At 42.3% G+C, this 137,927-nt stretch overlaps 6 protein-coding genes across 10 annotated transcripts; 1 reads left to right on the top strand and 5 right to left on the bottom strand.

Annotated features, from left to right (window-relative positions):
• Positions 1 to 17,804: 17,804 nt before the first annotated feature.
• On the bottom strand, positions 17,805 to 19,723 carry LOC310996060 (protein jagunal homolog 1-B). 2 transcript variants are annotated; one of them, XM_083985337.1, is made up of 4 exons: positions 19,617 to 19,723; positions 19,206 to 19,309; positions 18,712 to 18,784; positions 17,805 to 18,610 (listed from the first exon to the last, which is right to left on the bottom strand). In XM_083985337.1, exons 2-4 carry the CDS (start codon positions 19,292 to 19,294, stop codon positions 18,221 to 18,223), a joined length of 552 nt encoding a protein of 183 aa, XP_083841463.1. In that variant the 5' UTR covers positions 19,295 to 19,309; positions 19,617 to 19,723; the 3' UTR covers positions 17,805 to 18,220. The 2 variants fall into 2 exon arrangements, with proteins under 2 accessions (XP_083841463.1, XP_083841464.1); XM_083985338.1 differs by having other exon boundaries at positions 19,206 to 19,303; positions 19,617 to 19,720.
• Positions 19,724 to 20,814: 1,091 nt separating this feature from the next.
• On the bottom strand, positions 20,815 to 36,383 carry LOC310999620 (uncharacterized protein). Its single transcript, XM_083990126.1, has 4 exons — positions 36,299 to 36,383; positions 25,451 to 25,647; positions 24,076 to 24,347; positions 20,815 to 23,871 (listed from the first exon to the last, which is right to left on the bottom strand). Exons 2-4 carry the CDS (start codon positions 25,456 to 25,458, stop codon positions 21,920 to 21,922), a joined length of 2,232 nt encoding a protein of 743 aa, XP_083846252.1. The 5' UTR covers positions 25,459 to 25,647; positions 36,299 to 36,383; the 3' UTR covers positions 20,815 to 21,919.
• Positions 36,384 to 52,409: 16,026 nt separating this feature from the next.
• Positions 52,410 to 54,643, bottom strand: LOC310998126 (uncharacterized protein; the record flags this gene model as incomplete). The annotated part of the gene is made up of 8 exons (XM_083988050.1): positions 54,357 to 54,643; positions 54,202 to 54,268; positions 53,931 to 54,058; positions 53,732 to 53,830; positions 53,006 to 53,181; positions 52,852 to 52,909; positions 52,717 to 52,779; positions 52,410 to 52,598 (listed from the first exon to the last, which is right to left on the bottom strand). Exons 1-8 carry the CDS (start codon positions 54,522 to 54,524, stop codon positions 52,410 to 52,412), a joined length of 948 nt encoding a protein of 315 aa, XP_083844176.1. The 5' UTR covers positions 54,525 to 54,643.
• Positions 54,644 to 59,559: 4,916 nt separating this feature from the next.
• On the top strand, positions 59,560 to 117,630 carry filip1l (filamin A interacting protein 1-like). 4 transcript variants are annotated; one of them, XM_083990086.1, is made up of 6 exons: positions 59,560 to 59,923; positions 79,632 to 79,974; positions 80,767 to 80,940; positions 81,044 to 81,222; positions 108,736 to 111,571; positions 117,138 to 117,630. In XM_083990086.1, the coding sequence occupies exons 2-6, from the start codon at positions 79,639 to 79,641 to the stop codon at positions 117,342 to 117,344; spliced, it is 3,732 nt and encodes a 1,243-aa protein (XP_083846212.1). In that variant the 5' UTR covers positions 59,560 to 59,923; positions 79,632 to 79,638; the 3' UTR covers positions 117,345 to 117,630. The 4 variants fall into 4 exon arrangements, with proteins under 4 accessions (XP_083846212.1, XP_083846214.1, XP_083846213.1 ...); XM_083990088.1 differs by lacking the exon at positions 59,560 to 59,923 and adding an exon at positions 63,580 to 63,846; XM_083990087.1 differs by lacking the exon at positions 59,560 to 59,923 and adding an exon at positions 70,575 to 70,670.
• A 1,339-nt stretch (positions 117,631 to 118,969) lies between these two features.
• On the bottom strand, positions 118,970 to 126,260 carry ect2l (epithelial cell transforming 2 like; the record flags this gene model as incomplete). The annotated part of the gene is made up of 21 exons (XM_083988038.1): positions 118,970 to 119,103; positions 119,199 to 119,371; positions 119,462 to 119,550; positions 119,633 to 119,698; positions 119,774 to 119,930; positions 120,011 to 120,084; positions 120,192 to 120,339; positions 120,428 to 120,537; positions 121,297 to 121,389; positions 121,473 to 121,631; positions 121,728 to 121,831; positions 121,950 to 122,147; positions 122,482 to 122,574; positions 122,660 to 122,788; positions 123,429 to 123,594; positions 123,767 to 123,917; positions 124,149 to 124,335; positions 124,455 to 124,710; positions 124,796 to 124,958; positions 125,057 to 125,169; positions 126,090 to 126,260. 21 exons carry the CDS (start codon positions 126,258 to 126,260, stop codon positions 118,970 to 118,972), a joined length of 2,934 nt encoding a protein of 977 aa, XP_083844164.1.
• A 580-nt stretch (positions 126,261 to 126,840) lies between these two features.
• Positions 126,841 to 129,866, bottom strand: ccdc28a (coiled-coil domain containing 28A). The gene is made up of 6 exons (XM_083986625.1): positions 129,734 to 129,866; positions 129,321 to 129,502; positions 129,034 to 129,215; positions 128,643 to 128,797; positions 128,277 to 128,299; positions 126,841 to 128,133 (listed from the first exon to the last, which is right to left on the bottom strand). Exons 2-6 carry the CDS (start codon positions 129,479 to 129,481, stop codon positions 128,079 to 128,081), a joined length of 576 nt encoding a protein of 191 aa, XP_083842751.1. The 5' UTR covers positions 129,482 to 129,502; positions 129,734 to 129,866; the 3' UTR covers positions 126,841 to 128,078.
• Between the last annotated feature and the right edge of the window lie 8,061 nt (positions 129,867 to 137,927).

Below are 137,927 nucleotides of genomic sequence, written 5' to 3'. Positions count from 1 at the left end.
ACCATAGAAGAACTTGGTACAAAGACACTGATGCAATGTTTTATTGTGTGGGAATGTTTCTTTAGCCTTGATCCCAGCTAAGTGGCTAGTGCCAGCATGTCATGTGCTTCTCTTCAGTCATCTTGTAAATTAATGCAGCTTCTAAACTACAAATACAAGTGTCTACAAACTGCAAGCTGCATTAGTCTCCAAGTTGGCTGAAGAGAAGCACATTACATGTTAGCAATAGCTACTTGGCATAAACAAGAATGGATCAAGGATAAAACAAAGTTGTTCAAAAGTACAAAATAAAGTAAACCTGAAGTGAAAAACATCAAATCTGTGGCTCATGTGTTTCACTCTAATCTGTGTCTTTCCAAACATACAACTTCATTCACAAAACATAACGGTTGCCTCCATTTTCTCAGTCTGAAAGTTAAAGAACAAGTGTCCATAATTGGTTGCATATCTAAACACTTCAACTTTCCATGTTCTTCTGGGCTCAATGGTGGATGACAGCTTCTAGAAGGAAGAACTTCACTGTGTTCAAAGACAAACTTGTGTGGAAATGTTTCTTTAGCCTTGATGAGACTCTGCAGTTTTAGACCACACGTGTCTTACGCACATGAACCATTGGGCTTCATCAATTCAATGAGCTACAAATACGTTTGGCAAAATAAAGGCTTACTATAAGGAAAAGCAAGTCAGTTAATTTTTAGGTGTTAATTCATCAGACCAGTAGCATGTATAATCACCCTGATGTGCATATATTTTAATGTTATAACAGTTGAGCATCACCACATGAGCTCCTCTGTGACCAAATTAACTCCCACTTCCTATTTAGACAGCTGAGGTCTCTGGTGATGAGGGAGGGAGGGAGGAGGCATCTTCTACAGGACCCAGAGTTTTCTTTTCCCTATTGCACAGTTAATTTGTCAGTTTGTCCTCATACTCGGTATTACCACAAACATAAACCATCTGTCCTCAGGCTCTGGGCGGTGTCCCCGTCCTCCTGTACATCCTGGTCCTGAAGATGCTGCTGCTGTGTTTGGGGTTCGCCGCCGGGTGAAGATCTACCAAGGCCAGAAGCAGAGGCCCAGAGGAGGAGGTCGGCCCAAGAGACGATGGAGCAGAGGACAGAAGCTGCTGCTGCACCGGGGCTTTATAAGACCTAAGACTTAACAGGTCAGCCATTGATATGTGGCAACATTCAATAATTACCCTAGATTGAAAAAGGTTAAAGACCCCCTGGAGAGTGTGGAAGTTATAGGCCAACTGATAAAAAATCTTTGCAGTCAGAATAAATAATGTCATAACTTCCATCATTCATCCAGATCCATCCAGTTTGTGAAAGGCAGGGCATCCTCAGATAGTCTCACACTGACCACATTTAATCTGGAAAGTCAAGGACATAGATACTCCAACAGCTGCTTTGTCAAAGCATTTGATGGTGTCGGCTGGAGCTACCTCATTCTTGCTTTACAAGAATCTGCTTTGGTTTGGGACTTGAGGACATTATTTAGCTCATCTATAGCCATGGTAACACCTAAAGGTCAGAGGCTCATTCTCATCCATATCACGATCAATTGGAATAAGTCAGTAGTTTCCTAAACTGGAAATTTAAGTGGGAAGCTAAAAATGTAAAATACCTGGAGATACTTTTGAGTCCAGGACTAGAGAATTTGATGTTGGATAACTTCAATCCAGTATTGGCTAAAATAGGTTAGAACTTTTGCTCAAGGGATTGGATACTTATAAATATCAATATGGGGGAGAATACAAGCTATAAAAATGGTCGTAGCCCCAAAGTTGAACTATCTTTTAAGCACGATAGCGTTGAATATCCCAGTGACCGTTTTCAAAGCCATAGATAAAATGTTAAGTTCATCGGTGCTGGGGAAAGGGCGAGGGTGAAAATAACAAGACTACAAGCTAAAGTACAAGGACAGACTCCTATAATAATTGTTCTTTTAGTGGCACCATTATATACATTCAAATGAAATGTACATCAGCTGTATAATGACTGTATAGGTGGAGTCAGTGGTGTCGTCTGTGTGATACTCAGGTATACTCAAATGCATTAATATTTTAAAACTGGTCTACCAGCAGAACTAAAATCAGACCCAACTCTAAGCATTTTTAAATCCAGGTTGAAAACATTTCTGATGTCATGTGCTTCTGGCTGAGCTCTTTTAAAGAACTTTAAATCTGAATCTTGGATCAAGCACCATACCATGCATGAAATACAAATCAATATTTCATGCTCATTAAAGGAGTATTATCGCAAATCCAAATCCTTAATTCGGCCACTAGATGGAGCCAGGCGGAGCTTATCAGATATAAACAAGTGGCCAGCTGTCAGAGAGAGAGAGCAGCCTCGTTTAGTCCCCCCCCTCCTCCCTCCTCCCCCCTCCTCCTCCCTCACCAGGCCGAATGAACGTGCAATCGTGGGAAAAAGAAAACTCGCTAGTGGAAGCGGCAGCTCTACGTCGCGCACAACCACAACAACGGCTACAAAAGCAACTGCAACTTCCTCCTCCTTAATAACGCTGAGAGGACAGCTGAAGAAAGACACAGGGACGTGGAGACAAAGTGTTCTACCAGTGATTCAGTGACTGTAAGCAGCCTAACACTGCTACATTACTTACTGTTGCATATTTGTCCGGTTCGGGGGTTGGATTTGCGAGTTCCGAGTGCATTTTAACGCAGCAAGCGCCGGGCCGGCTTGGATCATAACAAAGACAAATTCTGCATTTGCCCCACGGACACTATACTGTTGGCGATTTTTTTTGTAAATTTAGTTATGGCTCCCCCCGACCCATCTTTTGCATATTTCAGCTTATTTTATGCTATTACTGCTGTATTTGCGATAATGCTCCTTTAAACTCTGACATAAATCTATGTTCAATGTTTCTAAATTTTACTATTTGGGGTTTTATTTTAAGTTTCAAAAACTGTATGTTTTTATGTTTCCTGTATCCAGTTCTTACTGTTAAATGTTTTTTGAATTGAAAACATGTATTGTCATTTGCAAACCCCACATGGTAGTTAAAAGAGACAGTCAATAAAAACACAAGCAAACAATAATTGGTTTGATGTAAAGTACATTGAGCCTTGGTATGAAATGTGCTTTATACACACAACTATCTAACTATAGTGTATGTGATATACAGGTATGAACAGTGAACCCTCCTAAAAGTAGTATACCCACTGAACAAACAAGATGACACCACTGGGTGGAGCTCACATTGTCACAGGTCATTTTATTGTTGATAGCCTATAATTCATTGATGTGTAGAGAACCCTCTCATGTAAAGGTGTGTTGGTTTTAGTTATTTTGTGTATGAATGTGTGATGTGTATTTGTTCACACAAACACTAATAAAAAGTAAAATAAGAAAGAAGAACATATAAGTCCAATGACTTATAAGTTCTTTTTTCTTTTTTCTCGTCATGTTCATTATGTTTTATCAAGGTGAAACACGACACTGAGTCTCTTGGAAATGCATTCGTTGGCCAATGACCTGACTTTAAATCCTGATGTTCTGGGTTCGAGCCCCAAGAATAAAAGTCATTTCTTTAATTTTTCCAAGTTTGACACCAAACATAGACTGATACTACCAAATCCTGCTAGTTCTCTTTTTGTATGAATGTGTATTCGTTCACACAAAAACTAATCAAAGTAAAATAAGAAAAAAGAACATATACTGTAGATGTCAATGACTTTCTTTTTTCTCATCATGTTCATTATGTTTTATCAAGATTAAACACTACATTTGCCTACAAATGCATTTCCAGGGAGTCACTGACCTGACTATAAATTCAGATGTTCTGGGTTTGATCCCTAAGAATAAAACTAATTTCTTTGTTTTCCAAGTTTGACACCAACACATAGACTGACACTACCAAATCCTGCAAGTTCTCAGGATATATGGATCAGTTTATACTGAATGGATATACGTATGTACTATAATAGTAAATGTATATGCAGCTGTCCTCCTGACATCCAGTCTCAGGAGCATCGACAGGACATACGGGAAATCTTTCCTGCCACAAGTCAGCACACTGTATAATAACAGCTAAAAAACTCTGGTCATAACCTACAGTCACCACACATTTTATTTTCTACACACAGTTACACACATCACACCTTTTTTTTTTTTTTTACTTTGCACTAAATTTTTTTTTTTGCTATTTTGTTATGTATAGTTTGTTCTTTATATTCTTATTCTATATGTATGTATATATTATGTATATATAATGTATCTATCATGTATGTATATGTATCATCTATTATCTATCATGTATGTATGCAATATCTATCTCATGTATGTATATACGTATGTATGTATCATCTATCATGTATGTATCTATTATCTATAATGTATGTATGCAATATCTATCTATCCACCTATGTATCTATCATGTATGTATGTATCGTTATCTATCTATCATGTATGTATGCATCTATCTATCCATCTATCTATCTTGTATGTATGTATGTATGTATGTATGTATCATCTATCATGTATGTATGTATGTATCATTTATTATCTATCATGTATGCATCTATCTATCTTGTTTGTATGTATGTATCATCTATTATCTATCATGTATGTATGCAATATCTATCTATCCATCTATCTATCTTATATGTATGTATCATCTATCATGTATGTATGTATGTATGTATGTATGTATCATTTATTATCTATCTATCTATCTATCATGTATGCATCTATCTATCTTGTTTGTATGTATGTATCATCTATTATCTATCACGTATGTATGCAATATCTATCTATCCATCTATCTATCATGTATGTATGTATATACATACATACATACATCTATCTATCTTGTATGTATGTATCATTTATCTATCATGTATGCATCTATCTATCTATCTATCTATCTATCTATCTATCTATCTATCTATCTATCTATCTATCTATCTATCTATCTATCTATCTATCTATCTATCTATCTATCTATCTATCTATCTATCATCAGCCACTTTCTCCACCTCACTTCTCTCACACTTTCCTTTCTTCCTTTCCAGTCTGTTGTAACAGTTTGTAAATAAATGAGGCCATGCCTGCTGCGCTGTCTGAGTTGAGTTTTATCCACTTGGAACTGTGTAGAAGATCATCATCATCATATTTCCATTTTTAAATGATGTATGAACTGTTTGGGTATCACTTCATCTGTAATTCTCTGTTTGTCCAGCTGATGTCGTCATTGTTACCTTCATCATTGTCATTTTGCTCAAAAACAACATTATCAACAAAGACAAACATGTTGATGAAGAAGACTTTGACTCATGAGATGAATAAGTGACCACTTATGACAATCACACTGCAGTAGGATTTGGTTGGTTGGTTGGTTGGAGTTGGATTTGAACCTCCGATCTCTGAGTCCTCAGCCAGGAGCATTTTCCACTAGACTACCACTCAACCTGGGAGTAACACTTGGAAATTTCTACTGCTTGTCACTGTTGGTGTGTTTGGTTTCTGCTGCTGTGCTGAGCGCCACACGAGTCAGTACAAGTCCCACGTCTTCAACTCCCAGAGCCCACGGTGGCCTAGAAGGTAAGGCACCTGACTCTGAAGGCAGAGATTGTTGGTTCAAGACCCGGGGTTGCCTCTTTGCTTTCTCTCTAGTGGGTTCGCCTTGAAAGTGGAGCTCAAATACACCAGGAGCAAGAGGAGCTGACAGCTAGGGTAGCAGAGTGGAGAGAGCTACTGGGTATCAGAGCAGGAGGTGGTGGGTTCAAGACCAGGGATAGGCAAGATGTATGGGATAGGGGTAGATAGGGGGGAGGAGAGATAGGTGAGGGGGAGGAGTGATAGGAGGAGCTAGGGTAGGGGGAGGAGATAGGTCAGGTAGAGGTAGGAGGACATAGGTGAGGGGGAGGAGAGATAGGAGGAGTTAGGGTAGGGGGAGAGGTAGAAGGAGATGGGGAGGAGCTAGATGAGGGGGAGGAGTGATAGGAGGAAATAGAAGAGGGGGAGGAGCTAGGGGAGGAGAGATAGGAGGAAATAAGTGAGGAGAGATAGGTGAGGGGGAGGAGTTAGGGTAGGGGGAGGAGATAGGTGAGGGAGAGGTAGTAGGAGATAGATGTAGGGGAGGAGAGATAGGAGGAGTTAGGGTAGGGGGAGAGGTAGAAGGAGATGGGGAGGAGCTAGATGAGGGGGAGGAGTGATAGGAGGAAATAGAAGAGGGGGAGGAGCTAGGGGAGGAGAGATAGGAGGAAATAGGTGAGGGGGAGGAGTTAGGGTAGGGGGAGGAGATAGGAGAGGTAGTAGGAGATAGATGTAGGGGAGGAGAGATAGGAGGAGTTAGGGTAGGGGGAGAGGTAGAAGGAGATGGGGAGGAGCTAGATGAGGGGGAGGAGTGATAGGAGGAAATAGGTGAGAGGGAGGAGCTAGGGGAGGAGACATAGGAGGAGAGATAGGAGGAGGTAGGGGGAGGAGACAGGAAAGGTAGAAGGAGATTAGGAGGAGATAGATGAGGGGGAGGACTGATAGGAGGAGCTAGGTGAGGGAGAGGTTGAAGGAGATAGGGGAGAAGTGATAGGAGGAGCTAGGGTAGGGGGAGGAGAGATAGGAGGAGATAGATGAGGAGGAGGTAGGGGAGGAGTGATAGGAGGAGCTAGGTGAGGGAGAGGTTGAAGGAGATAGGAGTCAGGGGAGGAGAGGATAGGAGGAGCCAGGGGAGGAGAGATAGGAGGAAATAGGTGAGAGGGAGGAGCTAGGGGAGGAGACATAGGAGGAGAGATAGGAGGAGGTAGGGGGAGGAGACAGGAAAGGTAGAAGGAGATTAGGAGGAGATAGATGAGGGGGAGGACTGATAGGAGGAGCTAGGTGAGGGAGAGGTTGAAGGAGATAGGGGAGAAGTGATAGGAGGAGCTAGGGTAGGGGGAGGAGAGATAGGAGGAGATAGATGAGGGAGAGGTTGAAGGAGATAGGAGTCAGGGGAGGAGAGGATAGGAGGAGCCAGGGGAGGAGAGATAGGAGGAAATAGGTGAGAGGGAGGAGAAAGGTGAGGGGGAGGAGAGATAGAAGGAGATAGGTGAGGGGGAGGTTGAAGGAGATAGGAGAGGGAGATGGGGAGGAGAGATAGGAGGAGCTAGGGTAGGGGGAGGAGATAGGTGAGATAGGAGGAGTTAGTGGAGGGGGAGGTAGAGTAGGGGGGGGGTTAGTGGAGGGGGAGGTAGAGTAGGGGGGGGGAGGTGGAGGGGGAGGTAGAGTAGGGGGGGGGTTAGTGGAGGGGGAGGTAGAGTAGGGGGAGGGTTAGTGGAGGGGGAGGTAGAGTAGGGGGGGGGTTAGTGGAGGGGGAGGTAGAGTAGGGGGAGGGTTAGTGGAGGGGGAGGTAGAGTAGGGGGAGGGTTAGTGGAGGGGGAGGTAGAGTAGGGGGAGGGTTAGTGGAGGGGGAGGTAGAGTAGGGGGAGGGTTAGTGGAGGGCGAGGTAGATATGGGGGGGGGTTATGAAGCCGGAGGGTATAATATTTTAGTGCAACATTACTAGAGTTTAGTTATTTTTCTCGCTTGGGGACGAAACACAGACTTTTGGGGAAGAAACACAGACTTTACACACTAAACATTACATCAGAAAAAACACTACTGATGTTTTACTGATGTAATGCTAGTGTTTTTTCTTTACTAGAACTAAACTCTAGTAATGTTGCACTAAATTATTATACCCTCCGGCTTCATAACCCCCCGCATATCTACCCCCCGCTCCACTAACCCCCCCTACTCTACCTCCCCCTCCACTAACCCCCCCCTACTCTACCTCCCCCTCCACTAACCCCCCCCACTCTACCTCCCCCTCCACTAACCCCCCCCTACTCTACCTCCCCCTCCACTAACCCCCCCTACTCTACCTCCCCCTCCACTCTAACCCCCTCCACTAACCCACCCCTACTCTACCTCCCCCTCCACTAACCCACCCCTACTCTACCTCCCCCTCCACTAACCCCCCTATCTCCTCCTCCCCTACCTCTCCTCCCCCTACCCTAGCTCCTCCTATCACTCCTCCCCTACCTCTCCTCCCCCTACCCTAGCTCCTCCTATCACTCCTCCCCTACCTCCTCCCCCTCATCTATCTCCTATCTCTCCTCCCCATTTCCTTCTACCTCTCCTAACTACTCCTATCTCTCCTTCCCCTCACCTATCTCCTCCCCCTACCACTTCTCCCCTATCTCCTTCAACCTCTCCCTCATCTATCTCCTCCTATCTCTCCTCCCCATCTCCTTCTACCTCTCCTATCTTCTCCGCCTACCCTAACTCCTCCTATGTCTCCTCCCCCTCACCTATCTCTCCTCACCTATTTCCTCCTATCTCTCCTCCCCCTCACCTATCTCTCCTCCCCTAGCTCCTCCCTCTCACCTCCTATCTCTCTTCCCCTGACTCCTATCTCTCCTCCCCCTCACCTATCTCTCCTCACCTATTTCCTCCTATCTCTCCTCCCCCTCACCTATCTCTCCTCCCCTAGCTCCTCCCTCTCACCTATTTCCTCCTATCTCTCTTCCCCTGACTCCTCCTATCTCTCCTCCCCCTCACCTATCTCCTCCCCTACCCTAGCTCCTCCTATCACTTCTCCCCTATCTCCTTCAACCTCTCCCAGCTACTCCTCATCTATCCCCTCCTATCTCTCCTCCCCATCTCCTAACTCCTCCTATCTCTCCTCTTATCTCCTCCCCCTACCCTAGCTCCTCCTATCACTCCTCCCCTACATCTATCTCCTCCTATCTCTCCTTCTACCTCTCCTATCTCCTCCCCCTACCCTAACTCCTCCTATCTCTCCTCCCCTAGCCCCTCACCTCCCCTACATCTATCTCCTCCTACCTCTGCTCACCTATCTACTCCCCCTACACTAACTCCTCCTATCACTCCTCCCCCTCACCTATCTCTCCTCACCTATTTCCTCCTATCTCTCCTCCCCTAGCTCTTCCCCCTCATCTATCTCCTCCTATCTCTCCTCCCCATCTCCTATCTCCTCCCCCTACCCTAACTCCTCCTATCTCTCCTCCCCCTAACCCATCTCTCCTCACCTATTTCCTCCTACCTCTCCCTCACCTATCTCCTCCCCCTACCCTAGCTCCTCCTATCACTCCTCCCCTACCTCCTCCTCCTATCTCTCCTATCTCCTCCCCCTACCCTAACTCCTCCTATCTCTATCTACCCCTATCCCATACACCTTGCCTATCCCTGGTCTTGAACCCACCACCTCCTGCTACCTCTTCCTGACCTATCTCCTCCCCCTAACCTAGCTCCTCCTATCACTCCTCCCCCTCACCTATCTCTCCTCCCCCCTATCTACCCCTATCCCATACATCTTGCCTATCCCTGGTCTTGAACCCACCACCTCCTGCTCTGATACCCAGTAGCTCTCTCCACTCTGCTACCCTAGCTGTCAGCTCCTCTTGCTCCTGGTGTATTTGAGCTCCACTTTCAAGGCGAACCCACTAGAGAGAAAGCAAAGAGGCAACCCCGGGTCTTGAACCAACAATCTCTGCCTTCAGAGTCAGGTGCCTTACCTTCTAGGCCACCGTGGGCTCTGGGAGTTGAAGATGTGGGACTTGTACTGACTCGTGTGGCGCTCAGCACAGCAGCAGAAACCAAACACACCAACAGTGACAAGCAGTAGAAATTTCCAAGTGTTACTCCCAGGTTGAGTGGTAGTCTAGTGGAAAATGCTCCTGGCTGAGGACTCAGAGATCGGAGGTTCAAATCCAACTCCAACCAACCAACCAACCAACCAAATCCTACTGCAGTGTGATTGTCATAAGTGGTCACTTATTCATCTCATGAGTCAAAGTCTTCTTCATCAACATGTTTGTCTTTGTCCAGCTGCTGTCGTCATTGTTACCTTCATCATTGTCATTTTGCTCAAAAACAACATTATCAACAGAGAATTACAGATGAATGCATAACAGATGAAGTGATACCCAAACAGTTCATACATCATTTAAAAATGGAAATATGATGATGATGATGATCTTCTACACAGTTCCAAGTGGATAAAACTCAACTCAGACAGCGCAGCAGGCATGGCCTCATTTATTTACAAACTGTTACAACAGACTGGAAAGGAAGAAAGGAAAGTGTGAGAGAAGTGAGGTGGAGAAAGTGGCTGATGACAGATAGATAGATAGATAGATAGATAGATAGATAGATAGATAGATAGATAGATAGATAGATAGATAGATAGATAGATAGATAGATAGATAGATAGATAGATAGATAGATAGATAATACATACATACATACATGATACATACATACATACAAGATAGATAGATGTATGTATGTATGTATATATGTATATATGTATATACATACATACATACATACATACATGATAGATAGATGGATAGATAGATATTGCATACATACATGATAGATAATAGATGATACATACATACAAACAAGATAGATGCATACATGATATATAGATAATAAATGATACATACATACATACATACATGATAGATGATACATACATACATACATACATACATACATACATACATACATACAAGATAGATAGATGGATAGATAGATGCATACATACATGATAGATACATAGGTGGATAGATAGATATTGCATACATACATTATAGATAATAGATACATACATGATAGATAATAGATGATACATATATACATACATGATAGATACATTATATATACATACATATAGAATAAGAATATAAAGAACAAAATATACATAACAAAATAGCAAAATTGAACTAAAAACATTTAAATTAAATGTCATGTACAAAAGTATATGCAACAAATTGGCAGCGTTGATTTTAGTGCAAAGTAAAAAAAGAAAAAAAAAAGTGTGATGTGTGTAACTGTGTTTAGAAAATAAAGTGTGTGGTGACTGTAGGTTATGACCAGAGTTTTTTAGCTGTTATTATACAGTGTGCTGGCATGTGGCAGGAAAGATTTCCCGTATCTGTCCTGTCGATGCTCCTGAGACTGGATGACAGGAGGACAGCTGCATATACATTTACTATTATAGTACATACGTATATCCATTCAGTATAAGCTGATCCATATATCCTGAGAACTTGCAGGATTTGGTAGTGTCAGTCTATGTGTTGGTGTCAAACTTGGAAAACAAAGAAATGAGTTTTATTCTTAGGGATCAAACCCAGAACATCTGAATTTAAAGTCAGGTCAGTGACTCCCTGGAAATGCATTTGTAGGCAAATGTAGTGTTTAATCTTGATAAAACGTAATGAACATGATGAGAAAAGAAAAAAGAAAGTCATTGACATCTATATGTTCTTTTTTCTTATTTTACTTTGATTAGTTTTTGTGTGAACGAATACACATTCATACAAAAAGAGAACTAGCAGGATTTGGTAGTATCAGTCTATGTTTGGTGTCGAACTTGGAAAAATAAAAGAAATGAGTTTTATTCTTGGGGCTCGAACCCAGAACATCAGGATTTATCAGGTCATTGGCCAACGAATGCATTTCCAAGAGACTCAGTGTCGTGTTTCACCTTGATAAAACATAATGAACATGACGAGAAAAAAGAACTTATAAGTCGTTGGACTTATATGTTCTTCTTTCTTATTTTACTTTTTATTAGTGTTTGTGTGAACAAATACACATCATACATTCATACACAAAATAACTAAAACCAACACACCTTTACATGAGAGGGTTCTCTACACATCAATGAATTATAGGCTATCAACAATAAAATGACCTGTGACAATGTGAGCTCCACCCAGTGGTGTCATCTTGTTTGTTTAGTGGGTATACTACTTTTAGGAGGGTTCACTGTTCATACCTGTATATCACATACACTATAGTTAGATAGTTGTGTGTATAAAGCGCATTTCATACCAAGAGGCAACTCAATGTACTTTACATCAAACCAATTATTGTTTGCTTGTGTTTTTATTCACAAACTTCACTGTCTCTTTTAACTACCATGTGGGGTTTGCAAATGACAATACATGTTTTCAATTCAATACAAAACATTTAACAGTAAGAACTGGATACAGGAAACATAAAAACATACAATTTTTGAAACTTAAAATAAAACCCCAAATAGTAAAATTTAGAAACATTGAACATAGATTTATGTCAGAGTTTAATGAGCATGAAATATTGATTTGTATTTCATGCATGGTATGGTGCTTGATCCAAGATTCAGATTTAAAGTTCTTTAAAAGAGCTCAGCCAGAAGCACATGACATCAGAAATGTTTTCAACCTGGATTTAAAAATGCTTAGAGTTGGGTCTGATTTTAGTTCTGCTGGTAGACCAGTTTTAAAATATTAATGCATTTGAGTATACCTGAGTATCACACAGACGACACCACTGACTCCACCTATACAGTCATCATACAGCTGATGTACATTTCATTTGAATGTATATAATGGTGCCACTAAAAGAACAATTATTATAGGAGTCTGTCCTTGTACTTTAGCTTGTAGTCTTGTTATTTTCACCCTCGCCCTTTCCCCAGCACGGATGAACTGAACATTTTATCTATGGCTTTGAAAACGGTCACTGGGATATTCAACGCTATCGTGCTTAAAAGATAGTTCAACTTTGGGGCTACGACCATTTTTACAGCTTGTATTCTCCCTCATGTTGATATTTATAAGTATCCAATCCCTTGAGCAAAAGTTCTAACCTATTTTAGCCAATACTGGATTGAAGTTATACAACATCAAATTCTCTATTCCTGGACTCAAAAGTATCTCCAGGTATTTTACATTTTTAGCTTCCCACTTAAATTTCCAGTTTAGGAAACTACTTCAGACTTATTCCAATTGATCGTGATATGGATGAGAATGAGCCTCTGACCTCTGACCTTTAGGTGTTACCATGGCTATAGATGAGCTAAATAATGTCCTCAAGTCCCAAACCAAAGCAGATTCTTGTAAAGCAAGAATGAGGTAGCTCCAGCCGACACCATCAAATGCTTTGACAAAGCAGCTGTTGGAGTATCTATGTCCTTGACTTTCCAGATTAAATGTGGTCAGTGTGAGACTATCTGAGGACGTCCTGCCTTTCACAAACTGGATGGATCTGGATGAATGATGGAAGTTATGACATTATTTATTCTGATTGCAAAGATTTTTTATCAGTTGGCCGATAACTTCCACACTCTCCAGGGGGTCTTTAACCTTTTTCAATCTAGGGTAATTATTGAATGTTGCCACATATCAATGGCTGACCTGTTAAGTCTTAGGTCTTATAAAGCCCCGGTGCAGCAGCAGCTTCTGTCCTCTGCTCCGTCGTCTCTTGGGCCGACCTCCTCCTCTGGGCCTCTGCTTCTGGCCTTGGTAGAACTTCACCCGGCGGCGAACCCCAAACACAGCAGCAGCGTTGTCAGGACCAGGATGTACAGGAGGACGGGGACACTGCCCAGAGCCTGAGGACAGATGGTTTATGTTTGTGGTAATACCGAGTATGAGGACAAACTGACAAATTAACTGTGCAATAGGGAAAAGAAAACTCTGGGTCCTGTAGAAGATGCCTCCTCCCTCATCAGAGATCTCAGCTGTCTAAATAGGAAGTGGGAGTTAATTTGGTCATAGAGGAGCTCATGTACTCAACTGTTATTAAAATATATGCACACCAGGGTGATTATACATGCTACTGGTCTGATGAATAAACACCTATAAATGAACTGACTTGCTTTTCCTCATCGTAAGCCTTTAATGGCCAAACGTATTTGTAGCTCATTGAATTGATGAAGCCCAATGGTTCATGTGCAGTAAGACGTGTGGTCTAAAACTGCAGAGTCTCATCAAGGCTAAAGAAACATTTCCACACAAGTTTATTTTTGAACCAAACAGTGAAGTTCTTCCATCTAGAAGCTATCATCCACCACTGAGCCCAGAAGAACATGGAAAGTTGAAGTGTTTAGACTATGCAACCAATTATGGCCACTTGTTCTTTAACTTTCAGACTGAGAAAATGGAGGCAACTGTTATGTTTTGTGAATGAAGTTGTATGTTTGGAAAGACACAGATTAGAGTGAAACACATGAGCCACAGATTTGGTGTTTTTCACTTCAGGTTTACTTTATTTTGTAATTTTGAACAACTTTGTTTTATCCTTGATCCATTCTTGTTTGTGCCAAGTAGCTATTGCTAACATGTAATGTGCTTCTCTTCAGCCATCTTGGAGACTAAGGCAGCTTGCAGTTTGTAGACACTTGTATTTGTAGTTTAGAAGCTGCATTAATTTACAAGATGGCTGAAGAGAAGCACATGACATGCTGGCACTAGCCACTTAGCTGGGATCAAGGCTAAAGAAACATTCCCACACAATAAAAGTAACATTGCATCAGTGTCTTTGTACCAAGTTCTTCTATGGTGGATTTGCAGCTTCTAGAAGAAACATGGAAAGTTAGTTTGTTAATGCAATGAATTTGGTCATGCATCCGTTTTGCATTTCAGACTGAGAAAACATGAGAATAGTTGGACTAATGTTTAGTGAAAGAAAGATTTGTGTGCATCTTACCAAGTAGTGGCAGTAGAAGCACATGGTGGCCTCCATTAGCTGTAGCCAGTTAGCTCAGGGTTGAACACATGCAGAAGTAGAAAGGAGACAAAGATTAGAGTGAAACAAAGTACAAAATAAAGTAACCTGCAAATAAAACATGCTAGATCTGTGGCCATTACCGTTTGTGCCAAGTGGCTAGTACTAGAATTGAAGTCTGACATGTGCTTCACTTGGCAAGTCAGCAATCTTGTAAACTAATGCAGCTTGCAGTTTGTAGACACTTGTACTTGTTTAGAAACTGCATTAGTTTACAACATGGCTGAAGTGTGGCACAAGGCAGACTCCATTGCTAGCACTAGCCACTTGGCGCAAAACCAGAAATGGATCCAGGCTAAAAACATTGACTCAAGTAGTGTGTGTATGTCTTGTCTTTCTTACCAAAGAGAGGCAGCTCATAGAAGCACATGGTTGTTGGCTGTAACCGGGTGCTGTAGCTCAGGATTGAACACATGCAGAAACAGAACACAAAGATTAGAGTGAAACAAGTACAAAATAAAGTAAACTTGAAATGAAATAGGAACCAGGGCCAAGAGAGTCAGCCATCTTGAGAGTAATGCAGCTTGCAGTTTGTAGACACTTGTGTTTGTAGTTTAGAAGCTGCATTAGTCTCCAAGATGGCCGACTCCATTGTTAGCACTGGCCACTTAGCACAAACCAGAAATGAATCAACACTAAACAAAATAAACAATAAAACTAACATCAAGTCTCCAGTGTCTTTGTCTTCTTTGAACCAAGCAGTGAAGTTCCTCTGGGCTCATGGTGGATGGCAGTTTCTAGAAGAATGAAGACTAAGTGCAATTAATGTATCCGTCTTTAAGAATGAAAATGGCGGTTTGACTAAATGTTTGTCAAAGAAAATCAAGAGTTGTGTGCATGTCTTGTGTCTTTCTTACCAAGTAGAGGTATTAGGAGCACATGGTAGCCATCATGTTAGCTGTAGCCCATTAGCTCAGGGTTGAAGACATGCAAAAGAAGAAAGGAGACACAGATTAGAGTGAAACAAACAGGAGTCAAACAGCATTTCAAACAACTTTAAGCCTCCATCCATTACTGGTTTGTGCCAAGTGGCTAATGTTAGCGATTGAGTCTGCCTTGTGCCTCACTAAAACCATTCTGTAAACTAATGCAGCTTCTAAACAAGTACAAGTGTCTACAAACTGCAAGCAGCATTAGTCTACAATAACTGAAGCACATGGCAAACTCCATTGCTAGCACTAGCCACTTAGCACAAACCACAAATGGACCAAGGTGAAACAAACATTTAATGACAATAAAACTAACGTTCAAGTCTTCAGTGTCTTTGTCTTCTTTGAACCAAGCATCGATCTGGGCTCAACGGTGGATGGATGGCAGCTTCTAGAAGGAAGAACAGGGTCAAAGTGTTTAACAAGACTAAATGTAGCCAACATGTGTTGGTCCTGTGGTTTGACTAAACAAAAAGGTGTCTACCTTGTGTCTTTCTTACCAAGCGTACCAATTAGGGTGGAATACATGCAGAAGTAGAAAGGAGACAAAGATTAGAGTGAAACAAAGCACAAAATAAGGTCAACCTGAAGTGAAATAAGGCTGCTAAGTGGCTATAGTGTTAGCAATGGAGTCTGCCATGTGCTCCACTTGGTAAGTCAGCCATCTTGTAAACCAATGCAGCTTCTAAACAACTACAAGTACAAGTGTCTACAAACTGCAAGCTGCATTAGTCTACGATGACTGACGTACCAAGTGAGGCACATGGCAGACTCCATTGTTAGCATGAGCCACTTAGCACAAACAAGAAATGGGAAAGTCACAAATAATGTTAACCTGAAGTGAAAGACAGAAGATGAGCTTACTACCATCTGCAGCTCACAACAGCAAACTCTCATCCCTTCTGCTGCAGCTCCATCAGACTGAAGGAGAATTTAAAGGCCACTGCTCGTCAGGACACACCTGCACACACTGTGCCCGACCAATGGAGATGCAGCTCCGCCTTCCTGGGGGGCGTGGCCTCTTTGAGCACCAGATTGAAGACATCTTGCAGCTTTAATGAGTGTGACAGCCAAATGCAAATTAAAACAATACAGAAGCAAGTAAACAATAAAACAACTAAGCAATCAAGAAGACATAACACAATAAATAGACTGACACAAGCATCTGCTGCTACATAAGTATCCAGATATATCAACAGATACATGCACACCCAAATATACAGTATGCTACACGAAAATATACACATAAATTTAAAAAAAAGATTGGCTACACAATGGATTGTTAACCATAACTTTGTGTGTACATTTACATTTATCTTAAACTTAACACAAAGAGAATCAAGTAGCCTACCAAGAAGTTACTTTTTTGTCATTTAAAAATAACCTGATGTAATTCTTCACACAAATAAACATTTAATCACACAAATAGTTGTGCTGTAACAATTTATCTATAAATAACACGTTTGTGTTTTATTCAGAAACATTGAGGTGGTGATTTGTCGCCGCCTTGTGGACCAAACTAGACTTTGTGCTTTAACAGTGTGTGTGGATGTGGAAGACGGTCTGAAGATACAGTCGCAGCAAATTTGGTGTCAATTAAGCAAAAAATGATGACACCAAAGGTTTTTATAAGTTTTACAGTTTTAGAAAAAAAAAAAAAAAAACAGAGTGATGGACTTCAGAATTTGCACTGAGTTTAAATGTACAAAAGTTCTAAAGTATTGAGGCGACATTTTGGTGAAAGTTGCAAAAGTGTACGTTTTTAAATGTAAAAATCTGGAGCTTTGTGCAAAGTTTGGTGTTTTTTTATGTATGGGAAGTAGGATTTCTTAGGAGGAAGAAGAAGAAACTGCCTGGCCTCTAATTATAATAATAAACCGACAGAATTTCAAGAGAAAAATCTGATAGACTTGATTCACTGAGGGAGTGTGGCCAGCAGGGGGCACTGTGGTAACACACTGATACCTCCTCTGTGTGTGTGTGTGTGTGTGTGTGTGACTGCCATTTAGTGGTTGACAAGTTTAGACCAGACCCAGAATAATTAACACACACACACACACATAGTTAGTGAGTGTGTAAATGTTTTTTGTGTGGAACATGTGTGTCAATTACAGGTCAAAGGTCGACAGCAGCATAAGGAACCTGTGTGTGTGTGTGTCTGTGCTGCGTTCAGTGTCTCCAGTTTCACGGTTGTAGTTTTGGTCTTTGGTCTTTTGGTCTCATCCTCCTCTTTCTTGGCAGGTCCAACACAAACAGTAACACACAAATCTCGTGGGGCTCCATTAACTCCATTGTGTACAAACTTTGTGAAAAGAGACTTTATTTTGTTGATAATCACACACCCACAGTAAAGTCCAAGTTTGTACAAATTTACAAAGACAGATGACTGACTAAAGACTTTTTAAAGAGACGCTGGACAACAATCAAATTCAAGAGCCTCTCACAACTGACAATTAAATCAAATAATCAAATTTATTTGTTTCCAAACACTGACCAACATATTATTATTACAGCAAGACATTAATCATTTACTGTGATGAAATGCCAAATTAATTAATGCTCAGAGTGACGGCAGTCATTATTTGTCCACAAACTTATTTTCAGCCAAAAGATTTAGGTCACCCGAGACCGAGACAGAGTCACCTGTAGGAGTCTCTTTTCTTGCTTTCAGATTGCCTCTGCCTCAGTGTCCACAGCCTGGCAGAAGATCTCAGCCAGCTCATTTCTTCTTCTTGTCTTGTGTGGTGCTGAACCACTGATCCAGCAGCTTCTTGCTGTAGTAGATCTGCCAGCCGTGCACCTGCACGGCAATGACGATCACCAGGTACATGACCGACACGGCCGAGAAGCCAAAGATAAAGCGGTATGCTTTCCCGTGACGATAGAGCTGCTGCGCCACGGGGAACATCTCCATGCAGCCGTAGATCAGAGGAGCCACGCAGAAGAGCCCGGCGCTGATCATGGAGATCACCAGGTAGCTGATGTTGTTGCGAGGCAGCGCCAAGAAGCTGAAGGTTGTAGGAATGATGCTGAGGAGGTATGGGTACTCCCATTGGTACGGTGAGGCCACCACCTTGTGGGACACCAGGCTCAGTTGGCTCACAGTCACCTAAGTAAACAGAGATGCTGCAGTGTTACAACTGGATAATCTGTTCATAAACTGGATCATCTGTTAATAAACTGCACTCTTTATTGCGGTTTTGCCTTTACCTGAGCTGCCATCAGGATCCAGATCAGAAGATGGACAATGTTGAGTTTGCGGATTTCAGACTTCAAGGCGACGCTGCACAAAATAAGACAAAGGTGTGGGTGATCAGTGGTGCAGCCACATAGAAGAATTCAAGTCACTACTGCATTTAACTTTTTCTTTTTTCAACTAATACAGTGTCCAAGTGCTAGAGGCAAATGGACACATCATATTTAACCAATACTGCAAATTGTATCTCTAAAATTAATTGTGTGCATGTACAGTACATGGTGGATAAATAGTTTTGATTCACACAATTATTAATAAAATACTTTAAACTTGGTATCATTTTCTGATAATACATCAATTACAAAAGGGTTGTTCCTTTCAAATGGTCTACATGTCGCTTAGTAGTTTCCTGTATTTGACCTTTAAAGCCAGATGTTTATAGTATCTAGTCCTTCCTTATGTTTATACCCTGATGTTTGACAACACACACACACACACTCGCCCTCACCTCATCTGGTAATGTGAAGCGACCCGCTCCCGGTGCTGAAAGTCACTGCCGTCGGTACCAGCTGCTCTCGGACCAGCTCTTGAAGCCATGCTGGAGATCTGAAACTGACACATATGATGACGATCGATGAAATACATTGTCTACGATGGGTTGCAGCTCCAAGTTAAAGTCTAGTGCCGGCGAATCATCGTCAAAATACAACGGAACCGCCTGTGTTTCATTGTCTCAGAAGATGTAACTTAGGGACACACTACTATACTGCAAACTGAGTTGACAGGCTAACGCAGGCTAAGTTACTAACCAACTGTTAGCTATTCGGCTAGCTGGCTGTAGCTTTATATCAGTGTCAGGAAACAAATGTTCGACTCTTTCGTATAGAAACTGTTAAAGGGGGTTTATCGTAGCACTCACCGTTTACGTGCCAGTGTTCACAAAAAGTCTCAAAAGCTAAAACAGATATATTTGCTGCTATCAGTGAATGACAGCAGCCGAGTCCATCCATGCAAAGGAGAAGTGACGTACACGGAGGAAGTGTGACGTTGCAAACTCTGATTGGTCCAAATCCGTTAAATACAAACTAACTTTATTGATATGACAACAGCGCTTTACATTGGCAGTATGGATGTTTTTTTTTTGTTTTTTTTTTTTACAACGATTTAAAAAAAGATATAGATTTAAACTGCTCTTTCTGTGTAGGACACCCTGAAGATGTTTTTCATTTATTTTGGTCTTGCCCTTTCTCAACTAAATTATGGGAAGATATTTGTAACCTGATTTGTTTTTCGATTGAACCTCTTTTTTCCCTGTGCTTTGAACATGTATTGTTTGGCTTCACTGACAATCCATCTTCTAAAGAAAAACAATACTATATCATCAATCTTATTATACAATTAGCCAAATGGCACATTCATAAATGTCGTTACACTAATCAAAAACCACTTTTTCTTATTTTTGAAAATGAAGCCAATAAACATGAAAGCTATAAAAACTTTGAATTTATAGGCTACACTTTACAATGTTTTTGTATGAAAGCTTGTCTTGACATTAGTTCAATGTTAATGGTGACCACTGTGGGGGAAAAAAACAAGAAGGAAAAAACAAATGAAGAGAGATTGTGCACATAGCCCAGTTCAATGTGTTGTTTCTCTGAGCCATAGACATAAACCTATAAAAACCAAACAACCTGAACCATTAAACTCATACCTGTGATTTATGTGTGTTGCCACGTCTCAGGTTTTGGTCACACACTTTTTTTTTCTTCTTTTAAAAAAAAAAGTTTTGCACATAGATCAGTGAGATGGGTTGTTTCTTTGACCCCATATCTTTGTGTCTTCTGCGTCACCATGTCTCAGGTTCTGGTCACACACTCTGAGAAGGTCCAGACTTGCTCCTTTCAAAAATGCCTTGAGGTAACTTCTGTTGTCAGTTTGCACTCTACAAAAACATACATAATATGGACTCATCGATGTCTGTTCAGTACACAATAAAGTATTACATAAAGCATAAACATAAACACAAATACAGATAAAGGCACAAACTGTGAAGATAATGATGATCCAGTCAAGATAGCTGTTTTTATTTCTGTATTAAAAGTCACCAGTAAAAGCAACACAGAAAAATTCACAGATTTAGGCACAATTTTCAATTTGCTTATGCTGTGCACCATTGTCTAAAGAAAAAACAAACACATATTAATAAAAAAAAACAAAAAAAAAAACGGGAGGAAACAGGCTTAAAAGAATTTCATTCCAAAATGGCACGTCCACAGTTTGCACACCTCATCTGTAAAATACTGCCACAGACATATACGACTGGGTATGAACATTGCTGAATATAGATTATATATTTTTTTGTCACAGAACCTGCATGTTCTGTTCTGCATTTTGGAATGAATTCCCATTTACTGTTTAACAAAAACAAAAACAAAAAAACAAAACAATCCCAAGTAATCAGTAGTCAAACAAATAAATTACAGAGAATACTGACAAACAAACTTTTCAAAGAAAGGTTCAACAAAACAAAACAAGTCTATGACATCAAATCAATCTGCCAAATTGTGGGAAAAACTGCAATATAGCTATTTTTCTGTTCTGTTCTGGACTGCTTTATCACATTGTATAAAATATCCCAAATTATTTTCTATTAAAAAGCTGCAATTTCCAAGTAACATAAAAAGACTGACAATAACTTAATGACTGCACAGTGGCCAAAACACACGACCCAACTGTAAGTTACGCTAACTTTGAGTAAATGCATTGTACCGTGAAACCGATATGATTGTATGTGCCCAGTGTACAGTTTAAAACTGTAAAGCAATAAGAAACTAGTGAAGTGAATACAACTCTGCAACAAAAAGCCTCACTGTTCCAGAAATTATTCCAGCCAAGTCATGAATTCTGATATATTGTGTATGTATGGTTATAAGGATAAATGACATGTAAACATACAAGAATTATGAAAACTGAGATATTTGGTAGTATTTTTTAAACTATTTTTGGATTTCTACATATGATACCAATGGTTGTTCACAATATACTATACTGTTCTCTGATTGTAAAAACAAATGTGATGCATATAATTTAGAGAATAATTCAATTATGTATGTTGCTACTATAAAACAGGTTGTACTACCACAACTCATTTGGAACCACTCAGTCTAATGTACATTGTACCTTTGAGTCTAAAGTTATTTCACCTTTGTTTAGCCACCCCTCTCACATTGGGTACAACAAGTATCCAGCAAATATCGAGTGGACATACTGACCAGCATAAAGTCCTGCAGCCTGGTCTGATGGTAGCTGCAAATGTACAGTGTCTCCTTTTCGTAATGGGAGTACTGCACTCCCTGAAGCCTGATCCAGCAAGCCCTTTTTGTACTCATCGTAAGTGTACATTACTGGCTCATTGTTCTTCATCAGTGCCACCCACACATTACCTCCTTTGCAGTTGACGTGGTAAGAAAAGTAGTAGACCCCTGGTATGCTACAGGTGAAAATACCAGTTTGGGGATTGTAGTCTTGATTGCCGTTGTGCAGGAGTTTGTCAAAGACAATCGGAGAGCCCACGGGAGGGAATGGATTTGTGAGCTTGGCTGTGAACGCAGGCATCTCCAGGCTACTTCCACCAATCTCAGCTCCATTCTTCTTGTAGCCTTGTTTTTGGCCAGGGTATGGGCCACTCACAGGGAGGATCTGTCCAAGGTCATGAGCAGGTAATCCTGGTGGACCAGGTGGTCCGGCTTGTCCTGGTTGCCCTGGAAGTCCAGGAGGGCCACTAGGGCCAGTGTTTCCTTGAGGGCCAATGTGACCTTGGGGCCCTGGCTTTCCGTCACCAGGATAGCCATATTTACCGGGCATGCCTTTTTCGCCTTTTTGACCCGGGAGCCCAGGGGGTCCGATTGGCCCCCCGGGTCCTGTAAGCCCTGGAATTCCTTGTGGTCCCTGGTGACCTGTCTCTCCAGGTTGTCCCCCCTCCCCTCTTGGTCCAGTTAATCCTGAAGCACCAGGCACACCAGTTAAACCTCTAGCACCTGTTTCTCCTTTCGGGCCAATGGGCCCTTGTAAACCTCTTGGTCCTGGTTGTCCTCCCTCTCCAAATCTACCTGGAATTCCTGGAAGACCTGAAGGCCCTAATTCACCTTTTATTCCTGGATTTCCTTTTGGTCCCCCAGCACCATACTCTCCCTTTTGCCCTGGGAAGCCAATACTACCGGGAGGCCCTATTGGACCTGGTGGGCCAGGCATACCGGTAGGACCGGTGGGACCAATGACACCTGGAATACCTCCGTGACCTTTATCACCTTTAGAACCTGGAGGTCCAGGAAAACCAGCATGCCCTTTGTGGCCTTTGGGCCCTGGAAACCCTGGCTTGCCATACCCTGGCATTCCTGGACCCCCTGGTAAACCTGGTGGGCCTGGTTCTCCTTTCGCTCCCAAGGGCCCAGGTTGCCCTCTAAAACCATCTTTCCCTGGTTTTCCAATTCCTGGCAAACCTGGTGGTCCTGGTTGGCCTCTGTCACCAGGTGGTCCTGCCAGTCCTGGCTCCCCAGGAGGACCAGATTTTCCTGGTATCCCTGGTTGTCCAGGGTGACCATTGAGGCCAGATGTACCGATGCCAGGCATGCCCACATTTCCAGGGGGACCTGGTGGTCCCCCAGGTCCTTTCAAACCTGGCAAACCCGGTAGACCGAGCCCTTTGTCTCCCCTGGGGCCGGAAGGACCGGGTGGCCCGGGTGGACCCTTTTGGCCTGGCTCACCTCCAGGACCTGTCTGTCCTGGCAATCCCTGGCCTCCTAGTTTTGAAATTCCAGGGAGCCCCGGGGGACCTGGGAGACCTGCAGGACCAGGAAGTCCAGTTGGTCCTTCGCCACCATTTGGGCCAAGGTCACCTTTTGGCCCTGGTAATCCAGGTCCTCCAGGCTTTCCTGGCAATCCTGGCATGCCAGGTTTTCCTATTCCTGGGTAACCTTGAGCACCCGGAGGCCCTGGCTTTCCTGGAGACCCTGGCAATCCTTGACCGTGTAGTCCCGTTGGGCCTTGTGGCCCTTGTGGCCCTGGTGGTCCAGAGGGTCCAGAGGGTCCTTGAATTCCTTGGGGTACCTCTCTGAGACCTTCTCCCCCTGGACCAGGGGGAAGTGGCCCTTTAGCCCCTCTGGGAAATGTTTGGCCTGATAAAAAAGAAAGTTCATTTATTTGTGATATTGAGTCACACAAAGATCATATATTATATATAAAGTTATAGTCAAGGTTACAATCAGAACAGGAAAACAAATAACCCATATGGGTTTAACTAGAACTGCAGATGTACCAACAGATGTGTGTAAATTGATTAACAGTATATTTGATCTTCTTTTTTCTTTTTTTGCGCTGACCTTTTCCCTCTGTCAGTTTCCTCTCTTTGCCCATTTGCAGAGGCAGCTGAGGAAGCTCTTTTCCATACTGAGGCACTAATGGCATTAATGGCATCTCATTCCCCAAAAACTGTTGCTGGGGATACCCATCATTGTACTGTGGCAGGGGCTGGTGCTGTTGAGGTGGCTGCTTGTGTCCATAATACGCCCCACCGTGGGCCAGATGTAATGAACACAGCTGGATCGCTGAGATGAGCAGATAGAAAGACTGAAAGGATACAGGAGCCATTGTTCTGCAGTGGAGAACAAAACACATCCACATCATATTAAATTAAATATTGCCCAACTTGTCATAAAGAGTTTTATCATAATTTGTGGTCTTATTCTTTTTTTTGTCTGCATTGTCTCTTCACTTTGTGCAAGTAGCTTGTTGTCATAAAGTTCAACAAGAGAGGCATAAAAAAGAGGATGGCTATGAGTACTTCACTTCCCATAATGCAACAGAATCACCTTTTTTGTCAGCCTTTCTCTGTCTAGTAAAGGCCTCAAGCATCACAGCTCAAGCATGCAACCAAATCCTTCTGCAACAAATCTGTAATCTGTAGTTCCTAAGCCCAAGCCAGCTGGACAAACAGCATACTCTTCAATAAGAACAGAACCTCATCAGAGAGCAGCCTTCATATCAGAGTGACCAGCAGGCTGTGCTCTTCCATAAGCATCTCAACGAGGAAATGACGACCCTCTGGGACTTATGAAACCCACTGTGGTCAAACTGAAAAAGAAACAAAACCCCTCTTCTTCATCGTGTTTACACGTGTAAAAGCCTCAGAGTCTTGTATCCTTGAAGTGAATTATATTGCATACGTTGCTAAAACATGTATCGTAATTAAGAGGCCCCGCAGGGGACGAGGTCAGTTTCGAACATAATCCTTAATCCTTTAAACATGTCTGTGCTAAAGAGACGGGGTAAGTGCTGCCAGCAGCACAGTGTGAAAATAAATAGTGATGGGTGAATGTATGTTTTCCTGCTCTGTAATATTTGTGTGTCCTGAAACAGAACCCAGGAGATCAAAGTTTTTGGAAAGCTGAAACAATGGAAATTAGACTTGCTTACATTTTTCTGGGCAATTATTTGAAAAAGCAAGCTCAGTAATGTAAGGCTGAAGATGATTACTGCGCACACACTTCCTTCACAGTGCAGCTAACCCTCAGAAAAGGGAAGGTGAATGTTTCAATGTATGCACAATTTTATGTCCATAGTAACAAATCTGAAAATTTGGGGTTATTTTGATCATCCCACAGGAAGACAGCTCCACATAAATCACATAAATCCACATAACATTATATACATCAGATATATTGCGTGAAAATTCACTAAACATCAACTTTTTATAACCTGATCATATTTAATTTTTTCTCTCAGTCTTCTCAAACTGACGGTCGTCGCTCCCTCCTCTTTGGCCTGCGTCTCCTCTGTCGGGTTCCTCCTCTACTTCCCCTCGCTTCAGGTGGCTTCTCTGGGTCTTTTTCAAGGCATGAGTGGGACGGTGGCCATGCACGGGATACCAGCCGGGTGTGAGCTGCTGCTGAGCCCTGCGAAAATATGAATGTCAGGTTCGATGAATGTCAGGTAGTGACCTTTCACAGAGGCCTGGGGTTTGTAACACTAAGCTGCCATCCCCACCTGGTAGACATATTTTGGCCCTGATACAGTTATGCCGAGACACACCCCTCTCCTTGAGGAATGTAGGGACGAGAGCTATTAAAAATAAGTGTTACAGACCTGGAAAATTACAAAACTGTATCTTTGCAGCCTATTTGGGAGACAGATATCTATAAAATATTCAACCTGGTGTTTTTTCTGTATTTATAAAGGCTCTACCTACCGATTGCCACTGATCTTGACTGTAAAACAAAAGCAGTAATCTCATAAGGGCAGCAACCTGCAGATAGTTTCAGGACAGTGACTTAAAAATGCAACAAAACCTCAAATGAAGGAGCGAATGGTCATCACAGCCATGTGACTGAGTACAGAGGCTTCCAGAAGTCACAGACGCTGTTTACTGCTGGATGTATAGATCCAGCACCATGGACAGAGACCGCAGTCTCTACAGCCACGAGACGATAAGAGACGTGTCCATACGGTTATTGTTGTTGACGTCTGATCCACATCTCGGCACAACAGCATCAATTGTTATCCACAACTCAACAAGCTGCGAGAAAAGAAAATGTTTTGTGCAGCATAGCAACCACTTATGTCATTTCTCAAGTTTAATTTGTAGTTTTGTCCTAATTCAAGCTCTATTGATTGACAGCAGACTGAACAGAACTCAAGTGCTGAGCTTTTTACTTTTTTACATGGCCTCCTTCCACTGACTCGAATAGGTTAAAGAATTGATTTTAAGACACTGCCGATTACTTTTTTTCATTTCTGATTACTTTGAAGGCTGTTTGTGACCGAGATCCTTGAACAGAGGCTTTTTAAAAATTTGCTCCAGAAGCCCAGAGTTTGGGGCTAAACCTTTAAAGCCTTTCTTCAAACATACTTGGGCTTACTTATACTTATACTTGAGCTTTTCTCTTTTCTATCTGTCTTTAATTGTATGAAGCATTTTCCCGTTTACTTTTTGTTTTTTAAATAACAATAAAACTGAATAAATATGTTTTTTTTTATCTCGAGGCAGCAGCCGCACATGCTGACATCTGAGGGGTCGTGTCTGATTTGTGAAATGATGAGCTCATTTTTAAGCAGCAGAGGAAGTTGAAAGAGCATGGACAGTCCTTCAGATGAATGGAAACATTTAGTCTGTTTACATGCAGTCATACATGCATTGTTTGTCTCGCCACGGTTCAAAAACCAACTTGTAAAAACCACAGCAGGCGCATTTCAGTCCCACATACTGATATTATGACCACGCTAAATACTCTTCTTAAATGTTTCCCCAAACTCTAGCACCGAAACAAATCGGTTGTTAAACATCCAGAGAACCAGCAAGGGATTGATTCTCAAGTATTGATCTTCTAAATTGAACATGATGTCACAGATGGGGATGTTAAACTGACCATCGCTGTACTCAAAGCCCTTTGCACTCGTACAAAGCGAAATATTCTCTGCAGACAAAGAAGGAACATATGCTTGGCGAGGAAACGAGACGACCTCCGTAAAACAATAAGTCAGCAAAACAAAGAGGACAGGCCGCTGCTTTGAAACACATGTTCCCCCCCGACCTCCAAGGATACGTCAGTCTTCAGGGTTTACCGAGACGAGGCAGACAAAAACACATCCTATCCCATTTACAGGACGAGCTGCATGAGTCACAGAGCTCACTGCAGGGGCTGGATGCAGCTTTTGGCAGCGTTTCATCTGTGGTGACCGAATGTCTTAAAGACGTTTTCTGTTCCATTAAAAACATAAACTGTAGTGCATTGTATCCGAAAGCACTTCAGAAATACAAATCCCACTTTTGTATGGATAATTGACACTCGATTGCCACTTTGAACCAAGACGAGAGAAGCAAAGATTCACGATGTTGTGCTGCATGAAGTTCAGCTGTTTGTTTTATCTATGAATGGATCTTTAATGATTACAGTGATGTTTTATTTGGATGTCTTTCTGAAATTTCTAGGGTTTCTGGGGCAACAATGAGAATCTTTCATCACCAGACTCAGGGAAGAAAATGGCTCCCGCCTTCTTCATCAGGTAATTTCCTGGAATTATTTTTTTCCCCCAGCACAACCATAAGCTTTCAATTCCCTCTTATCAATCAGCAAACAAAGATTTATGGAGCTATTTAAAGCAAAAGCCCTGTGGAGCTGAAATTCCTTGTAGTATCTGATTTTTCACGGTGCGGCCAATGTTTCTGACAAAATAACTCTTACCAGAATTTGCACCGGAGAGTTAACTCAACAACTGGAGAGTTTAATCTGGGACATCATCAAGGGAATCGACCTGAGACCGGGGCGGTGGATCACGACCGCTCAAAGTTTCAGATCTATGCGAATCATCTGAACAAAGTTGCACATCAAAAAGCGAGTTGTTTTTTTTCCCCACTGGATGTGAGATTGAAAATACAGAGGCTGCTGTGTGTGTTTTCTCACTGGTTATTTGTTTGACTGGTAAAATCATAAAATCAGAAATGTGCCACTTTCACAGGAGCGTACAGACAGAACACAGACCTGTTTCCAGCTACAAAACATCTGCTTGCTGCTATTTTTCTTTGCTGTGTCCTGGACAAAAAATCCCCTTAAATCTAAAAACTTCATAGAAAAAGTAAACACAATTTGTCTTTCAGACCTGAACAGCCTCGTACTGTAAATCTCACAGAGCACCGATCAACCAGCCGGTCTGCAGATGACACCCTATGTAACTTGTGTTTTATTTCAGCTTTCGACACAGTCTGACCAAACCTGGACCTGGACTACCTAACAGACTGAGGTCATCCCATCATCACACCCTGACTCCTTTTTTTTATAAAGTAGAGCATCCTCAGCAGCACCATGTCTCGACCTGGATTGGAAAACTGCTCTGTGGAGAATGGCATGGTTTATTATCATCTGCTGGAAGTAAAAAAAAAAAAAAAAACAGCCAACACCTTCCCATCACTGAGCTCCGTAGGAAACCAGTCCAAACAAAAGCACTGCAGCCGACTTGACCCCCAGTGCAGCGGGTCTAGACAACACAGTGGGGTTCACTGCATAAAATATATCTTGATCTCACATTACTGGCAGCAGGGTTGTGCACTGTTGGATTCAGACTTTAACATTTGACATTTAAAGCTGTATTTTGATATAAGAAGGAACCTTATAAAAATCGTCCTTTTCATAGGAATTTTAATTAATGGAAACATTTACAAACTCTATAATCGATACTTTATAAGTCGCACAAAATGTCAGGGATCCCACAGCTGCTGTTTAACAGGACACTGCAGATTCTTTGGTCGTATATTCACACGTAGTTTTGTGTTATTGTTGCATCACCTAACTAAAGGAACAAAAAATATCCCACTGTATTTGTGTAGACCAACAGCTCAAGAACACAGATCTACTCGACTTAACTGTGTCCTCCTCACTTCTCAACAACAAAGAATCAATTTTTCAAACAAACTCCATGCTTATTTTTTTTCTTCTGTCTCTTCATCTCGTGCGTGAACCCCACTTTGATGAAAACTCCTCCGACACCTCGCTCGATGACAATCCCGTGCAACAAAGATCGCTCACCCCAGAATGATGCTGCCTCCCTCTGAAGCTCTTTGCCAACACTTACAACCACAGCCGGCCCCCACTTGGTGATGAGCCACAAGTCTTTTATCACCTCCAGCTTGGCTTTGAAAATAATCAAATTTCCATTTCTCCTCTGTGTTCCTCTCCTGACTGATTCCAGATGGGGGACTCTATCGCTCGATAAACAAATGATGAGGAACAGAGGCATGTCATTGCTTACAGATATGGGTGCCAGTCTTAATTGCTTGTGGTCGGGCCTGGCTTTTGTGTTTTGAACAGAAAGCAGAGGGTCTTTCTTTTTCAATGAGAGCAGGCAGCGAACAGTGCTGCAGGACAGGACTAAAGAGGAACTGTCACCGAACCAAAATAAAGATATTACTATAAAAACTGAGTGAGTGGTGGTTACTGAGGAGCAGAGCTTCCACCCTTCAAAAAAACTAATCTGTTTAATGAAAAACTAATGTTAAGGATCCAGATACAAACTTTGAGGAACTCAATTCTGGTTTTTGCTTTATATTTGTAAACTAACATGTGTTATTTCTGGCCCTATGACATTTTGACCTGCTACATTCACCTCCGCTACAGAAAACCCAAGTTGCATTAAGTGATTTAAGGAATAAATAAGTCCTAAACTGTATTTTTCCACATTGGGATGGTGCAGCAGTACATTCAAAATAATGCAAAATACATTTAATAAATCCGAGTGTGTACTGTGCGCACACACACAAAGGAATGCAACGAACAGCTGACAGAAGTAGCCTATGCTCCAAGACAACATCTGGGGAATGCACCTGTGTGTGTGTTGGTGTGTGTGTCTATTGCTGTGTATTATCTAACCTTTATAAGAAAAACATCTCTACGGTGATTCTCCTGGGCGACCATGTGCACATGAGTTTCTGCAGGAAAAAGTCACAAGAGACAACTAAAACAAAAAATACACTGACATCCAGAGCTGCAGCGATTAGTTGATTAATTTACCAACAGAAAACAGACTGTGATTAATGGTCTCTGTCCTTTTTTTCTACAAAGAGCGGCCATAAATCTCCCATTCCAAGCTTTCAATGTCAAGATTTGTTGCTTTTCTGCTGCTGTACAGTATGAAACAAATTGAAATATTTCAGAAGAGACGGTTCTGAAACAGGATATAGTTTTAGATAGAGGGTTGAAAGCAATCTCAAGTTGCAGCACTGCCTCTATCCTAAACCAAGCAGTTTAAAATCTCAATTGAAGGTCTTACGTATGAATATTTCAGAGCTACAAGTTAATGCTAAATCATCCACATTAACTTCAAAACCTACACAGTCACACACTGGAGACAAATTATGGAAAAAGCTGCAAATGAAGTCCTGAACAAATCAAGTAGTGAGGCTGGTGGTTCAACAGAGGGCGCCAAACTCCATTTCTGCCCCATCAATACTTCCATCAATCTTGTTTACTGGTGTTTTCCACGACCAGGGTGGAGAGCTGGAAGGGCTTCTAGAGGTAATAGGAGCATTTTTGTGTGTGCGCGCTTTGTTGGTTGATCTACACACTTCTATACGGTCAGATTTATTTTTGTTTTTCCTGTAATTAATACTGGATATTGGTTTTTGCGCATCACTTCCCTTATTTTTCCGTCCACAGTCTGCAGAGCAACAAGTCTCTCAATGCTGCATTATTCTCACAAACCACAAGTCAAACTGTGAGCGTATCCCTGGACCTCGATCTGTTTTTCTTTTCGGAATCCACCGCTGCCCCTCTCTCCGTCTCCGAGCAGGTGATTTATCCCAGCTCAATCATCGGGAAACATTTTCATTTTCCCCCCGCAACCCGGCTTATCTTGATGGGAAGGGAAAACATTGAGTTTTTCCTCACTTTGTGTTGAGAGCTGAGGCAAGTTGTGCATGTCTGCTCCACCCGTTCCTCTTCCCTTGCTCTTTTTCAGCATTCCTTCACACCTACTCGATCTCTTTGCAGAGCGAAGGCCGGAGTCGCCCTCGCAGACGTCTAACGGCCTCAAGTTCGACGAGAGGTGAGTCGGCCTGCAAAAACCCCTCACTGGTAACATTTCAAACTCATGTTCCAAATAGCCAAGTGACCATGAGGGGGAAGTAGCATCCGGATGAGTTTCAAGATGGCAGCCGCAGTGTTTACTTACTGCTCCACGTACATGCTACATAATTGCGCCTACACCTCCCTCACATTCACACGCACACCACTTCACACAGCACTGCAGCCACCTCATCCACCGACGTTCCTTCTCCTGCAGTTCTGGGAACCGCAAGTCACCAAATGTCTGGCCACAATTTTCATTTCAGGCAATGATCGGGGCGGGTGCAGAATTATTTTCCTATTAGCTTTGAGTTCTGTCAAAACACAGTATCTGGTGTCAGTGGACAGGAGTTAATAGCAACTCGGAGCAAAGAGGCACTTCAGGTTTTTTGCATACTCCACATGTTCAGAGAAAAACAATCAATGGGAAACAAGGAGGGGAAAAATGTATTTTTGAATCTGAAAATATTTACACTGATGAAAGCTTATTTTACACGACATGCTCCACTATCTTGCGCAGCAGGAAAGAAACACTCGTGCGGTTTCTCAGACTTTTCCAAGTTCTCGCCTGAACTCTGTGCGGTTTCGCCACATTCTTACTCGCTCTCTCTCATATTTGCACTGGCTCTCAAAGGGACACTCCTGGTGAATGATTATTTTCACAGGCAATAACAAGGTTTGGCCAATAATCAGATCTGATCACTTATACTATGCTTAAACCACAGACCCCCCGGTGGGGAAGTCTGCAGTTTGCAGCTGCATAAATAGATTTTGTGTACAGTGTAAATCAGAGAAGAACGGTCCACACTGTGCAGGAGGCCACAAGTCAGCTCCCGTCTTCTGTTTCTGAGCCTTTCCAATGATGGTAAGTTAAGGACTTGAACTTTATCTCTTTTTGCAATGTATTAATCATAATTTCTAGTCCACTACATTCATCTGGTAGCTTTGTTACTTCTTCAGATCATTAAAAAACACAGGACAAACTGGTAGAATAAACTGTAGCTTAAAGATTAGACCAAACACTTTGCCTTGTGACAGCTTGCAAAAGAAGCTGTGTTTATAAAGAGTTGGTGGTGCTAGTTGTGCAGCCTGTGGCATTGAAAGCATTGCAGCAGAGGAGAGTGCAACAAGATGATGTGATTAAAAGAGCATCAGTCAAATCTGTAATGAAGGAGAAGTCTACACAGATCTGATGTTTTTATCTTCTGCTCCGGTGGATGTCTGACATATGCACACAAATCACCACCAATAATTGATTAAATATGTTTTAATCAACTCGACCACCTACTCAGTAAAATACTACTGCGTCTGTATTTACAATCTGATATCTGCATGCTGAATTGATTAACTTAACCAGGACATTTTGTATTTTAAGATTGTTGCACTGGTGTATCTACTTGAAAACTCCTTCCACTGCTGCCAATTAATCTGATATTGGGCATACAGCTGCCAAAAAGGCCATGGATACCTCGGACCACTCCCTACATCCCCATGAATGTTTTTGCAATTTAAACACACAGGACTTCAGAAGATATAGTCCATGTGGGCGAATGAAAAGCCTCCAGAGTTGTAATTGGTGAAATCTGGAGGGTGGGAGCAGCAGGGTGATATTTAATGATGACTAGGTGGTAATTATATGTTGCTTTTAGTGAGGGAGACAATTTCAGTCATTATGGTTTTCACTTGTCAGCATTTGCTACTCACTCCAACACTGCAACACGTCTAGATGGTCTGACTGGTGACAGTAATATATATGACGACAGTCCTGCGAAGCTTAATGTGTTACACAGTCACACTGTAAAATATGCCACTCAGAGAGAAAATATGATCCTCCCTTTTCCTACTGTCCAGATGTTTTTGCAGTGGAGTATTTACGAGGGATAATAAGGACTACAACTCTGTCTACTTAGGAGTTTAGATAAGAGACGCTCTCCAATAAATCTGCAAAATTTAAGTTGTAATAGTTCCAGAGTGGTGTATTTAAACTCACTGGCTGCACACACCAGGGGGTGAAATGGATCACTTTGAGAGATTAATTGCTGTTCATTAACAATCTAAAATGACCACAGAAGTGATTTAAGTTTCATATTTTGGGACATTTCTTGGGGCTCAGCACGGTAGCAGGAGAACGGTTGGACACATGGCCCCAAATCAGAGACACATTCTCTCCGAGCTACATAAACGCTTCCTGTTCAGTAGGTGAGAACTGTGACGGAGAATGAGAGAGAGAGAAAGAGAGAAAAAAATACTGTCAGGGGACATTAACAGTGTGACAATATAAAGCTGCAGCCTGCCGACAGACCTGCATCTGATTCACTCATGCACACGTTTCCATTCGCAGCCTGCAGAGTGTCCAACTTGCAGCCTGGTCTCAGGTTTGTTTCTGTGACCTTCCAGACGGTTTCTGCATCTTCTGCTCAAAGCCAACAAGTATCAGCAACTCGACTACAACAAAAGCCAAGTACAACAACCTTAATGAGAAGCAATCACATCCCCTAGTGCAGCATCCAGCCCCCTCTCCGATGCCCCAAAAGTACGGAGTTCATCTAGAACAAAGGGAGTTTTTCTATCTACCAGAAAAAAGGGAATAACTGCAACTTCACTAACTGGACTGTTTCACTTTCTTGCTGAAAATGGAAGATGGTAAATGTCAAACTACAGCCAGGGGCTAGATAGCAAAGCATTGTTAGATTTAGAACGCACTAAACACGGTCTTTCACCATGCTTTCACCCAGTTTCCAGTCTTTGTGCTAAGCTAAGCTACGCTACGCTAAGCAGCTGTGATATCAATCCTCTCAATCTTACTCTTAGGCCAGTGGTTGTTAATGACTGACATTCATACCCGGCATTTTTCAGCGGTGTCTCAAATCAGTGGAACAAAACTGGAACAGCAAATTTCTTCAGTGAATAATAATCACATACTCTGAATAAATAACTGACGGGCTCATTACCCTGACAAAAGAGTTGCGCAGACAGTCTGCTGACTCTGCAAGTTCTTTTTGTCTCGAGGAGAAGAGTCCTGGCGATCGCTGTGTTCACTATTTTAAGGCGATGGTGAATACAGTTCATTTGTGACAAGCTGATGTATAGTATTTTCCTCCTACTGCACAGTGGCTTTGGCCAAAACTCAGGGTTCACATGAGAAGATCCAGCTACCCTCAGGGTCTTTCAACACACTCAGATACACTCACAAAAAAACAACACAATAGTAGCTACTCCATATTTTTGAGGACCTCTTTGGAATAGTTATATATTTTACCCCTGGACCCCACAACTATAAATCATTAGGTAACTTCGAGCTGATGAGTTGGAGATGGAGCTGAGCTTCATAAAATGTGAATGGATGATAATATATTCAGTTTCCCAAAACGTAATCCAGGTCATAACTTCAAGATCCAAACAACTATAAACTAACTGTTTGCTGAAAAGGGGGAATCTTCTTTTCCATCTTTATGGAAAAAACATGCAGCCGAAGAAAAACAAAAACACCCCCCAAAAAATGCACAAATGCATCTTGGGAGGTCTGGTGGTCGGTCCAGACACGGTGCCACTAGATGATCGCCTCCGCCAACACAAGCAGGTACACGCCAATCAAAGGAATGATGTTGAAGCTCTGCATTCTCCTGACTTGATCTTTCTTGACCTTCTCACATCTGCAGAACAGTGTTATGTTTTCGCAACGCTGACACAAAAACCCGTAACAACGTTTTGCTGATGCCAATAGCTCTTACAAGTGTTACGGTAATCAAAAACTTTCAGCGAGTTAATTGTACGACTTGCTTAACCTCAAGTGCGTGAGTTCTTTTAACCACATTTTCCCCTAATTAAGAGTTTTCTCTCTGAGAAAGGAAAAACATGATCACTTTAAATCAAGAGCTGGAAGTTAGAAACAGCTGCATAGAACAAAGTTTCTCTTTCTGACTTTTCTCATATCAAAATCTTCTTTTCCACATCGTCTCGCACACAAAAACATATCTGCTTTCATGCTATTTCAATGTGCTTTTACATGCAAATTATATAGCAGCTTTTATGCACATTTCCACCCACAGTGGAAAAGCTCTGCAGAAACAAGGGCCGAGTCTTGGACCTGTTTAACCTGTGAAGCAGGGATTCCCAACTGTTTCCTGGCAGGTGCACACTCAGTTATTCTGTGATTAACTTATCCTAAGAGGTTGGAGAGACGAAAATCAGACTGAAAGCAGTCACGTCTGCATGTTTTAGGTAGAAGATGGGTAGAAATAAGCTGCCTGAAATATTTCCTGAAGCCCAAATTTTCCATCTCTGACTCACTTCTCAGAGCCACTGTGCTGCCAGACAGCCTCTTTCAAAAATTCACTTTAATCCTGTTTTCCTCTGATTCATGTGGGATGGTGAAAAAACTACAATAACCTAACAGTGAATCCCGTTCTTGCTCAAACAGTGGGAGAAAAACTTGCCTGCATTTTTTCCTTCTGTGTTGAAAGACATGCGACTGAAATTTCTGAAATGTCAAGACATTCCATTAACTGATGCTAAATCCTGTCAAAGTGCTGCACCGTGCATTTATTTTAACAAGTTTAAGCCGGATTTATTCTTCCCAGGTGTCTCTTTTGGATTTTCTTTGCATTTGGGAAACTGTCAGATATTATCTGCAAAGACTTCTGTCAGCAGAGGCTCACAACAGTGAGCTCTGTGAAATAGGGTGTCTTATGAAACATTTTAGAAGTTGAGAAAATGTTATTGTTGCTTTTTTTTTTTTTGCTTCCATGTTTCTTTGTTTAGTTGTACCTCTGTGAATCACATGCAACCTCAAAAGTTACTCATGCACTGTTCCAGGAATTCACACAGAGATATTATTTGCCAATTTTAGCCACAAGAAAAGGGGGAAATGACTCAGGCAGGACAACAATGCAAGAAAAACACAAACTGATCATGTCTAAGGATAACTAAAGATGGCGGCCATGCCAGCCAACATGCTCATATCCTGTGGTGCAAGTGGTGCTGCATCCCCTACCTTTATGTGCGTGCTGCTGCTGCTGCTGCAGGGTGGAAGTATCACAAGGCTTTGAGGAGTCTGGGACAGACGCTGAACAGCAGCCCTGGTGAGGGTTTGGCTTTTATCTGCAGGTGGGTGGAGCTGCTCGAGCTGAAAGAGAGGAGAAGCACTGGATCTGTCCATGTATGTGAGAGAAGGAGGGAGGAAAACAGGGTCTGTGTGAGAGAAAAACCACCACAGGGACTACATGTTTGCAGCATTAGAGGTTATTATATACAGAAGCGAGCTGAGGGAAAAGAGGAAGCCCAATCAGCTGCACCACTATATATCACAAGGAGGAAGATTCTCGTTTGACTTGGACGTCTTGGTGCATTCTTTGCATGCAGAAAGATTTAAGGGCATGGCCTCACTTTGGTTAGCCAGCGCTGGCTGAGGTCAAGATGGAACTGAGAGGAGGGGTTTCTGGGACTACAACAGTAGTTGACAAAGCAAATCTCCCCACAAGCCCATTTAGAAAGTGTTCACATTGGCCAAATCTCCATTTTTCTGAGAGTTTTTAAACCAGAATGGTCAAAGCACTGGGCCTCGCTACTTCTCACATTTACTCAGTAACAGAATCGAACTTTTCTCTTGTTGTTTCTATCCCCAGACTTGTATAAAAACTAACTAGCCACCCTCCCAGCTCTGTGAGGATTCAGCACCTACAGTTACAATGCTAACATGCTCATTTTTAGCAGGTATAATCTTGGTTTCTGGCTGCACATGCAAACAGTTACTTCTTTGAGTCCACCAAAGTAAATGAAAATGGGGATAATAAATGAGAGACGAAGTTAAGCATTAAGTCTGCTCAGGCCCGCACATGGTGTAAAATGTCAAAAATATTTCAACATCCAGAAACACAGAGGAGAATATTCACACTCACAACAGCTGGTTCACATTTGAGGCATTATTCTTTGTGTTTTTGTTTGTGTTGCTGTTTTACTTCTTTTTCATGTTCTCCTTGTGCAGGAATCGCCTCGAAGGAAAAACATTACGATCTCCACCTCACTTCACTAATTTTACTGCCAGGTTCTTCCAGCTGAAATACAAACTCCCTGCTAATTTGGGATTGTGCAATGAAAACAGCCAGGACTTCACTTACTTCTCAGTTTACACGGGCAAGAAATACATCGCCTCAGCATCAATTGTTTCTAACAAAGTTGTTTTTTTTGTCATTGTTCATCATGAGGCCCAGAGAGCAGAGATCTGTTTCCCAGCATGCACCAGACAGAACAACAAGCACTCAGCTGTGTGGAAACACTGACCTCATACCTGTCTGCATGCAGACATCTTGGTCGTGTAGTTATTAACCTGTTAGATCTCGAGGCCAAGTTGCTGCAGCACCGTGAACAGCACAGACAACCTTGGCACCACTGCGTCGTTTCCTGTTCCTCGATGAGCTTTCTGCTTTCATCTCGGGATTGGCAGCTCGTAGTCATTTATAATACTAACAGGTGGATATGCTGGAACAATAGCACTGGTTTGTGTTTTGTATTTAGATTAAAAGTGAGATTAACGGCTGAGGCCTCTACAGGACGTCTGCAGGATGACATTACCCATGTATCCTGGTGTCAAAACTAAACGCACGCTCCGTCAGCGTCGAGCGGCTCAAACGTTTTCCTAGCGTCGCAGCAGCTATGACTGTGATTGACTGAAATGTGATGAATCCAGTCACAGTGAATAGAATTTGTCGGTGGGCACGGACCTCGTTCACCATTTGGCGAGAACAAGAAGCACGGTGCGCTCCAAAACCAATAGTACGCTAACATGAAGTGACGTGGACATTGGAAAACTGGTTTAAGTTTCTTTTCCTGGCATCTCGCTCATTATTCAAATAGTCAGGGGACTAATTTACCCTCGACCACTTTACGATTGATTGGTTTTATTGTTCTTATTCTCAAAGCTCAAACATGGAGGCTCATTTTTGACATTTAAAAGGTTAGTCTGTTTATATAGCTCCAACTCAAATATCTGTTTACTTTTGCTGTGGCATTCACAGCATCCAACGGTCTAAACTATTGGGTATTGTGTCAGCTAAGACACAAATCACAATGTTCCTTATTGGTTTTATTTTGAAAAGCATGATATTCTGTTGCACAGTTGCCCAAACTATTGAAATGTAATGCTACTCTTGTTGGCTGCCACAAAGGCCGCCAAAGTAAATACATATGCCATGGTCGGTAACTTCTTTCACATATGGGACATTTGCAACAGTATTTATGATATGAGACAGTTTGTTTGCTCAGTGGGTAATACCCAGAGAGAGAATGAAGTCAAAGAAAGACGAGACCCACTGAAAAACGGGGGGAGAAACCCCGACAGCGTGGCCTGGCTTCACTTCTGTCACCACAGATTCGAGTGCCTTCTCTGTACGCACCAACATTTTTTTCCATCGAGCAGGCCCACAGCTGTCAATTTTGGCCCACCACGGGACCCGTCTGTTCGAACATCTCATAAAGTCACATAACGACACAGAAAAATGCAGACATTCCCTCTGTGGAGAGAGTGCTCAGGAAATAATTGAGCGTTTAGCACTTGGGATAGGAAAATGGGATCAGCTGAGAAAAATGTTAAAGCTTGTCAATTAAAGTTTTCTGCTTGTGGAGTGAAATGTAGGCACTGAAATCTAATTATAGGTGGAAGAGGGGAATAACCAGGAGCCAGCGACCTGTTCACATCAAAATAATTACTTCAAATACTTGTCTTTTGTGGGGAAAAAGGGTTTTTGATCTTGTTTTCCACACTTGAGAATTGAGATGTAGCCTACTATATATGCTGCTCATATATCAGCAACCATGAAATCATGCACTAACATTCATGATCCTCAGAGGATGCCTCTTTACGAGTGGATCCCCTGACTATTCCACTAGCCCCACCATGAGGTCGACGTTTTTCATTTTTATTAAATATGTTGAAAATTATTTGTGGGTTGTCATGAATTTCGAAACATGTATTCATGTTCCCTCAGGGATCTTGCTTTTTTTCCCCTTTCTTTTTTTAAAATAAAGTCAAACATAAATTTTCCCCCCCGCCCCCACCATCTCCATCTTTTGCGTACTTTTTTTTTCTGTCAAAAACATAAATTCCAAAAGCCTTGGACAGACAACAATAAAACTGATCATTTCAGTTTAGAAACATCTGTTAGTCATCACAAAAGAAACATTACTCCATCTATGCATGTTTTAAAGTGGTGAACCTCATTGTGTTGCTTGCTAATATGCTACAGGCAACGAATACCCCTGGTGTGCCAAATGGTCAGAGGTAGATCTGACAAAGTATGCAGCAGAATGGTATCGATGCTGTACCTCCGAGTCCTCATCCATCACGCAGGCCCTCGACTACGACCGACTCTAAAGCCGTGTGGAGAGATTTATGAGCCCTCGTGGATTTCCTGCTTTGCCAGCATGAGATTTTTCAAATGTTCATACATCAAGCTTATATGAAGGGATTTCCTTTTGTCACCTCCTCTTGGAAAGCCGCCATTGTGGATATGTGACACCTTTAAAGTTTCCTTCCACGCATTCTCTTAAAAGAAGGGTTTAACGTGAGTGCACGTGTACATGCACTAATTCGTGAATAGCTACCACAGCCTGGTCTGATGTTCTAGGTCTGCTTTTTGTCATTTGTGGAGAACACTTTTAAGATTTTTGGCGCAACGTGTGTTTAGTCGTCAACAGATGCAGCTCCTGACTTTAGTTACATGATGTCATTACATGAACATGATGCAAACTAAATACCAGTTACAGCTGTGGGCTAGAAAAGCTAATGGTCCCAATGCAATGAGCCAGAACTATGCATACGTTCCCAGTCACAACATACATGTGTTCTGAGGTAAACGTTATACATCAGTCAGCACTGTCTGCAGAACTTCCTCACCGTGAAACAAGCGGGCCCACTGCTGGAAGCAGTTACTTAATGCGGTGACGAGCTGTTTGCTCTCTCATGACCACCTCTGAATTTTTCTGTCTGGCTGTTAATCCGGTCGTCTCGGAGGCTGCTTTGAGCCGGGGCTGCAACGTGAAATGTTCCTCTCCATCTTTGGTGGACGGTTTGAGAATTTGGCAGAAGGACAACGGAGCAACCGGATACAAAAAAGTTCTGGAGATGACGGATTGTCTCCATCTTTTTCTTCAAAGCCAGAGAGCTGTGTGAACTGCACCAGACTTCTTAAAGAAAATCATTTAGCCGTCTGACTGACAGTGGTGGAGCAGGACTTTAAGACGGCTTAATTGGCTGAACATTACGACGCACGTAGCTTCTCCAAATAATCCTAAGGGATAAACCGAAGGCACAGAAACCCTCAAGAGCCCGTGGCAAGAAAACTATATTTCCTCAGTTCATAACAACCTCATCATGGTCGTTTTCTTTCTTTATTTTATCCCTGACTGATTCAAATCTGCAGGCGTCCTTGATCTCAACATTCAGATGTTTACTACTGTCTATCAGGAGAGGTCAAAGATGCTTACAGAGCTGAGGCGAACTGCAGAATCAATTGACAGTGATGATCTGTGGATTTATCGCTACGAGCAATTCCCATTATGCCGAGATTTGATCCATATAAAAACACAAATTATAACAACACTACTCTGAGAAAAATTTACAAGAACATACAAGAAATCTGCTCCCCATGTGCTTGTAATATTCAAATTTCTGTCTTGGACTTGAGTTTTCTCTACTGGCACGATGATCCAGTGTAGAAACTTCCTGCAGCCAAACAGTGCATTGTTGTCAATGTGATGGAAGATTTGCTGCTTCATGTGGACAGGTACTGTGGGGTCCAAAAGCTACATCAGACAAAAACATCAGACATTAAAAAAGGCCAATTGCAGAATGTTTCCAATCCAAAATACCTTGTTGTAGCAGCGCAGGACCAGCAGACCCAACATTTGGACGGAAAATATAATGTAGAATACATGGCAGGAAAGCTGGAATGCACAGTGATGTATGGTAAAGTTAAGAGAAAATAAAGAAGCCTTACAATCAACAAATCTTTGCTTTGAAAGGCCACAAACTGCCAAAAAAGTCAAATATTATCATTGAGATCTCACAGTGAGAGAGCCTTTCACCACAGCCTGCCAGGAGGGACAGCTTGAACAAACATAATACTGGTCATGCCACTTAGCAGCGAAGAAACAACAAAATACTGTGTATTCACTCTGTCACTGTGTATTTTCCTTCGGTGAAGCCGGGCCAATTGCAGAGCAAACCAATAGCACCAAAGCCGGGTCCATGTGATATCACAGGAAAAGGATCATTAGCTGCTGACCGCCTTAGCCAACATTTCCTGTGCTCATTAAGCCTGTAGTGACGGCTTATAGGAATGGGAATAGAAATAGAAATGGCGGGTTGTATTGGGACACAGCAGCCTCTCCCTGTGCTCTATGTCTTCATGTGTTTTGCCTCCTTTCCACCCTCATCTGTGTCACTGCACTTGGAATAGGTGGAATGTGTACGGATACCTCTGTGGATGGCAGCCGTGCTGTAGATCCCTTCCTGTTTTAATGTTTTCTTAACTATGATGCAATCGTCTGGGCCGAGCAGAGCAGGAAAACCTAATGATTTTACACCGAGCGGCTGGCTGAGCCGAGTGGCTGAATGAGCTTTGGTTTCTGGGCGTGTTTCACAGTAATTTTACATCGGGCTGCTCTGTTAGATATGATCGGTTTGGGATGAAAAATGTTTCCAGATGATTTGTTATTAACTTTTGTAGGCAGGCACACCCACATTTCTCCTGACTAACAACAGCGTTATTGATTTCCTGCATTTCCCACAATGCAGTGGAAAACATAAACATGGAATTTCTTTGTTTTGATCAAATATGGGCATTTAAATATACCGGTATATAACCATTGTGATTTAGTATAACTGTTCTGTGAGGGAAAAAAACTGTAACTACATTACTACATCTTGCATTTCCCATAATTCCACCTGATAGCATCTGTTGTTATGCTGCAAATGGGAATAACTGCAATTATCAGTGTCTGACTTGTAAGTGCAGTCACGTTCACACAACTGGGAACTCCAAAACATTGACTGCCAAATAACATGCGGCCTGAAAAGGTCCGTGACTGAGGATGATTAAAGACACGTTTAATGGACATAAAAATACATCATCAATGCATTTATTTAACCTTGCTGCGTCTAAAACGCCTGTCGAGATTACACGACTAACATCATTAGAGTTCCACTTTAACCTCCCTTTGTCTAAAGAGACTTTAGAAAGAAAAAACAGCCACAAAGTTCATTCAGATGTCTCCAAAACTCTCCATCAATAGAGCTTTTGTGCGCACTTTTATGGCCTTATGTCCCTGTGTTTCTGGGCAGCTGCATAATAAGTTACCTACAACAGGACTGAAGTAATTATATTATGAAAATGGTGAATATGATCCATAACTATTTACTTTTTCTACCTCTCTGCAGTCTGTCAGTCACCAGCTCCTACACACACACATACACACATACCTGAACGCACCTGCCTGCCAAAAACCCTTCATAAAGAAATTTGACTGGACTGGACTTTAATAATATTAAAAGTAGAGGGAAACTTGGTCACTCTGAGTATTACTCATATGCATATTTACAGAAAAGAACTTAGTACTTACTGTAAAACGACAGGTCTAATGTGTAAAGTTTGCCAACAGAGTATCTGTATGAGAGAAGATGATATTATAGCAAAGTTAAAAATCAATTTTAATATATATTTTACATAATTCTGGAGGATAACAAATGCATTAACTGTGCACACATGAAATATAAGGACATTTATACTTATCGGTGTACATTATCCAGAATACCAAGAATTGATTACAGATTAAAGACTAAATCTCTCATTTTATCAGAGCCCTTAAATCAGTGTGGACTTGATGATTTCCTCTCTTTAGCGTTTTGGAATTTATGGTCTCTAATAATGTCTCTACTGGAGCCAAAACTCGCATCTTTTCCGTGCCATATGCACAGAATTATAGCACTTTCCCCACTTTCATCCACATTATGTCAACTATGTTGTCATCCGACTCTGAGCGCGCTCCATCGGCCTTGGACATGGAGGTAATCTCTGTCCGTCAAGATTACTGCATGTATACCAGAGAATACCGCAGCTTTAGGAGCGACTCCCTCTCAAATGTTTTATTTATTTGGCTGTACGTTTGAGCCAGAGGCTTTGGCTTGTGTTTCATTCCTCTGCTGCCCTTGGAACTGGGGCCAGATATGTGTGGATTGGAAACCCCCGGTGCTTGATGGTGGGGAAGTAAATTAATCAATCTTAGGTGGATCCATAAAAGAGCTTGCTCACAGCTAGAAAAGCCGCTGAGTCATTGTCTGATTATCTGGGCTGCAGTCTGGCCAAAGTCTGGGTTTGGGGCAAATGTTTGAGTTTGCTCAGAAGTGGCACAGGACTGAACAGGGCATCATTTCTATTCTAATAAAGTTATTTCAAAGTGACTACTGAAATTGATCTTTTAATTTCAGTGGTATATGGTGGAGCTGGAAACACAGCTTTGTGGGTCTTTAAAGGAGCTACTTGCAAGTTTTCCTACCACCACTTAGGGAAAAATGTGTCTTCATTAATTCGTGATCATGACATGCAAAACTCTGCAGACTGGTTAATTATCATAGTTATTGTTTATAAATCAAGCGTACCAATCTTTGTGTTGTTAAATGGAGCGAGGAGATTTAAACTGAGCGTATTTGACAAATAAATAAGAATCGAGAACACTGAAGGTTTCAAGACAAAGATGTGGTTCTTTCAGTCTCATACCAGTATTTCTTCTGCAATGTAATTATAAAAGGATCCAGACGGCATGAAACAGAACATAAACATGAGTTTAACAGCAGTTCCTCTGGGAGTAGTAGCAGAGCGGCACAGCACAGTGTGGATACAGGAATTAGGCTGCAACAAGAGCTCATCATGTCCAGGGGATCGAATAAATATTGGCTTTGAACACCATACAAGTTTTGCACAACTTCATTCTCACACTCAAATATGCTTAATATGGCTAAAAATAAGACAAACACCATGTCCACCAGGGTAAAGGCAGATGTTTCCAAAAATCAAGTGGAAAACCTTTTGACTTGCTTGCACTGCGCTGTAACTTTTATTCTGCTGTAAGAGTCTTATTTTTAATCATCCATTTCATTGTGTTTATGTGTTTTTATATTAGTGTCTTTTGATCCTGGCTTGTGTCTCTTTCATATCCTGCCTTTATACTGTAACCTATGTAAAAACAGTTGCATAAAACTATGTAAAGTATGAAAACTATTGTGTTTTATGGCTTTAAAGACTGAACAGCCTTGTTGCTTTGTCTTATCTCAGATATTCTGCACCTTTCGCACTGTTTGTACTGTGTTTATACTAATAAGTTATGTTGGCCTTCTGTTTCCTAATGAAGCCATAACTCACACCAGCTTATACAATGATTTTTAAACCAAATTAAATACATTTTAAACAAAAAAACTATGCTGCTTTTAGTTGTCCTCTAAAACAACACATTAGGTTTGATCTTGTAACTACCGACTTTAATAGTCAGCATATTCCAGTGTGTGCACACACTTCCTTATATTTTCTAATGTGATTAAGTTCATGTTATTCCTCTGGAGCCAGGACCGGCAGCTGTCTGACATTCGTGTGTCTGGAGATGAAGGTATGAAATATCACAGCCTGAAAAAACTGGACAATGAGTCAAACTCTCGCCTCTTTTCCATGAAACAAAACTGTCAGAGCTGTCCAGACTAATTCAAAGATAATTTTCACACAAATGATGGATTTCTCCCACCCCCTCCCCCATCTATTATTATATTTTGGGCATTCTGTAGTGGGTGGGTGATGGGTAATTTGCAGCGCACATTACAAGCTTTGAACTATGAATAACACCAGACCACAGGTATTTCAGCCCCATGTTGTGAAACAGTTGAAAGTATCATTAGAGAGTCTTGTCATGTGTTTTCAGGAGCATTTGTCAAGCGAGAGAGCGTGATGTTGAGCAGAAATCCTTTTTTGAGCATGTGATTGAAGAAAAAAGCTGAATTCCTTCCTGCTTATGTGTCAGATAAAGCCACAAAGCCCTGTTTTATTTCTGCACTTGGCAAAATATTTGCATTAATATCTTCAAAACAGGCTCACTTTTACGCCTTGCCAACCAGACCAGGACGCCGCGTTTGCCAGCATCAGAAACTTTGAATGTTGATCCCAGATTCTGTCTATTAGGGGTTCACACCGAGGCATTCACACACACACACACACTTTCACAGCTCGACGTCCATCCGGAGTTTCTCAGACATCATTAAGACAAACAGCCGTAACACCAAAACTACGTTGGGTTCATGCATGTGTGTGCGTTTGTCTCTTTGTGTGTGTGTGTGTGTGCAACAGAAACAGCAGGACTGAGCCGGGCAAGAGGCAACAGAAGTTGAAGCAGACAGTGCAAACAATTCCCAGCATTCCTCTGAGGAGCGGCGTGAACTGACCCCAGCGCTCCTTCACCAGGCAGGCTGAGACACCGATGCCTGAGCCAGGCAGTTTGGTGGTGGGATGGCAGTCAGGCAGGAAGCCCATCACTAATAAGCATGTGTTTAAATGTATCATATAGTTACTGCTACAGGTTTTCTATTACAAATTGAACATTGCATTAAAGTTGAAATTACCCATAGAATGCTGTAAGATAGATCAGTAAAGTAAATTACCCCCAGACTACTGAGGCACAAGGTTGAGATAGTGAAAATTAATTGAAAATGTAAATATTCTAATATGAATTGATGGACCTGAAAGTAAAAGATATACTAAATGTGACTGTTTTAGGTTTTTAAACAACTTAGACATCAGTTTATATTATACTGTATATACATGTCAGTGGCCACCTCCTCCACACCACCACCTTGACCTCCAGAACATCCAGGCAGTAGGGCTGGGACGATACGCTTTTCTCCCGATTCGATTCTTCTACGATTTTTTGGATGGCGATTCGATTTAAATTGCAGATTCTCTCGATTTTTAGTCTGCATTTTTAACATTTATCTGCACACAAATACTGTAGGAGCCTATAAATTAACATACTCCATTATAAAGTGAACTTAAACCCTTTTCAAAACCTGTACTCTCTGTATGTAAAAAAAAAGGCTAACAAATGCACATTGCACAATATTAAAAAAAAATATATATATATATTTAAAAAAATCAAAAAAAAAAAATTTTCAAATAAGAAAATTGTCAAAAAAGATATCGCGATATGTATGTGAAACGATTTTTTCTCCCACCCCTACCAGGCAGTCTCAACACAAAGTCTCAATCAACCACCTGCTGGCTCTACACCTCCACAACCACCATCAGGGTCCAGACTCTTCTCCCTTCTTCTTCTCACTCTGTTCCCTTTTCAGCCGCTGACTTACAGCTCTGTCTATGTCACACTGTAAAGGTTACACTGTCATGTCCCCTGTTCTTTATTTTCCAGCCAAATGTCTTCCAGAGGAGGAAACAGCTGCTGTCAGCCGTCTCCGGGAGACTTTATCAACTCCGTTTAGGCCTCACAGCTCAATGCTGCAGCGTTGATGAATTCATCCTGACCCGCCTCCCATCATACTGATGTCAGGAGGCAGCTTCGCAGAGCGTCTGAAAGGCAAATGTCATCTCAAAGAACGGGAATAAAAGATGAGAGTGTGAGAGAGAGAGGGAGAACGACAGAGTCAAAACAGAGACAGAATAATAATAAGAACGTAGCCAGAGCAGAAAAGGAGACTGAAAGGCAGAAGGCTTCTGTTGGTCTTTGCAGTGGGGTCTGGGCCTCCTCTGCAGCTCCCGGGCCTGTTTGTCCAGCTTTGACGCATCGAGAGCGCTCTCTCTTCGTTTGCCAGGGCGACTAGTTTGTGTTGGCCCGGTCCAGTAACTTGCAGAGAGATTACACACAGACTGTGTGTTGATTGAGAAAAAGTTGCTGCCTCAGAATTCATGATTGGAGGTTTGTTAAAGTTTACGGCAGATAAATCTAAAGGTCTGCCGCCTGTCATGGGATGATGGACTTTGTATAGAGAAGCTTAGAGTAAGGTCATGTCTGCACAGGACCTGATGTCACTGGAATATGCTGCCTTTAAATAGTTTTAAACAGTAAAGCTTTTCAATCTGTCTCAATAAAATTAACTGATTTGAAAAAAAAAAAAATTACCAGAAGTTAAAGGGATAGTTCAACATTTTGGCAAATTGGCCCATTGCCATAATCCGGTTCGTTACCTTTAATTGTCGGTGCAAGCTATTTTTAGAACGGCGGAGCAGAGCCGCAAGCTGCTCAGAGCTACGCTATACGGAGGCTAATGGGATTTCTTGGTTTCCCTCATCAAACTCATCAAATACACAATCCAACAACTCCAAAATGCTCTGGTGGACAAGTTGTGACCTGCACATTCACCACGCTATGAGATAATAACGGAACATTACAAGACTGAGTTGTTTTCGAGGTAAATTCATACAAAACAGCTGATGCACATTCCTGTCAGGGGCAGTTTTTCGGTAAGCAGTCTCTGCATTTGCCTCGAAAAGAACTACTGCTAACCTACTGCTATGACTATAGGGATTATGGCAATGGGCCAAAATATCCCTTTAAACTATTCAAAATCAGTAGCATACAAGCACACAACACAACATTGATTTTAAAATCTGTAACTACCAATACTGAAAGGATGTCAACAGTCTAACTTTACATTTGCATAGCCTATCTTGTTAACATTCATTTAAAATTGCAGTTTTAACCTCCATGATGCTACAGTCAATATGAACAGTAATCAGTTATATAAGTAGTTGGGAATGGTTTCTAACACCAGCCAAAGAGAAAAGGGGCTGACATGCGAATCTGAAATTTCATCTAGCTCTTCTCCTTAACTGCAACATCTGAACAAATACACAGACGTGATAGTGTCTAAGGTGGGACACACACGATGAGACACACACACACACACACACACACGGTGTTGCCTTGTACAGTGGATTCACGTAATCCTTCGTGCGAGAATTCACACTCAAATGATTGAAGTGAACTTGAGTGTGTTACATGAGATAGAGCAGGCAGAGGGACTAATTGACTACAGGTGTGCATGGAGGCAGTTTGCCTCCTTTTTTGGGCTACTGGTATTTATAGCATTTTTCATATGAGGTACAAAAAAAATGCTGGGAAATCTTGTGAATATCTTTAAGTCTGTTAGGGTACAGTATGTGCCTCATTCAGAGCGACCGACAAACACGATGGCAGAGGTGAGGGACGTGAAAAATCTGCATCATCTTCCACCATTACTGAACAACAGACAAGAAACCACCACACCATTTCATATCTGCACACAGAGGCTAAGCTGCAGCCAACCAGCATCTCTAAAGATCACCAATAACATCTTATCTGTAATGCTACACTTACACTACATCATCCTTGTCAATATACATCTTTGGCTCACTCGTTATGGATACTGACCGTGTGAATTAACTCTACAAGGAAGAGAACAAGTATATTTTCCAAGAGAATAAACGATCCATCAAGATTCAGTCCAATCAAATCAGTGGATTTTGAAGAAGCGTGATGCTGAGAAGTTAATGACGAGTCAAACTTGTGGCCGAGTTCCATCCCAGTGGTTTCTGATGGAGTACACACCTTGTTATCTGCAGCATTTGCTTGACTGACAACACTATGTTCATGCCTGCACACTCCACCGCTGTGGTGGAGTCTGCTTCTTATTACAGACCCCATGAACTGATGGTATAACTCTGTGGTGGACTATTCTTTTAATGTGATAATAATACTCCCCGCGGAGAGCTTCCCCTCTCCACTCTCGTCCAGAGAGGTCAGCAGGAAGTCACAGTGTGTTGATGTCTCTTTTAGACAAAGTGTTTGGGGACTACAGCTACACACTGTGCATATGCAGACATTTTCTAATGTTTAGTCTAATGCATTGTATTTTTCATTTTGGTTCCCAACCAACTACAAGACACAATTCCTTCCTGTTCTCCCTTCCTGAAGCAAAACAATGACTCCAGGCTTCAACTTCAACTTCATCACAAATTTAAATGACGATTCCCTGCGTGGACTAAACCAAAGCCCTCTGGTGTTTGCAGTCACTTCAGCCCACATCAGAGGGGCACGTCTTCTCGTGAAGTGCTCTCTCGGTTTGGGATTTCACTGGAGCTGGCACGAGACCTGAGCAGCAGGTTTCACACTTTGCCTCCACACTCGGATCTGGATGCGTTCAGCGAGTGCAAATGTGTTCCTGCCTCGGCCAGACTTGGCGCGGCGAGCCTCGTACATGTGTCACAGGCCTCACCTCCTCTGGTCTCAGGCCTCGTTCTAACTAATGTATTTTTACAGGGTTTTCCTTGGCAGGGGAGCGGGGACCGTCCTGTTGCCGTGTCCAAGCTAAACAGAGAAATGTTACAGGGGAGGACAGATGGTCCGCGACGGCATGCAAAGAGTCTGACACTAAATAACTTTGTCACACCAAAGACAGTCTGCTGCTGTGCTCTCTAGCCTTGTCACTTGTGTTTTAACAGATGCTAAACCTCTAATATAACGTTTGCATCTTATTGTACAGTACTTCTACTCAAGTTGTTGCTGAAGTAAAACATCAGAGTGCTTCTGCCACAACTGACCCTGAATGCTCAGGATCAGAAATATAATAGTCACAGTCACAAACAGTTTATATATAAGCCTACAGCCTTATGGTAAAAGACAAAAACAGTAAATCTACACATTTCAGAGGCAGAAGCCATGAAATGTTTGATATCTAGTCTGAAGAAATACTTAGAAGATGATCAAACTAGCTGATTAATCTTCTGTCAATCTACTGGTAATTTCAGCTCTGTACAGCTGTGAGATGTTTTAGTTGTAAAAAAAAAAAAAGCCTTATAGATTTATCAGAAATTCATGTTTTCTATGCAAATATGCAAAAATGTGTCAAATAAATGCATCAATAATTGTAGTCAAGTAAAAATTACAATAAATCAGAAACTAGTATGACAATAATGTGCAAGTATTTCAGTTTCATTATAAGTAAAGCTCTTAAGTAAATGTAGTTGTGTTACACCTTGTCCTCAAACCCAAAAATGCACTTCAAAATCTAAAAAATGACATGACAGTGATGTATTTTTAAGTAAGCATGAATTAAAAGTGTCCCAAAGGCGTCATCATCCTTATCTCTCATTGTCATCTGGGTTCATCACAGACAAATGGGAGAGTCAGATGGTCAAAAAGGTTTACGGAGGGTTAACGTCCACTGCACCGCCCCCTGGTGGTGCTTTAACTGAATGCACAAATGCAAAGAAAATGGTTGGCAAATTTAGTGTAAACACACACTGAGCTTTCCTATGGAAGCCCAGCAGTTATAGTATCATATAGTTAAGTTATAAGTTATTATTCACTTGCAAAAAGCTTTTAATCTCTTGATTTATTGCATATAAACAAAAACTACACAATGATATGATGCCAGTGATACAATAGCTGCTGTGTGTGCCCGTTTGGTAAATAGAAGAAATACTGAGTGGTCACCTCATAAGTGCCTAAAAACAGGGGGAAGTACATCCAGCCACAAAGCGAAAGACGTGAGCAATTTGTATATAATCCATGACCCACAATTCCTTGGGCCAGGTCCCGGCTGTCTGCTTGGACTCGGTCCGTAAACAAGATCTGATTTCTGAAATTGACGTACTTGAGGTAACGTTCCCATGCCTCGATTCTGAAAAGCAGTTCAGGGTTCCAGGTTTGGCAAAGATGAGCAGAGAAACTTGGAGCCACGGAGAAGGAAACAGAAATAATGCAGGAATAACAGAAAAAAAAGAAAAAGATTAACTCTCTGCAGCCAAAACTAAAGCCATTTTCAGAATAAACTCATTGCTCATGATATGTTTTTTTGGAGAGGTGAAGTGGCTTCATTAATATTAGACTATTAAACTTAATAGCAGGATATGGATCCATGATTCCCACCCTGTGCTGGGATCATTTATCCTCTTGGCCGGGGTCGACGTGTTTGACCGTCGGACAGATATCTGTGTGTGCACAGCTCAGGTTTGGGGATTACACTCAGGCTGAGAATGAGCCTCGCAGATTGCAGGAAAAGTCAAGGATCAAGACCAAAGGTGGAAAAACATAACAAGCTGTGGTGCTGAGTTAGATGTTACTCCAGCTGTCAGTGCTGCAGCCGTCTGTGGATCAAATCCTGGCAAATGACGGACAACTTTGACCGTCAGTTCAAACTTAATTTGAAACCCAAGAAGGTGGCTCGAGACATTCCTTCTGTCAGCGCAGCTTTTTCCCACTACAGACTTGGACAGTGAACGCGGCTTGTTTTGTTTCCTCCCCCCTCGGGCCGATTGATTGGGAGTTAACGTAAAATTAACAACGTTACACCCAAACTGCTGCTCGGCCGTCCAAGAATTACTAGAGGGAAATTACTGCACTCGTGACTCATTTCCAACTGTGACAGTGAACGAGAGAGATGAGGTGTGATAAACGTCCCCTGGCTCGCTGGGATGTTGGGTTTTTAGCTTCGGAAACGTCTCATAAACTCACACAATCACAAGTATTCTCTACATTACCACATGCTGATCTATGATTAGATTTGGACTGTTCATCTACGGACACATGTGAGCTCCTAAAAATACAATTTTTAGAAGTGGAACTGAATCCCTTTGAACCACAATTAAACTCATCACTTGTAATTTAGTTTGTCATGAGGGTTTTGGGCTCCAGGCTCCTGGGCTGAGAAGTTTTCACTGGTCTGAGGTTTGTTCTCATGCTGCTGCTTTGTAGCCGACTGACCTTTGACCTCTCTTCACAGACTGGGACAGAGTTTTTTTTTTTTTTTTTTAAACATGGCTTAAGCTTAATTCTCTGTGACTGCAGTGACCTCATTGTTAATAGTCACTTTCCATTCCCCATTGTGGTGCAAAGCAGAGAACACAGACCTGTTTGGTCTTCTTTATTTATTCACATTACTACAATTAGACAAGAAAATGTACAAAATTATGATATAAAAATTCAACCTGATTTGAGATGCAAAGCAAAAGATCAACCAGCCAGTGTCATGAAGGTGTCAAAGGTTTTCTCAGTGATGTGTCAGTCCAACCTTTAAGATGTCATTTCCTGCTTGCTATCCTCTTGGATCTCCTCGGGCCGAGGTTTTGTTCCTGCTCTTCTCCCAAAGCTGGAGCCGCCTTCGGGTTTGTTGCATCTTGGGACTTCTCTGCAGGTTTCGCTTTTCTCTTCTTCCCTTGCTGTTTCTCTTCTTTGGTCTTGATCTGTATCTCAGAAGCTTCACAGGCTTCCTGTCAAAACATTTTGCTTCTTCAGAAACACTGAGTGCAACTTGTTTTTCCCCACTCAAGATGTTTGTAAAATAACAGTGTACACAGCTCAGATCAAATGATTAAATGGCATTTTTACCTGCTTCTGTGCCGGTTCAGATCTCAGGTCAAATAGCTCGGTCATTAACGCCTGTATCTGCATCTGAAAGGAAATTAAAAGCTCAAAAACAATTGATAGAAAAAGGAATTCTGAAGAATATTAGAGGCTCATTACCTGTTCGGCAGCCATTTCTTTTTCAAGCTGCTGTTTCTGCTTGGCTGCCTTCTTCTCCCTAGTCACAGATGTTACTTTAATGCTGAGGAACACTGATTTGCACAGAAAAACTATGTCCCATAGCTACACTGTATGTATGGAAACTATTCCTAACCTGTTTGCCAGCGTCTTCTGCATCCGACTGATTACAATCCTCTTCTTAGCCATGGCGCTCTGGACTTTTTCTTGCGTCACCATGGCAAGGAGAGACTTGGCAGTGAGGTCCGTCGACTCCGGTGATGTTTTGAGGACCACGTGTGCCCACTCCACCAGCTCCTCACAGGAGGGAAGCTGACACAAGAAAAAAACACAACAACAGAGAGATCAGGATCGGTAGGATGGATTCTTGTTTTCTTGACAACTATGCAGCATGCGTAAGGAACCTGCACTGGTATGCGGCGCGCTACATTTTTAGGAGCCTGTCGTTCTGCAGGCGAGGCTGTGGGATCCAATCTGCATCTTAACCTCTGTTGGACGTTATCAGCTCTCTGGCTTTTTGTGAATTTCCACTGACCATTATCTAGGAGACCATAAATGCCAGAGGAATGATCTCAAAGAATCCATCATCTTCAGCTCCACATTTATAACTTTGTTGACCTTCCAGGGGGAAATAATGCCATTATAGAGGCAATATAAAATGCTTGTAAAAAATGCCTGTAACAGACAAAGACTTGAACATTTTGAGAAAGTTATTATGGTGGTTAAAGAGGTCAGATGTGCCGTAGTACTGTACTGTACCTTACGTTTTTCCAGCTGAAAATATCCTAGATTTCTTACTGAATAGCTGGCGTTTTGAACATGAGGATATCACAAGATAAAAAGAACTTCCTCCGAGGCTCACCTTGTTCATTTGAGCCCGTGCCATCTCCCTGAAAGCACACGCCTGCTTCAAGGCAAACTCTTCCTGCTCCAATAACCTCTGCACCTCGTCCAGTTCTTGCTGTCAAAATAACAGTCAAAATATCCACATTTCATTAGCAAATGCAATCATAGTATCAAGAAACAAGGGGAAAAACATGACTGTAATCGAGCAGAATTACCTGCTGTTTTTTAAGCAGCTCCTCCTCTTTCATCTTTTTAATAAACGCCAAATCACTCTGTGTCGGCTCGTATCCCTTCATCCCCTTCAGCATGGAGTCGATGCACACATCAGGCCCAAAAACATTTTCTGAACAAACAAGGACAAACAAACATTTCATGTAGAAAAAAAACAGGTGATTCACAAACCCCCACTGTCACAGAGCCAAAACCAAAAACAGTAGATGGATAAAAACTGTTTTTATTATTTATTTTACTATATTATCTGAATACCTGCTGTTGTGTCAAGAGTGCCGTCATCACACGCCCCACTCAGGACTTGTCTGGTTCCTGCGTCTCCCTGAGTAAGAGGACAACAAGTTTGATTCCCTCCAGATGGATGAGGACAGTGACAGTGAGATAAGAGACATTGTTTGCATGTACTGTACCTCCATGGTTTCCACTTTTAGCTTCTCCAGACTCTCATCTGATTCTCCGTTAGAGAAATCCAGGTGTTTCTTAACCTCCGACAGCGGCGTCCTGTGAAGCTGTCGCCCAGAGGGGATGTAGTTCCTCCTCAGACTGCTGATGGGCACCATTTCATCTCCGGTCGACATGTCAGAGCTTCCAGAGAGCAGAGAGCTGAAGGTGCTGTCATTTCCCGTGGGGCTTTGCTGCTGTTTGTTTTAAATGTTTTCCCTCCACACTGCCTGTCGTTTTAACAGGTGGAGCAGCTGCTTCAATCACTGCTTCATCGCCTGCACCTGTAGCTCAGAGTCAGGTCGTCGCTCCGTTTGACCAGTAGATGGCGACAGATTCTTTTAGTTTTGATGCACAGGATGAAAGAAGTGTTTTAACCTGAGGTAACACGCAGCTTGTTTTATGTAAGGCTATGAAACTTTTAAAACTTTGCACTTAAACAGCTGAAACTTGAATTATTGAATTATTATTATTAATCTAAAATAGATTATGCTTCTGTCTGTTTTAATACTAGCAGTCTTTATGTATTTTCTATCTGTTTACAAGAATCTAGAAGAGGACAATTTACAATTTATAGTTGATGAGTATTTGCATTTTGCATTTATTTTATACCTACTAGAGTAGAGGCAGTTATTAGATTTTAAACTGGACTAAGCCGCCATTATTTGTCAGTAGTGACAGCTATAATTAGTGTAGGTATTTTGCAGTCTTAGATGTCACAACATATGATACGCCACATACACATTTCATATTGTTTTAGTTCAAGTTTTTTAGGAAAGTCAAAGATCTAAACCCTTGTGCCTCCGCTGCAAAAGAAACCACATTATCACAGTCAGACATAGAGCACTGATAGTGACAGCAAGTCCCAGATCTCTCATACAATATTCAGTCCTGCTTGAACTGCACATGTCAGGCAGATAGACAGGCAGGTGTACAGACAGACAGATGGATCCTGATACAAAATAGCCAGATAGCCAACCAAAATCCTGGCTATCTTTAAACCGTTGGTGTCACACTGCCAGTCCCACATGTTTTGTGGAGCTCCAGGAACTCCAGGAGGAGAGTGCTGAGTCGTAAATACCTCTGTTTTTAAACTGCCCGCTCCCATAATGCCGAGGCAGAGAGGAAGGAGGAAGAGGGTCAGAGAGTGTGGAAGATAAATCGGTGCTTTATGACACCGTCTTGGCGAAGCCGAGTGGAAAATATCTGCGTGGTTTTACGTTGAAGCTCACAAATCATCCCTCAATAAAAATCAAATTCAGAATTACTTTTCATATCTTCCTCATACCGACCATTCCTCTGCGGTGTATGGATCTCTGTTTGCTGTGTATCTGTTATTTCAGTGGGAGGAAATATTAAACACTGACAACTTCACAGCAACATCCCGATAAAAGAAGTAAAAAGCGACCTGAAATATCACTCATGTTCTTGTGGGATTGACTGTAGCATTCATTAATTAAATTAAATGAATCCAGGCAGCGATTATTTGTTCCATCACAACCTCTTTGGGGAAAATAAAATAAATTCCCAACACGTAAACATCATTTCCAGGAGCCTGGCTCTACAAAACTGCCGTTTGGATCCAAATCCCCTCACACATCCTTCAGACCATCACAAGCAGTGACATAAAACAAATCCGCACTGGCCGCTGTGACCTGAAAAAGCTCTCCAGCGCAGAGAGAAGTGTCCTGAAAGGCCATTTACAGCTGCTCCGACATGTACCATATTGAACAGGCCAAGCAGGCGGGTCGTAAAGGGACTGATAAAAGAGCTCCCTGGTGGCTGTGGATGCAAGATAAAGGAAAGCCAGGACAGGCACAGGTGCTTGGACTTACCCACAGACTAATGGAAAAGAGGCTGGAGCGATTACTGTGAGGAGAGGGTTTTTTTAACCCCCCAAAAACAAAAGAAATGACGTAATCCACTGCAGTTTGGTGTGGAAGAAGAGATACAGTACACAGCTTCCTAACTATGACTCTATGTATTTTATTATTTTTCATCTTTCATTAAAATCATATAAAAACCTCAGTAAACAAAGTCGCTGAGTCCACATGATGATGGATGAAGAGAAAGAGAGTTAAGTAACAGGATACTCAGCACACATGCACACGGGCACACGTGTAATATACATGTCCGAATCATAAACACACACACACACACACTCTCAACCATCTGCGAGTGATGAGAGACGGCTAGTTGGAAACTTCTAGGCCTGCACTTTCTGTCGTGCCACTCTCAGAGCTGTCACTGAGGTTAATTTTGTGATGTTTGTGATTAGTGACCAGTGTAAGATTACGACATGCCTCGGGCCCGGCCCTGGTACTGGCACTATAAAATGCACAGGCTTGACAATAAGGTGAGTTGTCTGCATGTGTGCGTGCTCAAATTTCCAATAATCTGCCCTCAGTGGTCGGGTCTAATCTCAGGTCTCCGTCTGGTTTCTATCCACCTACTGCTGCTGATATGTGAGAGAGAGATTTTTGCATAAATTGCTTTGGTTCCCTCCAGGTGCTTCAGTCCTGCACATAAAGTCTCAGGTTTGTTCGCCTGCTTTTTGAGGTTGAGCAGCACTGAATGTATTTTTGACTGTGTTACATATGAAATTTCACCACACATGCACCCAGGTTCATTACACACATTACTTACATTACTTCACATGGCTTTTAAAATGCTTGACAGAGCTGCCAAATGAAATATATCAGCATAACATTTAGCATACCCAGGCTGTAAAGCTCAACCCACCAGTGGAGGAGCCTGCAGCCAAACGCGTGCAAAGGATCAAAACAGATCTCATTGATATGCATTAATTTCAATGATAAATATATAAATTCATGGAGATTATTTCAATTAAATCTGCGTCGGACCACGTGTTGTCAAACCATAACCTAAGTAACACAGTGGAATACATCTATTAGCATAGTGCCTTGATTCACTGAGCCATAATAATATATAATCAGTAGCTTTTTACCAAATCCTTGTTATTCAGGGTTCGGACATGATTTTTCTCATCTTAACAGCTCCATAAAAGTCAGCAGTGCTTCACCTAAGGAGCTCTCTGAGGGCGTCTTGACTTTAATCTTCACCACAATCTTCTCTTTAAGTGTAAAAAACAGCACCAGTACATTAAATCCAGAATTAACTTGCACTGCAGAGAGCTCGTGATCACTGGTTGCTGCAATGGAGCCGTCTATAATCACTGCAGAGCGACAACAAAGCAGCCTGACAAACCCTCACGTGCCTTCGCTGCCGTTTCTTTACAGACTTTAATTTGCTGATATAATGTCGTCTTTGAATTGCGGTTTCAGACGTGCAGAGTCAGACATCTGTTTGAGCTCATGGCGATCACATCCAATATGTTTTTTCAACGGTGAAGCTACATTTTTGTGTAGGTGTGCGCCTAATTTCAAAAGGCTGCAGCCAGAACAGCTGAGTCACTTCCCATATTCCACTGTCGGCTGAGACCTTGGTGTTTTTTTTTTAGAAGTATCTCACATCATTTTCTCCTCACTGAATCACAACCCCCGACTCACCCCCACCCTGCCTCCCTCCTTCTACTCCACTAAGAGCTGGGAAACGTCCCCCATCCCCATCGACTGTTCTGCAATCCCTGCACATTTCACTTACAAGCCTTAAATGTAAACTGATGTTGGGACATGGGTAATCCAGAGGGATTACGGACTGTTTGAATCAATGGTAAAAAAAAAAGGCTGAGACCCGCAGACGACTGCTGCCACCAGTCGATTAGCAGATTAGATCACTGACAAAAGATTCATTAGCAACTTTTCTCATAATCAATTACAAAACATTAGCCGGCTCCAGCTCCGCAAATGAGATGATTTAATGCTTCTCTTTGTCATATTTAAGAATAAAGTGAATATAATGGAGTTTTGGAGGAAGAGAGAAGAGATGTGAAGATGTTAGGGAATCTATAACCTTTAATGCAACCATTTGTCCACTGTACATATGGCCGTGACCAGAGCTGCTGTGTTGTGAGGTTGAAATGGAAAGTCAAAAATGAGCTTATTGCTGAAGAATTCGGTGGCTTCACTGTTTCAATGTGCTGGGAAATCCCAGGCAGAACAAGACAAAAAAAAAAAAAAGAAAAACAGTACAAATGTAATTTTCTCTTCCCTAACACATCAGCTGAAACGTGCTATGAGGGGAGTTTATAGCGTGTAAAAGAGTAATTGTAAAGCACTCAGCATTGGCTCTTAGACCACACACACATACACATGTCATGTACACACACACACACACACCTGGGTAAATAAAGGTGAAAGAACAGAAGAGTTGGCTGGGAAATTTATGGCAGCATGTCAGAGAGGAACCACTGACAGCTGGAGGACTCAGGCTTTACGCAATCTGTGACACACACATTGACACATATCCACAGGTCAATCCTTACTCGGTTACCTTTTCCCAGTTTTCTCCTTCAGAAAGAAGCGACCGCTTAATGGAAAACTAATTCATTTAAAAGCCGTTTAATTCAGCTCTGTGTGCCGACTGAAGCCGAACAATGGCCGTGATTCTATTACAGCTCTGACGTCTGCACAGGGACCGCTGTGACTCAACTGTCTGTGACCCTCCTGCCTCAGACTGCATCACAAAGTAACCCACTTTTCTTTTCTTTTTTTTTTTTACACCAGCAGAGGGGCTGGCACTTAAAGTGTCAGGTATTTATTTTTGGTGCAACCTCACCCCACTCCAAGGTGAAAAAAAAAAAAAAAAAATCACCTGAGGGGGCTTTGTTAAAGGGGAACGCCACCGATTTCACACATCGCTGTCCGTCTACAGGGTTTGGAGAGTAACGCTGCACATGATGAATGATCAAAGTGTCAAAGAGCATGATCATGACGCTTCTTGTGGGAAAACACACATTTGTTTTTCAGATATAGCGTGTTACGTGACACCCTCTCTTACTCTTTCTCTTCTCAGGGACAGTCACAGACTCCCAGGGGCTCAGTCTTCTGTCAGGGGCCATATGGTACCGTCAGAGCGTGTGTGTGTGTGTGTGTGTGTGTGTGTGTGTGTGTGTGCTGGAGAGGGAGGGCAGCCGTGGCTCAAGGTGTCAGAAGGGAGGGTGGTTTAAATTTAACTGCAACAGGGCTGATATCTGCATGGCAGGTCCCGTGTCTCCCCCTCTGCTCTCTCTCTCTCTCTCTCTCTCACACACACACACACACACACAACACGCACGTCGTCTCTTCGCAATCCCCAGCCACAGACATCATCATCATCATCATCATCACACACACACACACAGCAGCAGCAGCTCCCTCAGTCTGTCAGGAGACGCTCCTCTGCCTCTTGTTCTCCTCTCCCACCTATCAGACCACCTGGATTGTAGCGGCCGGCTGAGGACGCGGCGGCGGAGGAGACAAAGACAAAAAGGGACAGTAACCGACGAAAGAGGAAGGAGAGCAGAGTGCAAAATCACACTGAGGATAAGGCTTCATCTGAGCCGGCAGGCTGAAGGCACAGCCAGTGGCACTGCAGAGGCACAACAGCACAGTGGGCTAAAGCTTCGCTCGTAGAGGTAAGACCGGAGCTCTGATCGGAGTGGAGTGTGTGTGTGTGTGTGTGTGTGTGTGTGTGCGCTCAAAACCTGACAGAGCCGATGTTCATTGCTTTCATTTAGATAAATATGCAAATGCAAAAAGGGTGCATGTCAGTGTGACTGTGTGCATATGAGGGGGGGTCTCACCTTCCTGGTGGAATCAAGTCATACTGACATCTTAAGCTAATGCAAAGTGACATATGGGATGTATTTGCTGCTGTTCAGCCCGGTGTCACACATGTTTTAAATACCGCACATGCAATTAATTAATAACGCATTTCATTAAAAAGTTTTCATGATACTGCAGAGATAGAGCTGGAGAAGCTGGAAACACGGATGCACAAAGTGTCTAAGTTGAGTGAACATGTAGAGAGTGGGACCTAATCTGTGTTGTGGCAGCTTTTCTGCAAGATTGTAGCTAATTAGACAGATATAGGGATTAGAGGGCAGAGGAGGGAGACCACCGGGGGCTCTGGAGGGGTAAGGGGATGTCTGCTGATCTTAATTTACTCTAATTGGATTGAATTTATTAGGCCACACGTTGAATTATCTAAATGATTTAGCAGCTAACTGTCTTTAGAAAATTATTCTTTACAATTCATTTTGTTTAAGAGAGAGAAAAACACCCTGTTGTCAGTCTGCCCACCACATCAAAGCTGCGGTGATAATTCATGCGATCCATCTCGAGTGCACACTGGCGCTACCCAACGGGTCGCACTGGTCGCAGCCAGGGAATTTCCAAAGGCCAGCGTGTCCATGAGAACCTGCAACAGTGTCATACAGTATATCTAAGTGCAGGGGGGGGGACGGGTGAGGGACGGGAGTGGGTCAGGTTACCAGGCCTGCACTCATGTCTCAGTTTGGAAACATACTGAGAGGAGTGGCAGAGAGAGACAACAGTCAAATGTCAGGCCAATAAAGCATTTTCACTTGGGCTGAGTTGAACTCTCACACGCACATTATTATCCTTCTTACTATTTTCCGCTTTGGTTTAAAAAAAAAAAAAAAAAATGCCACAGCTATTATCACAGGCTCAGATGGGATGTCCTGTGCTGGCATCTAAAGTTCGATGACGTGTTGGTATGAGGTGGTCAGCGGAGTAAAAGGAGGGATTAACATGGCTCTCAGATACCATCATCATGCATTATGCTTCGCTGTTACTTGCAGGTTATGAATAAACAAAGATTAAGTTGCATTTAATGACCACATAAACAACTGATCGAGTCGTGCTGCTATTCTTTGGATTTTAAAGAAGATATTTTGGTTTTGTGCTGTTTTTCTGCCCTTTTTTCATTACATTTAATAGACTAAAAACAAATCAACAGGTGTTGAAACAAACCACAAACCTCCCTCCTGTGAGTAAATATTTGTCCTGACAGAAGGACGCCCCGGCACGCTCCAGATGCAGCTCGGGATTTGGCACGAGACTAGAAGTAACAGGTTAATCCGTTTAAGTACATACGAGAGCGGGATGGAGAGCCGTGGCCTTCTGGCGCTGGTAATCTGCTGTAACACAACAAGGAGGTGACGACCTGACGGACTGATCAGCAAGTTGAGGGTGAATGGTGTTTGTGGGGTCATGAAAGTTGACGTGGAGTGAGACTGATTCACTGGATGAGCTGCTAATTTAATTGGATGTTAGACACGATGGAAATGCTCGTAGTATTATGGTTAAAGTGCAGCCACATTAACATTAAAGGGGAACTATGCAAGTCCGGTCGCTTTTCCACTGTTTTGCTAACCCTCCTCCTGGCCATGTGCATTTGTTTTCAACTAAAACGGCAGGAAAGCTATCCATGGAGCGGTGGATCATATACGATGTCACAATGTGTATAATTGTGTAGTTTTATCTGTCATAAACAAGAGATTACGGGTTACAGGGCGCGATTGTGTTGCAGCCAAGATCTTGCGAGGTTGGTTCACGACCAAGAGATGCTCCATGGAAGGCAGAGAAAGTTACAAGTAATTTATTTAAGCATCACAATTACTCTGAAGCTGTTTAATTAAAGTAAAAAATCTTGCATAGTTCCTCTTTAACAATATTCAACCATTTCTTTTCATATTTCTTTGTGAGATTTTGCAGAATGATCCCATAACATGCAATGAAACCACCAATAAACAGCTGATTACTGATCAATAGCCTCTATAAGTGAATGTTGATGTGTTGATAACATTTTCTACAGCAGAGCAACTCTGCAAACTCCTTCTGTCAGCCTGATTGACAGTTTGAGGGCACTAGGGCAGAGATCATTAAACAAGACGTGCGTGAAGGGCGCACCTTGAGCTTCACCAGCTGTAGGTGGGATTAGACGGCCCCGGCTCCGAGGCTTAATTGAAGGGAGTTAAATTCCCCATCAACGGGGAGAGCGTGGTGCTGTTGAAGCAAATTTCCTCTTGATTAGCCCTTAAAAACAGATCAAAGACGAGTTGCAGTTTGACCAGAAATCTTTTTTCATCCTCCAGGGTTTTAACTAGATTTCAAGAAAGTAATTCACTGGAACAACGGGCTGAATTTCGATGCTTCCAGGTTGGATAAAAATAAGCTTTCCCACATTTTTGCTCCCATACTCCAACTGTATCTTTACACCACATAAGACAACTACCACAGGCCTGATGAAGTGTCCTTGTGCATGAGCACGCAAACACTGACGTCACGAGAAAGAAAGTCATGCAATCAATAAAGTACTGCACCTCGGTTCACGGTCATCAGAATTCCTGAGTGGATGAAACAGCTGTTGATGTGAGCTGAGTAATACTCTAAATATTTTGTACATTTAAAATGGATGATCTCATTTCCATGCAGCTATCATCAAATTATTCAGAGCAAATTGTATTTATGGTTGGAATAATTAATATGTAGAAGTGAAGGAGATGTGGTAGGGACTGTGATTTTCCTGATGCAAACAGACTGAATTCAAAACACTGTACATGATATACATCTACAGACCAGCTAGCTTCCATAGTTTTGTGACAAATACATTTACCATCCACTGTAACTGTAAAAACACTATCAATTACGACTGTCAATCAGCTGACGACTTGAAACCAAGAGGTGAATTGCAGTTCACACTTTACTCTGCGGTCAAACACCTAGAAGGTCCCTGTGCTTCATGGACTGTGTGAAAGCCTCTGAGGAGAGACGTTTCAGTGACACTCTGGCCTGCAGTCACGGCCGAACAAACTGTTTCAAGCAGAACAGAACCTTTGCTCGCTCAACCGAGTTTAGTGCAGAATTAGTTTTGCAGCATTGAGGGGTTGACCAGTACAAGACGAGCGAGGATGGGGGGGGGGCCACATGGTGTTTGGCTGCAGGAACAGTGACTTAGTGACTGAGTTTAAATGGTGTGTGGGGTGGGGGGGGATCCTGTTTCCCTCACAGAATACCAGCCGCTCGGGCTCTGGGAAAAGAAGCACTATATATACCAAGAGAGATACACCAGTGTTGTCCAACACGAGTCTCTCTGTATCTCTCACAGCCTTCTGCTGTCGAGCGAAGTCAAAATAAATCAGCTGAGATCAGTTTGTACGTCGGGGCCGGGGGTGGGCACTGAAAGATCAGCTGGACCCTGCTTTCGCAGAAGCTGCTCCCATTTGAGCCAGTGAGGACGCACAAACAGGGACAGCAGATATAAAAAGGGAAAAGCCTATTTTAGGACGATCTGCTTATAGTGCTTTTATTTTGAAGGATAGTTGTCAAAACTCATGTTACGGATCAACATATCATGTGAAAGAGTTATGTTGCATAACAGAGCCTGTTCTCTAGGTGTATCTGGGGAAACAACTTGACTTTAGGCGCATGAATAATTCACATCCACATCTTCAAGCCTGGGCTGGACCGAGCGGTTACTGTGTGATTTGCTGCAGCAGACAGAGTCACTGCTCATCTCTGTGGAAGTGTAAAAGTGAGTAATGCTTGTGCTGCATCAGTACACCATGAGGCGTTAGTGATGGATGGCTGCCTGCGCTGCATTAAAACCATCAGCAGGGCGATGACAGCTGGAGGTCCCGTTTTATGTGTGAAAACGCAAAAGGTGCAAAACTGCAAAACTGCAGTGACTTTGAAGTTCACTTTTATCATTTTTCATATTCAGTTAGATGTAATTAATCGCCCTCTCGGACAACTTAGATTAAATTTGTGTCCAATCTCAGAGACGCTTTTGTAAATCTGGAGAATCTATTCTTCTTCTCGCATCAATTTTTGAAATGAGGCTCTGGGTTTACTCCACATACACACTGCGACAGGAGAAACAAAAAAGGCAGAGCCAGCGGGAGGGAGTATCAGCGCAGAACAAATAAAGGGGTTTGTGAGTCTCAAGAGACCACTCTGCATCACAAACTAGAAAGACGGTGGTGCAGACCTGCGGCATGGCAGTGATGCCCCGGGCTGTAATGACAGGGTAAAGTAATGGTCAAACAAATATGATCTGAATATCAGTCAGTTTGAGTGTGAACAGAAATATTTTGAGGATCAATGAGTTTCATGGAAAAAAGTAAGAAATTGATTCAACAATACGCAGAATAAGAAATGGACTGTGTGTGTGACTTCATGTGTCAGTCACAGACCCGGACCCTCACTCAGAGGATAAACAGTCCATACTGCACTGATAAAAACAACAGTATGACTCATTAGTGGGCGGTTGAAACTCGAATTCTAAAGAAACAACTGGTTATCAGGAACATTTATAACCAGAAGAGACTTTTAGCCCTGGCTGTCTTTTCACTTCCTGATGCTATTACAGTTGGTCATCGACATTGCTCCAAATTGTCCGCGTGCGTCATCACCTTTACTTTATTTTAGTGCCTATGTCCTATGTTAAATATACAACGTGGTCGTGCTGAACTCAGTTTCCACTGTGAGCGGTCTGACAGAGGCCAGGGCTTTCCATGATGGAGCAAAAACTGTCATGTGGATGATGACCTCCTCCCAGAGAGATTATCATGTCATTCTGTGGAGCTCCTGCTAAAATCTGGGATGAGGAGTAAAGTCATCTAACATGGGAATGTTTCAGTATGAGTATCAACAGGTTGCATGGTAGTATTACCTTCTTACGCTAGATATTAATGGCGAAATTCGAACCCATGCAAGAGAAGCCTGTTCTTCAAGGGTAACAACTTAGCTTAGCTAGCTTTGTAGCCATACGTTACATAAACAAAATCTGTACATACTGTAGCTCCATATGGTGCCAACCTCGATGTGAACCGGCTCACATCCCACCACTATTTCTGCATTGTATTCCCACCGGGGGCCTGGCTTTGGCTGTGAAATTCTCTGCATATGTAACATGATTGGATAAAGCGACACAGGTGGCAGCCCTGTGCTAAAAATGCACCGCAAGAAAAAAAACACACGCACACACACACCGAGGAATCCCGCTGCAAACACTTCTCTTTGAGCTAAAGCCTCCATTGTTTCTCCTCCCTGTTTGCTGTTGCTATAGAAATGGACCCAGATGAGTTCAGAGGGCTTAACATGGCTCTGGTACTCTTGCGTTTGCTAAATGACAGTGTCAATTATCGGGCTATTTTCTGATGACCCACTAACATTTTCCCTGCTCCCTCTTCTTTAGAAGAAGTGAGGCATGTTGAGAGTGAGCAGGAACAGAGCGGAGGACAGGACAGGAGTGGCAGAGTGCTGAGAAATGTCACTGACGGTTCATTTTACTCACTTTAACCTGGACGACAACTCTCAGATTTGTCCTAAATGGCCGTGATCTGTACAGTGTGTTTGGCAGGACGGGCTGAGGCCCTCAGCTTGACATCCCATAGTGTCGGGGTACATTACACCCATCCGCCAAGATGACTCACAAGGAGCGCAGAGCACCACTTCATTTCAAACCAACCTCACTTTGGCTGTTTTCCTTTTAAATCAGACGGTTGCTGAGACCTTACACGTTATGTAATCTCTGCACAAAGACAAAGTCAACTCTTTCCTTCTGTGAAAACACTATTGTCAAAATTGTATTAATTCTGAAGGAGCCAACTTGACAGACGTTGACGCACGCTCTGCAGCAGTGACTCATGCTGTAGCTCGGTGCAAACAATGCACCGACAGTCAGCCAGAGAACAGAGTCGCAGCGCTGCCTGTACAACTGGAGCACACTGATGTTCTGAAGAAAGAAAACATGACTCAGCTCAGTGAGAGAAGCTAGTTCGCTGCATGGAAGCAGGACAAGCAGCTGAATATTTAGAAAGCTGGAGAAAGAGCCAGAGAACTGCATTGTTACCCTCTACTTTCACACGCTGGGGTTACTTTGGGACAAACTCTGTCTCTTGGGACTTGGAGCGATGCACCAGGCCAGAGCTTTGTTAATAGTTAATCGTCCTTTTCATTCATCTGATCAAAGTGTTTGATCAGAAGTGATCAGCTTCATTTATCATTTAAAGATGTGCAGCTCTTATAGCGACTATAATCAATGTTGTACAGTGGCTCACTGAAACATACAGGAAGTCTTTATATTACTGGGCCGCAGTCATAAACCAGAATGTAATGAAGAATGTGCCCTTACAAAAGTCGATGCATTTGAGCCAAGTGAAAGTAATGAATGAATAATTAATTTCAGTTTCAATCACTTTAAATGTCTCTTCCTGAATAGCAGCTAATAGCCCAACTAAAATCACCTGTGAAATGACATTGATGAGTTTGAGAGGACTCGACCTATCATTCTATCAAAAGCAGGAAACTGGAGCTATAATTATAAGTGAGCAGGTAATATTGAAATCTCCTCTATGGGAATTCATATGCTGCTATATAACAAGATGAGATGCCCCATCTATCTGCTGTTTGTTTGGAAATCAGACCAACTCCACTTAGTTGATTCGCTGATTCATGTTGTCCTGGAGACAATGGGGCCGAGTAGCACTCTGTCATAAAATCAATGCTCTAATTAGAGCTGAGACATCTGACTTGTAAATAGCCCTAGGTGTGACTCACTGGACACTTAATTGAAGAGGCTGCTGCGGCACCAAGCCAAGAGGATGGAGAGAAGCAACACAAGTCTGGAACAGTTCCAGTGTTGGTGTCTGCAGGTGAACAGACTCCGTCACTGTTGCTGACTCAGGCCTCCTCTGAGTACCGCGCTCACAGAGCAGCCGTTAATGTGACAGCCTAGAAAATCCCTCCTTTAACTTAATTTAACTACTTCATTTGGGAGCACTAGACAAATACACAGCATCTCAATTACAAGCCCTCACTGCTCTGTGATTTAGGCTGATGGTGGAAAGTACCTTGAACGCCTGATAAATGAAACCCTGGCCCGGGCTGAGGGGTAAACGCAGCGGACAGCGGTGGTGGTGCACTTCCTCAGCAGCACTTTTCTGCCTTCTCCTCTCTTCCACAGTGAGGGGGATTGGATGACCTCTAATTTTAGCGAGCGGTTTGTCGGCTGCTGGACAGTTTGGATTACAGGAGAAAGAGCAGGGCATGCACATCATTAGCTGGGGAGATAATGAGGGATACAGTATTAAAAATATTTCTTCTTCATTTGTGAGTTGTTTTGCATTCATGCCTCTGAGAGTGACCATCTAAAATCAAATTAAGGCACAAAATATCATGAATATAGAGCTATTTTTATTGAAAATGCAGCATATTGTTGCAGCAAGTTGTTAAATCAATCAGTTTATATCGTTTATATCGCCCCAAAAACTAAATATTCTGTTAAAACAATACAAATCTAAATGTAAGTCAGTGATGAATTGACTTACACTTGAAAGGCAATCTGTTTGACAAAGCTAATCTTTGAGTAAGAGGCATAGTGTGTGTGTGTGTGTGTGTGTGTTTGTGTGCTGAGGGCAAAGTGACAGCATGTGGACCAGCTGACGGATGCTATGACCCAGTAATCCTCTACTGTCAATCCTCTGTCACTACACAGATGGATGCACAGACCGTCAGCCAACAAACTGCTGAATGAATGAGTACCTGCTGCTTCTTTTCCTCCTATTTATGTCTTTTTAGCTCCACTTTTCCCTCCTCCATCTGTCCGCCTGTCCTTTTAACCAGATGCTCTTTGACCTTACAGATCATTTAGTTTGGATTTTACCAAAAAATAAGAAGTGAATGACAGAGATGTGCTACTCACTGCCTTTCTGAATGACTTTGCATGTAGAGCCAGGTCGGAGATTAAAGCTGAGCAGACACGCAGATACACTTGTCTCTAACCAGGCTGAGAGACACATGAACACATGACGTCCAGGATCAATTACTACAGACAAAGCCACAGCCTGTTGACCAGATGATGAACTTTTGACTCTCTCATCTGACGTCTAGTTAGTCTAACATACAAAATCTCTCCATAATACTTAAAACCACAAAGGTAACCCTAATGAAATTTACAATTATTATTCATATAAAGTGACTTTTTCCTGGTGGAACTGATTCAAAATCCATTCCTCACTTTCAATACTGACCAGAACATGATTGAACGACACAACAACCAGTTCCTTCAGGCAATCTGACGACACAACCTGCAGTGCAGTAAACTTCACCAAGGCAGAAACATGCCCAACATCATACAAGTAGTAGTGGTACAGTATACTAGTCTGAAGGGCTGCTCCAAAATTTAAAAAGGTGCTGCCCTCTGCTGGCTGAACACAGCTAAGGATCCAACAAGGTTTTTATCACAAACCAAAATGAAGGCACATATAACAGATGCAACAAACTGCAACAATCTGAAACTGAAATAAAAAGGGACAGAGTGTCTGTGTTTTAGAATAATAAGCCATCAATCAAAATGTTTTAAATCTGGTAATTGTCGTCTTTAAGCTATTTGTTAGCAGGTTTGATTTCCACTTAATTGATTTATGGTGATGAGCAAATATAATCAACATTTTCAAAACAGACAAAATATGTGCTTTGAAATTCAAAACCTAAATAACTAAATTAAATATTATACAGCAACATTACAATATCAAATTGCACCGATTGTAGTAATTACTCGTCATTTGGTGACTTAGTAAATCCAGCAGCATTAGCCTCCTAAGCCAGCTGACCTTGACCCTGAGGGTTTTGCTGATGGAGAGTGCATTTTTCTGTGTCTACATGGACGTGTCTGGGATGAAGCGGGGGATCACAGTGTCTGGATGTTGGGGCTTGTAGGTGATTCGTCTTCGTCCCTGGTGGCCCTTGTGGTGACAGATCATTTCAGCTATTCGCACCTTCCAACCACCGGATCTGTCTGGGGCTGCTCTGTCATGCTGGGCACACAGGAGGCGGCGGATGGGGTGGAGGAACAGAGGATCCGATTTTTACATCAGGAAAGAGATCTGGATGCTTTTAAAATGTTGCCTAACCCGGGGAAAACTCAGAAAGATGGCTGTTAATTGAGGCGATAAGATCTGTTGAAATTGAAATGCGGCAAGTGGTCCAAATGTAAATTAAAGCACTTTCTGTCACTGAGCACCAAACCACTGGCATGCTCAAACAATTCAGCTTCGCAGGGGAACAAATCTCGCAGCTGGCAGCTCCGACACACTGCTGATGTGAATAATTTCTTTCATGTGTTGCTTCACTTTATCTGATTACAGAGCCTACCAATGTAGGAGGCACACACTTTATTTTCTGCTCCTCTTGTCTCCATCTGCCAAATCACAGGTTTAGGCAAAAAAAAAGAATTCTTACACTCAATACACAGCCTTAAGCGTGTAATCTGATTACAGACTGGATGTTGCCTTAGTGGTGAAAGCATCAGAAGAAGCAGATGCAATATTAAAGATGAAATCTACAATGCTGTTTTGCAGGCAGTTTGTTTATCTGACCATGTAGCTACATTACAAGATATTTTGATTTGCAAATGGGTCTGAAGTGTCAGTTCATTTGCATCTGAAAAGAGCTGAGGACACTGTGTCCTCTGCACACAGTTGGATGGACCTTTAACCAATAACCAATGAAGCGTGATGTGGCACGGTGAGATCTGATTAAACTTTTACCAACCTGCCGGTGTTTCAGCAAACACAGCTGTCTGTTCTCCAATGTCAAACACGCACCGTTTAGAAAACATGGTTGTGACGGGTCTGATCTGTTGAAGTGATTGGTTGTTTCCAGCCCAAAAGGCCTCAAACAATAAGCCGAAAGGTGCTAAAAGGTGGTAAACCTCTGAGTCAGGTGATAACGCTCCGATGACTTTCCACATCCCACACAACACTGTATTGATTAGTGCAGCTCTAAAGTATAGTACCGAGCCGTGCCAAGTCATGCCACCGTCTGTACCGGCAGCCAGCCCCGCCACTGAACTGGATGACCCCCTCGCTTTTGATTTGCACAGTGCGACATGCAGCGAGCGGGGTGATATTATTACCACCCAGCAGCTACCGGCCAACTCAAACCCCATCAGTCCTCAGGCTTCTCATTCTCATAATCACCTGCTCCAAAACAGACAAGGTTACAGTCTGATGACACTGAGCATGGAGCACCTGCCAAGGCATGAAAGCCAATACAGGATATTAAATATATTGGGCGTGTTTAGAACATGCATCGAGGCCGAGCTAAACATAGAGTCAGGTTCTGTGGCTCTAAAGAGCAACAGTGTCAGAGAGAGAGGGAGAGAGAGAGGTTGACTTCATGTGCGTCATGTTCTGTTGCGCCGTAGCTTGAATCAAAACAGCGTGACTGCTGCCATTAAAAACTCATCTGGTCTCAGTTCTGGTTGAGAGGTCGCTGAACTTCTCTGTACTTCTGTCTGTTTTTGTTTTCATCACTTTGACCAGCTTTAAATGTGAAGACCTTGGCAACGAGGTAGGACCCAAAAAAAAAAAAGAAAGAAGAAAAATCTAATACACAGCGAGGACCTACTCAGTTAAAGATATTACACATGCCCATACACACACACACACACACACACTGTAAAATGCAAAATTTGGAGCCAGCCATGAGATCACGAGAAAGACATTCTCATGGCAACACTGCAGACAAACAACCAGTGTGTGTGTGTGTGCATGTGTGTGTGTGTATTTACACATCTAGTGCAGAAAGTAAGACTAAGTGCATGTATGCTTGGCCACATTTCATGGTTGAACATCAGACTTGGCCCTTCTCCCAGACTGAAAACTGCTTCAAATGTAAAGTCCCAGTCCGCGCTCTGCTCTGTCTCCCTTTGCCCCAGAGGACACATCACCTCCACTGCACTTAAAGACTTTACATCCAGTTACCTGCATCAGTTCAGGGATCATAAGGGGATTCATTAGTTTGTTTTGTTTTTTAAATCTTATCCTGAGGCTCATCTGACAGGAAGTTTGTTTCACTGCCCCAAACAAATCTGTAAAGATGTTAATCTCTGTCAAGTACAAATACAGCAGTCTAATTTATATGGCTCAAAATAACAAGGAAATAAAGTGCGTCAGATTGGATAGAGTAAATATTTATCTTTCCTATATTGATGCCACTACACATGTATAAATCTCTGTTGCTTTACTGAGATTTACAAATAGAAACCCCCCGATGACTTTTGAAGATTTCAGTTTTTATGGCAGTGTGGCGCCCCCTGGTGATGAACACAAGCTCCTCCAGTGGTCATGCTGTTCCTGTAGCAGTTAACTTTTATTATCCTGCAACAAATGATGGCGAGTGAGCATTAATGAACAGATATCCCCCTGAAAGGCACAGTACAGTATTTCAGTGCACCTGTGAATCCAGAGTTTTTTTTTTTTTTGTCTTCCTCCAGGCGACACTAGTGAGATTTATTACCACTGGAAGATCGTCCCTCCCTGAGTGATGAGCTTATTCCATCTAATCAGATTTGGAAGTGGAACTACAGTGTTACTGAATACGATCCCTATCTGTGAAGACAGGCTTGTAGGGGAAATGTGCAACGCTGACACTGTAACAGTTTCTGGCCGGTCCGAAGATTTCCTGGGATTGCATCATCTCACATAGAGGAGGCCTTGATGTGAAAAATGTGCGGCAGTGTTCTTTTTTCACCAGACAGGCATTTTAACAGATATAGGCCCTGCAGCAGCCACTCACTGTCAAACATCCTACAGCTTTAAATAACAGTGCTGCCTATACTGTACTGAGCTGAAACATCTCTGTTTGTCTGCCTGCTGGTCTCCCAGGACTTCCTCCTCTCCTCGGCCGTTTTTTTTTTTTTTTTTAAGGAAAAGACTCGAGCGGAGGACGACTTCAGTGCTGAGGAATTCCCAAACCACTTCTCTTGTTGCTTTACAGTCCAGCAGCGCTAACGCTTGCAGGAAACATCTCCGACAGTTTTATGGCACCTCGTTCGACCTTGAGGCCCGAATGCTGATCGCTACCTGTTGCTGCGGCAACACCCGCACTGTTAGTAAACACTTAGCTCGTTTTTTTTGGCTCAATGGCGGAAACCCCTTCGGCACAGCATGCTGCTCTCTGACAGTATTTTTTTTTTTTTTTTTTGGTGCTGTTAGCTCTCCTGATGCATTTAACACTGGATAATAACACTTAAAGAGCAACAATACAAGCAGAAACACTACAACTATGTTTATAGTATTTTACTGTGGAAAAAAACATTCCTTTTCAAAAGTGTCCTTGTGTTTACTGCCACTTAATGCTATTACTGAAAACACTGCCTGCATATGATTGAAACATTCAGCTATTGTTTCATTAATGGGGTTTGAAAGCTACAGCATAGCAAACTCAGCAGTATGGAACTGTAACCATTCCTAGAAAACCCAGCACACAAACTCTTATATATTCTTATCAAGCTTATTTCAAGATGTTTTCACTCTGCTCTGCCAGATAAACCCGAACCTCCCACTGAGCCGAAAGGAAAAGTGGTGATTTTAGATCTCAGGACTTTCTGACCTCCTCTGGTTCTGTAAGTTTGTAGTTTAATCATCACTGACATTCAATCTCATGTCGCTTTCACTTCTGACGTTCTGTTTGTTTTGTTTTTTCTCCTCTTCTCGGTGCACGACCTTTACGCTTAACACGCATAATTGTGGATGTGCGTGGATGAAATGTAGATCTCGTGACATTATTCAGCAGGAATGTGTAAACAACGAAGGATGAATAATGGATTTCGTGAATAGCTAATGCAATATGAAAGCATGTGTGGCACATTTGCTGCAAAGGACAGTACAAATAAATAACAGAGAGCAGACGGCACATTAGCTAAGAATGCCTGCTAAATCAGCTTAGATATAAACTGCTTACTGCCCCAACAAAGAGTCCAACAGTGAAAACAGATATTTGATTACACAGCCCTGTACCTGGCTGTGACCTCACATCCATCACACCTGACCACATGAGAAAAACAAGACCCATCTGATGTGATTTTACTTGACCACAGCCTCAGCAGCTACCACTGTTCACAGTCACCTCCGATAATGATGCATGACTCTACACTGTTGCTTGGAGGTGATACACGCTGAGATGGAAATAAGCATTTTAAACCTGATTTGTCATACCCTCCTCTCTAAGGAAATCTGCTACCCCCCGACACATGATCAATTTTTCATGGGCCACTGACTGTGTGGGTTACGGAGCTGCAGAATAATTCACAAAATGATATGATGATGGCATAACATTTCTGGTATTTTTGCTAAAAAAAAAAAATTGGTTGTTTACCTCAAGAGATTTCATGCTAACTCACTTCATGAAGTGCCAGCTTTATACACTGCAAAAACTCAAAATCTTTCCAAGAATGTCTTCTTTCTTGTCAAAATATCTCATTTCTAGTCAAAACTAATCTCTTTCCGCTTAAAATGAGACTCATCACCTAAAAATGTACTTGTTTTTAGATAATTTTCAATTGTTTCAAACTAATTGAAGTGAAAGCACGTTTTTTGTGCTTGTAATAGAAAGAAAAACTTGCTCCACAATCAGATGTTTCTACTTTCAAGTGAAAATATGCTTGAAAGAAGTAAAAAAGTGTCTAAAAACAAGCAACTTTTTAATGAGATGAGTCTTATTTTAAGTATAATGAGATTTGTTTTAACTAGAAATGACATTTTGACTATAAATAAGACAAATATTCTTGGTGAGATATTTGGGTTTTTGCAGTGTAGTTTGATATTTTAAGAGGATTTGCTTTCTTTCTGAGTGTTAGATGAGAAGAACAAGCATTCTCTGGTCAGCTGGTAGTTAAACATATAAAAGAAACAACACAGATGCAATACTTAAAGTAATTTTCCTATAAAGCTGGTTTAAAGGTGTAAAAACTGTTCTGTCTCTACAAGTTGTTCAGACACCAAGAAAAAAAAGCTGTGTTTAGCAACACTGTGCACGTCTGAGTTTATCCACTGGGCTTTTTGAAAAGGTTGAGAAATGTTGCAGAATCTGCTCAAGCCACCGCAGAGCTGTTTGTTAATTCATCCTTGAGAGTCCAGACTGAAACCTCCAGTAGGTGATGATTTGGTGGTGCACACCGAGCTGCAGATCCTCCACAGAACACACTGCTGCTCCTCCACCGTTCCCTCCCCTCTCTTCCCTTTCTGTTCTCCTTTGATCTCGGTTTCTCTTCTCCTCCATCATGCTGACAGCGGCGTGATGTCAGCCTGCAGGAATTTACTCTGTGATTTGTGTGTGCCTGTGCAGCGGTGGGTGTGTGTACATACATGCATATGTTCTGTGCGTGTCTGTGCATTTACCACTCGCATGCCGACTGTCCACACGGGCTGCTGTTTGCGCATGTGTGTGTGTGTGTGTGTGTGTGTGTAAGTGAGAAAAGAGTGAAGAGGTATAGTTTTTGTAGCACACCTGTTTCCTCACCTTTCACCCTCTTGAGTTTAACGGCCCTCCCTCTGCATTACTTTCAGCTCACATGAGAAGTGAAGTCATCACTGAAAAGCTCTTTTTTTTTGTAGAGACAGTAAGTTTTCACTCTAAAAATATGTAGGTACTTTATGTTATATTGACAAAGTTTGGGAAATATCTGGGGAAAGATTTTTTATGTGTGTTTGTGTGTGGCGGAGGTGCGCTGCTGGTTTAGATTGTGAGTCCCAATACTCATAGAAAAGATCCACAATCATAAAGCTCCAAAATAATAAGCTTAATCGCTTTCTACAGGGTTCAGACGTGTGATAAAAATTACTCGATGGCCATTATAGACGGACTTTATGGGGTTTATGAGTTAGTGAGTGGCTGGCTGACTGGCTTAGAGTTCACTGCATAAAAACTCTCTGTATGAAAGAGCCTTTTGACCTGGTAGCTAGTTGGTGGTCCCTGCTAGACTTGTCCAAACTGCCAACTGTTTCCAGTAACAGCTTTGCTTTTGGCTTCGGACATTGTCCTCGCTGCTTAATGAGAGCACAAGGTAATGGAAGGACCCCAGGAAAGCACGGGGTGGCGGTGGGGAATTATGAATGAATAAGAAAGCGGTTTTTATTAATATTGCTAATCTCGAGCCATGTGGAAATGATGCTATGATATTATTTGTACAGATATCAATGGTGCGCAAAGAATGGTTCTGAATGTCCCTCTAGTGACGTTTGTGGTTTTAGGTGAAATGCCTCAACATCTACTGAGCAAATTTCTATGAAATCTATCTAGTTGCATCATCGCATGATTGTTTTCAACTGGAAATCTGTTTGTCTGGGCTCCGTGTTTGTAATATAATACATAATACTAATTAGCATGTGTAAACGTGCTACACAAAGGTTTCTCTGGCTGTACGAGTGTGGTTGTGTGTCCGCTGATCCTCTAGAAAGGCTCCTCGCTGTGCACACATGTTAAACATCCATATCTAAACGTTTACATACTGGCCATGAAAAGTCATTGAGACTCTTGAACAAAAAAAAAAAGCTAATTCATTAATTCTCCCTGTGCGTGTAATTGTTCTTGTGCTGAAATGATTCCTTTCAGTGTGTTTCCTTTATTGCCAAAAGCAAACTAAGCAGCCAAGTCCATTGCGTAAGATGTGAGCACCTGTTAATCATAACATCACCTTCTGGCACAGATCCTGCTCACAAAATGAAAAATTATTGGACTATATTCAAGTTGCTCTGACAAAAAAAAAAAACGCCTGACACTGACTGGATGGGATTAGTAAGAGGACAAAGCATGGATAAGTCATCTCTGGGCAGTTTTACACATGTCACACACCCGTTCAATCATGCTGTTATTGTCAATTACTACTTTAGCAGATGGAAATCATGATGTATTATGACTGCCTTAGAGGCACAGGTACAAACACAGCAACTGACAATTGTGTAATACGGTGACTTCATTTCAAACACGGATGTTTATATGAGATTTTATGATTTCAGAAGACGTCTCTACCTGGATTCATTCAAGCAGACATTAATTGAATCTGTTAAAAATGTCTGACAGGGTTATTCCAGGTCTCCTGTCACAGGCGGCGGCCAATTAAGGTCGGTTAGTTTTCACACCTGACGATGTGGACAACACAGCACGGTCATGGAGAAAGTATGTGCACACAGCGTACACAAGTATTTTAAGAGCCAATGTTTTTCGGGCCGAAAGGAAATTTCCAAATAGCCTCTTTCTTTTTTTTTTACACTGATTTAATTTGGCACCAACACCATCGTCTATTTACACCCTGTGTTTATTTAGATTTAGACTGTGTTGCTGTAAAACTGACAGCAGGTGATGGGATTTTGAGTCTTAACACTGGGATTAACTCTGGTTTTAGCATATCTGCTGGAGGTGAATCAGACTCACATTTAAAATGTTTATTTTGGAGATAAATCTGCAAGAGCTTGATATTCAAAGGTCATTATGTTCATCTAACAATTTCATCACATTAAGTGTCTTTTCGAGCGGACTGATCTCATTCAAATCTTCTAAGGATGAATCCCTGAATGGAATGAGTATTTGTATAATGAAAGAAATGTGTTGTGAGCAGTGTAACTACAGTTCAACAGATTATTTTCACATCAGCCTGTGAACACAAATCAGCACAGTTCTGGACGGCTCTTTTGGACATTCACTCACCATTCCAGCGTTTCCAATTTTGACTGCGTTTGGTCCAAGTTTCCAGCAACCAATAATGCACTTCACAAAAATCAGGACCATCACTCACCCGAGATACAACGCTGATCTCAAAGCTCATTTATTCAACTCCCACCACGATAGTAAGGGACTGATTTGGAGATACATCAGATCCAATGTGAAGCTTTTTTCCCGTCCCCTCAGTGACCCTTTTTATGAACTATGTGATATATTTCTGATCCATCTTGGAGATTTTGCAGATATGTGATACTTGCACATGTAGGAATCCCAGCGGGGCCGCGTTACATGTCTGTGACCCTCAGATATGTTGCGCAATCTCAGCTTAAATCTGTATTCTCAACCTCTTAAAGCATGTGTGTGTTAGAGTGGACATCTGTGTGCCTGTTGCATCATGGGTTTGTAAATTCAACAAGTCTGTAGTTGTGCATTAGCTGAGTGTAATCAGAGTCGCTTGTGTATCTATAATCAGCTCGTCATTAGAAAGGCACTGATGAGTCTCTGGGTAAGATTAAACACAAACTGTAATGTTTCCTTCACGTACTGTGCAGAAAGACATGCACATAAGCTACTTTTGCACCAACACACACACACACACACACACTTACACATACACATTTTGAGCGGTTGTGTCTATCGCCTGTAGCCCAGATCTGTGAGTAAGTCGATGTGGAGTCTGTCTTAGACTGCAGGGAATTACCTCAGCCCTGAATCATGTGGCGCCTTGCCTAGAGTGTGCACAATGCAATCACCCAGCCATCTTTCTTACTCATAAACTGTCAGAGGGCCTCACACAGAGGCTGGACACACACTGGAGGGGTGTCGAACACATTGTTTCTAAGCTCCAATTAGGCCGCAGTCTCGGGCAAATCCAGTCGGCGTGGTGTGATTTTCATTTTATGTCTCAATGGCAAATATTAGTTTACAGTTCTAACCTTGTTTTCCTTGTTTTACCAGCAAAATATGAAAAGTTTTCATTTCAGCATTCAGGGGAAACATCCCACAGTTACAGTTTCATTGATTTTAACTGATGCATAAACATAAGCTGAATTTGGCTAAATTTGAACCACATTGTATATTGTTGGGTTGCTTCATAGATTTAAACTCCTTGGTTTATTGTATTTTATTTGGGATGTAAAATCTTAATTTGCTTAATAACTGTCAATAGGGTAAAGTAAAAAATACAAGATACTGTATAGACAGATATTGTGGCATAGAGAAATATTTAAGGATCAAAAGTTTATCGGTTGTTTCAGTTTTTAAGGTAATTTATCCTTTGAGATTTATTCTCTGTTGTATCTCTTAAAGCACAAGAGCAGATGACGGTTCACACGATCATCCTCTTCTAAGCTCCCAGAAATGTCATCATTTTAATCAGGAATACACTTTTGCAATTGACATCATTTTTTTTGTGTTGCTCAGTTACAACGACCAAATAGAAGTTGTTGCGAAACAGAGTTTTTAGCTGGAACAGCAACTCTCCAGCTCAATTAGTTGTGAGCGTTTTGATGTGAGTGGAGCTGGATGGATGATGATGTAATGCCTTTGGGCAGATTATTCTCTCTTACATCAAACGCTGAGAAATGAGTCCCAGCACGCTTTTGTTTTAGCTCTGCTTCGCCGTTTTGGATATATTTACTTTAGCTGAACATAATGCTGAATAAATAATAAATGACTTGGCACAGGAGCGCACAGGTTCTTTTCTGTCTCTGAGTTTTGCAACTTACGACATTCATCAATTTATCATCAATTGATTAATCGTTGACAGTGAGTTAGTGAATGGCCCATTCATAGACCAGATGTTACAAAGACACACTGTATACTCCAAACAGACATTGGTACGTAACCATGATGCTTTTATTCATGGCTCACTAAGTCATCTGTTACCCCTTTTTCCAACCACTCTCCAAGCCCAAACACATCAGACCACCTATCAACATCTGTAAAATAGACAAAGTAGGTACACAAGACGACCACAGAGCTGCAGCGCCTAAATCCTCTGGCAGACTGACCTGGCTGCCTTTTTTAAGAAGAAGAAGAAAAAAAAAAAACAGAGTCACGCTGTGGGGGAATTAATCAGCCATGAATGACGGTCTGCAGCTTCGGGTAATTCGTTGCGACAGGACTGAAGGTCCAAGAAAGTTCTCGCACCGTCCAAGAATTTGTGGCATAACCGTGGGACGACGTGGTGATGATGACTCTATTCCGCTGAGTGACTAATAATAATATGGAAGGCGATGACGACATGCCGCTGAGCTGCGTAGATGACAAATGTGGAGCTGGATGCGGGATGCAGGTCTAGTTTACGGCCTACTTACAGTATGATGACAGAACAGGTTATATCTGTATCGCCTGACGTGCAATATACAGAAATCATGTATGGACACGATCACGGTCAAGGACGATGACGAGAAAGTCCAAACTTAAAAATAGGTCCTGTTTGGTGGAGAGTTTCTTTTTTCTCTGGCACTGGCTGATGTTTAGGTTTTTGTTCAAAGGCTGTCTGAAATATGTCGAATATTAATGAGTGAAAGTGGCATCCATGCAGAGTAATGGATAAATCTTGTGGCCACACGATGGAAAATAAAACATTTCTTCAGCGTTGGAACTAACCGAACATCACAGATTGATTGCATCTGACTTTTTAAAAGCATTTTGTTTTGTTAAAGTCCTTCAAAGTGAAAGTCAAGGATCTAAATTTGGCACATTATGTAGTTTTTTGTGATTTAATGCAAAGATAAACAAAAAATATGCATGCAGGACAAAAAAAAAAAGACATCCTCATCCTTTCATCTTCCTTTCTCTCAACAGGTAGATCATGCGATCCCGCAGCAACAGTCTGGAGGACGTAACCAAGGCAGTGCAGCAGCAGCAGCAACCTGCCGACACACGCAAGCGGTCAGCGGAGCGAGAGGAGCCGTCAGGAAGGGCAGAGCGCCGCAGCCGACACCGTGAGCCGCCGGATGACACCGGCACCATTCAGAGGAATAACAAGAGCACCAAGAACAGCAGCGGCAGCAGCAGCAGCAGCAGCGGCACTGCAGGGAGCAGCGGCGCCAGCGGGGCCACGAAGGCCGGCCGCAGGGAGAAGGGCAGGGACCTTTCCCGGGATGACCTCGTCTTCCTGCTGAGCTTGCTGGAGGGAGAGCTGCAGGTAATCGAACTGTAGGGTTTTTCAGAGGCGTGAGCAAACTTGGACTTAGCCCTGGGAACATTTAATCAGCGGAGCAGCAGACAGGCCTGCAGACATGGCACCGACCCCAGTCGGACATAGAGTCAGACACGGTGACTCAGTGGGCACTCAAGATGGACTAAAACCCGGTGTTAATGGACAGCTAACAGCTGAGGAGACTTCCTGTGATTCTGGATCCAGGAATCCCCTGGCAGAGCTCTTGTATGATATCAACAAGGCCTCGCTGCTCAAGTCAGAGGCGCCTGACTCAGTACAAGGTTTATTGTAGGACAATTTACCAAACTACAAAAGAGAAATTAAGTTTAGAAAGGTCTCTCTGACAAACATCCCATCAGCTAAGACACTGTTTTCCATCCCTTTGTCTTTTATTAAATAGATTTAGTCACTTTAACATTCATATCACATGGATTTAGTTTGGAGAGATGACTCACTACGTTTTATATAATTGGTGACTGTAAATATACAAAAGATCAGCCTCGCATCAATGTGTAATCATCTTTATGTGCTCCTTTTCTCCCACAGACAGTTCATACAAAGAACTAGTAACTGCAGATGTATTTCTTTGGGAGTTAAATAGTGAAAAAGGAAAGAACAAAGACAAAAAATTGCACCTTCCTCAGGCTGATTTTGATCTATGTAAAAAAAAGACTGATGAGAGAATGACTTGCTGCCACCTGGATCTATTTTTCAAACATACATTTTACATTTCAGAAAGTCAAATCTAACTGAATCCACCTTTGTGTCCAATTACAGGCCAGAGATGAGGTGATCACGGTGCTGAAGGCAGAGAAGATCGACCTGGCCCTGCTGGAGGCCAAATATGGTTTTGTCACGCCACAGAAGGTTCTCCAGGCTCTGCAGCGAGACGCCATCCAGGGCAAATCTGAAGAGCTTGAGGAGGACATCTATGAGAAGCCCATGGTGGAGGTCATAGCAGCTAAAAACTACTGTATTTGATCTAAAAATCCCCCTCTATGTCTGTAAATGACTAAAGATGTGACAGAGGTTTCTCTTCATCTTCCCTCCACAGCTGGACAAGTTGGTGGAGAAGCAGAGGGAGACGTACAGACGGATGCTGGAGCAGCTGCTGATGGTGGAGCAGTCGCACAAACAGGCTCTGTTCAAGCTGCAGGACGAGAAGAGGAACCACGGAGACTTCATGAAGAAGAGCGACGAGTTCACCAACCTGCTGGAGCAGGAGCGCGAGAGGTCAGTCGACTCGGTGTGGACACATTATGGTCACTGAGGAAAACCGCCGCTCTTCTAATTCTAATATAAGAAGAAAAACAAAACATAATAAGCTTCAGCTTGCTTCAGCCCTGCGGTGTGTAAATGCATCTCTGCTGGTTTCCTTGGGGAGATTCTGTGACATATGATTGAGAGCAATTATGGAAAATCTCATTTTGGTTGCAGGGGAGAACCGACGCTTTCTAGACTCTAATATTTCATTTAAATGGTAATTTTTTCAGGCCCTTCTGTTAAATTAAAGCAAATTATATGTGCCAACCTCCTGTTGTTTATAAGACAGACTCAATGAGCTCTGGAAATGAGGGTGTCAATGCAGATTAGGCTGTTTGAATCCTGTTTTTCAGAGCTGTATTTTCCTCCTGGGTTGAACTTTTGTATTAGACTTCCAACCACAGTGACATGCACCGCGCGCGCTCCATTAAGATCCAACAGTAAAAGCACAACTACATAAAGTGACATTCAAGTGACAACACCACCGCACGCTTCAAAGTCCACACATGAATTCGGCCGCTAAATGCAGTATCAAACTGAGCCTGAAAATGACAGCTGATGCAGCGTTCTTATTTTAGCCTGATCTGTCATCTCTAATTGCCTCACTGTCCCTGCGGTGGGAGCGTCTTTACGAGTCAATGTCAGCATGTTCTTCAGAGTTAGAGGGCCTCTTGAGCCGTGTCAGCAAACCAGAGTGGAAGTAGAGCCATCGGATTTTTCTCTTTTCCCACGACCTTGTGCTGGAGGATGAGGACAGCGGCCTCTGAGTAACACAGAGACTCGAGTGCCTTGCTCGAGAGCAGTTTGTCAGCTACTTAAACAGCGGTCCAACTCTGCCACTCAGTGCTGCCAGCTCCTACATGTCTGTAATATTAGCGTGAAATCAAAGTGGTCATCGGGATTACAAGGGAAAATCCACCCTTAAGAATTCCATTATTGTTTTTCCCATGACCACGAGTGGGTCCTTTACTTTTATTATCACCTTTTATTGAACAGCTCTGCACAAACCTGGAGCGAGAGCGAGAGTTTTTACTGGAGATGATCCAGCGACACCGAGTGGGAGGCAAGGCTTCTTTTCATCGACAGATAATTTAGGTCTGAGCTTAAATACACAAATATGCTTTACATTTACAGCTGGGCTTTATGGTAGCACAGCGGATATTTGGGAAGCAGAGAGCAAAACCATATCCCTGGAAAACTACCACATAGCATAGCAGTGGCAGTGAAGGTCAGAGGAAGCAGCTCATTATGAAGGACACTTGAAGATCAGGTGTTTCATAATGCTCTATGATGTGATGATTCTCTAAACTGTCCTAGTCCATATAAAATATATTAGGGTTGCTTGAATTTTGACTTTTGCTGGCACTTTTTTCTATTTCTCTGTCCTAAACCACCATTGTAAAGCATTAGGCTGTAGAAGCTGGAACTGCTGTATGAAAATATGAAATACAACCATGCCTGATACATTTAGGACCCCTGAAAACAGACTAATGCGTGCTGTGTCTCTTTGTGCAGCAAATTGCAAACAGCTTCATCACAACAGTAATTCCATCTGTGTTGCGTTATGAGGCATTATACTGCAAATGTGCCGGATTACGAGACATTACAACCATTTTGGATTACTGTACGGGCATGTCGCAGGAGTCTTAACGCCCCGGATGGTGAAACCATGATCCATAAAATGTTGTAATGCGAGATGAACCTGGGTTGAATTATTTAGAAGTGCTGTTTGACTTTGCCAAGAGTCAAGACAGAGAGGAAACACGTCCCACTGATTTCTTCTATAAATGTCACATAGAGAGCAGTCACTGGGCAGCACTGTTTACTGCTTCCTCAGCAATATCACATATCAAACACACACAGGGTATGCGCACTAAGCCTCACACACAGTTACATGCACAATCAGCAATTAACTCCACAAAGGAAACACAGCTGGAGGTCGGCCCCCTGACCTATTTGGGACAATCACATCATGGCACTTCAGCCGCAGCAGAGTGTTTGAGTTGGAGCAGACGGGCCGAGTGACGACGGTCTGCGCTTTGTCACCGAGCATGTCAGGAAGAACAGGCTGCCATGAAAAATAGGCCCGAGTCCAGGCTCGAGCTAATTACCGCGTGAGAAAAGGCAAAAGATTTATACGAGTGAAGAGAAAAAAAAGAAAAGACGGCAAAAAAGAAAAACTAACCCAATGGCTCTGAGAAGCATCAATCACACTGCATGTTCAACGAGATGCCAGATTACCATGGAAATAGTTGATGAGGGTGTATTTTTTCAGTCTTGGGTTCGCCACTGGACTTCAGGGCGAGTGCGTGTACGTACTGTAGAAGCGAGTAAAAAATGTGTGTGGGGCGGCGTTCGACATCTGCTGTTGTCATCTGTCTTGTTTATGTAGCTGAGTGCTCTGCGTGTGTGAAGTTATTAGGTAAATGTGTGTGTTCGGAGGTGTCCTCTTACCTCATTCCCTGCCTGAGCTGTTTGTCCAGACAATCCTCACATGAGACATTATATTTTTCAGTGACGCCACATGGATAATTATGAGCTATGCTATATAATATGGCCCTGCTGTGCTGTGGATGAGGGCTCAGCTCTTTTTGCTTTATAAACTTATCTGAAACTGAACAATAGTTGCTTATCCTGGATATTTGTTATACCTCTGTCAACAACAATGTGCTGCACAGACCTGAATGTCAGGCCAGCTGATTGGTTTAGGGATTATGTGTGGGACTGTTTCTTGGCTGGGTCACAGGCTTCCTGCTGTTTTCTTGTCAGAAACCAGCTGACACTTCAGGAACTCAGCGTGCCCCGGCCAAAAATAACACCTAGTCTGTGTTAAGTTTTAACACTTAACACACAGTGTCCAATATAAGGTGTTAATTATTTAGATTTTTATTTAGAGGCGCTGCCTGGAAGGCTTTGGACAGAGCCGTGCTGCCAGCGATGTCTCTGACACTGGAACTGAACTGGACTCACGTTGAAATCAAATAAACTAAAACTCTCTGGCAAGTCAATAAAAAGTGAGGATGTACTCTGTGCTGTTACAACATCCCGTGCTGATCACAGGAAGATATATTTCTACCATATAACAGTCCGCTGAGCCTCTGAAGATGTTGAGGTAGACATGTCATCGAGCACAGGGAAACAGTGAATCCCTGGGGATCTTGAGTAAACGACATTTTAGTCCGTCGCCCAAGCGCAAAACCCAGAGTTTGCTCAGCAGCTTCTGTTCTGCTCTGCACTGTTTCCAAAACATTATTACAGAGGGATAGAAAAATGGAAAACCCTTACAAAGCTTCGACTTCTACAAGCAAAAAAGCCACTTATCACTTGAAACAGAGGGCTTGACATGTACATGTACAGTCAGAGAGGCACCACGTCCAATCCATTGTTGTGTGATGCATTTTAGCTGCATGTAATCATTTCCGTTTACTGGGCCGTGGAGTTGTGATCGCATCCCATAACGTGCAGCAGAGTTTGGGAATGGACTGAATCTTTATTCCCTTCTGTCTTGCTCTAAACGCGCACACTACACTTTTACAAACTCCCGATCTCCTGCTGCCTTTTATTATTTTGATCTTTTTTCATAGCAGGAAGCCTCTGACTGCTGACTGACCTCCTCCCTGGAAGTCCTAAAAAGCATGTAAATCTGGGCCGGGGGGGGGGGGGGGGGCTGGAGGGGCTGGGGGGGATGAACCTGGTTCCCCTCTGATTAATCGTCGATCAAGCGGCCCGTCCGTGAGTGATGACCTCATCGCGCGTCGGGTACTGCAGGAGCAGCAGGGGTGTGAGAGCGAGCGCGGCATCCTAACCATCAACAGATGTTACTTTAAACATGACTTCAGCTCACAGATACACACACACACACAGAGCTAACAGCTTCGCCACAGCAGGCCTTTTTGCTCGCCTTTGTTCTTTTGTAAGGAACTGAAGGGCAGGGAGCGAATTTTATAGCCGTGTGTATCCTTTGGTTTCATGCATCGCGTAAAAAAACTTAAATCCTGGCTCGTGTTTGGAGCAAACTGTAAGAATACATCTGAACGCAGTATGGAAATACAGTATATCCATCTATCTATATACCATCTTTACACCAGACGACCTCACATATGACTGAAACACAAGCCCTGAATGCCGACGACTTTTATGATGTAATGTCATGTTTACCAAGCCAGCTGGTCTGGGATCATTTTATACCGAATGCAGAAGAAAGGCAGAGCGTCGAGTGTTAGCGAGTCCAGGTTTTTGTTGGATGAAATTCTCACTTTTCTGCTGTTTAGCTGGGTTTTTCATTATGTTTTTAATATTCTAATGTTTCTTTTCGTGGGCCGTCAAGTGTATGAACCTGGAGCCAGAGTTGGATTTGGCTGCTATTCATCACAAACACTGCAGCCAAGGCACAAACAGAAAAAAGGCATTAGAAGAGGTGTGAATGAATTTGAAACTTAAACTAAAACACTTACACTTTGTTTCCAATACTCTACTTTGGCCTATTAAAGGGACATTAACAAGACAACAACGTCAACTACAGCTTCCACCTGATAATGCATATTTTTTTCTCTGGTTTTTATTCTTAGGCAGAACATGTGTGCATCACTGGAATCAGATGTCAAGTGTTTACGTCCTTTAATTGCAGCAACATTTCAACACACATTATTTACTGTAGATGTGTGTACTTTCCCATGAGAATCCTGAAACTGTAATTTTCTGTATTGTGTTAGTCACAATGGATCCCGGGCCTTTATGAGGAAGCTTTGGAAACAAAGCTGCACGAGTGGAAAACAGCACGACACGATATGCGAAAAAAACTGTGCATGTAAAAGTGTGTTGATGTATTTTCCGTGCACTGTGCGTGACGATCTCCGAGTCTGAGCCGTTTCATACAGATAAAAAAAAACAACACAGTAGCTGCAAACGTGACACTGTGTGACCCTGATCTTAATGATTTGCAGGATGCACGGTATAGCTACATTCATGCCATCTGGTTGACTTAACTGCAGCGGTGGTGACATCACTCATGTGGATCTGATCGGGAACATTCTTCAGTGATGCCCTCATCATCGCCGAGATGCTTATTATCCAGACCTGCCCTGTTCTTTGAAAAAGGAACGCAGCGGTTTGACTTTTTTTTTTTTTTTTTTTACGATCTGGGATTTTTTGGTTATTAATGATCACGTTCCTGCCTCTGCAAGTTCACCTGAGAGGCAGGTTGTGAACTTTGCAGTGTTTTTGTACAAATGACAGCATGTTTTAGGAAGTTGTCGAGCAGCTGTTGCGCTGTATGTTCACATATTCCACTGCGTGCATGAGCAGGATCTGTCTACACCTTTTCCTTATTAAGATATTATCAGTGCTCCTACGGTAAAACTGTTGCTGAGGAGACTGAGAGCTGCCTCATTCATCAACCGAAGCCGACGTGTGATCGCTGAGCTCTTAGCGAAGGCCGTTACGTCTTTCCTGCCTCTGAGGACACCTGTACTCATCCCAAACAGCTTCCTGCATATTACACATTCCTGCTTAAAGCCAGATGGAGCTTTTTGATGTGATAAATGAGAGGATGAGATATGAGTTGAGATATTCTGGGAAAAAAACCCATGATATCTTGTTTATGATAGGCTGGTACTGGCAAGTACACATCTGTAGAGTGTGTGTGATTTTTTTAAAGCCGTGTGTCAAACATTTCCTTTTATGGGAGGGAAAGCGATTCCTCAAAATGACTACTGGACAGTATATGACGTGATTCAAATATTTGCTGTTGTACTCTTTGAAGCGGCGCTAGCGAGCTCCCATGTTGAGGTCAGGAATCACACAAATACGACACATTCAGCGACACCCTCTAAACACACATATGACATGCAGCCACCTCTTTACAGTCTTTCAAAACACATTCTGCCCCGTCTCCGCGCACGTCACCACATCGCTGGGCTTCATTTCCTCGAAAATCAAGAGCAAATGGGTTTAAGCTTGAGAGTTCTCAGCACTTTGCTTGGTAAAACTTTATGGGATGTCTTCCACCCTCGTCGACAAATCGCCACTCAAACAGTGACTACATGTCGGATTAAATCCAGACAGAGAAGAACAGTACAAGAGCCAATAAAGACTGAGAACTCACTGCAATACAACAATAATGTAGTTTCTATCACTGAATCAAGTCTCATTCAAAAATATATTATAACCAGAGACAAGCAGATGATGCCATAGAAGATAAACTAGAAGGAGGTGAGTCCAAACCTCCCTGTATGATCTCCTGCATCACACACCACCTTGGTTGTGTATCTAGATGCTGGTCACTATCACTCCCACATCGTAGGAAAAAGTGAGCAGCTACTGACCTAATTTGGGCTGGTCAGCCAACACTCCCTGTTCTGTTTTGGCCAGATAGCAAACAGATTGCTCCACAGTCTCCTCGACCTCAGGCTCATTTGTCTGAAACTACTGTAACAAGGTTGATGGTATTAAGACAAGGGAACGTAGCCTCCTTTGCTTTGACTTAACCTTAAAAGCTGTGGAGTTGCACAACGTTATCTATAAACTGCAGTACACTGACTTCTTCTGAAGAGTGATTTATTTGGATAATAATGTTTTGCTCAGTCTAAGATCAATTTTATGAGTGAAAAATCTTATACTGATAATAAATCTTGCATCTGAGATAAAGTAAAACAGCCCCTGCATTTTCATGTTTTGTCTGAATTTATGTGGAGAAAACTGATGGGACTTTCATGTTGTCAGCGCTGCCCAGTGTAAATACACTAAATTTGCATTATCAGAGGAGTTAATACTGCTCAATTATTCTCTAAAAACAAGTGGAACAAATGAGCTCATACTGTAGGTTTGAAAGAAAAAGGCAAGACAAGCGGTGGTTGTGGACTGACGTCAGTTCCTTCTGATATAACTACAACAAATGAGCTGTTAAGTGGCTTATTTTGTCCTAGTTTGCGCCCTGGTGTGCAAACAAAGCAAATGCTGGTTGTTTTCCCTGATGAACCGACTGCATGTTTGGATTTCTTTTACCTCAGGAGGTGATCTTTGAAGACACAAGATGCATCAACACTTAGAGATGCACAGTTTACTCAGAAAGCTCCGACCAGCTCTGTGCTGCAGATGTGCAGCGGTTCATCTGCGGTGTCAGGAGACAGACACCAGTAACAGAAAACAGACACACCTCACATGAAAGCCTATTTTTATGTGCACACTCTTACCTTAAAGTGCGAGAGTGTCAAAATATTGTTCCACTACATCTGTAAACAGGGTGGTAATTAGGCCCAGAGAGTCGTCATTGCATGGCGTAATGTGATTACATCTCCCTGACAGAATGCAGCGATTAGACCTCACCGACCACGAGGACGTAAGACTCGCTCTTGTACTTTCCGACCTTTTTTAGACTTGTTATAAAAGGAGCAGAAACAACCCTAAATAGAAATTACACGTCATAAGCTATTTCTGTTGTCCAGGTGGATTTTAACATGAAACTTCTTCGAGAGTGTGAGTCTGTTTTGCATATGAAACACAAAGATCTTGTTCATTTCTGTCCTATAAGTGGTTTTGTAAACACAAAGTCGCCTTTTTGTTTTAAAGTGCTCAAGGTTACTTTCTAATTTTGGGGATCAATTATCTATTTCTGCAAGAAATCATGAAAAAAGTCTAATTAGCATGTGCATGAAATACATTTTAACAGTGCATTCAAGGAGGTAAAAGCCTGAAAGTGAATAGCTGAGGGTTTATGTACAGTATGGGTTTAGACAAGGTTAACAGACTTAATGGCGTCATGCAAAGGTTGCATTTCAATCAAGTTGCCAGAAAAATAAAACCTATTAATGGCATAAACATGAACCGCAGTGAGTGACATAGTGCTTTCTGATGGCAAGATGACACCTGAATATGAAATATAGTTTTCCCAGTAAAATGAACTGAGCAGAAGTGTTATTTAAGCAGTCTGACAGCTTATTTGTGAAGGGAGGGTTAAAAAAAAAGCAGCAGGAACAACTGAATGGTCAAGTGAACAGAGCTTGACAAATGATTCTAGTGACTGGGAATCTGCAGGAGTGATGTATGAGCTAATCTTCTATTTGTGAAAGGAAATAGCACCAAGGGTGGAGGGCTGGGGTCAAGCGGGAAAAATGCAGCTAATGTAGAGTTAGCATGACATTTCTACGCTTGCTGTGAACCGTGCTTGGCCTCTGCCAGTGCTGGAGACAGCCAATGATGGCCAGACTCAAATTGCATCAGGCAACAGAGAAAATCTAAAGAATGACATGCAAACTTGACATTGTAGAGGATACATTTACCCGCCGGCGAGGGCTACACTCTCCCATTTACCTTCCCCTGACATTTGTTCTAGCAGACACCTTCTTGAGTTACAGCTTGGCAGAACATGGCAAAGGGAAGCCATTCCTCGCTCCCCGTCCTGTCAGGCTGGAAGGAAGCGACAGCGAGAAACTCGCACATTACGTTCTCGTAGCTGGCAGCTGCGGCGTCTGAACAATGAGCCGGTGCCTGCGCTGCCGGCCAAGTCTGTGTCGAGATAGTGAGTGAAATATGGGGAGAGGAAAGCGCCCGCCTGGATCTGCCAACTCAAATGTCTCGTTGCAGTGAATGGGGCTATCTGGACGTGCCCGTGATGTATTGTGCAAACAGGGGAAAGTGAATCAGTGAGGCGACTTCTGCACCCCGCTTTGTTTTTAAAAAAAGACAAGATCACTGCTGCACTGTGGTGGGTCAACATGATGGAAGCGTTTCTGTACCAGCCCCTATCTCACATGTACAGGCACTAACTAATTAGAATGTAAATGTAAGCATGTCAACTCAAAATTATAACTTCTCCTCTGCTCCATCGCCAATGCAAGAACAATTAAAGAATGATTGATAACATAGCCAATATTACAGCTATAATCATACAAAATGATGATTACACTCAAATAAATAAGTGACTTTTATATCAAATTATGATGCACAAAAAAATAAAGTGATAAAAAATAAAGTTTCTATAACTAAGTGCATTAAATGAGAAGTTATAGCTGCCTTTCTCTGTTCACAACTGCATTATAGCAACTTATCAATTGCCAATATTGCTAATTAACACAGAGTCTGTATCTGTTATTGGTAAAGGACACAGTGAAAGGCAAAATGGAGCCCATAGAAACCAAAATATCAACTTGCTTCATTACTTTAGATAACAGAAGGAGTTTGAACAAAGTTAAAAACTCTAATGAAAAATGTAGTAATTGCCAAAACGCTGCGAGATGAGACTACCGAGGATGTTTCTGTCAACACTTCTCATGATCTCACATCCTGTTTGAGCCCGTGGGAGGAAGAGCCAGTTTAGCCAGGCCTTAGGCAACACAACTCCTCCTGTGGGACTCCATTTGGTCATTTCTATTATCTTTTATTTCTTCTATTTCCCCACCACATTACATAATGTAAATGTTTGTATGATAGTCCTCCCTGTCACTGGGAGAAGTTCACATCTCAGCAGTGTCACTCTGTCTTGATGAAGGACACCCGGCTGTGTAAACAAAGCAGCCAATAATCACATCTGTCAAGCGGTAGCAGTGGAAGTGATTGATGTCAGTGTTGTTGCTTTCATTTTCAACCACACAATCAAATCTAAGCGAAACCCTCTACAGTATATATACTTATATTTTTGGGGAAAAGATTCCAAAAAAGTGTAAGAAACTGTCTTAACTGAACTGTCAGGTAAATATTTTTGTCATCTCTGAAACAAATCTCCCTTCTCCTTCGTCCTGTGTCTGCAGCCATCATTGGCTTTTTTATGAGAATTGTGTAAAATTGAAAATAGCTCTTGTAACTTTCTCAGGGTGTTAGGAAGCAACTCATTCAGAGGTGGTAACTGCTAATTACAGATGTTTATAAGGAACAGGGTTCAATTTACTTTTCCTTGACGAACATTGTCAGACACAGGCCGAAAAACAAGAGCTCATGTTTTTTGGTAACGTGCTTATTTCTGGTGAGAGCAGCTCTTCTTCCTTTGTGGCTGAGGGAGTTGGAGTTTCTTGTTTTCAGTAATCTTATAATCTCAAACATTTATCATCGCAAAGGAATTTTTAAGATGTTCGGTTTCCTACATGGCAGATCCCTGTATGAGGAAGTGAGAAGTGTAAGAGTTTGTGGTTATTGAGGGAGAGTATGAATCTCAAGGCTGAATGCTTGGGTCTCAAGAAGGATGTGTTGAGACTGAGGTGGTCGGGGTGTCAAGCTGTGATATGGAAACCAAAACTCCAAACTCTGGAGATTGACTGTTTGGCGGTGAACAATAGAGAGCTGTCAGAGGGACCACCCCGTCCCAGTGCATCCTGGCCTTTGACAAGACTCTAATGAAACCAAGAAATAGAAGCCACGGTCGGGTTTTCAATTCCCTCCTCCCACATCCGATGCAAGGTGCTGCGGATGATTGATGAGAGCGTTTTCCTGCAGGCTTATGAGACTGGAGGAGAAGTTGGCACTGCTCAGTCTGAGGGTTGAGATGTGAGAGTAAACATTATCTTTTCAGACACACCTTTCCTCATAATAACAATTACTGTTTTCATACATATATCAAGGAAATTAATAAAAGTTCATTATTATGTATTGGTGAGCAATGTGCCGAGAAATATATTTTTTTTTATAAAAGAATGTGGAAGCAATGTTGAACAGTTTAATCTTTTACAAGCCCACCAAGTCTCTGCAAAAACACTGCAGAAATGTAATTTAACTCTCAATAAGATGCATGACTTAACAGAAAACCCAATACGGCCTTTTTATGGCAGGAGACGAGAACAGTGCCAAGCTAATTAATACTCCAGTACAAAAAGCCCAATGGCTCCTTTTGGTGAATAATTTATATTCATGGGCCGCCAAATGTGTAGTGGAGTTACTCTGTCTGAGCTGCAGTGTCATAACAGCAAAACAAACAACATCCACCTTCCTCCGCCCAAAGCTCTCAACCGCACTTTTCCTAGAAGTCATTTCCAGAATCAAACAGTCTTTTTGATGAGAGACCAAAACCTCAATTACACTGTATTTTTCCAAGATTAAATTATGCAGTCAATTTAGTTTTACTCAAAAATCTCCTATCCTGATGTCGTGTTGACCCGGTGAAGAGCCGGTGAGCCATAAACTGCTGGCACTCAGCTGATGCCCTTGTAACGGTGAAGGATGAAGACATCCGGGAGATAATGTTTTGATGGGGCGGCAGCAGGATTTAGGATGGCCCGCGCACTTCCCCATAAAAGATTAGAGTGATGAAATCAGACTTTTGTCAAAGTCCAGGGGTTGATATCTTAGGACAAATGTTTTTTGGGCTTGAAACTGAGCAAATCCTCCTGGCAGTGACAGAGGTGGGGAGGGGCAGGAGGGTGGGTGGGTGGGTGGTATGACTAAAGGGTGGAAAAACGGTTTAAAGGGTCTATCCAGTTTCAGGAGCCTCTCAAGGCTCTGTGTAGTGGAAGGAAGAGGAAATATCCATGTCTGCAAGGAGACAAGGTTGTATACTAAAGCCACATGAGGCTCCTGCTAGGAGCCGAGCGCGACATTAAATGTTTTATACTTTATTTGCACCGGTTTCTCTGGTGCAGTTACTTAGATAAATACAAAGTTCTTTATCTGAGTCCCACAGAGAGACGCTCAGATTCTGTTTTTACAGTATCTCTGTGCCAAAGCAGAGAATATCAGTGAACCTTCTCCCCTCATATCACCTATAATCTGTTAGAAAGCATCCAACAATTTCTGCAGGGTTCTTATGGTTACAGTTGGAGCATGCCAAGGAGGAGGCACGGTATCTGTGGTTTGGACATAGAGCAAACACAAGAGAGAATAAATGCTATGCCTGGATCTCTCTAATTTAATGTAAGTATAGCATGAGCTCATTCCAAAGGCACACTCGTTTTCTTTTTCTTTTTTTTTTCAAACAAAGAAAATTATGAGCTCACATTTCAAGAAGCCATATATTACAGCCAGATTTATGCTCGACCCAAAATAACATAAAAATCTGATTTACCAGCTATTCTTTTGCTCTGTTAGGCTTTGAAGCTGTTTCAGAGGAAATGCACTCCATCCAAATTTTAACATTACATTTTAAATAGAAGCCTTTCTCTTGCTGAGAAGGGTACAATTAAATGTGTTTTCAGGATCAATCAAAAAAAAAAAAAAATCCAAGTCCCAGTTAAGATCCTGCTGCTCACAGAGCTGCAGAATGAACGTTTAGCCTTAGAAATGGGTGCATAAAGACGTGGAAAATAATACAACTCATTTAACATTTGCAAAACATCCTGATCGGATTGGACAGCTATGTTTCAGAATAAATAAAAAACCAAGAAGGATAAAATATAGGAAATAGGGCACGTGCAGTGTGCGTGTTGTTTGCATTTGCTCTTATTAAGTTGGAAACGTTAAACAGGCAAGAAAATTGCTTCTGAAACTGTCAAACTCACTGTCAATGTTTCCAAACACAGGAGACAGAAGTGTATGTAAAGATTCAGGCTACCACCTAGCAGATGTTTTTACATTCTTTTTTTTTAAATATCTTGTAAAACCTCTCAAGCCTCGGCTCTCTGCCAGGGCTAATTGCACTAAAAGAAAATAAAATCACCATCAATCCTCATCATCACTGGAAGTCAGTGGACAAAGCTAAACCTCATAACCCTCAGTGCTAAAATGCCTCTCTGGATTCCCTCCAGATGTGAGCCATCTGTTGTGTTCAGTCACTGAGGTGAGACTAGTTGTGTCTATCCAGACGGTGACATCACCCAGGATAGAGGCCGGCTAAGGTCCAACATTGAGTCCTTTCATTAATAACGCTGCTGATCCAAGCCTTTCAGGCAGCCCCTCCACATGCACTCAGGTATCCCTCCGGTGCACTTCATCAACATTATAAGCATTTACTTCTACCGCTGGAAGCCTAATGCAGCTGAGAGACTTGGAAACACGGCCCATACCCTGCACCCGGGTAAGATCCCTCACTGGCCTTTTTTTTTCTCCACTTCCCTGAGTGGTTTCAAGTTTTATGGACTGGCGTGGCACAAAGTCACGGTTACAACAGCTAAAAAAAAAGTGTGCAAATCAGGATAAAAAGTTGACCTGAGGAACATTTGGAAAAGATGGCATGAGCTTCACTGGCCTCAGTACAAACATCCTGAGATCGATTTTCTCCATCTGCCATGCTAAACCTCTCACTTTTATAGCATCAACTTTGGATTTTCACATGTTCTATGCTTGTTGAATCGATCAATTACTGTAAATCAGCGTTTCATTTCCTTTAACTACAGTCTTTACTGGCTCTCCTGCACATTTCGTGGTATTACGTATTGGTGGACGATAAATATAGCGATTCCAAAATGACTTGAATGTTGCGTAATGAACTTGCACTCACCAACGGCAGCTTTGTTTTCTTTTCTGTCATTTCAAACTCAGAATAGGCTTTAAATTGTTAATTAATTTGAACCGTACAGCTGTTTGCAACTAAATCAAATTAAATGAACAGCATTCCTTCGTTTCATTTTGTGCATTGACAAAGTACCACACAGGAGACAGAGGGATGACGCACTGCCAAGAGGAACGTGTCCTTTAAGGGATAAAAATGTTGCAACCACAGATACAGACGTGGGGATGACACTGAACAATCCTTGAGAAATTGAAGCGATGACGTGGCGGTTAAGTGGTATGAACCCCGGTCTGCTTCTCCTCACTTTAATTCAGAGTTGGAGACAATCTGAGGCCGGCTGCCAAATAATTGTTATAATGAACGCTCCAACAGGAAGTGAGCAGACAATAGAGAGAGCTTGTGTCCAAGATCCTACAACCGCCGCCCAGCTGGGGTCTCATCCCCTCTGAGCGCTCGGGGAGGGGAGTCACACACACTCTGGCAGACTCGGTCCATCACAGCTCTGTCTCTCTAAAGTAAATTCAAGCGTCACACCCCACATCCCCGAATCACTATCATTTACATTCCTCCCGAACACAAAGAGGTGAGTCGAGAGTGGGAGGATCCAGGGTGAGGGAGCAGCTGGACAGTCGTGATGGAAACGGTGAGAGAGGAGCAGGAAGATAACGAGGGAAAGGAGAGAGGAAGAGAGAGAGAGAGAAGAGAAGACAAGAACGGGAAAGACAGGGATAGACAGAGAAGAGGAAGGGAGGAACAACTCCTCTAATAAAACATGTAAAGGAAGTTGTTTCAACAGGCAGTGGTTGCTGAAGGTCACAGCACTGAACTGGAAAGGTCACATTTAACAACAATAACAGAAATGAATGAAAAACAACCTCTTTTCTCATACAAACATCATATCCTACTACAGTACTGTACGTCACTCGCCCACACTACTGTACGTCTTTATGTGATAATATTTCTAATGTAACGGATCACCTGTCATTTCTTCTAATCACACTAATCCCCTCACATGTGAGCCATTACTTCTGAAAAATGATGTGTCATCTCGCTCCGGCTCTTCTCTGGTACTGAACAGAGCCAACGAGTTATGAGAGGGTTCAGATAAATGACGAATGAGGACATCTGGTGAGTTCTGTAAGGGGTGTGTCATCTACCGAGAGACACACAAACAGAAAGGGAAAGAATAGACGCACTCGGACGGTAGACTGAGGAATCGGGGAACAAAACATTACACAAAGAGGCAGAAAGAGGCAGTCTGGATACATTAAGCACCAGCTAGAAAAGTTATGCAATGAATTAGCAAAAAATTGATAGTGGGAACACGGTGTCTGTGACGGTCTACATTCCTTCACACACTGATTACACTGACATGAATACTCAGCACTGTACAGTGACAGTAATTTGGGCTAAACTGTGATTTTATGCCACATTCTCTCAAGATGGAAGTTTCCATCCAGACACGAGTTACTGTTACTGTTACACTGCACGTTTTGCTCACAGTTCTTTGTTGGTAAAGGAAACAAAATATATTTTGTTGTTCACTAATATGAAAAGGTTTGGCTTCAGTTGCATTTTAAACCAGTTCTGAAGAAACCCGAAATGACAGTCTAATCTGGACGGCTCGCTTATCCAAGCTACCAAATAATGAAGATGGAAAAGCCTGTAAAGGTTTTGTAATGAGAGATCAGGATATACTAACAAAACTAAATCCACTGCTGCTGACGTAAGAAAAGCCTGTGCCAACAAGAACAAGCCTCGACCAGCTAAACAACCTACATAGATGGAAATTCACACACACGATGCTGATTATCAGTTAAATGCCAAAAGTGTATTTTGATGTTACGTAAACCTGTTCCTCAGCTCATTGACACTCTCCTCTGACTCAACCTGACCCTCATGCATCACAAGCTTCACATGTGTCCCCTTAAACCGGCCAGTGCTGAAATAGCAAAGTGATGACACCCCTATTATCAGTGGACTGGATTTCGCAGACGCTTTTGGTTTTTTTTTTTTCCCAATAATGCAGTTGTGAAAGGATGACCAGATTAGGAAACACATTTCCTGTGTTTAAAGATGCTGGACAGTGTTTGTAGATAAGTCAGAGTATGAGTAAATGCGCTGGATATCTAAGTAGGAGTTGGATACACAGCACTGATGGTCTCTGTAGGTCTAACAGCAGTCTGTTTGTCCTAAACGCTCTGTAAATGTGTGTCGGAAAGCGTAGGAGGTTAAACTGAAATCTGTGTGAGCTCAGAGAGATGCTACATGCACTTCTTTAAAGCCCTGCTCCACTGGCTGCTGGTCACACTGTAATTTCTGCAGGCTGAACCAGGATTTGAGATACGTAGGCTCCATCTTTAAACACCGTCTCAGCACTGAGGGCTTTGAAGTGCAGTTATCTTAAAGTGCGTAAATACAGCCTTTGTCTTGGTGCCGGCTGAGGGGCTGATTAGGACAGAGGTGAGGCTGGGGTGTGGATGTTGCCCCTGGGAAGGCAAACATTAAGAGATTAGGCAGCGTTTGAGCTCTTAGTCAAGTGCCACCTTCATCCTACTTATTAATAACTTTGCAAAACCGCACAGAAGCCGGAGCCTCATCTGATGTGAAAATGCAGCTCTTGTAGCTCAAAAGAATAGATCAACAGAAAGCTCTGTGAGCACACAGGTGGGAAAAAAAATGGCAGCAAACGTTTCAGGCTTGATGATTTGAGAAAGATCGGTTCCTTGATCTGATTAGAAGCCTCCACTGACTCCAGATCAATACTAATCCATCAGTAAAACCATCAAAGTGTCTCAGGAGGAAGATCCACCCTGCTCACCTGACAGCTGGACAGATTAGAGAGTGTGTGTTTACACCTCTGTTCTTCCTGAGTGAATCCATGTCCTGTTGTGTAGCTATTGTAAACTCGACGTATTATATTTTGACAGTCCAATTTGCATTATTTATACAATCAAATATTTTTTATAGTTTGTGCAGCAGCTGAAGCAGAAGGAGAGAGATAGCTGTCTGAGAGACGACCACTTCACGTCAGTTGTTGCTCATTTCTATTTGTAAAGCGACGCGAGCCTCCTAGAAATTACATTTCTATAGTGAGAAATTGTTTTTCTCAGTTGTGTTGTAGTGACAAAAGGTTTTTGTGTATTAAACCAGACCAGGCTCCTTCTCTAACCTCTCCCTGCGTTAATTAACTTCCCAGATACATTAATCAACAACATTTCCTCGTTATGTTAATACATAGCCTGCTCAGAATTACATTTCCTGTACATTAGTTGTACGTGAAGCTAATTTCTTTTCCTCTATAGACTCGGCTGTGTTTTCTGAAACGGTCCATCGGCACATCTGACGACCTGTGTGTCTGGAGTCCATGCTACGTTATGTAAAGCCAGCTGGTGCCAAGCTCTGGCTGTGCTGAACGTGGACGCGTGGCCTCTGGGCTTTTGAAATCCACCACATTTGTGCAAACAGTGATCGCAACATCCTCCTTAAGTGTTTGCGATTTACATCAAAGTCCACAGGGCTGGTGGGGGTAATGATTATCAGCTGTACCAATTGAGGGCAGCAGACACACGCCTGCTTTGTCAACTGCACATACGCACACACCAACGCACCACTTCTGAACACCTTGTTTTATTTCTCGTTCCCAGTGTGAGACAATAGCTGTTGTGAGTGTGTAAATTACAGCCTGTCTGCCTGGTCCAACCCTTCAATCTGAAGTTGCATGATTGATTCCCGCCCACAATCTTATATCACCCTATGGCGGGATGACGTGTTTGGTTCGTTATGCAGCTGGCAGAGGAAAAAAAAAAAAGATTATTCTGAGGAGAACGAAGAAAAATGAGCCGAGTTGTACCTTTACCATAGCAAAATGGTTTGTCTCAATTATTCAACACATGGAGCCTGAAGAGACAAAGGTTGTACTCATTCTGTCTACAGAAATTTTTATATTAGTTTGTCCCTATCCAAACATATCCCTTAACAAATTCCTTTTTTTTTTTTTTTTTTTTTTTACACGTCCTTCTCCAGATGCCGGGGAAGTAATTACCTCGTTTGTATCTGTTATCAATGGTCTCATAGATTTTTTTTTTTTTTACTTTTTAAGTGAAAGAGTAACAAACTCTGAGTGTGTCTTGGGGAAATATGAAAATGTGAAATCCTTGTGTAACAGTAGAAGTGAGTGATGGGGACAGGAACAGACACCCAGACTCAACAGAGAAGAACATGTTTGGATTTTTTCTTATTCAAATATTCATAAAGACACTGTAGTCGACTGATCTGTAAAAGTTTGACAATTTTTAAGTGGAAAAGTTAATCCATATCATCTTCTGAAGTCTGAATATAAAATGTTGACATCAGCATTAAATCTAAAGCAAGAAAAATCTAAAAATGTCTGTGAGTGAAGTATCTAGAGAAGAAAAATAAGCCAATAACAGACTGTTTTTCTTCCTTTAAGAGAGAAACAGAGTCTGTAGTGCTGCAAAACTCCCCGGGGATACAGCAGGGAAAGGTGAAAGGTCAAGGGCACGTCACTTCACTGTCATCCTCATGTTTCAGCTGAGAGACACTCACGAATACAACAGAGACAGACGTTTAACCAGGTACAGACTAATTCTAAATAAAGGCACAGAAGAGAAAATGAGAGAATGGAAGTTTCAGAGTAAAAACACAAACACAGATGAGTCAGGTCCACCTTTAACAAGCAAATTTCAACTATGTGGACTCCACAACATGTAATCACAACAACAGGCAAAAGGCCTGAGCCAGAGAATGACTGTAAAACCTGACTTTGGCCATAAAAGGCCGGCGAATGTCCACGCGAGGTTTTAGCCTGGCAGTCAAACTCACGTTCCGTTTTAACAGCGGAGCCCATGCTGAGGCCCAGGCTGAGATCAGAAACCAGAGACAGACAGAAAAAAACAGAGGTGGTGGATAAAGAGAGAGAGACTGTGAAGGAGAGAGAGAAAAGGGGATAAAAGAAAAAAAACAGAAAGAGGGACATGGTGGACTGAAACAGAGACAGAATTCCTGCAAGAGACAGAGATATACTGTACATGGAGAGAGAGAGAGAGAGAGAGAGCAGGAGACAGAGAGAGGAGGGAAGGAGACACATGGATTTGATTACCAGTCGATGATGTCATGTATGTATGTCAGGTAATCAGCCCCCGGGCCGTGCGTATCGCACAAGCATGTGCGTGTCAGCGCTGAGTGTACGGGGCAAGACCAGGCCTCGTCTGTCTGATGTGCTGCAGAAATCACACTCACGGTGCAGCACAGGGTGAGTGTGTGTCTCCCTCTCTGACTGTGTGTGATGTGCAGGCTGCAGATACTCCATCAGATCATTAACTCACACGTTTAGCTATAGGGCACAGACTGCAGCTCTCACACAGGTAGAAACACTTATCGCGCTCGGCCGTATCTGTCTCCTCCATCTGGTTTGGACATTAATGGGTTTAAAGATTCATGCCTCATATCAGGTACCAGTCAGCACACACACACACACACACACAAAGTGGAGCTACATACTCTAACATGTGTGTCTTTGCCCATTATAATGTGCTCAGATGACAGCTGTACTTTTCGTCACACCTGGTGGGAGACTGTGTACGTAACAAAAATCAGGGATATCCCATATCATGTGTTCACTCACATAACCAGAACAGTAGAAGTCAAGTCTTTGAGGGAGGATTAAGACCTTGTACTGGTGTGGACACGTTGCCACCGGTTCTAGTGAGAAGACAAAATGAAATAAGTCCTAACCTAAGTTATAAGTTTTCCATTGAATCTGAAAAAGAAAATGTAACTATTAACCACGCGTGACCTATTCAGTGCATTTTGGGATGATTTTAAAGCCGACCTTTGTTCTACTTTTTTGGTCAATGCTGTGTTTTTCTTTAAAATAGCTCTTTGGCACTGCGCTGGACAGTGTCAACAGTGTCGATGCAGATAGGAAACATGGGGAGAGAGAGGGTTATGACATCCAACACATGTCCCCAGTCATCGCAACCTGGAAACTTTGCAATTATAATGTGGGCATCGAAGCCGCGAGGCCACAGGGACGTCCTGAGGCAGCACTTTTCTTTTCTTTGACTCGGTAATAACTGTCGGCCTGAGAGAGCAGGTCACTATTGGACTAGGACTAGTTTCTCCAAACCTCCTGCTGCTTCATAAAGTACTGTAGATGCGTTCATTCATTCATCTGTGGAGCTCATGTTTTGCCATTTGTTCTCCTGGAATTTCCAGCTTTGAGGAACACGTTCAAACGCCGGAAGATCGTGCCTTTAAGATTTAACAACTGCCTTTCCAGAACCGCACACGTTGCTCATCCAAACCATATCCAAAACCTCCACATTCTTCGGTGTATTGTCAGCATTATAGTCATCCCATAGAGGTTACATAATACATCTTCATTTCCCCACTATTTGTCATTTGGCAGAGGCTTGTCACAGCAAACATGTTTGTGTGGCCTGCTCTCTTGTTTGAGCCTGAACATCTGTTTCAAGTGTACAGTACTAAAGGCCTTCGAATATGTGCGGACCCAGAAATAGAATCTAATTTTGGATGACCGAATTGTTTGTTCCATGCACAAACAGTTTGTTGCAGGGAAAAAAAAGGGAGAGAACACAAAACTAAAATGCATCACGGTTTAGAGGTGGTGGGCAGACTGAGTGTGCACATTGTGAAATGTGAAGTGCAAAAATCTGCAATCAATCCTGCTACACCCAAGTGCGCAATACAGTTCATCAATTCCACAAAAACTTTGCCAACGCATCCTTAAAAGACGTCAGATCTTGCTCTCGATAACACACGTGACAGTTACCATATGGTGCTTAAAGAAAAGTCAACCCATCACACCCTTCAGTGTGTTCAATATCAGGTTTTAGACTGGCACTAACTCTTCAAACAAATCAAGCTTGTTGAGTTTACATGGGCAACCGGGCGACTTCCTGACCAAAAACAAATGGTATCCTTGGCTTCTGTCGGTGTTGTGAGCACAGACCGGCCATCCAGACCTACTCATATAACCTCATTCACTGTCATCCAAAAGCAGCCTCCTCCAATTGGTTGAAAACACACTTGATTAATTGCAGGTTTTTTAAGTTTTTTTTTTTTTTTTACATAAGTCATCCAGACACATGTTTTCGGGTTATGTGCGAGTCGTGTCTGGCTCCCGCTGCGACTGACGAACTCTGCTCTGTCTGCCACTAAACAGACTGCGAGTCTCAGTGTGGATGCTGGCTTCATGTGTCGTATTCATCAGGGTTTGGGGGGAAAAAAACCCAAAGAAAATCTTTCTTTTTTTACATTTTGTGAACTTTGAAAAGTTGTTCAGGAGATGGTTAGTCGATGTTTAAGAACTCAAAGTCTGTTCCCTGTCAATATCGTATTGTGTCTGTTGTGTAATTGCGTCGTTTAAAGCCAGACATTAATGACAGCGCAAAGGGGACAACCAGGGACTTGTAATTGTGCAGCGCAACGTTCAATTGAAAGGAACGGTCATGAGGTCAGAGTGAATGACGTCGTGCACTGATTGACCACTTATGTGTGTTTAATCTACGCGAGTGTCGGCCAAATATGTACGACAGGGTTTTATTTGGACATGAAAGTCGTGCCGAGTGCAGCTTTAGATTAATCCAGTGCTTCCCTCGGCTTGGTTGGTAAAGCTCGTAACATTTAGTAACAGTGACCTCAGCCATTGTGAAGCCATGACATATTTTATTTAGCGGGCAGGAGACAGGAAGAGTCTTGCCCTTGTTATTCCCTCACACTGCTGGGATCACTTAGAATTGCGAAGCACCGTCTGAAGCGTGTAGGGACAGAATACACTCGATATGTTATTTGCAGTGATACTGTATGTCACCGACGTCACCAAACCATGAGGTCCTGTTGTTCTCGCACCGTGTTTCTCAGGAAGTGACTTGCCTGTGTGCACCATGCAGTGTCACCAGTGCCGTTGTTTGGACAAACAAGGCCCAATTTTCTCTGAACAATACAAAGACTGACAGCTCCCTGAAAAATCTCTATAACATTTGCTCCCATCGGATGATAATCGATGACACACAGTGTTGAGACTTCTCAGTCACCAGTTGGAGAAATGTACGAGTTAGGTGAGAGCAATCTGATAATGAAGGTTAAGACTCAAGTATTGTGAAGTGAAACAATGTGGCACTGATAAGGAGAAGTTGTGCACTGGCTTAAACAATGATTATACTCCAGCATTGTGTTTGTGGAGCCATTAGCTTAAAGCCACTTTAACACCCACAGCTGAGGTGTTTAATGACCCAACCCTCAGCTCAGATGTGTGGAACAAGATGGGGGGGAAAGTTAGCTTAGCATAAAGACTGAAGACAGATCTGGCTAACCACTCTACAGCATGGTTTGTTTATTATTCAAACTGTCAAACTATTCCTCTAATATAGTCACTTATTACGGCTTATAACTATATCAAATTCTGGATAATGAGTAGTTTTTATGCACCTATCAGGGATATAAACTGACATAATACGCTATTATCACAATGAAGGATTAATGTTATTAGTACAAATAGTTCAAGGACACAACAGAAACATTTCCGGCAGTAAATCAGCCATTATCTGAACAAAAACAACAGTTCAACACCCTCACTACACTGATGACTTTTCATCATTCAAATACTGGATACTTTTTATCTCGAGTTTCCCTGAAGCATCATATTAGCGAAGCTACAGTATGAAACCTTTCTCAAACTAAAGTATAAAGGTATGACAGTGAGAGGTTATTGGTACTTTTATTTTTTTAATCAGCACCAATATTGATAAACTATAGGCAAACTTTTAAAATGTCAGGGGATCTCTTATGTGCAGGCAGTGAATCGACATTTGACATGTCAAAGATATGTGTTACATGCCTTGTCTTGTTCTTCACTATTGGTCTCAATTACAAATCCTCATCCAAGAATTTCTTATTAACTTTGCAAGCCGATTCTTTTTTCCTCCCTCCTTGGCTGAATAAATGACTTAAGTTGACAGGACCCAGAAGGAAATACTGTAACTTGAACTCCTCGTCTCTCCTCACCTACTTCCCTGCCTCCGGAGCAGTGACAGACCCGGCAGATATTTCACACATTAAATACGTCAACAAAAACCTTTCCCTCTCCTCCGCCACATCCTTTAGTTAAACAGTTACTTCAGGAGACTCGCTCACCAACACACCGCACGCTCACACAGACGAGCAAGCACACCCCCTTCTTGCAAGCCTCTGCAATGCAAAGCTCCATATAAGGACATGCTGATGATGTAATGGTCCATAGGCAGGGAGCACATCCCTTATTGTTTGGTCTGACTGCAGGAATGCCCACATTACAGCTACTAGGAGAGTGAGACACACACAGAGGAAGAGTTGAGGGTCGGGCGTTGTACGGCGAGATAATGAGCTTATGGCAGTGAAGCTGGGAAAGCCTTTGGCACAGGTAGGCTCACTCAACATTATACTAACTCTGCATTTCAGGGAGGAAAACTTTCTAAACTTTTAAGAGTTACCGATCACTTCACTGACTTGGAAAGCTACAGAGCTCAGAGTAGCATCATTTCATTCTGGTCTTCTTGTATTAAATCTCTATAATACTTTAAACTTACAGCTTTTGTGTGTATTTGCTGCAAATGACTTCTCAGGGATCTTTAACAAAATCTGAGGAAGTTCAACTTTTACATTCTTTAAAATGTATAAAATATTATATTGAAACTGTTGTCAGATAATTCATACAGGGCTGTAACTCGTCAGTTTTAATTTCCCTTTATTGAATTAAATGCTACGTACTTCTGAAGAAATGTTGCAACACATTTTGATTCATCATTCAGAAAGTGAGGAAGTGGCCATTCTAACATGCTTGCGGAGAAGTCCGACACAGTGGTCTGTCACTGCAAACTCCATCAAAGAAATTAACTGTTCAAACATTGATGAGGTTTCAATCTAAATATCAGAGAGAAGAGACGTTAAGTGTGTTTTTCTATACAGACCAGGTAAAATCACTGTTGAGGAATTTATCAAGGTCACATTATTGCATAAATAGCCATGACTTTGTTTGACACATGATCCTAAAAGTGAATTCTGCAGTGATTGTGTCCTTTGTGTACAGGTCCCTTGTGTACCTCTGGTATTTAAGACCAAAACATTTGTTTCTTAAAATAAAAGCCAAGAGGTTTTTGGGATTTAAAGCTACTTTAAACATGTAAGGGCTCATAATTATCTAATGAATCTAGCTCCTCTCCTTCCTGTGGTAATAAATAGAAAATTCCTTGTTTAAATATGACATGTAGAGCTTGTGACTCTTGCTCTAAAAAAAATATTACTGCTGGCATGAGTGTTTATTACATAATTCAAATCAAGACTCATCTCTATAACTTTATTGCACTTTATAACATTAGGACTGAATTATCTGTGGCATTAAAACACCGAGTGGCAGGTCTCATGTTGAGACATTTCCACAGTGTAAATCCAGGATTTTGGAAATACGTATAATCAAATTTATTCCCACATAAAAAACACATATTGTTTTAGAGCAGTCAAATCCAGACCTCGTGGTAACACACCGCTCCATTAACAATGTTGCCGCAGCCAGGAAGTTAATAAATATCAGTGCTACATATTTTACACATGTTGATTGCACTCTGGGGACATATCACTTAGCCTGTGTGGACTTAAAATACAGCCCATGCACTGCATTAATCAGTGTCCTCCCTTCAAACTCTGTCACACAGGAGGGCATTCAGCCCACCATCCACAAGTCTCTGTTAAAGCAGAGGTGGTCATGTGTGTGCACATTGGTCTGTTGGTGTATGCACATATATAACCTAACCACTTGCGGTAAGGAAATGGCACAGCAGCAGTGACATATGGAACATGCAACACAGCTCTAAGCAGCGGGTGAGCCACAGTTTCCAGCTCTGGGAGCCATGTAAAGAGAGGGAAGCCCTCTGTAAAGCTGTAATGGGTTCTGGTGTGGCTGCTTGTGCCTCCCTTGAAGATTTCCTTTTCTTTTTTAAATTGCATTCATGTTAACTTACATTTTAAGGCTAAGGCAAAAATATACACTTGCAAGAAAGCCAGAAACAATCCTGTAAAAGTTAAGATAGCCACTTTAGCACCCTAACCCACCAAATGACTATGTACAACCCATTTTTCCATGAAACATTAACAACCCACAGTGGTGATCATGCATCCATTTTCAGGGGAAACCAGTCTGACACTGGTGCCTGTTGCACAAGCTGGACAGGCAGCAGAGTGGGTGGTGAGGTGCCTTGTAATGTTGATAGCCATGAAACGGTTATGTCACCAGCTTTGTGCGCGGCACTTCACAATTTATTCCTCCCAAATAATGTTCTTTCAAGCTGTGTGGATGTCTGCATAAGAGGGCTGCTTTCTATCAATGAAATATGGACAAATGCTTTATAGATCAGCTCTGTTATTTGTGCTCCTGAACGTGTCAGGCAGCTGCTTTGATTGGATGGTGAAAGCTGGGTAGTTGAGCGACTACTGCTCATTAGTTGTGGTTGGTCTCCAGCATCAGATAAGGGTCAGCTGCAGGATTAAACACTTACACCAAAGGTCACTGTGTCTGTTGCCCCCACTCACCTCAATCCATACGACATGGAGACTTGGCCGCAAATCGGCTCTAAATTATATCTAACAACAAAAATGGTCTCAGATGTAGCTGCACTGGCCAAATGCCCTCATCTATGTGTGTGTCCTTGATGAGAAAACGTTCAGGAACAACAGATATGGATCAACATTTCCTTATGCACCACAGAGTGCACTGGGAATAGAAGAAAATAGGCCCATAGAGCAGCAGAAGTGATTTCACTGGTGTGATTTGAGCAGCCGGTTTTGAGCATGCGAACAAGTTTCCTCTCACAGGACCTGCCTGTATTAATGTAAAGTGCCTTTGCATACTGTATCCAGCTCAGGACTTGTAAGCTAAGAATTTTCAGACAGTGATAGGCAACATTTCCAGTCCTACTAGGGAACAAAGTACATTTCTCTTTCTATTTTGGCTGATGACATCACAAGAAAAACAGTGGGGACTGAGATAAGAGATTGAATAAACAGTGATTACAGGCGACAGGCTAGTTTTAAAGACAGAACTCTGCTGCTTTCACTTAACAACACAAAGCTGCAACATACACTATCCACTACAGGAAAATGTCATTTTTCAACACATGCATGATTTAGATAAGGAAGGACAGTCTTTACTCTTATACAGAGTCCTTGAAAAAGCCATGATAGATGATTAAAAACAGCCAAGTTATCAACCAAGTGTAGGAGCCAGGACAAAACAAGGGCAAACTTTAAGTCAACAGAGCCAGACACTAAACTCTGCGCACCTTGAGTATTCACAGACCTGCTTTTGGTTTAGTTCACAGCTGTCATTTTGTCCCAAACCGCTCTGACTATACTCTGACTGAAAGATGCATCATTGTGAGAGATGTATTTTCCATTTCATCAGGACATGGGAGACAGAAAACTGAGCTTTAACATCATTTACAGAAAAACTCATCAGTACATCAGCCAAAAAAAAAAAATAATCCAACCAAACCGCACTGATAATGAACTCACATCCTTAGAATATTTTATTGAGTGTCGTATGGTCTGGACATAAGTACAACACATGGATCTAGTTACAGTACATGTGTCCCCCTACCCACTCCCGCCCTTTAGTGGCTACTGAGGGAAAAAAAGGGCATACACTCTGCTGCTGAGATGTGACCCCCGCTACCACGCTTACATCATGGCCCACAACCCCAGTGCACTGTACATGTGGAATTAGTGATCCCTGAGAGTGTGCGTTTGTGTGTGCGTGGGGATTTCTGTATAAACTCTGTGGGGCTGTAATTGTCCTTTGGGAGCGGGGGGAATTCCTTTAAATGTATAAGAAAAAGAAAAAAAAAGGGAGGGTAGGTGGTGGTGGTTTTGGTAAGGAGGAGGAGGAGGGTTGGTAGTAGAGGAACCCCTTAATTAAAGGATTGTTCCATGCCAGTGGGCCATCTGTGTGGAAATGCCTGGCAGCTGCACACACAGCAGTCATAACATCCCCCCCTTGGGGCTGTAGACACTTTGGCCTGGTAATGTATGTATATGCCAGACGCACTGACCCCGGCTGCACACTGTACTAAGAGCACGGCATCCAGTGGCACATGTGTAATACACCTTGACATCATTTTTTAGTGCTTCATACCTCATCTGGCTCACATATAGAAATAGAAGCTGCAGTTATTTGTGGAAATATAAATATTACATATGCTTGTCCGTCAAAAAGATTTTTTTTTGCATATATACGTTTATGTTCTTTATGGCCACAGGAGAAATGCTGCTTACATCCAGTCTGAAACAAATACACATAATACATCTCACTTCTTATCCATGCATAAGGCCTTGCCCTTTATTCTGATCTGACTTGTGCGGTCTATCAGCACACTAACCACTTGACTCCACAGTTTAGGTTGGCTAAATGCTGCAGGTAGCCATAAGAAAACCAATAACTCCATCAAAATCCATCCTGATCTGTAACATCATTGCACTTTGTTAAAAGTGTGTCACAGCTTTTCTGGAGAGATCAATTTCAGAGTTCAGTGTCAATATTTGGCTGTGTGTCAGTCTTTTCCCCTAATTTCCCACAGGACTTAGCAGGTCGTATGATACACCCATGGAAACTTTTAGAAATCCCCTGATTGTTAAACTGAAGCCTGAATATTTACAGCAGTAACTCAGGTTTCCAAACCATATGAGAATTAGTTGGCAACAAGGCAATGAAAAAAAAATGAACCACAGGTATTTCGGACTACCAACCTGAGAGAGTTAAAGTAATGGTTTTTTATGATGTGTTAAATTTTCCATGACATAAAACCTTTAGTCCTCATGAAAAAAGCAGGGAAAATAACAGTGTTTATGATGTGTCATTGCTTGGAGTGGGCCCAATGGGGAATGACAGTGGGGAGAGTGTAGAGTTTCTCAAGCACCTTTCAAATATAACATAAGCCAAAAAACAAACATTTTCATAATGAGAAATTAATCTGTTGATGAGCATGAATACGCTTTTCAGAGAGTCTAATTTATTCATTGTACCTTCTTTTTTTGTTTTTTTACAGGTTGAAGCTGTTAATTGACCAGGAGAAAGCCTACCAAGAACGAAAAGACGAAGAGAATAATAAAAAGGTCCAAAGTCTGAAGGAGGAGCTGACAAAACTCAAGTCATTTGCGTTGATGGTCGTGGATGAACAGCAGCGTCTCACCGAGCAGCTGAATCAACAAACAGCTAAAGTCCAAGAACTGAGTGCCAGCGCTTCGCAAGCCCAGGAGGAGCTGAGCTCGGCTAATGCTCGTCTGCAGGAAGAGGAGCAAAAGGTACTTCGCTTGGAGTCTGAGCTGCGTGACCAAGCTTGTCGATACCATCAGGAACAAGAGACCATGACCGCCAAATTGACCAGCGAGGACGCCCAAAGCAGGCAACTGCGCCAGAAATTGTCCACTCTCAGCAGGCAGCTCGATGAGCTGGAGGAGACCAACAAGACCCTGCGCAGAGCCGAGGAAGAGCTGCAGGAGCTGAGGGACAAAATTAGTCGTGGTGAGTGTGGAAACTCTAGCCTCATGTCTGAGCTTGAAGAGTTACGGAAAAGGGTACTTGAAATGGAGGGAAAGGATGAAGAGTTGATCAGGATGGAGGACCACTGCAGGGACCTCAATAAGAAACTGGAGAAAGAGGCCACCCAAAGCCGAAGTCTGAAGGCTGAAGTCGATAAACTGAACCACAGAATTATGGACTTGGAGAAATTAGAGGATGCATTCAGCAAGAGCAAACAAGAATGCAACTCACTCAAAAGTAACTTGGAGAAGGAGAGGACAGTGTCAAAGGTTCTGACCAGTGAGCTGGAGGTCCTGAAGGTCAGGGTCAGAGAACTGGAGGCAGCTGAAACCCAACTGGGAAAAACAGAGCTGACACTGAAGGAAGATCTAACCAAGTTAAAGACTCTGACAGTCATTCTAGTGGATGAGAGGAAGGCAATGGCGGAGAAGCTAAAGCAAATGGAGAACAAGGTCCAAAACAGCACTGGCAAACTGCAGGCTGAGCAGGACAAAGTTACATCAGTCACTGAGAAGCTAATTGAAGAGAGCAAGAAAGCACTGAGGTCAAAGGCCGAGCTGGAAGAGAAAATGTGCAGTGCCACGAAGGAAAGGGATGAACTGAAGGACAAGCTGAGGGCTGAGGAGGAAAAGAGCAATGATTTGGAGTCTAAGATAAACATGATGAAGAAAAGGGTGCAATCCCTGGAGACTATAGAGAGGGAACACCAGAGGAGCAAAGCTAAAGAGGAGCACATCAAAACACCGATTGCTAACCGCTTCCAACAGGAGGACAACAAAGTAAAGGATTTGACGCAGGAGGTTGAACGGCTCAGGCGCAAATTAAAGGACATGAAGGTGGCAGAAGGTGATCTGTTAAAATCAGAGGAGTTTGAATCGCTGGAGAAAAGATTCACCAACGAGCAAGAGAAAGCTAAAGCCCTGATGGAGGAGCTGGAGATATCCAGGAAAGAGCTGTCAAAGTACCAACTGGCTGAGAAGAAAGAGTGCAACCAAGAGCATGTCCTCTACAAGCGCCTGAAGGAGGAGGAGGCAAAGTCCAGTCACTTGACGAGAGAGGTGGTGGCTCTGAAAGAGAAGATCCATGAATACATGGGGACGGAGGAGTCCATCTGCCGCATGAAAACTGACCACTCCACGCTGCAAAGGAAGCTGACCCAGCAGGAGGTCAGGAACAAAGAGCTGGCCAGAGAGATGGACACACTCACTCGAGAGCTTGAAAGATACAGACGATTTAGCAAAAGTCTTCGCCCTGGAATGAATGGGAGGCGCTTTTCAGACCTTCATGTGTCCACCAAGGAGGTCCAGACGGACCCGCCCAACCTCATGTCTCCCAACGGCATGGCGATGGCCCCGCTGGAGCGCGCCGTGGTGAACGGGAAGCTGTACGACGACAGCGAACCCGAGGAGAACGCGAACTACAGCAACGAGCTCCAGCTCACCAAATGCAGCCCCTCCCTCATCAATAACGTCAATAACCTGAACAACAACATGAGAAGAGCGAGGGTCCCGTTCCTTAAAAACAAAGACGCGCCCACTCAGGTGAACGGCAAGGTGCAGCCGCGGCAGAACGGCAACCACGTCCAGCCTGGAGACGTGGTGTTGACCCACAGTCCCGGACAGCCGCTGCACATTAAAGTGACTCCTGACCACGGACACAACACGGCGACGCTGGAGATCACCAGCCCGACCACAGAAAACACCCCGTCGTTCACCAGCACCGCTGTCATACCCACAAGTGGAGGTCCACCCAAACAGAGAATTACCATCATCCAAAATGCTTCTATATCCCCGACCGCAAAATCTATCTCCCCAACAACGAAGTCTAAAGGTTCCCCTATGTCAGATGAGCCGTGCTCGCCGGACAGGGCCCTATCACCTTTCACCATGGCAACATACTCCAGAGCGATGACGCCAGACTCTTGTGGCTCTGTGACACCAGACAGAGCCATGTCCCCTATACAGATAGTGTCGGTCACAACCGGCACCCCCGACCGCTCCCTCTCCACGGAGCCGGTGGAGGTCGTGGGAGGGCACGCCGTCTTCCGCGTGACCCCGGAACGGCAGAGCAACTGGCAGGTCCAGAGGTCTAACAGCTCGGGACCGAACGTCATCACCACGGAGGACAACAAAATCCACATTCACTTAGGCAGCCCGTTCATTCAGAGCATCAGCACTCCGTCACAAACGCTGAGTCCGTGCCACGCGCCTGGACTGCAGGAGCAAAGGACTCAGGTGCTCGCGAACTGCAGCACTCCTACTGTCAAAGGCAACAGCAAAATCACAAGTAGCATCATGATTAAGCCCACCTCCACCCCAATCCAAAGGCCATCACAAATTACAGTAAGTAATGCCTACGACTGACCTGATACCCCCCAAAACCCTCCATCCCATCCTTTGCTAGTGAATCCTGCCCATGAGATCCAATAGAAGCTCAGACCCTCCACCCCACCACTATACCCTGATACATTTACATGTCTGTTTCACTTGATTTAAACTGGGGTTTGAATGTTTTCCTTTTATTTTGGTTGGTTTGCTTGGTTCTGTGTGATTTAAGTTCAAACATGTTTGCCTGCATGAGAAAACAATACCATTTGAAAGCACTAGAAATTCTGATTTACTTCAACATAACACCAGGTTTTAACTTATGTGCACTTACTGTATTGTACTCAATGGCAGATCTGCCATATAGTCAGACTATTCACACTGATGTATCATACCAGTTTTTATACTTCATATTACACATAGTGCATTATGGTTAAGTTGTTTGATTTTCTGACAATTAAAGTGTGCAAAAGAAGTGTTATCTTTTAGTTTGTCATCCATGCTTGCCATTTTCATTTATTCACTAAATCCAGCATGTTTTGATTGTGTAAAATTAAAAAATACTCTGAGGAAAATGCAATTAGATTGAAAATCAGTTGTTTGATTTGATTTTTTTTTGGTGCATGCACAGTAACTTTTTAACACTGGCAGTCCAATGTGTTATGTTACTAAGTGTGTAGTCAAAAGATTATAGTTCACTTTCTCATTTTAACATGAAAACTGTTAACACTTTGTTAGACTTAATTAAATCATACCAAAGTGAAAGAGTTGTCTGAAAAACCTTTGTGCTCATACTTTACCAGATCACAAGACAAAAAAAACCTGGGATTCTCACATGTGTTTGCTTGCTCAAGTTAAAATCATAGGCTGATGTCATAGTGTCTTCTAACCAGAGCACAGAAACCAAGTGACTGAGAATAAAAAAGCAGGGTAATGTGAACATGTAGTTCTCTTAAATGATACAGTGGAAACTTAAACCTCCTCCACAAGGCTGCAGCAGGAGGTGAATCTTGTGTTTTGAAAGAAGCAAGAGATTGTGGAGCTACAAAGTAGTTCCTCCTCTCTGGTAGACTTTCAGATATTAGTGGTTACACATCCATGAACCATGAAAATGTCCACAAGATTTAAAACTCTCAATTACTGTCTTGATTGCATGCAGACAGTGTAAAGCGTGCTCACTAGAGTAGATCACAGGATGTCAAACTCACAAGTTTTTTAAAGAAAAACTGACAGAAAACATAAATTCAGACCTAAGAATCTCAGTGGTTATTAATTAAGGCCATACATCATCCCCCATGTTGAGGTGTCTTTGTTCAATAATCCCTAAAGGCAGCAGGGGTACTGCTCTGAAAATCCCAGTGTTGAGTAATCTTAGGAAAATATTTAAAATGAAATCACTCACTGCTGGAGATCAAGAGAAAAAGTGCCCTTTATTGCACAATGCTACAAGTGTAGGCACTGAACACCCCTGGAACTATGCAGTAAACATCAAAAAGCCCCATTAAAAAAATATCTCTTTGACGCACTAGTGTATTTGTTGATAACTTAACCTCAGTGGTCTTTTGAGCACAAAGTCTCAATTAGCTTGGGTTGTAACCAAAGACGTCTGTTTTATTTTTCTTCTTCCAATGATTCATATCCTTTAAAATGAGTCACAAGTACATCTTGTGAATGTTCCTCCATGTATATGCATTCCTCTACATGTGGTTTTATGTGTGCACAGTGGAAATGTTACCACATACGTGAGATTTGTTTAAATCAGATCTTTACAGACGGTCAGAGCGAGATGATGAGCGGATGGAGACAGGCACAAAAGTGATGTGGGAGAGGAAGAGAGAGGATACAGTCGAGAGGATGTGGGATGGTTTTATCTGCTGCGGTACAGTACATGTCTCATGTTCAAGTGATAGTTTGGGTTACTTGACTTAGGCTTTTGCAAGGAAGTCATACATATTCAGTGTGTTACCCACAGTAGGCTATATGAGGCTGGGAGCCGGGAGCATCAGCACAGACACAAAGTGATGTGTTATTGTGCCATGGGGCAAAAAAACATGTTTTTTCTGCTGCCTCTTCTCAGTGGTTGTGTGCTGATCTGCATCTACTACAGGTAACAGACTGACTACGTAACAAACCTCACATTAAATAGCTTGAACTATCCCTTTAATGCTATGTCACAGTATAAAGCTAAAGCAAAAGAACAACCTAAAGAGAGAGGAACTGCTAGCTATGGCAGCTTGGTTTTGATTCTGGTACTACTTATGCACATATGCACGTCTTTACACAAGCAGAAGTTCTAAGACAAATAAACTTAGAGCAAGCGCATGAGGCAGATAGTATAGTGTAGGATTATGTGTGTTTACAGATGCTGGCAGCAGGCTTTGGTGGTACAGTACAGCCTATCAACAAGAGCTGGTACTCTTGGCCTCATAGTTGTGCAGGCAGCACATTTAGCTGAGGTTCTCTGTGTTATAGTGAAGATGCTAACAACACTGACTGCCTAACTTGTCATCTGTTAATCATAGAGTCAGTTCATCATAGAAGCAGCAGTCTCATTTCAGGAGAACTATCCAAATATATGCTGCAAAAATGTTACTGGTACTCCAAGGTACAAGATAGATTTAAGATAATCCACAAGTTTTTTTTTTTACCAATCATGTGAGACGCCTTAACTCTCCAAAGATTATACAATTAGACATGCCAATACTCTACATTGAATAATAAGTAGTCAGGTCAATTTTGAGTGGACGGAGCTGAGAGCTGATAAAATCCCCCAAATCACAGTCCCAAATCCTCAGTGCCACTTAGATGGAGCAAGACAACTGTTCAAGGAAACTGGCAAACCCAACTCAAAGAAGTGCACATATACACACACATACACACACAACACAGTGTGACAATGAGGAGATGATTAAATCAAGCATTAAATTGAATGAGTGGGAAGGAGCGCAGCTGGAGAAACCGGATCCAGAGCAGTCTGGGCGTGATGAAATGATGCAGGGGCTAAACAAGATGCTATTCATTAGACCACTACTTGAGAAAGCATCCAGCAGCTGGGGTTGCTGTCTGCAACCTCAATTACCCCCTGACTCACTTTAGACTTGGTCGATTCATAAACTGTGCTCATCTGGCTGAGCCCAGGAAGACAGATCAGTGCTCGGTATCCGTGCCAGACTGATAAAATGAGTATCAAGTGACGCACTGGAAGCCAAAGGGTGTTTCAGACAGAAAGCCTACAGTGATGCTTGCTTGTGTTGGCCGACGCCGAGGCTGTAATCACACTAAACATGCAGCGATGATGCTGATTAGCAGCATTATTACTGGGGTGAGAATAAGACATCAAAAAACAACAAACATACTGATGTAGATTTTAACAATCAGCAACTGATGTCAATCTGAACGCAGCCAAGAAAACCTGATTACCACACTGAATGCCAGAAACACAAGGTGTGTATCCCACTGCAGGCGAAAGCGGATTTCCTCATTTTTAGCCCACGATGATAATAATCACAGAGGAATTCGCTCACCTTGACCGACAGGCACAATAAAACCTGGGAAGGACAATAAACGCTGGTACGGGGACATTCTCTACACAAAAAGGCTTCGTGCTGCGTGTGAGAGCGTAGACGCTGGGAGAGTAGCCTCTCTCTCCCACTGCAGCATAAGCACCAAAACAAACCTCGTGTTTGGTTGCCTTGGAAACAGCCGCGCCGGTATTGCAGAGCGCTGGGCAAAGGAAGTACTTAGTTGAACTCCTGCTGCACCGCTGATATATGAGAGAACAAAGCCACACATTAAGGTCTTTCCATGTAAAATCAACAACACTCCCATGACGTGGTGGAGCCCGTACAGATTTTCTGGCCCATTAGCTCTGTTGAAGCACAGGCCCCACTTATTCTGAAATTTATACCCTGTATGAATATTTAAGGACATAGTTCACTGCAGATTTTTGTTAATTCTCAAAAGCCACAAGCCACACATCGACATATCCAAGCACTCCTCTCGAGTTAGAGCGAGAGGTTTGGTGTTCAGTGTGTTGTTGCTGGGGAATAAAAGTCTGTGGTGTGATGTGATGAAACTCATGGAAATACTACAAAGTTTCAGTTTTACTGATCTCAACCAGATCAATGACACATTTTGTCAAAGAGAGAGACTGCGGTGGTGCACAAGGGCATCTCGTCAGACTCCTCTGCAAAATGTAATTACCTTTCACAGAGTAGATACAGAGGAAAAATGAACACCCAGGCTGTGATGGTGTGATTGAAAATGAAACTCCGTGCCAATTACCTTGATAGCTTTGAAGAAAATAACAGTCTGCTGAATATTGTCGCAGAGTAATTTACTCTGCAGAGCAGACAGAGAGACTCAGACATCTGACTGTTCATTTGTCTGGATGCTCAGAGATTTAATAGGTCCTTAAATGTCTGATTCATGAAGCTATAGACATGTGTAGACACAAATACAATCCAAAAACATTAACAAATCCTAAAAGATGAAGAAGATGAGGATTGATGATAATTGTTTGTATCAGTAAATTTATGAGCTCTTTAAATAAATCACTGCACATAAACAAAATGTTCTACAAATGGATGACGAGTGCATGTGGCTCAGTGTGCGAGATGTTGACAGCATTTCTCAAACCTGTGGAAACATCTTATCAGAGAAACTGTAAACAGGATATGTTTTCTCCTGTGCAAGCACCAATCAAAAGTGATGTACCTCAGTATCCTGGCACGAGGCTGCACATGTAAACACACTGATTAAAACCTGATTGCACAGTAAGCGAAGCAGTGAGTTGTTTAAGAATCCGAGAAATGCAATTTCCCGAGTAAGTTCCCTTTTCTTGTTTGCAGCGCTAAAAAAAACGAGCCAAACACTGGTTTCTAAGCAACACAGTCACACTGTTATTAATGTTGGGAAACAATGAAACTACAGCACAAAAGCTAAATCATTTTACACCAAGCCAAAGGGAATAGGTTATGAAATTGTCATTGCTGATTTTCTTGGTTTGTAAATTAATAATTTTGTCTCTAAAACATCAGAAAATAATGATACATGAACTGAAAAAAGCCATTATTGAAGCTAACAATGTATATAATACAGTATAAAGCTGAATATGTGACAATATGCAACCTTCTTGAGTGGATGTTATGGACCACAACAGTCCCTTATTCACTGAGAACATAAATATTTCACAGGACAAGACAAATATAGACAGCTGTATTGTTTTATATCTCGCTACGATTAGATCTTTCCTTCTAACAACTCGAGGGTCAAAGCCTAAGTGCAGCAGTCACACAGTAAAAGTCAGACACTAGTCATTTACTAGCTATAAAATATGATTTGATATCATCTAGTGGTCATCATCAGAACTGCATCAGCTCTTGACAGAAACTGGAAACAGTTCAGCCATGGTTATCTGGTCCAAACGGCAAACCCTCTCCTGCAGACCCCCATTCACACTTTCTCCCCACGTATCTCATGTCCTTTGTTGCATTTTAAAAACAAAAGAGGCACAGTTCAGTCTTATAACATACAGAATTAGTACTTTCTGTCAACTTCACTGTTTGTCTGTGTTTTCCGTCAGATACCTCTAGAAGCATTCCGACGACCAGGACCTACGAGAATCCCCAAACCGAAAAGCTACGGCTCCCAGAAAGGGACAAACGGCACCACCGCAAACCTGGGACTGCAGAACAAGAATCAGCCGCCACAGGCTCATGGCAAAGAGCAGCACACACACGTGTCTGCAGCACACAACAACAACCCAAATCTAGTGAACCGCAGACTGTGACTTCAGTGACTCCTGTTGGGTATTTTTATCTATTGTTTTATTTTTGTTTTTTAAAACTTTTTCAGTTACTTTTGCTTTACACTATATTTCACCTTCAGTAAAAACATCATATGGTTGCTAAAAATGGCTAAAATGAGTGATTTTCTCAGTGTGTTGTTTTGCATAAAGACTACCTGCAAAAGAAAAAATAAACTGTAACATTAAAATCGTCGGTGCTGCTTTATTTTTTTGATTTTTAAAAATAAGAACTGTTCCACTATCACTTACTCCTCATCTGTGGTGCTCTGTTTATTGTGTCAATATTATGTTCAATGTGTACTCAAGAAAAACAAACATAAAGACATTTTAGAAAATAGTTCCAATGTAGATTTATTCAATAAATGGGAGTAAAGTCACAGCTTTGTGTGAGAAAGTCAATGTGATGAAAATAAATGAAACTGAAGTAATATTAGGACGCTAAGTTTGTTGTATTGTCATGTTGAAGGAATACTAATTTTCATTTGTATTGTGAGTATTTGTGTTTATGTTTGATGACTTTATCTGTTGAGAGATACAGATAATAAAATAGTCATGTATCCATTTCTAGGGATGAGAGATGAAGATATTTTTAAAACAAGCGGCAATAATGTACATACGTGTATAACTGATGTGATGTAATTCAGCTCCTTGATAGTGATAATCTCTCAAATGTGACTTTTGTGTTATTTTTGGTTATCAATAAAGACTTTTTATACCTGGAACAAGAGGAGTGTCTCTGATCGGACTCTAAACAACTACTGACAGCAGAGCATCAGACCAACAGTTACACAATGAGGTTAACATAGTAAGCTGACATGAAATATCTCAATGTTTATCTTTATCAACAGGGACCATTAGCAATATTATGTCCATATTTATGAAGATATAAGTGGAGCAGTGAGAAACTACAACTATACAACATTTAGAAAGGTGACATTGTACGATATAAATGCCAAGCTCATGTTACTGATTCAATGACAAATGTCTGAAAACAGACATTAATGCACCAGGTTCCCACAGCGGCAGCTTTACAATACACCGAAAACTCAGGCACAAGACGGGACAAAACATGATCAACCAACACAACACACATCACCTTCTAATATCCACCATGATACGTCAATAAGCTGATAAAGCAAACAGAGGCACACCTGAAGTTTTTAACTCAACAATAGAGATGAAATAGCGGAGAAACATTAACTGGACTCACCAGGTATTATCTATATTCAAAATACACATAATGAAAATGTCTTTTACACACACACACAGACCGGACGATTGTTATGTTACGATGAGTGAGTGACACATTCAATATCAGGAAACTGTGAGGATGTATGAGTAGAAATACCTAGGTGCCCAAGATACTACTAATACTGCTACTCACTACTAAGGATTATGTGTGGGAATACTTCAAAGGCCAAAGTAAGTTATAACAGAATGTAAAGATTGGTACGTACTACATCATCCCTTCATATCGCTGCATGGAAACAATCGTCTTTTCATGTGTCCTGATCTTTCTAATCAGCCCCAAAAAAACACCTGTGATGATGATGTGAAGTGGTGTCCTAACCTCCTGATGTCTTGCTGGTGTTATCGACGCTGCGGCGTCACTGATGTCCGGTCAGAGCAGAGTTGATGGCTGAGCGCAGCACAGACAGGAAGTACTCTCTCTCCTCCCCTCTCTCTGTGGCACAGACCCACGACCGACAGGGACCCTCCAGGACAAAGGCATGGCTCACATCTACAGACACAGACACATTACTATCATTGTAACTTAAATGTAATGAAATGTTCAGTTTATATATATATATATTCTTTATATGGGAGCAAACGTACAGCGTGTGTGTGTTATCTCCCTGACAGACAGACCGGCGAGGGCCACAGACGCCATGAAGGTGTGTGTGCTGCGGCGAGCCGATGTGAAGGGCGTGTGATGCACATTTTGCCGCGTCAGCACCAAAGCATCGTTAAACAGGAAGAGGCCCAGATCACACACCTGCTCGTAGGTCCTGATCACACACACAAACACACAAAACCCCAGGATGAATGGTTTCAGTAACACTCTTCGTTAATAAATACACATTTCAGTGTAAAATCACCTGAGAGAATCTGGGATCTGTTCATCAGGACTTCTGAGCAGAGCAACATCCTGAGTAATGACCAGCTGCCTGTTTCCTTCGCTGAGGAGCTGCACACAACAACAGTCATATCAAAACAACACAACTTAAGTTTTACAGTATGTGGAGATGGAGGGGGAGCTGTGTTTTTACCGGACAGCCTTGGATCATCTGCTGTGTTTCCTCCATCACTCTGTCTCTCTCTGAGTTGCTCTTTAACTGAAACAGATGAGAAAAAAATGTAATTATTGCTACAGCAGGTTGTGCATCACAGGTGTAGGTGTCATACAATACCTTCTGTATGAATCCTCTGTAGCGCAGAAGTGTGGCGAGAGCGGAGGACAGGTGTGTGTGGTCAGGGTGGCTGGGGTGTGTGTGTAAAGACAGAGCCTGGAGCAGAGTCACATACTCCTCTATCCTCCACACTGGGCTCAGCAGCAGCTCCTGGAGGCTTCATAACACACATGCATGACTGTGTTTAGCGTTGTTGGACAAAAATACAATATATACTGTACATGTATGTGTTGTTACCTCAGCATGTGTGTTGCAAGAGTTCTGTCCGTTCTCTTCAGGAAAGCCCGAAACGCAGGCTTGGTCTCCCTGCACTGTAACACACACACACACTGATATCTCTCTAGGTGCTGTACATAATTAACTGATCAGCTCTAGGTGCCTCTGGTATGAATTAATGGAAACAAACATGTTGCTTTACCTTGTCAATGGTGCACAGTGCAGTTGTGTAGTTGTTAAGATAGTTGGTGTAGACTCTGAGCCTTGAGCACAGTTTTAGAAACACATCCCCAACACACTGCTCTGCACCCCACTGCTGCAGCCTTGCCTGTAAATCTATCTGGAAAACACTGCAACAAACACAAACTATAATGATCATGCTGTTCCGCACAGTATGGAGACAGCACCATAGAAGTATCTGTGTGAGTGTGTGTGTACCTGTTGAGCTCCAGGATTTGTGCGACGGGGCTTAGGATGATCTGGATGTCGGCGTAACTGAGGATGGCTCTGTTGGAGTTCAGGGCTGCGGTCAGCGGCTCCTGATACACCTACAGCACAGAGCACAGACACTGCACCTCACATGACGGCTTCTCAGATATTAAAGAAATACTTCAACATTTTGGCAAATTGGCCCATTGCCATAATCGCTATAGTCATAACAGTAGGTTTGTTACCTTTATCGGTGTAAGCTATTTTTAGAACGGTGGCGAGCTGCTCAGAGCTACACTACAGAGGCTAATGGGATTTCTTGGTTTCCCTCATCAAATACACAATCCAACAACTCCAAAACGCTCTGGTGGACAAGTTGTGACCTGCACAATCACCACGCTATGAGATAATAACGTAACGTTACCAGACACAGTTGTTTTAGAGGCAAATGCAGAGACTGCTTGCTGAAAAACTGTCCCTGAAGGCAACGTGCATCAGCGGATTTGCATGAATTTGCCTCTAAAACAACTCTGTCTCGTAACGTTCCGTTATTATCTCATAGCGTGGTGAATGTGCAGGTCACAACTTGTCCACCAGAGCGTTTTGGAGTTGTTGGATTGTGTATTTGATGAGTTTGATGAGGGAAACCAAGAAATCCCTTTAGCCTCCGTAGCGTAGCTCTGAGCAGCTCGCGGCTCTGCTCCGCCGTTCTAAAAATAGCTTGCACCGACAATTAAAGGTAACGAACCTACTACTATGACTATAGCGATTATGGTAATGGGCCAATTTTCCAAAATGTTTAACTATCCTTTTAACACGTGATAATGTCGATAAATTAAACTAGAACTGAGTTGTGAGAAATGGAGGGTGTACTGTACCTTCAGCACAGCGCCCAGTCTGCCCAGATATAGACGCTCACTGTGGTGCAGCTCTCTGGCAGCGACACCTCTCCAGTCTAATGACAACGACGTCTGCAGCAAGACAAAGAGCTGTTAACATCGAGTGTGTTCCTTTCACCTTCTCTGGATGAAACTCAAACTCAAAGTGCACACACTTGTGTTATCTCAGGTAGTAATCTTTGTGAGCTGTGTGGTGCCACCGGGAAATAATCTGCTCCTTTGGTTCTGAACTTGTCCTCTCCGGTACTCCCCTCTCCCTCCTTCTCATCACTCCATCTTGTCAGGAAGGCAGCGAGGAACTCCAGAGGTCTGGTCTGACAAAGCAGAACATATATTAGACTCTCTGACAGGCTATCATATAAGGCTCATGTTGTTTGCTGTGGATTTATGGTGCTGACAGTCATTCTCACCTCTTCCTGTGTGGTGAGAGCAGCGAGTCCCTCAGTCAGAGCCTCACTCAGATCTTTAGACACTGAGAGCTCCTCAAGGCAGATTTTCTCCCACAGAAAATGGCCTATAAATACATTAACACATACTTCAGAGAATTTACAGGAAAAAGACCATGTGTTTCAACTTGCTATTAGTCCAGCTGTGTGCGTGTTGAGTTCAATCTACTTGTGTGTGAGACCCACCCAGAGCTCGGCCCCTGGCCTGGAGGCTGACCTGCTGTAGCTGCGGCCCCAGGCAGCGCCTCAGCTCCACCAGAGCCTCCTCCATCCACTTGGCCTCTCTGCACCAGCCCCGCAGCACACTCTCACACACATACTGCAAGGCTGGGGCTGCTGGTGGCTGCATGCTACACACACTGCTGTGAGACCACTCGCTCAGGACTGGGAGGGGGCACAGGTGTGTAAAAGGAAAAAAAAAACAGAAGACAAGAATTACTTTGTCAAAAATAGCAATTTTCACATTTTGATGACCACTACACTATAGGGAAGGAATTACTGACTGCAAATACATTGAACATCAAATACAATCCGCAGATTTTCACGAAAGCTGAGACAGCCCACTGGCCCAGGAATGACACGAGGCGCCTGCTGGTTTCGATATTATTTGGAGGTGTTGGTGGTAGTGTTGAGGTATTTGAAGCTTTGGGCTCTTGACAAACATTTTTTCAGTTGATGTTTCACAGCTGAGTCAAAATCTTGTGCAAGGGAGACTCACTGTTCTGGAAACTTCCGGTAACAACACCCATCGGCGCCCGGACCTCCAGACCAGTCAGAGTAGAGAGGGTCTGGATGAGAGCCACGCCCGATGCTGAGGGAGAGAGTGAGGGACAGGGAGAGATTAGAGACACAGAAATATAGATTAGAGGGAAGATTGTGTCCCAGTATCCATTTACCAGATGCAGCAAGTGGGGCGAAGATGTCAATCCCTCCTCCGTCCTCAGTTGGTGCTACCCAGCCACTCAGTTTTTCCCAGAATTCTCTGTGCTCAGAGGTCAGTAAAGTCCTCTCTGACAGATTGCTACCTGAAGGGTCAGAATTAAAACAAAGAGGATGAGTGAACTGGAAAAAGGTTCAACATTAAAGAGCCTGTATTTGCAACTTCAAGTTTGAACAGGATTTTCCCAAACCCGGGGATTGAAGCATTTTCCCAGACCACAGATAATCATGTTGCCCTTAGATTTAACTTAAAATGTGAAATTAAGATTCAGGCTTTGCACATTTATTTCAGCTCTGTTATTCGTTACCAGTTGAAGTGATGTCATTCGATGACAAAGTCTCTCTAGATGAAGTAAACACTAAAAATATACTGAATGTCGCAGTAAAATCTGCTTCCAAATGGTGACCTCACAAGCAAGAAGGAAAACTGTGACTGGGTATATCAATCAGTGCACCACAGACCACCATCTATGAGCTGCTCTGTATGTACCTAAAAATTATGTATGTCCAAACTAAACTGGGCCAGGTTTAATCAAAAGACATGGATAGCCATAAACTTAAAAAAAAAGGTGCTATCATAATAACAATAAATCATGATATGGCTTTAGCAGATGTGCTTCACCGTATCCTGAGGGATAAACTTCCATTACTGAAGGCTCCAGTTGGACTGGGATGAACCCTGGCAGTGTTTCCACACATTAAGATACTGAATTAAATACTTCTCACTGTGAAGCAGATGGATCTCCTCCGTTCCTCCTGGAGCTAGCAGGCCCAGCCTCAGAACTCCCAGCCCAGAAATAGCCCTCTCCACCTGGGTTAACAGGGCTGAGAGAGTCCCTCTGTTGTCATATACAACCACAGTCACTCCCGCCTTCACACCACTCAGCACCAACTGGATTGAGCAGAGGGAGAAAGAGAAAAGAGCCGACAGGGACGAATATTTCTTTATCTTCTCAGTGCATTTTGAACATATTTAATTCCACACTTTGCACATCCTTTCAATCCTCTCCACTGATACAAACAAGATTGAGGACTGGACTGACAGACTGATATTCCCCTCTTACCTCATAGGCGGGAACTCTGTTGGAGATCAGCAGTAAGAGGACAGAGGTGGTGTGATGCATGGGTGAGAGAGGTGCAGGTCTGTGAGTGAAGGAGGACAGCGCTCCACTGGCTTTACTCAGCCTGTCACTGAAGAAGAATAAGTTCAGAGGTCTACAGGTGCAGTGGAAACACAGACTTATATGTTTTCATTGTCTGCTTCATATAACTCGTTCCCAATACATAAAACAACAGATCTGAGTTTCCCATAAGTAAGAAAGGAATAACAGTACAACAATGTATTAATATTGATTTAGCTAAAGAAATGACATCAGGAAAAGACACACATCTGTTATCAATAGAAGGTTTTATCATAATAAACCAGTAGTAGCTGTAGATGATCACCTGAATGAACTGGAGGCCCGGACTGTCTCCACACTCTGAGCTGAGCTCAAAGCCTCCAGGCTGAGACTTCCAAGGCTGAGAGAGACGACAGACGCAGGGCTACGTCTCCCTGTCTGGACGCTTCCTCCTCTGACTCCTTGTGGCTTCGTGTAGCTGCCCCATGCTTTCCTGGTTCTCAATAACAGTCCTACAAATATCAGACATAGGAGCTACATCAGCTTTTATTTGCAACTAGAGTAAAACAAGATTTGTATTTTTTATTGTGAGGCTTTATTCTTTGTTTGAATTTCTTTCTTTTGCTCTTACTTTTCTCTTCCTGGAGTTTGTCTCTGATCAGCTGCCTGATCTTCTTCTCCTTCCTCCTCTCCTCCTCCTCCTCCGTCATGCCTGTGCTCTGCTGGTTGAGGGTGCCATACTGCTCCGCTGCCTCCCGCGGGGTGAGCCAGTCCAGTGTGGCGACACAGGACACGTAGTGGTTCTTCCACGCTCCATACTCTCTCTCTCCAGGGGTGTAAGGAAGGAACCAGCCTCTTCGGGTGCATCGGTCTGCCCAGATACAGTCCTGAAGACAGCGAGGAGGAAAGGGTATTATTCTTCTTATAAACACCTGACCGCTTCAGACATCTCTTTTATTATGAACTCCTCACCTGTTCAGCCAGGACCCTCCAGTGCCAGCTGACCTGGGCAGCAGAGCAGAGATCACGAGGGGACAGGAATGACATCACGTACAGGGAAAGAAACCGAGGCAGCACCACCGTGAAGTCCACTTGAGTCACAGGAACTGTCTCAATCAGCAAATCCCTGCAGTACCTGCACAGATTGTCCAGAGTGTCATTTTCTCAAGAGGAATGAAGGGTGGAAGAAGAGTAATAACATGTAATGCACAAAAACACATGAATACAAGTTACTTGAGCTGGGACTTGGTGCAGCGTGCGAGCAGAGAGTGCAGCAGGTGTTTTCTCTGCTTATCAGTCCACAGATCAAACCAGTGGAGCACGAGGTTCATCCTCTCCTCGAATAACTGCGTAAACAAAGACATGACACCAACAAACTTCAGTGAACAAGGTATGGAAGCAGCACCACACTGCATTAGAGTCTGTCTGCCAAAACCCACGAACCGGCTTCCAAAACACTGATGAAGACCATGGAGATGGCTCCACTCCAAAACTAAAACCGAAGACTAATGGTGTGATAATGGATGAAAGATGTTGGCCTGATGGGGCCATTAATAAGGGTTATGTTCTGCTTTACCTCTTAAATCCACTGTAATATACTGCACAGCTCTACAGGGATATATAGGGAAAGATGTTTGATGTTGTTCAGTAACAATATGTCTTTGTTCCACTGTGATTCATGCTTGTATCTTGTGGAAAAAAATAAAATAAAGTAAATATTGTGCCCTACATCACAACAAATAAAGCTCTGAACACGTATTTATTACATTCAGGGGGAGAATAAATAGAAATGTACTTACTAACATTTCAGCTCTTAATTTCTATTATTAAATTAATATCTAAATGTTAAATATTACTATTTTTAAAAAGTTGGCATGGAATTATTTTGAAAAACTCTTTTTTTTAACGCCACATTAGCTTCTCATCTAATATGCATGCAAATGAAGGCAAAAAAAAGAATTACCTTGGTCTTCTTATTTAGCCTAAGCTTCTCATTTCAGAAGTAGGAAAGAGACGGTTGTGCAGTTTACGCACCTGATGCAAATGAGTCAATTAAGCAGTCACGTGATTGGTTCTGAAATATGCGTAACACCACGTCGGCTCATTATTTGACTTTCTATTAAATATTGGGCTAATCTAATGTATTAAATGTATATTAGGCCTAAATCTGAAGCAGATTAAAATGTTGCCATTCCTGCCATCTAGTGGCAATAAATCGTAATTAATCCAACCAAATGTAATAAACGGTGTCGGTGGCTCCTCTGACCTGCAGGTTGCTCTGCTTGTGGTTGAGCGGAGTCCAGGCGCTGAGGAGGCTGTCAGACCGGGGGCTGGGGGCCTGCTGCTGCTGCTGCTGCTGCTGCTGCGGCTCATAGTCGGTCCCGCTGAGCTGCCACCGCTTCACCGAGTGAGGAGTCGAGCTCAACCTGGACTCCATGTCTGCAAACAGACTCAAAGAAAAACACCTGCAGCTCCGTTGAAATCAGCGGCCTCACATTTAGCCTGCTGACGGGCTGCTCTGCTCCCTGTCACCATAGAGACGCATCAACAAGAGGATGAGCACATTCCTTTACACACACACACACACACACACACACACACTGGGCCTATGCATTATAATAGGCTACATACAGGATAAGGATACTGTAACTTACATGTGCATGACCATAAAGGATTGTGAGAAGCACTGGAGCATGAAAATGTTAATAACAAGTCAATATTTGTATTTAAAAAAAAGAAGAATAAACTGCACTTAGTATATGACAGATATTTCCCAGCCTCTACCACTGCATGAGTGAACATAATCCAAGGTACTGGAGCAGGCAAATATTGATAATCACTCAATAATCAATAGCAACAGACATGAATTGTGTTTTCAAAGCAATAACTAGCAACATAGCAGTGATACTTACTTGGACTTCAGATGCAGTAGTATAAATGTGTCACTCACTCTCACTTCCAATTTCAATATTTAGGCATAATTCTACCAATTAAAAGAAATAAATGCAGACAACAGATTCAGACAACACATTTATTACCAAGTCAATAATAATAAAATCACCAAAGTTAAAACAGTAATACACTTTGAAACAATCCCACATCCCCCCAGCAACACTGGTTAAAATAAGTGACAAAATAAAGGATTTACAACCCAAGCAGCATCAAATAACTACGTTATATGAAACACAGAATCCAAATCTAAAATCAATATGTCCTATGAAAGTCACGAGAAGGTCAGAAACAATAAGGCCAAAAGGGATTAAAATGAAAAATTAAGGCATGGCTGTGATGGCAACATTTGGATTATTCAGTCTTATCCAGCCTCAAACCAACACACCAGTGATGATGAGTGTGTTTTTGCATGTTGCATGGATATGTGCAAATATATTCAACACTGAACAATGTGCTGGAGGTGATGTCAGGCCACTCAAATGTAGCAAGAAATCAAATGCAAAATCACAAACTGGAGTCTCTGCTCGCGTCTTTCTTTAGTTTCAGCTTCTCGGGTCAGAATCTATTGTTTGTTTACATGTTATTTCTAGCTGGTTTAATCAATTTAAATATCATTCCATCAATATTTTAGTTTTTTTTCTCTCTCATATCTAAGATTGAGTTCTAGGTTGAGAAATAAATATATTTCTGATATGTCTAGCTCTGGGTCTTTTGATTAAGACGTTACACACAAACTGACAATAGATGAGACAAAAGTGCATATAAACCGTGCTAAAGGAGCAAGTGTGTAGTCAGTTCCTGAACAAACACTGGAGACTTTCTGTGAGTTCTTGATGTGATGGACAAAACCAGGTAAGTGCAACAAGTGAATGTAAAACTGAACTTGTTGAACTGACTACAACTTGACTTTAAATTGCCATGATAGGGATGCACCAATGCCAACATGAAAACATACTGTAATGTTGCTCAGATAAAGATGATAATGTATCTGATTTCTTAAATCATAGTTCAGGAAGTTGATTATTTAGTAGTAGGATAGGATTAGAGCTATATTCTACTTTACCACTTGTTGCTGGTTTACTGAGAGCAGCTGCTGGTGCATCCTTATCAAGGCAACCTTACAATACATCCATCCCCCTGTGCGGACAGGGAACGCTGGTGAACAGCTTTGTTGCCATTTCTGCCATAATACTAAGAGAAACAGTGCCTGTGAGCTTTCTTCAACTCCAGCTTATCCGTTGCAACCTCTCTGGGTGGCGTAAAACAAAGAGTCGAGTCAGATGAGGTTGAGAAAAGAGAAGAATCACATGCTGGCAGTCCTCGGGATCTCTTGGGTGTCCGCTAGGTTCAGTTTCTGACTGGAGAAACAGAGTCAAGGCAAAACACAAAGCGCTGCACATAGTGAACAGGAAAATATTTTTACTTTCACTTCCAAGTCCATAAAAATCAGTTGAGGGCTTAAAGTTTACCTGAGACTGGTGATGGTTAAATAAAAGGATACATAGAAGAACTCAGCTCCTCAAGCTGTGAAGAAAAATAATATTTTCATGTTATTACACATGTTAGCACTGTGTAGCAATCTTTTATCCTGTTAGATAAGCAACAAGAAACCAACTAAACTCTTTAGGAGTTTAACACTTGTGAAGAAAGTAAGCTGGTAAACCCTGGCTGGGATCCTGAGTAGTTACACTCCTTCAATGAACAGCATTATCCAGGATAAAACACCATAATGAGCTTTCTGTGTTGTGCCGACAAACAATTCTGTAGCTAAACTTTGGGGGATTTGAAGCCTTCTACATAAGGATATCTGAAAATAATGTGACACAACAATATAACACAGATATATTCTGTACATTTGAGATCTTACATTAAGAAGTAACTTGTCCATGTTGGTGTCACAGGCCACTTTCCTCTGGTCCTCAGCCATTTCATCCACCTCACCGTAGAGGTCAAAGTGCAAATGGGCCAGCTTCTCCTGCATCTCCCTCACATGCTCCATCTGGCCAATGGAGCACTCGTTGCCTGAGACAAAGGAAACATTCAGCGATGGCTTCTTCCTTCCTACAACTTCCTGTCTTTATTCTAATCTCAACCTCATTCTGTTCTTCTGCAAAAACTGTCCACTTTAAACACAGACATTAGGTAGTATTTCAGGTATTAAAGGCTCAGATAACATTACATGGTGGCTGTTACAGGATCTCTACAGCTTTCTGAAGTTGCTTTGCTGTAGTGAAGTGTTCCTTTGGTGTCCAAATTACCAAAAGCTTGTAGTTTCCCTGAGTGGAAGTCGTTGAGGAGACTGAGCAGGCCGTTCTCCATCTCCTGAACATCTGACACATCGGTCAGAAAGGAGTGCTGGATGATCGGTGCTGCCTGGCCCTGGCTCTGATTTGCTTTACCAGCCACACCCGCCTGGTATCTGGGTTTATCCCTGACCCCCCTGGAAAGGAACAAACAAGACAAAACAGTCAGAAAGGAGTGATTATATTGCGATAAGGATATTATAAGTGTTATAAAGCGATCATGGTTGGACAGTGCTCCATACCTCCTGCTCTTGCTCTTCTGGCTGGAGTGAGTCCCCGTGTGGCCGTGGCCGACGTGCCGTCCCCCGGAGGAAGCGCTGCTCTTCCGGCCAGAGCCCCCGGGCGGAGCCGCTGTGCTGGTGGATGTCCTGGGACTCTTTCTTTTTAACTTTCGCTCCTCCATAACTTCATGTTATTCAGCTAGCTGCGGGGGGAAAGCAGGCAGACACCAGGGACAACATCAGCACCACAACTCTGCGCCAAATCCTGTGGCTAATCCTGCATAAACACTCTATACCGACACAAATTAGCTGATGTCCTTCGTAGCCCAGCTAGCGTTAGCTCAGCAGCTAGCCACTCGGCTAATCTCCAGACTGCAGAGGTGCTCGTTAAACTCAGGTACCACAAACATAAGCCGATGGACATGTTTACTCACAGTTGCAATAAGGCAAATCCTTTGTTATCCGTGACAATGACAGCTTGTCCACACGATTAACAAGTTTGCTAAACCATAACGATTCCTCTATGCACCTCGCAGGCTAGGTACATAGCTGGCAAACTCTAAAAACTTCCTGTTTTGGTGGGACGCAGCTGATCCGATCTGGGCCAAATTCCAACTCCCTACAGTTCCGCCTCTAAACTTCACTACGATACATAATATGTCACAACGCCCCTCCTCTTAATTACATTCATTGATTTTCGAGTTGTATAATATTACATAAGTACTTATTCTGCAGTGAAATGTACTGGTGCTTGATGAAAGTTTCTCACCTGCTGTGCTTAGTGTCCCTCTGAGGTCTCTACAACAAGAAATGGAACTGGGCCCGGCGCTGGTGACGTCAGATCACTACTACCTGCTGTTTTTGTGAATCTAAGGCAGGACTAAAAAGGTTTAATATCTCGAAAACACTTTGAATTTATTATTTTTCTGCCGTTTTTTAAAAATAAAAATGTATTTCTTTAATTCATTATCATTGCATTTTATTATTTACATATTTTACTTATATGGTTTACTATCTATCTTGTTTTCTCTATGTCTGTAGCTATGTAAATGTAAATCTACAGGTTCAGCCCTTCATTCAGTGTCAAGTACAGTATTCAACTGAGGTCATCATCAAGGAATGTCTTTAGTCCTAGTTTCCTTATGGCTTTGGGTCTCTGTAAATGTTTGTTATCAAATTTGTTTGGAAGCATCAACCAAACTCAAGTGTGACTGAGCTGTAGTTGCAAAAAATAACCACAAGGGGGAGATAAGCGAACATCTAATGACGCTGTGTGTGTGTGTGTGTGTGTGTTTTTTGATTGCAACACACTGAAATTACAAATAACAGTTTCTGACAGATTGCAGCACTCACAAATCAAAATCACTGCTCAGATCTGCACAACTATGAGCACATTCTCAGACCCACACTTTTTGCAAAACACTAAACACACTTGTCAATATTATACATAGAAAATTTGTCTCTTTTTTGTTGCATTTTTAAAAACACCAGACTTATGGACCAACTGATCAGCCATGGGTATCAGGTGTCCATACAGGAGGTGTTGGAGTGAAAACCTACCAACAGTACAGTAATCAACATGATAATCAATGTGATAAAAATACAAATACGAATTACTTTATTAATTATAAATGCAGCAAAAATGGATGGCAACACTCCAAAAAGGGGAAGAAGAGGGTGAAGATACAACGAGGACCAAATTTATCTGATGACAGTCAAGCAACACTACCAGACCACGCTGTGAACCTTGGGTTGACATTGAGCGAGCACCTTGTACTCTTTAATTAACTGTGCATGTTTTTATGAATTTAAGGAACCTTCAAAAAACTGATTAATTCAATTGTGTGACACCGTCAACGCTTTAAATAAAGGTCAATGTTTCTGCACTGATTCTGAATGAAGACTGAAGCCTGCACAGGAGGTGATGCCATTTCAGTCACAGTCTTGAATAACTGCACAAATTACTTACTCCATTCAGTTTTACTTACACTGAATCCGCTTTTCTCATTTACCGCTGCTCTACAGGGAAAACAGCTTTAGAGAGCAAGAAGCTTCATCTGAAACTGTAATCTCATGTTTAGGAGTTGAGAGAATAGAGGTTCCTATTAAGGAGCTCTACAGTAAATATTAAATTATTATATATTTCAATGGTCTTGTCCTATATAAATCCATCCATATAGCATGTCTCACTAAACTGGTTTCTTGGAGTCAAAGCCCAGCAGTGGTCAATATCAAAGTAAAACAGACAACTGGTGTATAAACTGCACATACTTGGTCTGTCCCTATCAACTTGACTCAGTCCTTTAGGTTCCACAGCAATAATTCAAATGTCAGCTGAAGTATTAACAAGACATTCATTATGACTTTGACCAGAAAACGATCAAAAAGGTGAAAAAAAGAATTCCCGACGTCTTGAAAAAGTTCCAGAGTTTTTGTGGAAACTGCCTGCTGTGGAAAATGGACTCAAGCTGGCAGATAATTTTGACTTTCTCTCTCTGTGTTGCTTTGTCTCTCCTCCCTGCTCTTTCCTGCTTTGTGAGCTTTGTGTATGTGTATGTGTGTGATAGAGAGAGAGTGTGTGTGGCGTGCATTTGCTGCACGACAGTGGCTGAGTGAGGTGAACCAGGATAAAATGTTACAAATGAACACATTTAGACTGTCACGTCCACACAGCCATTAACTTAGAGGATGTAGACACACACACACACATGCAGAAACACACACACCTATCTCTCATCCATAATTGCAGTGTAGGTGCTGTTTGGAGAGCTAGCTACTAGTTAAAGCCAGTTCATTCTTCTCTCATGTGCACGGCTGCCTGAATTATACATTGGACTGTAAACGAATGACAACTCGTCTAATTACACACCCCATCCTACTGCTAATTCTAAGTTACCTGCCTTTCTAATGTGGCATTATTCCAGCATTTTAACAGACATACTTTAGTGACCAAAGACACTGCGATCTGGGATTTAAACATGCGATTGAAATAAATAAAATGGAAACATAAAAATGAGATAGCTCTCCTTACAATTTGATTTAGATCAATATGAGCTTGTATTCTTTTCTGTAATAAATAAACACATTATTTCACAGTGATATTAAATCTGTTTGTCATTTTTAAATCTTTCTCTCTGTGGACTTGACCCATAATGAGTGCAGAAATGTTCATGTCGTATCAATCATAAAAGTATGAAGGCCGCTCTATTCATTCACACAGTGCGTCCCTGTTCGATACCGCGTGTCCCCCAGTGTGACAGGACACTCGGGGGACTTGTAAAGCAGACACTGGGTGTGTGCGTGAGGGTCTATTGGGAATTAGGGTTAAGCAGAAGGTTACAAGTGTGTGTGTTTTCATTTCAGCAGCTGTGACCCAGAATAAGACGTGTTTTTATCCCCTGATGTTCCTTCATCTGCCTCATATACCATACAGAAACATACACACACTTGAACTGAGTGCCTCCTATTTAAAATGATTAGATATATATCGGTCTCACTCCACTCTATGAATAAATGCTCCATTTGTCTTGGCCTTGTCTTGCTTTTGTCTTCCATGCAAGGACAAGGAGCAAGGGACACACACACATATACAAACGGTGGGAATGGCAGAGATGAATGGGAGAGGTGGACAAAAGAAAAATGAGTAACAGAAAGTAATTGGTAAAAAATATATATATGAGACATATCGATGTGAGAGGGCTTTGTTTTGGGTTTGTACTGTATGGCTGATGACTTCCATAGAAACGTGAAAGAAAAGTGTTTGCTGCATGTAATGTAACACTGTGTTTAACATTAATTCCCTCACACTGCAAAGCAACATAGCAACAAATGGAGGGAAACCATCCGCTAAGAGCTACTAACCACAAAACAATAAATGTGGGAATGTGCAAAAGGGCCAAAATTTGTATTTAAATTACCACCTGTTTAATTTTTGATAATATATACACTAAAATCTCCACATTTCTCATCTGTGCATAGAAGCTCTGGTGTCTGAAATGCCTGCAAATCAAGCCTGCACAATTATTCAGGAGCTTTTTTCCATTAAATTACTCGACATTTAGGACCCAATTATCACATCTTACTGGAGATGTTGGAACTTCCTGGACCCCAGCGACTAAAGGGCTCCAGAATCCGTCCCTTCTTAGCAACTAAGCAGCAATAACTTTGATTTGGCTAAATGAGCTGCAAATAGTAATTCACATTCTAAAGTCTCTGCATTTTCATACACTGTATGTACAGTATGTATTTTCCTGCTGGTTGCCTGGATCTAAGAACTTGTGTAAAATCAGCAGCAGCAATGTAAAGGATATTGATAAAAATATATAGGTGACTGAAAGGCACCAAAATGGCTGAAAATATAACTCTTGAAATACTCTACAATATATGACTGTGATCCGTCTGGATGAAAAACAGTGTAATGACATACTACAGTGAACAGTAATCGCTGGAAAGTTATGTTCCAGGATGTGGGCCAAAGAGAGAGGAGTGAGGGACAGGTATGTCTGCTGCTGCCAGCTAATCACTGACTCACTGTTACTTGTTAAAGACACTTTACATTATGCTACATTTGCCATGTGAAGCGGTTCCTCCCTCTGTCCATCCACCTGTCGTCCACACATCCTTGCATCTCCTCTTTAACTTTGTGTCCCTCTCATTCAATTCCCCGTCTCCTCCCCCCCTCTTCTCCTTCCACCAGCCCTCTCCCGTTCCCCTCTTCCTGTCCTCCTCTCACCACTCTGTAGAGGGTCCAAGTGACATTTGGCTGTCCCCTGCCTCGAGGGGGTCCAGGAGATGCAGACGTTTTTGGCAGGCGGGCACAGGGACGCCTAGGGGTCCTGACGGGGACTCCTGGACTAGGAAGAGAAAAAAAGTACACATCATAAATTGCACCCACAGTCAGAAACACACATACGCGCTCGGGGTGCACATGCATAAGCAAACAATTGCACAAACAGAGGAGAGCTAACACAGACACACACTGACACATGTAAATGTGTGCGCGCACAGACAGCCGTGCACCTACCAATCAAACGCGCGTAATGAAGACACAGTGGATGGTAAATGTGAGAAGGCGAGGGAAGCTGCCCCCATGGAAAAGTTTGGAAAACAGTAAATTAACTGGGATTTGAATTTGAATTGCTAAACTACTGAGCTTCAAAATACCCAGCTGGCTTCACTCCCTGTCCTCCTCACTGTCACAACTTTATTTACCACAGCTTCTTACACTGACGGTGTTATCTGATAGGGGACTGATGCACAATACATTTTGATGATACTATTAAATACAACAAGAATAATATAAAAGTAGACTCAATAAATGATCTCTCAAATGCATTTTTTTCTACAAGGCTTTCTAAGAAAATGATCTTTTCTTGGAGACTGTGGGAGTCTGTTTTGTTGTTGCTTCGTTGCTTCTGAACTGCACTGCAAAAACTCAAATATCTTACCAAGAATATTTGTCTTATTTCTAGTCAAAATGTCATTTCTAGTCCAAACAAATCTCATTATGCTTAAAAGAAGACTCATCACATAAAAAGTAGCTTGTTTTTAGACAGTTTCTATTATTATTACAAGCACAAAAAACTTGCTTTCACTGACAGATTTTTCTATTTGTTTCAAGTGAATATCTGTTTGAAACAACTGAAAATTATCTAAAAACAAGTACATTTTTAGGTGATGAGTCTTATTTTAAGTGGAAAGAGATTCATTTTGACTAGAATTGAGACATTTTGACAAGAAAGAAGACAGATATTCTTGGAAAGATTTTGAGTTTTTGCAGTGTGAAGTCGTCTGACCTCCCTAAAATGATTTAGAGATCTCTGTGTGTGTCATTATCACCATCATTCCTGAACCGTCACTTCCTGTGCACCAGAGGACTTTCAGGTGTTTGAAACATCTGTGAATCCAGTAAAGATTAAATCCAATTACTGTTAGAAACAATGTGAATAAATTCAAATTAGGGACCTGGGAAAAAAAATGATGAAATGTTCAGATGGGCAGTTTTGGCCATGTCCTCAGCTCCCACCACTCATCTCCCTTTGAGATCACTCATCTGTCTATTTTCCCTCTGCACTCTCCTCTGTCTCCCGGGTCTCTTCACAGAGATAATACGCCGGTCACTGGGGGAGCAACAGGGCGAGGGAAGATGGAGATGCAGGGCTAATTGCGGGGTGCCGGAGCTCATCGGTGCAGCGCTGCCCGCTGTTTTGGCTCCGCCATAATTACCTGGTAGCCGCAGATGTTTCGTGCCATTGTTGTACAAGCAGACAGAGAGGAAGGGGTGGATGGATGGATGGATGGACGGAGAGGTGGGGGAGATATAAAGAGGGAGAGACAGAGGTGGGTTCTCGCAGTCAGATGCAAACTTCCACACACATGCAAAGACACGGCGACCAGACACTCGCTCTCTCCATTTATCCGTCCATCTTTTTTACCTATTCTTTTATTCATCTCTCTCAATCCATTATCAAACCGACCCTTTTATATTTGCACCTTGAGTGTTGATGGGTAATAATAATTTTTGTGTGTGTGTGTGGGGTTGAACAGTGTGTGTGTGTGTGTGTGTGTGTGTGTGTGTGCGGGGAGCAGCCTTCCCACTGAGGCAGAACAAAGTAGCGTAATAACTCAGACACTGAGCTGACCCTCTCTGCTGCTCTCAAGTACACTTAATGGAGGTGTGTGCGTGCGTGTGTGTGTGTGTGTGTGCGTTAGTACGTATGTGCACCTTTGTGTCCGTCTGTTCTATTTGAATATGACTACCTCCACATTCCCAACTATGAGTGTGTGCATGTTTGGCACATTTTATTGTGTATCCCTTTTTTTTTTGCATTGCTTTGCCTTGCCGTGTGTGTGTGTGTCTGTGTGTGTGTGTGTGTGTGTGTGTGTGTGTGTGTGTGTGTGTGCGTGCGTGCATGTTCAAATAGCTGATCCCCTCCAGGGGTGAATTGTTATGGATGCTGTTCTGTTGAAATTACTGTTATTTGTTTCCTTTAAAACAAGCTAATTGCAGCATAGAGGATTGCTGTGTGTATGTGTAAGTGTGTGTGTGTATGTGTGTGTTTATTCATGTGTGTGTCAATTTGTTTGCCTCCTTGTTTATTGTTTGTTTGTGTCGCATTGCAGATCCCTCCAATTTCTTTAGCATGGACACATTTTCACACCAGCGTCAAAACTCATTCTGCTGCAGCTGCTGAAATTGACTTTTCAGCCAATTTTTTTTTTTCAAAAGCTAAAGTCTACTGCTCAACAAAAAGGCAAATTAACTACACATGAATTGAATTACAAAAAATCTCAACTGGAAAAAAAATATTCATTTAGTTTTTTAGTTTTAAAGGGGAACTATGCAAGTCTAGTTGCTTTTCCTCTGTTTTGCTAACCCTCCTCTCGGTCATGTGGATTTTTTTTTACAACAAAGCCGGCGAGAAATCAATCAATAGAGCGGAACATAACGTTATATATCATATACGATGTTGCAACGTGTATATTTCTATAGTCTTATCTGTCATAAACAAGGGGCAGTTATGGGGACACGTTTGTGTCGCGGTGACAACGGGGCGGCGGCGCTGATCTTGCAAGGTTGGTTTTCAGCCAAGAGACACTAGGTGGAAGGCAGAGAGCCTCCATTCTCCCTCGTAACAAGTCATTTATTAAAACATTACAATTACTCCAAAGCTGTTTAATTAAGGTACAAATGTAGCACAGTTAAGATAAAAATCCTGCATAGTTCCTCTTTAATGGAATAAGAACAAAATAGAGTTCTTTTAAGTACTGCAGTCATTCACTCCAGAGTGTCCACGCAATGTTTCTTGTATTTTACTTTTAACAATCCATCCCATAGTTTTGGTAGTCTGATAAAGCCATTCATAGATTCAAACAGCTGCAGGACTGTTATTGTGTTATGATCTGGGTGAACTGACCCAAAAGTGAGCGCACATGTGTCAGTAATAAACAAGAAAAACAGTTGGTGTAGTTGGTCAATGCTGCTCTAAACTTACTTCACACTTCATCCTTGAATCTCAATCATTCTTGCCTGAAATGTTAGATATACAGTAATAATAATAAAGTCTATTTGTAAACGCTTTTACAAATGCTCAACGACACTTTACACTTTAAAAAATCATAAAATAGAACAGGTCAGAGTGCAATTCAATTAAAAACAGCAATAAAACAGTATAAAACAAAAGAAAAAAAAACTAATTTAAAAAGGTGAGTTTTGAGCATGGTCTTGAATGTTGTTGAATGTGTAAATCATTACATCTTGACTCTCACACACACACAATGTCAGGCAGTGTGTGTATTCATGTGCGAGGCTGAGAAAGAAGGAGGAAGAAAGAAGGAAGTGCGCGCATGCTGCTGTCGAGTGGGTTAAGTGCATTTGTCAGTGTTAAGTGGGACATCTCAGACAGACAGGCCACCCTTGTCTGCCAGGCAGGTGAGCCAGTGTCTTTTTTATCCATCTCTCTCTCTCTCTTTCACACACACACACACACACACACACACACCTCTGCCAGCTCCTTCACGTCCCCCTGTGCCAGGTACGTCTACGTCCCGTCTTTGTGTGCGAATGAAAGCGCGGCAGATCTGACGAGGAAGAAAACACACACACACACACACACACACACACACACA

The sequence above is a fragment of the Trachurus trachurus genome, assembly GCF_905171665.1.
Source record: "Trachurus trachurus genome assembly, chromosome: 2".
In the NCBI taxonomy this organism is placed as follows: domain Eukaryota; kingdom Metazoa; phylum Chordata; class Actinopteri; order Carangiformes; family Carangidae; genus Trachurus; species Trachurus trachurus.
Note: the sequence above shows the minus strand (reverse complement) of the source record. Positions and strands in the feature narration are given on the sequence as shown.

Bases quoted from the DNA above. Each gene is read 5' to 3' on its own strand.
- ccdc28a (XM_083986625.1), bottom strand. From the start codon at position 129,481: ATGGAGGAGCGAAAGTTAAAAAGAAAGAGTCCCAGGACATCCACCAGC. The intron at 129,216-129,320 runs GTATGGAGCACT...GTTCCTTTCCAG, and splicing joins CAGAAGAGCAAGAGCAGGAG to GGGGGTCAGGGATAAACCCA. The intron at 128,798-129,033 runs GTAATTTGGACA...CCTTTGTCTCAG, and splicing joins AGGGAAACTACAAGCTTTTG to GCAACGAGTGCTCCATTGGC.
- LOC310999620 (XM_083990126.1), bottom strand. The intron at 23,872-24,075 runs GTCAGCGCAAAA...CTTTTTTATCAG, and splicing joins GAAACTGACAGAGGGAAAAG to GCCAAACATTTCCCAGAGGG.
- filip1l (XM_083990086.1), top strand. From the start codon at position 79,639: ATGCGATCCCGCAGCAACAGTCTGGAGGACGTAACCAAGGCAGTGCAG. The intron at 79,975-80,766 runs GTAATCGAACTG...GTCCAATTACAG, and splicing joins TGCTGGAGGGAGAGCTGCAG to GCCAGAGATGAGGTGATCAC. The intron at 81,223-108,735 runs GTCAGTCGACTC...GTTTTTTTACAG, and splicing joins CTGGAGCAGGAGCGCGAGAG to GTTGAAGCTGTTAATTGACC.
- LOC310996060 (XM_083985337.1), bottom strand. From the start codon at position 19,294: ATGGCTTCAAGAGCTGGTCCGAGAGCAGCTGGTACCGACGGCAGTGAC. The intron at 18,785-19,205 runs GTGAGGGCGAGT...TATTTTGTGCAG, and splicing joins GCTTCACATTACCAGATGAG to CGTCGCCTTGAAGTCTGAAA. The intron at 18,611-18,711 runs GTAAAGGCAAAA...CTGTTTACTTAG, and splicing joins GGATCCTGATGGCAGCTCAG to GTGACTGTGAGCCAACTGAG.